Source organism: Megalops cyprinoides, chromosome 15, assembly GCF_013368585.1.
Source record: "Megalops cyprinoides isolate fMegCyp1 chromosome 15, fMegCyp1.pri, whole genome shotgun sequence".
Classification (NCBI taxonomy): domain Eukaryota; kingdom Metazoa; phylum Chordata; class Actinopteri; order Elopiformes; family Megalopidae; genus Megalops; species Megalops cyprinoides.
Genome location: NC_050597.1, coordinates 26,471,545 through 26,597,998, shown reverse-complemented (window position 1 = coordinate 26,597,998; position 126,454 = coordinate 26,471,545). Strand labels below are relative to the sequence as shown.

The window sequence follows — 126,454 nt, the reverse complement described above, 5'->3', positions numbered from 1 at the left end:
GCACTTTACACATTCTGTTGCGGGATGATGGTGACGATAAAGATGGACTGATTTATATAAAATGGTAACTAATTACATGAGCTGTCATTTGCACAAGTTAATACAGACAGAATTAAATAAAGACCGCATTTGCTTACCTATAATGACATTGAAAAACATAACCTATATCTTTTTAAAAAAGTGAGCATTGGAGACATGATATTCAACATTTTAACTTAGTTACTTTAAAACGGAAGAAGAGCCTAACTGAATGAATCGTAAGGCATGTATTATTTTACCATCGCGAAAAACAGGTTTTATGAGATACACTACTTACAAGATTGGACACAAATATATAACAAGGGCAGATATCAAACAGTTTGCCAAAGGATGTTTTTGTTGTTTTGTTTTATTAAGCTTAGAACTATAAGACACGGATTCAGCTGGACACGGCTGTACCTGATGCTATAAAACTAGCTCAAGATCCGACGCAGTCGTAATGTTTTCCAGCTCCTCACAAGCAAATAGTTAAAGTGCACCACCGCCCCCAAACAAAAGAGCAGCTCCGTGTCACAAAAACTCAGTAGTATGATAAATAGCTGTCTACTTTTCATAAGTGTCCGGAAGGTTCAGTTTGGTTAACACGACGTCAACATTTCAAAATGGCTCTGAACATTATATGAGGATTGAATGTGTATTTTTGTTATTATGTTCACCATATTTTTCCCTTTAAATGGCAACTCCTACTAGGCGTGTACAAGGTATATATGCATATTAAACATAACACTTTATTCGATTATTCGAAATTATTTCCTCTCCTATATTAATAATTTTAAATAAATTTTGTAATACATCTTATTTGGCTAAAATTAAATAATGCCACTTGACCTAATACAAATGATTGAACTGAAATAAGAAAACAAATTTGTTAGAAGTCATTTTTAAAATCCGTTATTAAAAACGAAATGAAGACCAGTCCATTTGGTCTTTGACTGAATTGACCCTATAGACTACAATGGTTTTAGACTATTACGCCAAATTTGCACGTATGAGTCATTAATTTTTCGTCAGGTAAAATCCTTTATTAACTGACTTTACACGGTCTTGAACTTAGACTACACCTTCGGATTTGCCACATATTTCACACGTGCGCAAATGTGTAGCTATTAATGGATAAACATAAACATTAGATTATGAATATGAATATGAATATGAATATGAATATGAATATGAATGAACACTGGACTTTTTCCTATCAGTTAACCGTCCTGTACTGATATCGATGCACAATTTATATGTGTGATCCTAATGTCACCTCTGCCCGTTATTCGACCCAGAGCCGGCAGAGTGAACTGTGGCTGCCTGCCAGAACGTGTATATTAAAACCCGTGATAAAGATAAACCCCCTGGGTACAAAAATAAACCCCTGGGTACAAAAATAAACGCGCATCTTTTCACAAATTACACAATATATTTGCACCAATAAAACCATAGAGAGTATTTATCAACCCACGCTCGTGCGCCGCAGACACACGACATATATATGTCAGTTTATTTTGCACATACGAAAAACGCAATGCGCTTCATATTCCAGGACCCCCTAAGAAATCAACGAATGAAACAGTCCCATTTCCACTTGCAAGGTTATAATAGTGTTTGTGACATCAACACAGGACTGCAATATAGTTCTGTGCTAGAGAGGCTAGTCCATTATCCCAAACACGGTTTAAAACAAAGGTCAAAAGTTCATGGTATACCCCAAGTGATTAAGGTCACAAACTCGGGATTATTATTTTTTTTAAAACAGAGCCAAAACATAGAATGCTTTCATCCTTTAAGCCACGTGGGCATGAAAATACACATTTCATATATACATTACAGCCTGCCAAGCTTAACATCAATTATTCAGTGCCCGATGATCCCCAAACAGGACTGATGGGATGTGATTTTACTAATCACTTTCAGTATTAACTTAAATAACTGTTAAACCATCGGAAAGAGAACAGACGGCTATTCTTACATATCCATTGCTCCAATTAACTCGTATTTAAGAGAATAGATACATATCCATCCGTCTGATCAAATTCTCTCTCTATCTATGTATATATATATATATATATGCGCGTGTGCGTAACATTGAATTCTTATGATGATGTAACGAATGTATATGCCATACAATGCAATACACACCAGCCAGTTTAGCTATTTAAACATTCAAACTTCAATTCCATAAGCAGAAGCAGATATCGTCGATGCTTAATTTTCTTCACTGTCCGGGACAGCAGAAGAGGGTGATTTATTTTTATCCATAGTAATATCATTATTCAGTTTCGAAAGAAATTGAATTTAATCTGCTGTGAGATTAAAGAAAAAAAACGGCCGATAGTTGAACAACCCAGTCAGGAGCGAGGCAAAAATATGAAATTGGTCTCTGCAGGTCAAAATTGAGCCTCTTTTTCTTTTGAACAAAACGTTGATCGCTTAATGTATGTTGTCAATCAGCTATGATACAATAAAAAGTATGCTATGCCCTAGAATTGGCATTACATAAAAACATTAACTTGAAACACGGGATTCGGCTATGTGTGTTTTGAGATTAAGTCGGCTGTTCACACACATATGTGTGCGTGTGTGTGTGTGTGTGTGTTTGTGTAGCCTACGAACTGGAAGATATTACAGAAGAACACTTAATAAATTAAATTTTTTATATGTTATGACAATGTCTGAACTGACTGAAAGTCCCTTGTGGTCCATGCTGAAGAAATGCACTGCCCTAGTGCCATACAGCAGAATGAATCCGTGTGGCGTTGTGTTGTTACGGCGATCAGTCGTCGACCAGCGGAACTTGGAGGATGAGTACGGGGGGTGGAGTAAACCACATGCAGGTAGGTGCCCAATGGTGCCGGCCAAGGGAACATTTCAAATCGGATTGGGAATTTAGTTAGTAAACAATACAAGATATACAAGTGTAATATCTTACCGGCTGCGTTTTCTGCACAATCTGTAAAGGATCCCCAGAGAAACACCATATGTAAAAGATCTTAGCGGATCTCAACGTTCGACAGTGCATGCTATCACTAAGGCCAACACCTTAGACTACCAATAGCTATCAAAGATATGTACATCACAAATAATATGCAACTAATGGCAAGTTATTATTTTCAGTATATGGGCCCACTGATGACGTATTACTGTGGTTGTTGTTATCTGAAATGTAACCCTTTAAATAAGACTAAAAAAAATGATGAAGCCATTGTGGCCGTATATGGACCGATTGCGGCTTTTAAAAACGTTTTTAAATAGTGATTGGTAGAACATAGCAAATTACTGGTTTACATCTCTATTTGTGGCTAGTTTTAACAACAGGTACACGACTCGTTCAGGTGCAATTTTATTTTATTTCATTTCCCATAACTATCGTCCTGAATTCCATATTCTTCATACCGAATTTCGTAAAATATAAGGTAGTAGGCTACAATTAGAACTTTCACACATCTAAATAAAGAGTTACTATATCAACCTTAGAAATACAACTGATAAGCGTCTGTTACTAAAATATAAAATATATATATATAATCAAGCAGCTGTATTGGAAAATACAATTTAAATACTTCCCTGAAGACAATTCAGTATGGGCGGGTCTGAACACAAAGATAGTATCATAGGCTATTAATTATTACATAATGTAACCTGGGATTTTTTTTCAGTCTTCCTCCAGTAACAGAGATGTAGCAATTTCTCTAAAAACGTTTACATTGTCGGCCAAATATCTCTGATGCGAAACTAACTCGTTGCCATCAGCCCAAACACGCAGCATCCACTGACGTGTTATACCTGTTGCGCGTATATGGAGCTTGACTGTAGCTGTGCTGAACGCTTTTCACTATCAAGCAACTCTCAGCAGAAACGTGTTGGGATCACATGCAGAAGGCTATGCTTGTGATATGGAGTGTGAAACCAGTTCAACCTACTGCAACTGTAACTGTAACTGCAAATCTAACGCATAGACTAACGAAGTCAACCAGTTTACCGAAGTAGTACTGTGTGGCATGACAAGGCAATTTTCTAAAAATAAATAAATAAAAGATCTAGGTAAGAGGAAAAATATGCTACATTTTACATGGAATGCTTTTAAGTATTCATTTTATGTATATCGCTGCAGTTTACCAACTTGCCGACTTACTCCAAACTGGCATGGGTTTCAAACGTGTTAGACCTCATTATCAAATTGGTAGACCTCATTATCAAGTCCAGTCAAACAACTTCCTGCCTCGAAATTAGTAAAGCAACATTTTGTAAACAGTGTTTACCAACAAATATGATATGAGAAAACACGGCGGTCTAAAAACACTTTCCTGTATTCTCGTCCAGATATAGTAAGGCCCGTGTATGACTTGCAGAGGTCTGTACAATTTTGATTAAAAATTGATGCATGTAGCCTATCACGTTTCTTAGACTCTTAAAATACCGTTTAGCCTATATTATTTCAGTCTCCAAATTCCACATACATGGTGTTATTGTGCAAGAAACGAATTTCGTTATCCAAATCTAATTACAAAGCGAACTGAGGTCAGGCTGAATTTAGGCTACCCACGGATTCAAAAATAAACTATAGAAAAGTACGGATGCTATATTAAAAGGATATTGTTATCTAAGGAAACTGGTGGCATTTTGTGTTATGATTTCTTTTACTTTTTATTCATTAAAGTTAGTATTTGCTGGAAAAAAACTGCGTTGGCCAACGTTGGATTAATTGCAGGAATGAGTCTCTTGAGTACTCTCTCGGGTTATTAAAAAAGAAAGAAAGAAACGGGACATCTCGTAGGTCTTAACCTTAATATATTTCTGAAACATAAAATCAACGCTCACTCAAAATTTTGTTGCGTTTATATCTCTAGAGTTTGACGATGTCTATGTTAAATTTCAAAGGGATTGGCTATTAAGATTGGGCTACATATCCCTTTGTTATATTTAAACTATAAATTTGCCAACGTTTCGTACTTCGGTTATAGTGAGCGTGTTTATTTGCATAAATAGTAATTGTTGTCAATGAAATTGTACAATGAAAAAAAAATCACTGTGCATTTTAAGAATTAGCAGATTATATATATATATATATATATATATATATATATATATATATATATATATATATATATATATATATATCGACTATATATAGTCACACACGCTATAAGTGAATTATGACTGTCTTGTGAACGTTACCAGTTTGAATGGAATGTATTCATATAAAATGTTTTGTAGGTACTCTCTTTGGTCGGTTTCGAATTTGAGAAGCAAAAGCTGAAAAATGATAAGTCAATTAAATTTCGACAATACTCACATTAACTCAAAAATCACCATAAAACTATGCACCCCTTAAGCACCACAGTATAGGAATCACTGCTTTAGGACGAATTCATGTTTATATTTATATCAATTAATGAATAACATTTTAAAATCTATCTAAATCTAAACATGACAATAAATAACATCTCAACAATGGTTCACCTTGTAGCCTGTCTTTTCACGACTGCAAAGCTTTATGTACCACGACGGTGTGTAAACTTGGAAATGTGTATGTTACCGAGCTGTGAATTTACAAAGGGAAGGGAGTGAAGGGCAACAGTACTTCACACAATCTCATTGGTATCACATGGGTTCCATGGTCTTGTGCCTCAAGGTGCTAGATTAGTGTCAGTGAGTGTTAAAATCCCCTCTAGGATCATAAACCTTTTAGGATTGCAGCAATCCATCCATAAACTTGCACACTTGATTCTGGAATTACGGAACGTTTGGTCTGTTCTATGTATTTGACTGGCCATTCACGTTTATGTGGACCTTCAACAATTCTAATAGCACATTACAGGAGATGAGCATAAACGGTGTGCAGACAACTGGCCTCTTACGTCCCTTCTCAGACTCTGTGACGGAAAGCAGTACAGACAAACTTAACCACTGTTCACAAAAACAGAAATATGAGTGACTGCCCTGAGTTTTCTTTACACTCAGGCCTTCTATAAAATGAATTGCAAAACACCCACTGCATAGCAAAGCATTGACTATGAAACACTGGCTGTCCTCCACAAAATGTGCATTCTGATGTAGAACAGAGACGTGATGCCTGGATAAGAGCATCTCGACAAGAGTCTCTGCTAAGAAACAATAAATGACAATAATGTAGGCTAATGCCTCCACAAAAATGATTACAGTGTGAATTTAAATGCTGATGCCACAACACCCATTTGAATATTTTGAGTCATTATTCAATATCATGCCTGTAACTCAGTCAAGTACACAACTGCTCTGAAGAATTACGACCTTGACATTTTTCAATAGTCTATGGCCCGGGTCATTTATCAGATCGGCACAACAAACATCCCAGTTACAACCTATCACCAATAAAATTAATTTATAAAGCCGTCTAGTCTACACTCAGTTGCACCGAAAATGGAAGTCACTGCACTCAGTTGCAACGAGTTAGCCTTTTAATTAACTGTCGTATTCTCAGTTAAATTCAAATAGGCAACGACACCTGAGGGAAAACGTTTGCAATTGATCTATTCAATCAAACCCCAGTTTACAGCATGCAATATACGTTTTGAAAATAAAAATAACTGTTCAGCCATCTACATGTATGCTCTATGTACCTCAATTGTTGTCTCAATTGTTTATGAAACAACATTATCAATCCGAAAGTGTTATCCGCTAAGAAAAATCCTTTTACAACGGAACTCCCGTTAAATACTCGGTTACCTCTTGTGCTTCACAATATTCTCGCGATGTTTCGTTTTTGGAGACGTTGCCGAGCAACCATAGCAAGCAGGAACAAACAGGGTCCAAAAGCACCTGTGAGAGGTACTTCTGAGACTGTCCGTGCATTTTTTTCATAGCGTTATTGCAGTCTTTTTTCGTAAACGAAGAATGTCTTACAGGGGCTTTTTCAATAGTAACAGTCGAGTTTCTAAGCAGGACCAAGAATTCTACGACTTAAAAAACAGGGCTGTTGAATACTACAGAGCCAATGGAGTCCCACAAAAGATGGAATGTGTTCTGAATGAAATGTTTTTCGAGAAGCCGGACGATGTTTACGGTTATTTGGTATGGGAAACAGATTCTTCTGATTTATGGGTTTGCAAATCAGAACAGTTTGCAGCTTATTTATTTAGATAACTTGTGTTATAGTAGACAACTAACGTTAGCCAAGTTGGCAGCGTAGCTAACGTTAGCTACCCAGCTAGCTAAGTCAACTTTGATTGCCTGCATGCTTAAGTAAACCATGCATGTTATAATTAAGTTTGTTTCGCTTTTCTTTTTCAGGCAAACTACTTTTCAAGATTGTCAGCACCACCAGTAATAAGCAGAATATTGGGGAAAGAAGTATATGATGGGAAAGGTCAACTAACAATTCAGGCAGAAATATTTTGCACAATTAAAAACGAAGAAAAGGTAATAGCCCAGCGTTTCAGCGTTTATCCAGGACACTAGGCCAGTTATGTTTGCAGTGTTCTTTTTCAGTGTACTTTTTCAGACATTTGTTCATTGGATATTAAGAATTTTTATCACTTACCTTGAAATTATACTTAATGTGTTTCAGACAATGGAAACACATAAGACATCATGTGTTGCCTCACAGATGATAGAAGCATCCAGGATTTCTTGATGCATTGAAGTGGTTCTAACCAGATCTATGAAATAGCAGAGTAAATTTAAAGATCACACCAAAGAGGGTAAAATATTAGGGGTTTTCGAGTTCCAGTACTTTCTAGTACTGTCTTGACTAACCTAACCAGGAAAAGATCCATTTGTGGTTAATGAATATGGTGAAATTTGTTAAAAGATTCTCTGACATGAATACTGTCATGTAGGGATGCACCGATTGTTAAATTCTATGCCGATGCCGATACCGATGCGTAAAATAATTTGGCCAATAGCCGATGCCGATATCGATTTTTTTAATTCCCCCCTTTGTGCCAGGGAAACTAGCTAGTTAGCTAACTAATGTTAAGTTGCTAGCAAGCTAGCAAACGGTACTTAAGATCAGAAGTCAATACACTGGCTTGCAGTATGAATGTTTAACTATTTGTTCATATGAGACATGATGAAGCTGTATTGGTCTGATAGCTAGCAAAGTGAGTGAAAGCCAAATTAGCTAACTAGCTACTTGCACATTCAGCTGAAAAGTACAAATACCACCTTGCAAAGACAAATCTATCTAGCTAGCTAGCTACAATACAAACAAAACAATAAACATGACTAGTTAGTTACTGTCACATTCCGCTGACAAATACAAATATCACCTTGCAAACAAACACATAGCTAGCTAGCTACAATAAAAACAATGTAGAAAGCTAGATAGCTTGCTAGCTAATTTCACTTTCATGCACTTTGCTCAGCTGGCATATTACTAAGAGCTATCTAGCAATCAAACTAATAAAGCCCACAGTCGACTTTGCCATAGATGCTGACTGAAGAGTTACCCTGCTCCCACCCTGAGTGTGACATAAGAGCAAAATGGCTGCCATGTGAATAAGGCTAATTATAGTACCACCTATTGGATCTTCTCCGAATCTGCAGCTGGATAGGCTACTGTTGTCCCAGTCAGACCTCAAATAACCAACACAACATTTAGCCAGCACAAAATTTATGCGACACAACTGATAAACATCGGCCACTGCTTAAGATCTCATTCACAAAGTTATTACTCTCTACTTGGTAGTTTGTTAAATGAGTACATTTAGTAGTAAAAAATCTTCACATTACAACTGCTGTGCTATGCAAAGTCATTAAAAGTCAACTTTCTTGTAAGTGTCCAAGGTAACTAAAAATCATGACCATCTGAATCAGCTTTCCTAATAAAGTCACTAACTAGGACAGAACAGTAGATCAGTCCAGTTAGCCAGCTACATCTTGATTTCTGTTGTGCCACTCCATGTCATTTATGGTTTGAATGCACCAGGAGAACACATTTCTGACACATATATGTTAAAAAAGCTTTTTTAAGGCTTTGCTCTGTTAAATCATGAATACATAACAAATGGTCATAGCTTGTTCAAAAGGGTACACAATTGTATAGAATTTGTGGATCTCCACAAAATCAAAGGTGGTATTTCACATACCATAAGAAATACATTTTAAATCAACTTTTTCTTCAACTGTGTCTTCTGTTTTCATGTGTAGAAAAGTAAAACCAAACTAGCTAGCCAATTTTGGTGAGAATTGTAGTAATCTGGTGAGTCAAGAGTATTGCAATTTTGGCATGTTGTTTTAATATTATATTTTACCTTAAAAGATACCTTCACTGCTCAGTGTTTTTTTTCCACAGTATCCCTGTGTGGATCACTTTAAACAATGAGCAATATACTGTGATCTGACATGTTTGAGATGAACTACTATTAATAAGAGGGAGGTGATGTGTGTGTGTTTTTTTGCTGCGCTTGAATGTGGTAGATTTAGCAATGAATGAGTTTCCCATGATGGTATAGTGTTAGGTACAGTAGCTAACAAGATCTCTGTGTGATTACATATTCTCGGTTGGTAGCTATCTTTGTTGTAACAACTGGCCTACTCATGAATTGCTTTGTTGGTGTCATTTAAATTGATACCTCACTTTTAAGATCAGTGTTTAGCCAGCATTGATGATTCTAAGGTTTAAAGAGATATGAAAGACAGGACTTTCTTCCTTTTTTAAATGAATGTCTCCTCATGGGTTAATAGCATAATAGCAAATGTACATCTTTGTTTGGACAATATCTTAGCAATCGTGAATGAATGATTTTTTAGATATCTTCAAGGAACAATTTCTTGTTTTTAAATGTTTGAAATGTTTTGCTTTTAAAAACTTGTATTGCATTGTCTAATAAGTACATTGGCTAAGTACCTAAATATACAAACAGTATTAAAGCTCACACCATTTCTAAAAGTAGAATAATATGCCATGTCTGAAAAGCTGATTTAAAAGTTTTATGACTAGTTGTTTCTATTTTGTAAAGAAAGGAATAAGAAGAAACAATAATATTGAAAAATAAAGATCCAGATGAAAAACAATAGTTTGCATATATTCACATACAAACCAATAGGATAACGGGGACAGTGAACAGAGGGCAGCCACTGACCCTCAGCCTTTGCCATTTCAGTTTGTATTACAGCCAGGGAAAATGAGATGTGACATTATGAACGGAGGACGTAGCAGAACTAAAGAGGGACACATGACTAACATCATAATACCCATTACTAAATATGTCTCAATAACACCAAATACAAATCTCCATTATATCAACCATTCTGGGGTCAGCGCTGAAGATCCAACACAGAACCTCGAAAGAGCAAGCGAGAGGCGCAGAGCGCCGGCTTTGGCTGCGTGTAGAGTGATGCTCTGGGATTATTACTGTGCCCATTTGGCAGATACAGTGAGATGGCTGATGGTAATCTGCTGTGACAGAGAACAGCGAGGCCAGTGGTGAACCTAAAAGAAGGGAGAAGAGAGTGGATATTAACTCAGCTACTCTACCTTCTAACCACGCTGCCGGCTTCAGGTCAGTGAGAGGTGACTGTGTCATCACTGCCTGCCTCTGTAATCATCATTGCCAGGGCAAGAGCGCAGAGCACCCAGGCTCACTTAAGATGTCGGTGAAACAAGGAACGACATCATGCAAACAAGCCTTTATCTCACTGTCCCGCCCCAGTGCAATTAATTGGATTGTTTCACACGTTTGGACATGTTAAGTCTGAGACAGGAAGGCACATTGTCATTTACTTCTTTTGCCAGCTGTACCGTAACCTATGGTTACATGCCCTTTTTTCCCCTTCCCAAACCAAAATAACCGTTGCAGTTCCTCAGGGAACTAAACATGCACGCAGGTTTAGCTAAGCAGTCCTGGATGCATAGTTGAGTTTTATATCTTTAGACTTGAACAAAAAAATGGTTGTATTGTAAATCACCTTGGATAAAGGTATCAGATAAATTATTTTTAAAAATTGCAATGACAATAAGATGAACATAATAGAAAAACAATAAATGACATGTTAATCTATTCACACAATATTCTGTGCATTACAGATTTTTTCTGAGACAGATATTTTTTGAGTCAAGAGGTAAGTGATTCAAGAGATGTGTGATTTCCTGACAGTCCTGTGCAAAGCTTTGATCTTTGATCTGTCCATCTCTATTTAGAGTGTATGTTCTGCAGTCATATCCAGCCACTGTGAAGCCCGAGATGGCAGTGTGCAGGATCCTGGCACTATTAATGAAAGTGACAAAAGGAAAGACTCTGTGACAACAGCACTCCGTTGGATCAATGAGCCACTGAGCACACTGCTAAAGGGCTTTGAACCACGTGACCAAACAGGAGTGGATAAAGTACTGAGGTATTCTCACCTAAGAAAATGTATGCCCTTTGAGTTCATGGGTAAAAAAAAAACATTCAAACACCTGTAAGAAAAAACACTAGAGGGAAGAGGAGATTGATGTGTTTCAGACCGTTAAAACCAGCAAAGTTGAAGAAGAATGACTTAATCCTCCGTTTGATGATGGTCTGAGAAGAGGGTGTCAAATCTGATATGGAATCTATCTATTAACTAATTACCCTTTGAGATGCATTGCTACCATCCGCATCTTGGTGAAGTCAATTGAAGTTGTTGGATCCATCAAAAAGGAAAGGTTAATTTATTACTGGCATTTCAAAACACCAAGTACCACTATTTTGGAGTCAATAATTTTTTGGTCGTATATCTTGAACTGGTTTGTGGTCATATGTGGTACTTGTGTGTGCTAGAATCACACATGAGTCAACATATATATGATACATAAGCCAAAGACTTGGGGCAGTATGAGCTCTGACTATCACGTGATGTCCCTGAAGATGAGTAATACGATGGGATTGGCATTATCAGGGAGTCAGCAGGGGGTGGGGTGGCTTACCTGGGCTATTCCCCACACGTAAACACAACATGCACAGGCACACACACAGACATACAAATACAACACAAACAGAACTCCAAGTGAGCGAAGGATTGCACTCTGCTGAATCGTCTGCATCTTCTCCCATTGGCTCAGCTGCATGATCTGATTAGTCTCAATGGGTGTGAGGAGATCTTATTAGGGGATGAAAGAAACCATAAAACTTTAATCTTGCCCGTCCTCCTCACAGTGTCTCATGTTGTTGTAATGTAAAACTGGCACCTCTGCAACCACTGTTAACTACATTCAAATAAATAACCTCAAATATGTATGCACATCATTTTACCGTTAGGCTCGAGGAAAATTCAGAAAGTTACTTGCATTTAAATGCACCTGGATGCAAGCATTTGATGTACTTTTGGTTTTTTTGTATTACATTGGTTTTAATATTCAGACCCTGTCTCACATGTTGGTCAACATTATTGGCCCTTATCTTTCCTCAGTCAGTAGACACGTATCCAGTGATATCTGCAGCCTATATATTGTCATTTCCACATTTCTTTATATTAGTTACATAGATGTACGCTCACTTAAACTGAAGGATCATGTAAAGGCATGCACTCAAACATGACCAGACTGACTCTGCTGTTTCCTGAATGGGGTGGTGGAAGGCACAAAGCTCCGTGCTGCTGCCAAATTGTCAGAGCCTATCATATCAGTTTGAGGCAGAAGCCTGATGCCACAGGTTCCTTTTTTAAAATTTCACAAGAAGTCAGGGAGCAAACGATGATATTCATTACTACCTTTGTGACTCTTAAGGAGAAAACACAAAAAATGCTGTCTGTTCTCATAACAGAGAACGTAGCGGTGATAGTTTTGTTAAAGGGCATATTGTGCCCATTTTGGGAGGGTGGCTCTCCATCCGTTATTTATGCGCACATAAAGGTTTCCCAGTGCAGCCTTTATAAACATTGTTCCATTTTTATAGCCCTAGAGGAATGCCTTTTCACAATTTATAAAGGTACATTTCAAATTTCTGAGTCTGTGCAGTGTGTGCCTACCATCATTACCCCTGCTAGCTACAGTTTCTGTTCAATCCAAGAGAAAATTATTGGAATGCACTGTGGAATATATTTAATGGAATTATTGTAATGTAGTCTTCTGTCATTTATATAATTTAGATAGAAATATAGTACACTGCTGAAGCATTAATATAGCCTGGGTCAGAATTTCTTATGTTTCCCTTATTCAGTCACATGCCTAATCAAACAGAGGGTGGACCAAAGAGTCAAAACATGAAAATTCTGACATTATTGTGAGGAGAAAACATGAAAGATCTTATGTTGCGTTTCGCCATTTATCTGTCAAATTGTTGAAATCTGAAACCGTCTAAGTTTGAGTTTTGGTCCATAATTTGTTCTGGGTGCCAGGCTTTCCAGATATAACCACAAAAAGAGCACCTCATGGGAAAGGCAGCTTATAGAATAATGTTTAACAGAGAGCAAGAGAGAGTGAAACTTTAAATAAGATATTCAGCGAACTAACCCAAAAGAAAGATGGCAGGGGTGACAAGGTATGTTTACTTATTCATTTAAGCATTTGAGTTCATGTTTTGAAAATGTATTTGTCATGTTCACTGTACCCATTACCCCAATACTGAGGATGTACTATGAGATTTGTGTATTGCTCCTGCTTTTGTGTGCCCCAGTTCCAGAAGAGGAAGGTCATGGCTATTTATGAACACAATTTGTGTGGAACAAGTAAGGTTAAACTGGCCACAGTAGCTCCCACACAGTTAACTTTCTGCCATTTCTTTTAGACGATAAGTACTCGGCGCATTCTACTTTATTTAACCCTTGCCCTCCATCTGACGTGCAGTATCTGAGTCAATCAGAGATGAGTCTGTGTTGTATAAATAAAAGCCCCTTAGGGCCTTTATGTAGGGCTATTATGTAGGCCTGGCCCTCAAGGCCTACAGTATGAACATTCAGAAGAACTAGGTCTTCCCACTCAAGCACTCTTTCAGACTGACCCAGTGCTGTGCCATATTTCAGAGCTAATTTTTATGCTTTTATTTTGGGATTACGGGTTCAAAACAATATGTGGGTGATCCAGTATTAAAAAAAAGAGCTGAGCACAGCTTTTGAGTGTCTGTTCCTCTGTGAGACAGTGTTGAGGGAGGGTTGAAATAAACCCTTGCATTACCTTGATCTGATGAATCTCGTTCCTGCATGCTTATGCCAACTCCATGTATTTTGGTGGTCAGGGACAGCTATTTGTGTGTTACAGGGATTTTTTCATGGCACGCTTCCTTGAGGATCAGGAAAGACAAAGCCAAGAAAAGGCAAACCAGCAGGCCAGTGACCCAGTACCTGCACCAACCCCTCCCAACGTAGCCTCAAAAGACAAAAAGGGTGGGGAAAAGGGTAAACCTGTATTTTCCTGTAGCTAACCCACTCCCTGTATTTTCCTGTATACATTCCCCAAGAACATTGTGTAATTGCTCATAGTTTCTTAATTTGAAATGTAGCCTTGCTCATTCTAAATAAATGCAATTTGGAACACTTGCACTTTTGGTGAGTGTCCCTGAAGACTTAGCTTTAACAATCAAACTTATTCAGTTCAGTTTCTTGACACAATGGCAAATTTGTACCAAGCAATCACACTGGTACATGACCGACTAGTTTAAGTCTGAAGGGGCCAAAACTGAAATTATCCCAGGATTTGATCTTCTTAATCGTGTATTGCTTCTCTACAGTGGGGATTGTGAAAATGTTTACCTTTGTTCTCCAGTCTCAGTAAGTTTTCTGATGGACAATGGTTTGTATCATTGTTTATTTCTTTTAAGGTCTAACAAAGATCAATGACTACATCCTGTAGTGGCATGATTTTATGCAGAATGCATTAATTTGTAACATTCATACATAGTTAATAGAGTGGGTGCTGTCATGTTAGCATGTGACTTTCACTGTTTGGAACAATAATTCTCAATCAGAACTGCCAGTATATTTTTAAGTAATTTGCATGTAAAGGCCTGCTGTTTAAAATGTGTTTTAGCTGCAGAAATCTGACCCCATGCTTTATGTGAAACCAGACCATGTCCATTCTCCAAATGTCTGCCAGTTCCTCCCTGGTGTGGACAGTGTTAAAGCCTAACGTCCACTGTGTCATGTCCAGAGAGGCCTTCCCAGCAGCGGTGAAGAAGCTTAGCCCTCTGACACATGTGGCGTATACTGTAGAGAAATGCTAAAGCAACATGACAACATGAAGGCAGTTTGAGGAACTAAAAGCCTGCACTGCTTGTCTTCGCAGGGAAAAAGAGCAACAATGCTGAGAAGCCCGTCCCGCCACCAGAGCCTCCGGTGCCGGTGCTGCCCGGTTGCATGGCGTTTGGGTCAGTGTCCATGGCTGTGGCCAAGGCAGCGGCTCAGTTAGAGGGCATCCCCCTCTACCAGCATGTCACAGCTCTCACGCAAAAACAGGTCTGGTTCTCCCCCTCACAACATGCAACATACATCCCCTCAGAACTCATGTCTTACTGGTAACAGACCAGTACAATATTTGAGCTACTACAAGATGTGTGGCGCTGTAGAGCTTCGCTAAGGAATGTTTGCTTGTTTGGGTCCAAGTCCTTCATATTGGTTTTATTGGTTCTATACGATGCACTAACAATGGTTATGTAAGCTGAAATTTGGCTTATTAACTAGTTTAGCTATAGTAACTAAATGACATCATACCATTTATCAAAGCTGAAACATGATGGTTGTTTTCTTTTCCAAGTTTACAAAAGAGATTCACATTCCGTTGCCTATGGTAACACTCCTGAGCTGTGGAAAAATGTCTCCTGGAAAGCTAAATCTCATGGAGGAGGTTATTGTCATACCTAAAGCAGGACAATCTGTCAGACAGGTATGCTGTATTAACTACTAAATTTATTATATTGCGGATGTAAAAATACATTTCTCAACACAGGCACAGCGTTTCATTCATATCTGTGCTTTGTATAGTATTTAAAAGTCATCCTTGAAGTTAAGAATACTTATTGTTCGTTGTTCATTGATTTCCAGTTGTTGAAGCCCACAGCACCTTAGCAGCATCAGTTCTTGATGCATTGCAATGTAATACAAAACTGTTCATTTATCTTTGTACATATGTATGTTACATATGTACATTAATCCTTCATGTACAATCTGTCCAACAGTTTGTTACAAAGGTCCTTGAGCTTCAAAGGGAGATAACACGAATGGTGAATGCAGCTGCCAAAACAGGGGTAAGGAAAATCGCTGACTAATTTCCCAATGTGCTGCTCCCATTCTTATCTGCCATTCTTAGCAATGCCATTGTGCTGCTCTGTAAAAACACTGTATAGTTGCACAGATAAGTCGATGAACGTAACAGTCATGTACCAATTCTGTAAATTACTTTTCATAATTCTTCATTTAAGACAGCATTATTTCTGTCATAACATGCCCTTTTTGCAAAATCAAATAAAGCATCGTTGTAACAAGAGTTATGACAAATTTATCATGGTAGTTTTGAATGTATATGTTGTTAATATTTGGTTGAACATGACTGTCAGACTTCATGCCTCCTTTGTCCTTTTTTCAACGGCCATCCCCACCTTTAATATGACAATGGCTATTTCACATAATCTGGTCCTATACTGAAGTATATTCCTTTCACTGTGGTGTCACTGCATTTTCAGGGTATGGGCCTAATTCAGTTCAGTGGTGTGCCGATCCATAGTTAACCATTGTAAAAGACCTGCAAATAAATGGCAGGGTGCCAATGGTAAATTGCTCCCCTTTACAGAACACAAAAGAATTATGATTTTTCCTTTCTGTATTATGACAGGATGAGTCAGTGACAGCTTACTTCTGTCAGTGGTGAATGTCAATATTATAAAAAGAGTCAATGACATCATCATTAGTGAACACTTGATGTGTAATACAAGTTAATACTATAATAGAGGGGTGGCGGGGACTGAAATGGGAACTGCCTGTTCCACATGATACAGGGAATGTGATATTGAACAGAAAAAATAATGCACTTTTAATAAAACATGTTTCATGTCATTGTATATTGAACGATAACCTTGATGGCAAGTGTGTCTCTAAATACACAGCCATTTTCCATTTGGTCAGAAGCAGAGGTGGACACCCCAGCTTCAGAAAGTAAAAGTCCTGCCACGTATTTGTTCCACCCATGCACAACACCAGCTGAATTTAATTATCACAACTCTTCAGCCAGATAGGGGAGCTAATTAGTGAAATCACCTTTTTTAGTGAATGGCTAGAACAAATACATGGTAGGACTTTTACTTTCTGAAGCTGGGGTTTTCCACCTCTGGTCAGAAGACAGCCATAGCCTTCATGTTAACTCAATTTTTGTACAGTGTTTCATATGTAAGCATAGATAAATAAGCTTTTCTTATCTGGAACAAGAAGAAATTGCACATCATTGTTGAAGTATGAATATGCATTTGTGACCTCAGCTTCATTTAAATGTCATGACTACCATTACATTGCTGGCACAGTTTCAGTAAGCAGGGATGACTGACTTTCAGTTTTGTTATTTACAATAAAAGAAATGGGAGGAAGGAAAGGAGGGAAATGAATACCCATACTGTGTATGTGTTCACTGTATGACATCTCTGTTTTTACTCCGCTCCAGCCTGCGGTGAATGCAGTTTCAGATTGTGGAGCTTTAGTGATTGGATATGACCGACCCGAGCAGCCTTTGGACCTGGTCACTGAGGCTTCCAATAACCTTGGCTTTGTACTTGGGGATGAAATGTATTTGGCAATAAACTGTGCCGCACATGACCTAATGGACTACGTAAGTGGAAAATCCATCCGAGTAATCATAATTCAGTTTCTACACTGACACAAACAAACACAACAGCACAGACTTACTTTAAACAGGTTGTTATTTGTTGTGAATTTCAGTGAGGGGAGGGACAAGTTAATGCTAGTAGATTGTGATGCATAATTTACTTTAATACAGATACTTTCAGACCATGTGCATTTAATAAACAATTGGAGACTGATACTGATACTTGTAATTTAATGAATGTGTTAATGTACTCAGAAGATATGAATGAATGTGTTAACGTACTCAGATACGATCCTATAATTTAGCTGGTACTCATCAAAACACTTCTAATCTAATTGTTCAAATGCAAACCTAACTTTGAGTCCAAAAAAGCAAACAGAGATTAATCAGAACATATTTAGCTGGTGTTTGAAGTCATAAGCCCTCTAGAAAATGCTATTGATTGTTTTGACTGAGGGTTAGTATTTGATTGGACATACCAGGCATGTCTTATAGTCACTCTGGCAAAGCTTAGAGTATGATATGTGCTTGGTACGTCCAGGCAAAGTCTAATCCCGGGCTGGACATTTAAAAACACTGCAGCAGTGTTTTAATAGTTATTCAAGAAAAGTCACACTCCAAATCCATATCTAAATTCAAAATTGAATGAATTTATAGTTTTTCAGATAAACCACTTGGTACCATTACGTAATACTGAAAGTCCTGTCTTCACCCACAGCAAAAGGGTAAATACGATGTTATCACTGGAGCCTCCAAATCTCCTGATGAACTGGTGGACATGTATGAGGTTTTGACAAGCAAATACCCAGCACTTATTGCCCTGATTGATCCTTTGCGAAAAGAGGTAAGCCAGGGACATTCTAACCATTACAGAACCATAAACTGGCTAACATGGATTTGAACTGATTTATATTTTCCTGCTCACTGCTTTGCCATTTTCCATAATTTTAATAATTCAATATTGCATAATTTTATTTTGTTATTAAATGGCTGTTGTAGGCAATTGTAGGACACTGCGAAAGGGTCATTTTCATCAAACTAATCAACATGATTAATTCTGTGCGCATGATATGACTAAGCATTGAGTCCTCTGTTTTCACGAACCCATCCCTAGGACCAGGAGCAGTGGCAGAAGCTGAGCAGCATGCTTGGACAATCTTACCTGCTCTCTGAAGATTCGTCCAAACCCGTGAGTCCCCATTCGAATGAGGGTATGCTGCCACCACCAGGGATCAAAGGGTTCATTTTAAAACAAACCAACCAGACCACAGTCACAGACCTGATTGAGATCACTCAACAACTGGAAGGTAAGGCGGACGTGGTAATGGCTCCAATGTACCCGGTCAGTAGGTGTTGACTGTCTGTCACTGGGTCTGTATCCCATCATAATATACCTATACAGGTGTCTACAGAAGTTACAATAATAATAATAGTAATTCTAATTAGCATAAAGACCTGTGGCATCACCGTTTTTTGAGTCTCCAATGCAAACAGAACATGATGTTTGTCCACATTTGATTATATGGGCTGAGTGGGTTGGGGGGATAAATAATAACAAAAATGACTTTACATTATACAGTTCCAGAAAACCTTCTCCATCAACACCCATGTATGCCATCCACCTGGATATTTAATGACTACAGCTATTCCAGAGGTCACATTTAACATTCTTTGTCTCTGTGATAGCACCTCCTTTGGCACAGTGTCATCAACACAGACCAAGGGCTGATTTATTTTCCCAAGGCTGACTTTTAAGTGCTTGGAACATCAGACAAAATACATGGTCTCACAGAACCATCCAGGCGTCCATTAAGCATTTTGCTTACCTTGATTGCGGCCAGTACTTGTTTTGCGTTTTTTGGGCCGTAGCCTTCTCAATCAAAAACTCAACAGTAGCCTTACCCATCTCTCATTAAGTCAGTTTTAGTGGATCCAGCTGGACATTGTCTCAGTGAAAGATTATGCAGCAATGGAGACATGGGAACAAAAAAAGGATAAATATGATGTTTATTTTAACTTATTAATTTTAACAAGGCGTAAGTGGACTGAATTATGCAACTTTCATTACAGATTGCATTAGATAATAGAAAAAAGGTTGTCCTATTGGAATTTTGCTGCTTTTCCAGGGTTATCAAAATAAGCTGTTGGTACAATAATGGAACTTAAGACTTGATATTTGCATTTTAAATAAAATTACTCTAAATCAAGACATGTTTGGTGCTTAGTGTAAGGGATATTGGAGATTTGTTTCTGATGTACAGTATTATCACTTTAGTACGCTATTGGACATTGGAAAATCATATTTGAATGTGTGTACTTAAATGAACAGATTTACAGAATTCCTTGTGTATGTCCACTCTAGATGCAGTGACCATAATTGGGACGACTAGCGGGGAAACATGTGATGACTCTCTTGCAGATCTGGTGAGATGTGGCCATATCACTAAATCAAACCTCTCTTCAGCTTGACTTTGTGATGTTGGTTTCTTGTCTCAATTTGGCATTTAAATGCAGAAATGAAATACTAGTGGATTCTGGATTTGTATCTTCACTTAGACCATTTCCAACAAAGTTGGCCAGATGCAACCTCAGCTGTCTTCCCACACAAATACTAACCACCTCCGATATCTAAACCTACATTAGCACTAAAATCTGAAGTAAAGCTAAATGACCTCCAAAAGGTGTCACATGTTGAAATCTCATCACCCATTTTGTCAGAATGTGCAAACTCTGAGGTTTCTTAGAAGCCACCCTCTAATGAAACACCAATCCTGGATTTGCATTTTAGTATTTTGTTTGTTTGATTTTGGTCCACTGGAGTCTGGGAGTTGTATCAAGGTATCTAGTACCCTGAATACTACAATGAAATTATCTGCAATTCCACTGCCTGGCCTAACCAGGATGTGCTGGCCCTTGATCGTACCCTTCTCTATAACACAGCATTGTTTTGGCCACATTGGGGCTTCAGCCTGTCCCCAAGCACCGCTTGTCACCTTGATCCCTCTGGAGGCCAACTGTGGTAAAGGTAGTAGCTTTTGCTGGGGTTGCCCAACTGTGTGGTTCCAGAAACTTGATGAAACAGCTGATGAAATATATGTGGTCTATGCAGAGACAGGCAAGATAATAAAACAAGATATGTTTGAGTATATCCAGCTAGCTATAACTTAAGCTTGCTAGATAACCATCCAAAGCTACTCACAGCTTACACAGATTTAAGTCTGATTTTTTTTCCAACACAAGATATTTCTGAGACAGCATATAACAAGCTAACTGCATATATCTGGATGACGATGTATGTTTGCTAAGATTGTTCACATTTTAAAGGGCTTCAGCTAGCTAGCTAGCAAAGTTTGAGGCTATCTGGCTAGCTTCACTCTAACTGTGTGTCTTCCTCTTGGGCAAGACAATACATCTGGTCAGGATCTGGTGTGATTCTGGGAACCAAAGAGCTTTCGTTGTGGAAAATGAAAGCGAAGGGAGCTTTTCCCCCTAGTCGTTGGCATAGGGCTGTTGGCCTAGAATAATTCACATCTAGGTGTGACAACGTCTGGTTTCACAGGGGAAATGCGGTTAACAAGTTATTGAACAAGGCACTAGTAATTAGAGAGTTACTAGGAATAAGTTTATCAATAAGAATGGCTAACAAAGGCACTGTTTCTGGGGTTGTCCTACCCTAACAACCACCCCTTAATTGCACAGCCTATACTGTACCTATTCTGTAATCTCAAAAGCCCCATGTTTTTGTCGTTTACTTGAACCATATGCCAGATATTGCATATTCACATATAAACAAACCGGTGCCTTTCTTTCCTTTGTTGGAATGGCACGGCCTGATGAACTGTAGTCACATGTTGGTTTTCTGTGGCAGTAAAACCTCGCATTGTGTGCCGCTCCCTCTAGGCTGTTGGACTGGGTGTTAAATTTGTCAAACTGGGAGGTCTGTGTCGTGGAGAGCGGCTGACTAAATACAACCGTCTGATTTCTATAGAGGAAGAATTGGCCCAGCAGGGAATACTGGGTATGGCTTTTTCTCTCTCTGTCTTTTCAACTCGTAGAAAAGAGGTAGACAAAGCCCAGGGAGGAGGGACAGAAATTGCTCGGCTGGTGAGAATGCATCTCTTTCGGTCAGTGAAAGAAACCGTGTGTCAGGAATCACAAGGAAGGGATCTGGCAAAAACGTACCTTGGCTCTGTTAATTGGCCACCTAATTACACATAAAAGGACAAGGACGTTGCACAATTACCAACGAGCAAGTTCATCTTTATATAAAATAAAGGATTAACTTGTGCACCAATTGCATGTATAATGCCTCTCATGAACTGTATTGTACCTTATCGTGCCTCTCTCGCTGTGGAAGATGTGTGTTTCTTGGCTCTCACAGCAAACACAGAATCCCAGGAGAAAAAAGTTAAACCGAAAGGGGATTTAGACACATTCCTTTCTGAAATGCACAGACATGCACATCAGAGTAGCAATAGGTAATCATGCGAATGCACTTATGTCTTTTATACTTTTTGCTCAATGAAATCTCATTCTAAAATTTACTTTCTTGCCTACAGGTTCAAAAAATCATGGCTTTCCTCTTACTATTGGAGAATCAGAAGAGCAGTCACCTACCTAGCAATTATGAAAGAATCGCAGCCACCACAAAGACCATGTTTAATTGTCAGATTACATTTACTAGCTATTACTGTACAGTGGTTTATCTCTATTAATTATGAAGCATTACAAAATTTTGCTCAATATTTTATGTCATCCACTCTTAAATTAGCATGCTTTTAGTATACAATGGTTCTTTTAGTCTTGAGTGCAAACATAAGGCACATGCTGTGAAACATGAATACAGTATTTATTTTGAAACAAGTTGGACCAAATACAAATGAAATCAGTGTGAAAACATACTGAACTAAACAGATTAATCTCCTACAAACTAATACTGAAAGTTTTTAAATGTGTATTTCTATTTTAAATAAAAATACAAATGTCAGATATGAAATGAGAAAGATTAATTAAATAAAAAAGATGTCAAACTGTAACTGACTGCAGAATTAACCTCTTTAAAACATATTCATCATATTTGTGAATCAAGTATAAAGAGAATGCTATTCTCCAATATATTTCATTTCTTAGCTTTTTAAAACGGTGAATAGTATATCTGAAATGTAATGATTCAGAAATTTTCCCTTAACACTGTTGGTATAGTATCATGGTACCACAGAAAAAAACATGAAGCAACAAGTGTGTTATTTCTGATTTCAATTCACATAAAAGGAATTCACCTGACAATAATCAGTGTACTGACAGAAAATGTTAACTTGTCGAAATTAGATCAAATGGTGTTTGTTATTCTGTAATTTCTTCTGTAATGTACTTTACATTACACTTCATTTGTGTGGGTGTTGCACCTCTATGAAAACAGTCCAGAAGTATCTTTGATTTAGAGTTTGAAGAAACACGTTTCAAACAAGTGCAAATAATTCTCTTTCAGCTGTTGTAGCTGAAAGGCCATTTAAATCACTGTCTGTTGTTACTAAGAAATGCTCCGACTCTAAGCCTATTTGTACTTAGATTTTTGTTTTCCATGCAATTTTGTATGTTCCTGCCTAATTAACGCAACTAGAACAATCGGTTTTCCAACCTTCAGGTTCCTCCATTTGTCTCATCTTCTTTTCCTGTAGAGTCAGCTTCTGTAGAGGCTCCGTTAAGCTGGTCTCTAAAAGACATTAAAAATACCCATTTTAGACAAGACAGTGTCTAAGATCAAGGGTTTCTACACTCACCAAAAAGAGGCTGAGCAAGACACAAGAGCTGTGCATGTGTAATGAAATTAATGTATATAGGCTGTAACATTACAGTAAATGAAGCTGGACGCTATAAACTTGCATTCAAGCTTGCAGGTTAATATACACAATGAGAGCTTACAGTGATAAATTAGCTGAATGGTTCCATTATTTTGTGTTAAAGTAAACCTTTACGAAATGACACAATTCAAAGATGATTAATAAATGCTTGTCTGGAATGATAAACAAATTTCATGGGATGGGGTTTACAGTATTTTCCCATCTTTTGTAATGTGTACATAGATATGTCACCTATTAAACAGTAAAAACAATGTCAACGTAACTTTATTTGAATGATGTTTTAATATAGGCTGGTGAAACAATATATTATGCTCCAACAAATAACTTAAACAGCTACAGGAAGCCATGCTTTCTGTCTGATGCACTGCTGTCATGGTGAATGTATGAATGCTAATATTGGCTAAAGCATGAAACGCACCACACAACTCTTTTTAGATTAAATGATTTTAAATAAAGAGAAATTGGAGCATTACAGTTTTTTGTGAAAAATGGTCATATGAATGTGTTAATATTTTCAGCCATTTTATAATCTCAAATTTATTTTTTTCCTCGCAGAATCATTACATGACTCACCTTGCATGGTCAGAAAAATTAGCTACTCAAATAGATTTTTTACATGACACTGCAAATGGCTAATTATACACACATTTTGCCAGCTTCAGATGGTATTTTTAGGGAGGCATTTATATATTTTTTTTCGTTGCTAAATACATATATTTCTGAAATTATTGAGGCTCACATTGACAAGAGAAATTATGCTCATTATTTGTGTCGAGTATTACCCCCCGACACGTCACTACGATTCACAATTTTTTTGTTAGATAATTTGAGTTATGGCATTGGATAAAGAGTAGATTGTATGTAATGCAATATACATGCATAATATCCACCTGACAGTCAAATCAGACTGACACATCTACCAGTGAGCTTTTACATAACCTCACTGTAAAATGAATGGACACCAAAGAAAAGGATAAATAAATGAATGAATAAATGAAAGTCTGTGTTCTTCCCTTGTTCAAATTTGTAAAATATTCCCTTTTTTGTAATAAAAATTGGGTGAATTTTTAAATGAAAAGGGGGGAAGTGCCACAGCAACAGTGAACACTTTTGTGGGTTGGGAATGGGTATGATCAAGCATTCTCAATATAATGTGTCAGATAGAGGGGGCGGGGGCTGTGCATTTGTATTCAGTAAAATCCATGTAAATATATCATGTTGTAAGCCATACAAACTAATGTGAGGAGAGTTTGTCATGGAACAAATCAAACATTCAGTGGCTTTCCTGAAATGTGAATCCATGAAAATCTATTCATTTGAGGAAAAAAAGTTGTTCTGCCCATTTTACTGTTTGTTAGCACTTTGCTAACATTCCAGTTAACCATCGTGGCCATAATAAAAAATGCTACTGTCTGAAGGTGATGAAAATACAGACGTGGGCACATGGGGCAGTCAGGATTTGAAAGTAAAAACAGTCTGAAAAAAATCGAAGTAAGCAATTCTCAATTACCTTTTTAAAACACAGTATTTCAATAGTTAACTGCTGTGGGAGTATTTCTTTTGCAGCCTCATTGTTTGTATTTCAGCTGCCCCTTTGTGCAACGTGAATTCAAAGGGGTACTTGTTACCGACACAGCAATTCTTAAAAAGGAAAGGGGGAAAAAAAGGTTATTGGCGTTTTGCTTTTTTTTCTGTGTTAGTTAATATCATTTCATATAACACCAACCATCAGAAATTAGTTTTGTATTTTTTTTTTTTTTTTGGGAAGCTTCACTTTTTAAGCCAACATGAGATAAGAAAACGGGTCACATCTGAAGGGCCGTGGAGAAGGAATGCCAAAGCAGCACCTTTTCAGTGATGTCAACCGAACAAGTGATCTCATTGTAAAGAGTGCTCAATAATGTGTCACATCCTCGCCCGCCCCTCTCCCGACCATACAGAGTTCTTGAAGGAAGTAATTATTTAAGCTTTGTAAGAGGGGGGAAAAAAGATTGCAGCGGTCCACAGTTACAGTGTCCACCGCGCCTGTGTACCAGACTGGACTGTTGTTACCCTGTGTGGCACAGAACGCCGAGGCGCTTTGTGCTTTAGAAAGAAACTGTGAGAAGCACACACAGCTGGGCCGAGAGAATAAGAAAACGGAAAGAACTCTGGCCGCTCTTTGTCATCATTATTTTTTGCTTTATTTTAACTAAGCAGCCATGGCTGGCATTCTGTTTTTTTTTTTTGGTGTTTTCATTTCAAGTAAAAGAAAATCAAACGCAAAAAAAAAAAAAAATTCAACCAAAATAAAACCAAGAGAAAAAAAAAAAAACACCGCAAAAAAAGAACTGTATTTAATCATCGGTTGTGTGAATCATTCACGTTTTGTGAAAAGGTCTGTTGAGTTATGCACGCTTGGCAGACGTTTTTGCGTGCGCTCATTTTCTTTTTTCTTCCGATTCATCCTTGCTCTCATGCAAAAAAACATCTAGTCAGCCTTGTCTTTTGCACCAACCCAGTGCTTAGCGCAATTACCCTTTGGAAAAGTGTGTGGTGAGAAGTTCCCTTTGTGTGACTTGGTCTCTCCGCAGGTATGGGAGAATAGGAGTCTTCCTGGATTACTGTCTCAGGAAAGGGAGGTTTAAGGAGCACCGGATTAGCCAGCTCTTTCGGTGCACCGCTTTGTGAAACCTGGCCACAGACGCCAAAGCACACCTTCCAGACAAGGCTTCTCCGTTTGAACCATGGGAAATGCTTTACGTTCAGGGTTTTTTCTGTCATAGAGGGGGAGGGAGGGCGTGTCTGCAGGAGTCGTGCCGTTCACACCCTAGGATACTACCCTGTTTAAATTTCATTCTACGTTGTAGAATGAACCTTGTATCCATGTAGGTAAGGATGCATAACTCTTCTTTTTCCACAGTACATAACTGATTGTTAAAAGGTTACCTGGTGGAAAAGCTTGACCCAGAATCAGTTGTACTGGTACATGCACACTGCTTATGGGATGTGTAATACTAAGTCAGCACCTTTTCATCATTCTTAGACAAAAGGTGGCGGTTTCAGGAAAATGTGTGATGAATTATTGCCATTTCATATAAATAATACAGTGATCCCTCTGTTTACTGTTTTTCCTTTCACAATCACATTCTATACATAACTAACATTTGGAATTTTGCTTTTAAAATTAAGGAAAAAAAATCTACATATAAATGACAAACACAGTTTTTGTATGTTTCAAAAACTAAAGACTATTTCAGTACTCATCTCACATGGCAAAGACATGTTGAGACTGACGCTGCCTCTACAATTCATATATAATTTTTAGATCAAAAATTGCTGCAGCTGAGTCACAGCAACTTTGTGCAGGTTTCTTAAATTTGTTATTTAAATCATAAATGAGTCTGAGAATAAATGGATAACCGTTGTTGCATCAACCTAACAGTGACCTCCAGATGAAATCCAAGTTACCCGTTACTATTAAATGATTATATAGTGTTCAGTTGTGTGACTGCATTATGGAACAATATTATATTACTGTATTATACTGACAATGAAGATTTTAAGATCTGTATTTGTATTCTTAGGTGAGTCAAGCTGCCTGGGACAGGGGCAGCTAAGTAACAGCTCATTATTGTTATTGTTGTTCTTATTGCGATTACTGATAGCGCTAGTAACAATAACAGCAATAAACAATACCACGCTACTGTAACAATAATGTCACTGGGCCTTTATCAGGGCCCTGTACAGTACAGCGCTTTCACTCCGTTGGCTTCACAGTATCCGTAAGACAATTACATGTTGATCATACCAGTTTCCCAAGATTGTTATCTGGAATATTAGTTTGAACACTGGTGCGATGCCTTCTCAGCGCCTGTTGCAAGGACATTTAGCCCTAAGTCTGCACTGTGTCTTCAGCTGCTGGTATGAAGCAGAGGGAAGAATTCAGGATCGTGAAAGTCCCCTAATCAACGCGTGCTGGAGATCTAGAAGGCTGCAGATAAGTAGCCCACTCCAGCGCCCAGCAGCAATGGCTCCCCACTAAGCAATTACTCTGTTTGGAAAATAAACGAAATGACTAACAAAATATGCTAAATTAAGTGTTTCCTGCGGGGGAAAAAAAGGTGCCTCCTAATTGCTGATCCTTCAGAAAAAAAACTTTGCATTGTATTGGCTAATGGTAATGCAGCTGCTCTGGAGCTGCTGGGGAGGGGGGCACATAACAAAAAAAAAAAAAGAAGAAGAAAAGAATTGAGCACAGCTCTTGATAATTGTGTGGTCCTTTCCTGCTTGCCTGGATTGACAGAATGTTTACTACTTGTCAATCAAGGTGAGCTATTGCTCTGGCTCCCTGCACAGTCTGCATCAGGGAGGGAGTCAGGCATATAATTTACTCCGTTTCACTCGGGCCTTTCAAGAGCTCAGCCTCTAAACCAGCAGCACACGGAGATCAGAGCACAGTGGACACTGGTCACGCAGAGGTGCTGGGGTGGCGTTGTTACATCAACAGGACTGAAATCTTAAACAACTTAAGAAATGGAGCAAAATGTGAAATACATGTAGTGTTTGCAATCACTTAACACTTAAGTGACACGGGAAACAGAGGCCTAGACCCATGAGGTCTACAAGTATGCATTGTCATTGACTGAGCATTAGTGACACCCGCACAACATGAAATGAGCAAGCCTTAAAAGAAGAAAAAATTAAGTTTCACATTAAATATAAAATGTTAAAATAACATAAATAACTTGGCCGACAGCAATGCAGGATAAATTGAAAATACACAATTATACAAGTCATCATTTAGGGCTAAAAGAAAAAATATACAGATTTTTTATTTGCCCTAATAATTCATAAAGAATTTCCACACACCCTTTGTGCGATTTTGCGGCCTGCAGACCAGCTGTCTCGGTGTGATGATGACTGAAACACTTTAACTTTTTGGCTGTATCCCAGGAGGAGCAGACAGACAGCATACAGACACATCCCCTGAGAACGTGAGAGTTCCTCAAAGAGCCGAGAGGGTAGGCTGGGGGTTTGCCCTTGTGTCCATTAGCACAAACGTCAAAGCTTCTTTTCTCCTGCAAACAGCTTTTTCAGTGACTACCGTCTATCACTGACATTCTATCATCCTTGCCTTCATCACGTTAACTTATCATTAACTTATTCTGTCTTCCTACCCCACGTGAAAACAAACGATTAAAAACAGGAAGAACAACAAAAAAAAGTCTTGGCCAGTACACGGCAAGTCATTTCCGAGCTCTTAGTCCATGTAAATCCCCTCCTCTTTGGCTGGCTTCTGTCTGTAAGGCCATTGTTGAGGACAAATTAGCTGTGAAACAAACTTAGTGAAGGAAGAAAAGCTTGGCATCGTTGGGCCTTCCTTTTTTTTTGGCATCGTTTGGCCGCCTCCATATTTACGGCAAGCTGAAGAAGGCCGCATCAACGCTGATTATTTGGAAACCGCCTTGTGCCCCCAACTCCAAACCCGGTGACCGGCTCTTTGCCGCTGTCTGTGACCCCTCCAGTTTATTCACAACACCTTATTCCCACATGACGCCTGCGCTGGGGCTACATTCACACATTTACAGCAGGCCGGTGCAGCCGGAAAAGAACCGAATTGAATTTCCTCTCTAATCTTCCGGGATTTAACCCCTTGCCTCGAGTGAGCTCCGACTGGAAATTGTGCCTTAACAACAAATGTGGTCCAAAGCTTCAATTAGCGCCCCCGACAAAGCCACGCTGACCCCGTTCCTGCTCCCAGATTCCCCTTTTGACATTGCCTGAAAACATGGAATTACCTGCTAATTTGAGCACGGGAAACTAAAAACCGAACCGCTAGCGCAGCGGTGAAAGACAGCGTGGCTTTCCGTCGTTGCAGCCTGATCCTGAACCCAATTCCTCTGCAACAAATGCCCAACAGAACAGCTTAACCCCTGGCTGACACGCCGAGCACTTTAAACCATTCCAAACCACCGGTGACACCGTCTCCACGCCCAGCCCTCTCGATACTGCGATGTAAAGGAGAGATATCCCCAGACATCCCATGGGAGGGTCACCGGGTGACTCCCCGTGCATAAACGCGCACCCTAATCCTTAATCGGGTTGATAGAAGTACGCTTACTGTGCATGACAGACTGACAAAACGCCTCAACCCTCGCGTCCCTGATGTTCCCTGAGAGGAAGACCATTAGAACGTGCCCTAATTCGATTCAGCCGCACATCTGAGCACACGCGTGCCAACAGTTTGCGAACCGCACCAGTAGGTAAAGAGCGCCGCGATTTAGCGCTCCTATTTGGCCATGGAAGTGTATCTGGCAGTGTTGGTTACACAAAGCGCTGAGCTGTGGGGGTAAAGTGGCTTGGCAATGCCAGCAGGATCCTCTGAAAAGCCATTGTAATACTTTCATTATTTTTCCTTGCATACACACAGGCCAGCATGACTGTACGATTGCATCATCTGTAACCTGATTACACAACTGTGAATACAGTAAGGGTACCTCAAAATGTAAGGTGCCCCAGCTGGCTATAGAATCTGCAACACTCAGCCTCTATGTCCCCTTCCGAATCATTGTTCCTCTAAGCTGTAAAGGCTGAGCCCCAGTTATTCACTGTTTGTTTCAGACAGTGTGAATGGACACAGATCTGTACTGGGACCTTAGTGCCCGGCATCAGAGCAAGGTAGATGAGGCAGCCTGTTATCTCTGCACCACAATGGGGACAGAAGCTTCTGAATGTCTGGGAGGTCAAAAATGGATCGGATCAGAAGCAGACACTCTACATTTTATACCACAGTCCAGTTCTTGCCACATGAAATGATGTGGCTCCATGTGTGCTGGAGAATGCATACAATCTCTTCCCAGCTCATACAAAAATGTTTCCATAAAAACATTTTTTGTTTTACACAGTCTTATACATACTTCTATATGGAGAAAATGAAAGAAATCTAACAATATTACTGTTCCTACTGTTACTTTTTAAAATAAGAAGGAAAATGGGACATTTTAGGCTTTTTCCATATTATATTGCTTTATATTTCAGCATCAGTGTGTGGGATAATAAATTCTAAATTCTATAATCTTATTTCCTATTTGGAATTACTTTCTGGAATAGAATGCCGAAAGAACAATGGTGGTTTACACAAACCAATTTAAAGACAAATTATTGGTGAAGGTTCAAGGCAGTACAATAATAAGAATTATGGGAAAATCTCATTCTGCTCCTAATAAATATCGAACTGTATTCCCCTCAAACATCCCTCACACCCACCCAGCTTTAAACTATGCTTCAAACCTCCAGTATCCATGTAATTCATCATCAGCTAAGACTTCTCCAGCATTCTTGTACAAGCATCCTTCGTCCAGTTAACCATCCTTTCCTTGGTATCCATCATAAAGTAAAGAAATAACTATGGGAGCTTTCTTCTTGTGTGGCTAATTTGCATTTCCTGCATGACGGCAAGGCATGATGGGTTCCTACTGATTACAAAACCGTGGAGGGGCCCATACCGTTTGAAGTAAGGTGATTCCTCCCTCAGCCTACAAACGTTTGATTCTGAGCTTTTGGGCCACATTCAGTCTGACCACAATGCAATTTTGCCTTTAGCATAAGAGGAAAGAATATAAGCAAGCACTAGTTTTTCAATCTCGGTCATGGTTGTTTTGAAAGGATGCTCCTGTGGCAGTTCAGTTTCTCACAGATATGTTACGTGGCTATAGGACTGTGTGTTCAACTGTTTCCATCTATACACTAGGCCACACCCAGCTGTAGCATGTGGTGGGTCTACTGCAGTACAGTGTGGAAATGTGCACACACACATATACGCACGTACACACACAATCTGTATGGCTGCCTAGCTGCCTTGTGTCAGTGAACCCTACTGGAGAATATGTGTTTGAAGTTCCTGCTTGAAACGCACAGTGAAATTACCATGTGATGCATGACCTAAGATTGCACACTTTCCACAGTAAGAAAAAAAAACATGGAAGAGAGATTTTCCTTTACACTTTACACAATCTCTCATAAACGCGGGGCGGATTTCTCCCGCACTGCCCCTGTATTATATATACTATCTGTATGACATATAACATGACAGACAACCCTTCATGTGCCAAATTGGGATGAGTTCTGCCAAAAAAAACACATCAACACAGTCAGGACCACAAAAAATATGTTAATCTATTTCTTTACTGTGGCAGAGCTGACAAGTGAGTGATTAAACCTGAAACGGCCAACACTACATGGCATCTCAGGTATTTAAAAGCCTCCTGTCCACGCAAATAACCTGCAGGGGGACTCGTACTCACGGAGTGGGTTCTGATGGGCCCGCTTCAGCTCCGCCGGGCTCCTTTGAGGGCGGCTGGGTCCCCTTCATGCGAGTCAGGTCCAGAACACTGCTGGGGAAGTGGTCTGCTGATGGTTGGGAGCCTAAATAAAAACAGCACAATGCCAGAGCCGTTGAAATTCACAGTCACAAAACGCTCACTATATCTCCATGAAGGCTGCTCCCAATTCGGTAAGCTGAGAGTGACTAGGGGGATTAAGGGGAAAAATGTGTTCTTGTATTTTACGTTTCGACGGAAGTGGACTTCACTCTTAAGCCTATAGGATAAAAATGGAGATATGCAAGTCAAAAAAATGTCAGTAACTGCATTCAAGAATCACACAATTTTTTTGTGATGATGGACAAAAGATTCAAACATTTTGGTATAGTTCCTTCATCAGTGAAATCATGTTACTCCATTGACCAACTTTTTATACCTAACTCTAAAACATCACCACACGTTTAAAATTCAATTAGAAAACAACTGCCAATCAGTGTCTCCATTGCCAGTAAAGCCATTAACAAGTTATTAGCGCTTGGCAAATAACCCTAAAATATATACTTATATATACTTATATTTTGATCACATCTAATGCATTATTCTTGTTATTCTCTTGGGTACAATTTTTTTATAAGAATTTGAAGATGTTATTTTCAACATCAGTTCATCGGGAATTCATACATGGGAGCCAGAGCTATATGGAACTACGGCCCGCCTCTATGAAATTCCATTTTTGAAATTTGATGAGTGTAAGTTTAATAATGACGACTTACAGATGCATATTTACTGTAGTACGCTAGAGATGCATTTCTCCTCAGTTAAGAAGCAGCCGAACAGTTTTAAAATGGCTTTATCAGTGGGGGCTTTTACATTAACGCGCAAATAGCTAAAAATGGACACAAGACATATTACACACATATATCGGTATGACACTGAAAGACTTCACTAAAGACTGTGGGATGTGGGATGAGTAAGCAGCATACATAGGCAGTAAATAGAGCTGATCAAAAAATATGTTCTGAGTGTGCCACAACCAAGACACTGGTGCCAAAACCTGAGTTATGGCCAGAATGTAACAGACAAAGGGGGTGGGGTGGGAGTTGTACCAGATACCTTATGTGAACATATTTTTCTGCCATGTGCCAACTTCCTGATATGTACAATCTTAGTGAGTGGGTAAGGATCCATCAGTCTTGGCAGAAAAACACACTCGAAGGCATAACGTGTGAAAAGCATACTCAGGTTTGGCCACCGCAATGATAATCTCTGAAAGACCCAAAAGAAGCAGCTAGCACTTACGATAAAATATGCTATCATCAAAGAGAGAGGAGGATCAAGAGTGACAAAATAAAATGACAAAAATGAGCTGAATATTATGGTGAGATTTTAATGGTTAATGCATTTAATTATGAATACATTTTATATATATATATAGATATTTATATATCATATTATATATTATTTAATTTGTATTAACTACAATCGCTGATGGACTGTTTAATTTGAAGAACTTTAACATCACATACGATATAATAGACTGACATTTCTATATACACTCAGCAATCTGTCCCCTAATGCGTTTCCCCCGATGGTCTTTCTGCCTGCTGATGACCATGGGTCACACATGTTAATTTGAAACGCTTAATTTGAAATGTATACAGTGCTGTAGCTTGGCTCCAAGCTTGACTAATCAAAATCCCGCTATTTCCAAGGTTGTGCTCTTTGATTGAGTCACGCTCTTTTGCCTCAACAGGGTTGTAATAAGCAAACACCCTGAAAAGAAATTCTCCTTTGTGTCTTCGGTGATGGCCGTCCCATGTTTTCTGCACTGCCCACACAGAACCACCGATTTGTCCAGCATATACCACATTCCAGCTACAAGGGTGCCTGCAGCGTCCTTGGAGTTCACGTCTCCTGCTGCATCTCTGGTGTGGCCCCTTCCCTTTTTCTGCAAGGCCACTTAAAAATGACATTTTCTTATATGTGACCGACTGGCTGCCCCTTTACAGTAATGCTCACCTGTCAAAGTTCTGCTGCAGTCACTTTGGTGCCTCCGCACTACCCCGATTTGGAGTAAAAGCTCCAAACTTTTAAAAGTACCAGAAAGTTATCAATCAATGGTTCCATGGTTGTATCCCAATTTACTCCAGAGCCATTGTTAGGAATTTCAACAGGAAGCTGCTTAGCTCCAACAGCCATTAAGTCATGACCGAGTTATGTAATACCCAATGGATGCTTGAGAGCCATCTGTCTTCCTATAAGATTGGCCTGTTCTGCCGTAACAAACTACTTCAAAGCATACACACAGGGATGAAAATCAGCTGTCCTGCAGCAATCCCCTCTCAAGGATTCCTCAGACTCACTGTCCATAAAGAATGCATGCTTTATACATAATCTCAGCAGCTGTTTGAAAATAGTGTAGTCAGATACAATTTCTGCATGTGAAGAGGAGAGATAATTCGTGCATTATAATATACTGCGAGTAAAAGGAGAAAGGCACACAGATGGACTCAACGGGATACATTGAACAGTGGAATAGGGAGTGCTGCTTGATTTCTGCAGAGCCCCCTTATATGTGTGTGGAGTAGTTCACCTGTTATTTCATACTAGGGAAACAGCACGCCTGTATTCAAATCTCTTTCGGTGACTCAATACTTAAAGCACAGTGAGACATCCCTCCGATTAGACATGATTACAAATATTATTTCCTTAGAGGTGGATGGAGAAATAAAAACAATATCATTTACAGTGACTAAGATTGTATTTTTATTGTATCCTCGATGGATGACTGGCACTTCTGGGTGAGGAAATGTGATACCATTGAGATGGAGGAATCTTTTGAGAGATAGGTAGAGATGTGCTGCTCTGTCATGTGGCCCAGTATCATGTTCCGGTTCCTGCTGTGTGCACTACATAGATGGAATATTCAGTCTCCATTTTGAAAACTGCTTCATTAAGGCTGATTATTTATGATCTCACATATACAATGTGACTTCTTTCTCTGGGAGTCAGCTCTGAATAATCTATAGTACTTTGTGAAACTAAAGTACTGTACACTCAAATCACAATTCAGCATAAAAGCAATAAACAGCAAAAATAAAGTGTTCAATGAACATAAAACTAAGCTTTTACATGGCTATTTAGAACCATATCAGCACAGAGGGAAAAATACCTGCACTACACATACAAGATGATCATCGGCTGTTTCTGTCCCTGCCATAGATAATGAATTTATATCATACTAATTCAAATCCACGAGACAATGCATATATCATTACCTTTAAGAAAAAAGGTGTTAAATCATAATTGTTCTATTTAATTGTCATATTTGTAGAGAGGGGGAAAAACCAACGCAGACACGAGCATATGCTGTTAATTGGCTCCTCTCTGGAATAAGCCATTTTGCATCAGCTGTCTGCAGTTTGCTAAGCTGTCTGCCTGACTGCTGAGGTGTAAAGGCATGTTGAGGCTTTTTTATGAAAACCGTTCACTCGGAAAAAATGTAACAGAGGAAATAAGCTTTGGGTTTAGTTTTGCCAGAGGAAATGTGTTATACTCCGGCTCTAAAAACCAAGTAAAATTACCACGAAACATCGGCGCAGCACAGACTGTGTCCAGAGAGCCGCGCACCTCGTCTTGGGTGCGGCTCTCCCTCCAGGTGTATTCACTGGCTGTGTGAAAGTGTGCGCGGGAGGCTGCGGGAGAGGAGAAACTCACGCTCGTCCTGGGTCGTCTCGAACGCACACCGCCGTCTCTGCAGCACCCTCTCCAGCTCTGTCTCTCTGCTCCCCGCCAGGGTCCCTGCTTTGTGCTGGGCAGGGGTGGGCCTTTTGAACGTGTCCTGCACAATTTCAATAAAAAAAGGGGACACTGATTCAACAAAGACTTCAATGCAAATTGTAGCCCCCCCCCCCCCACCACCTCCCAAAAAAAAAACCTTACTTACTTGGCAATGTGGCCCTGGCTGTAGTTGTCATTTTGTGAAAACATATTGTCAACACTGTATTATATGCTTTTATGGTGTATTAAAAAGGCACAATGCGTATTCAATTCAAGGTTCATTTCTACATTTTAGGATTACACATGTCCAATTGTCACCCTTTATTGTCTGGTGTAACAAGGTTTTTTCATGTAATGACTTAGTTTTTCATTGAACTTAAACTCTACATATCTAGCATTCCTGAAGTGTCATGACTACAATTTGACAATTGATAACTCTTTAAAGTCTGAACTGTCAACAGTGTCTTGCTCTTGTTGGGGTCTAACTTTGGTGGAAAGAGAAGAAAAAGCCTTGATTAAAACTAAATCAGTCCAGTTTTTTTTTTTTTTTTTTACCAGAATTCCTTTCAGCTCCTGCACAGCAGCAGAATTAGGTGGCACCTTTTCTTTCTGTTAAAAAAATAAATTAACTGTTAGATACATCAAGCAATGCAGACTTTTCACCCCTCTGCCCCAGCAAAGCTTTTTTTTATCAGGAGACCTGGAACCTGTCAAAGACACATGCTGGAAGTATATTAAATCCCATTTACTGATATGCCCAACACAACAGCAGAATGTACAAAAAACGTCTCCAGGAGATTAAAAACTGGATGCAAAGAAAATAATAAAAGAACTGCCAGCACATACAAAATGAAGTCAGACAAAGTTTTAATTTGAATTTTTCTTTGTAGCAGTAGTCTGAAAGCTAAGGACAAGTTTAGGCCACAATGCCATCGGAAGCTTGTACTGTTAAATTCATTAAAAAACTCACTCATGAAAAAAACTCATAATGAAACAAACTGCCATTACTTACTAAAAAAGACTATGATGCTGGGAATAAATAACACTTTGCTAGCATAAAATAACTTGCATGAGATGACATTCAGTGAAATGCAGGTCTTTGTAAATTTTGAGCTCAGCAGAGTATATGCGAGACATTACAGCTCCAAAGGCTGTTGCAAACAGTGTCTGTAGCTACCAACGTTGGTCTTCTTTGCAGCTAACAGCTCAAACATAACAGGCTACAGAGTGCTAATCCAGGCACATTATCATTGTACATCTCATCAGAAACACATCAGAGTGACCTGTCTCAGGGAAGCAAATAGAAATATACATGTTATATAAAATTAAATACATAGCAATACGAATGATTTATTCTGATGCTCAGACAAGAGACCTGCTCTAGGTGAGCTCTGCATGTAATTTCAGCAGGGGGGCTATACCTGCAGCTGTTTGGTCCTGCTGGATGCGTGGCTGACAGGTCGTAGCTGAACCCCTTTTTTAATTCGATCCATCATCTCGTCCACCGCCTGCTGCCTGACGTTTGACATCTTCGTCTCTGTCCAGGCAAGACAGAATGGACAACAACAACAAAAAACAGGTATCATTAAGGGGGCATTTTTGCCCGTGCATGCACAGGTGCACCTTAAGGTAAAAATAGTTAAAAGGCTGTTTCCCATGATAGCATATACAGTATATGTGGCCCAGGTATGGTTGGCTACCTAGTACTTGATGTGGCCAGGATGTAGTTACACTACATCTGGCAGAAGCACAATTATTTTTTAAAGGGTAATTTCTTAACAACAAAAAAACTTCACAGGCAGTGCCAGAATACTAATGGACCTGTAGTAATATTATTCAAGGTTTGTCCTTCAAAACAGCAAAAGGGGGAGTCTAACTGTAAGAACCAGGTTATAGTAAAGTATCATTTTTAGCATCAGTCCCCAACAAATACAAAAGAAACAACAAAAATGTGTGTCCTTCATCACTTCCATTTTTGACCCTTACGCTTTTACATGGAGATGGCTGCTGTTTTAATGTGTTCTTAGAAAGAAAGAAAAAATCACTTTGCGCAAAGTCCTTGATTTAGTTATGAATCAATTTTTTTTAAATAGTTTACTAAATTCCAGTTCATTGAATTATACCACAATTAATTCATTTACTCACATTTATAACAGCATGATTTCAGAATGAGGGATTTCTGACACAAACATACCCAAAGTTTATGGGTTATTCGGGGTTGGCAAAACAAATCCAATTCATATGACGCCTGTTATCTTGAATCTGTAAAAGTTGTATGTCAACAACTTCCCTCTGAGTGGTGATGTGCCCCACTGCTAGTCTAGGCTTAGATGCCATTGTGAAGGCAGCAAACAGAAAAATCTTGGCATTTTGGTAACACTTTAGCTTCTATTCATTCTCACGACAACACGCCTAGTCCTTAACTTTGCAAGTCATAAGTTTCCATTTTGCAGTATTGCTTAAATTTGTAAACAAATTATGTTAAACTACAGTCTGATAATGAAGGATGGACAAAAAGTGAAAATGCTGTTTGGTACTAAAAGTTAAGATAAAGACTGCAGTGAGGACAAAAGATAAACAAAAAAGAACTACTTTTATGGGTCAGGTGACCAGTATATAAAAGGTTTTCACTTGTGTAAGGTAAGGGGCCTTACCTGCATCCTTTTCTGGGGACTCTTGGACTACTAGTGGAATGTCATTGTTTGCCTGCCTCTTTTTGCGCATCATAGACAGAAGGGAGCTGCGAAGATTAAACAAGGTCAGCTAAAAAAGCCGGACAACACTAAAAAGTAATAACGTGGAGGGTGTGAGGAATCTGTGAAAGCTCCACCGGAGAGCCCACCTGAGAGGGTTTGAAGCAGAGGGCGCTGGTGGTGGAGGTGGAGGAGGGGCTGGAGGAGGTGGAGGGGGTGGAGCAGATGGGGTATTGACAGCTAGTTGTAGCTTCTTTTGAAGCTCCTCCACTGTGAATTAAAAACAAAAACCAAGAAATAAAGGGTTGTGTTATTAAGTCAACCTAATCTTCCGTCTCAAAAATAATAATATCCAATGTTAACGAGAATGACAACACTTCACTCATTTGCAGGTAAATACATTACTGAATTGAAATGTCCAACTAGAGTGAATTAGAGATGTAGGACATGAGCAATCACCCATAGCTTGCAGGCAGTCATGTGACTAAGGCTTTTTCTATTTTAGTGCCTTTTACAGTTGATATAAGACTTGTCACATTAAGACGTAATTTGTTAAGCCTGCATTCACACCACACTCCGAACACATATGCACATATGTAGATGGTGTGGGGGGATGGATGGGGGGAGATATTTCTAGTTACTTATTTGATGTTAACACCTCCATCTGTGCACAGCATGCTAAGCGGCCGCTCACCTGTAAACCGCAGGTCCTTGGCTGCAACCTCCGCCTTGGCACACCTGTCCTCGCACTCCTTCTTCTCCTCCTCCAGCAGCTCCACCTGACGCCGCAGGGCCTCCACCTCCTTCCGCAGCTCGGAGCTCTGAAGCTGCTCCTGAATCTCCTTCATCTGACAGCAGCAGACACAACACGCACCAAAAGGCATAACGAAACCGTAAGTAACCTTCACTAGACTACGCCAGATAATAACAGACACGCAACACAAACACATCAAACAAAAATGCTCATCTGGCAACAATGACACAGCACATGAATGTACCGCAAGCAAACATGTTCTTGAACTATCATCTGTCAAATCCGGACATTGTATACACTGTATGATATGTAGGTACAATACATTAACGGGTTCTTGAGTGACTTCCATCTAACTATAAGAGGCATTAAAAATCTGCTCTTTTAAATTTTAAATGAGCAGGTATACAATTGAATGGGAGAAAACAGGAGTGCAGCAGTTTTTTCAATGACTACTCTATCATTCAAAGAGAAAAAAGTATGTGGACTGTAGTGAAATTTTCTTGCATTTTTTTTGTATTTCCATTGATATTACACAGTGTTAAGGAAACAAAAAACCCTCCAATAAATGACACAGATTAGCAGGTCAAATCTTGACCTAGTAACATAGAAGAGCTTCACTGCACTTCCTACAGATTCTCATTGCTCTAGTACTGAACTGATTTTTTTGATCTAACAAGTTTTTCTTCATCTATGTAACTCTGTATTATTGAAAGCATAATCTTGTTAGTTTTATATTAATGCCTTTCCCCACATGTAAATCAGTAAGTGCACATTCATTTGTATCATGCCAATGCAATCTGGACTACTTCTGCTCACCTTAATTCCAAAATCAAAAGTGAACATTAGCTGAAGTTAGACTTAATTCTAAAGAGGTGCACAAGTTTGACTGATTTCAGATGAGTGGACTTACAACAAATTTGCTGAACAGTATTCATTTAGCTTATGATCAATGGTGTGTTACTTCACAACTCCCCCTCAACTGTGATTACCAGTGCACAATGTTTCTAATGAGAACGGTATTACTGGTAAAATAACTTATTTTAATACTTAACAGTTAAAGTGCAAAAAACTATAAAATCTAAAGGGGATGAGACATAGGTTTCCTGGTTGATCAGTGCAAGGGATATTATTATCATTACTATTAATATTAACAATCAATGGTTGTCCTGGAAACATATGTGTACATTATTAAACATAAAATCCAAATATAGCTGATGTATGTTGTATTGTATGAAGGAAGAAGATTTTTTTTATTAATTAGCCATTCCCCAATAAAGCATATTACCATCCCTCTAAAATAAGTACCTCAAACTAACATTACAGTTCACAAAATGTGTACACAGACAGTACAAGTCACTAAGAGACTGTGATCTCAAATTTCCTTGACTGTTTTCATATAAACTGACAGGAAAAAAAGATGTTAAAACAAGTTATGATAATGACTATTATTGCTTTTTTTTTAAAGGGTCAAACACGATGTAGCTTGACAGAAGTACTAACACAAATAGCTCATGTGGTGATAATTGATGGTAAGTAGCATTGGAATGGTGCCAGTCTTTATTTCACTCCTCAAATAATGTGTTAATTGTTCTTTAAATGGAGGCCATGGTTCACTACTTTCCCCATCCTAGAAAAGATCAGTGATCCCACTTTTTGTAATTGTTTAAATCAATTTAAAAAATGGTGCCGGAGCAAGAGTAAACGAACACAGTTTGCTTCTCAAAGGATTCGGTGAACATTAGGAATGTGAGCTGTATCTCACCGATTTTAATTACACAGGATTTACAGGAATGAAATGATCAGTTTTCTTTATAACCAGAGGGTTCTTCTGAGAGTTTAACATTACATTACATTTACATTATATTTAGCTGCTTAGCAAATGGTCTTATCCAGATGTACATACATTATAATTCTTATGTTACCAATTTCTACAGCTGGATGTTTACTGAGGCAATTTTGGCGTTAAGTACCTTGCCCAAGGGTACAACAGCAGTGCCCCGGTGGGGAATCAAATCGGCAGCCTGTGGTTTTTTGGGTTATGTGCACTGCTCCTTACCACTACACCTCATTGTTGCCCAAGTGTAAATCATATATAGTATTGAGTATAAAGCTTCCTGCTCTAAAAACGTAAGTAAAACATTAAAGGCTTAAGTTAAAAAAGGAATAGCCTTAGCGGAGTGACAAATTACAAATCATATGACTTGGTTGAGGAATGAACTCCATCCTCTTGTGGGCGCATATAATCATTTGAATAAAAGGAGCAAACATTCCACAATCAAGGCGCACTTCACTTCTATTTCCATACTTCCAACTATTTGTGAAAACAAGCAAACTGGGAATAGTATAGGAGTACAGGCACCAGAAGATGAAAAGGAAAGTAGAGGACACAGAGATGTGATATCTGACATGCCTTCCCAGAAACAGGGCTGAGGGTTTAAAAATAAACAGATTCCATTATAATAAATGGTGTTTTCTATATTTCCCCCTGCTGCTGCCACACTTGTTCATCTGCATGAGGAATCAAAATGCAACAATGGAGGCTGCCAAAAAATGAACTGTAGCTGAACTTTAGCTTGGGAGACATCTGAAAAAATTTAAATGTAAATTTCAGTAATTACCACAGAAACAAATATAGCCTTGCTCTATAAAACAAGAAACAGCCACATTGCATCAAAGATAGTATTATCATTACTGTTATTATGAAGCCAACCAGTTATAATGAGACACCCTTTTGTCATTGTTCAGATTTCCTTTTTTTCCATGTGGCTATATGGTTTATCACAAACTTACAAAACCTTTTCAGGGCTACAGGACATATGTTCACAGAAAATTATATATCCATAGGTCACATGGTAAAGGTAATTTTTTCTGAAAAAGTATGATGCAGAATAATGAAATTCATTCCACAATGAAGACAAAGAAAACCACAGGACTGAATTAAGTAAGCATTAACAAGACAAAGTCGTCAGAACAAGCCTGTAAGTGACGACACTTCATGGTGTGACCTGTGTGGTTCTGAACACGTGCGGCTCCTGCGGAATGTCACCTGCTTTTGGTGCTCCAGCTTCTGTGTCTCTAAGGCCTGGGTCAGCCTGGCTACGTCACTGAGGGCCTCCTGCAGCGCTTCACTGGGCGACGTGTTCTGCAGGAGAATCTGACTCTGCCTGTTCAGCTTCTTCTGTTCCACTAGCATCTGGGAGAGCAGTGAGAGAGCCTGGTTAAAACCGATCCTAACACTGGACAGCTGTAACAGGAGACAGCCAACATGGTGGGTAATCACGCATGCTTGCAGAGACCAGTTTCAGAGAATGGGGACATAATAAAAAATAACAAAAAATAAACAATTAAAAAATTGCCTCATGCACTGAAAACATGTAATTCCTTTTTTCAGTTCTAATATAAAGAAAAACCACAGCAACACCCATGTTGCACATTGTTTTTATATTTATTGACTAATGTGTCCTGTATATACAAATGGTACAAACAATGTATGGATTATTTTGCTGTGAATTTGCTAATTTACTCTCCAGTGAAGAGAAGTCATTCATTATGTGGTAATTATATTAAAACTGAGTGCAGAGGGAATGTATAGAGAGAGACTGTAAAACATTAAATGATTACAGACGGAAATACATAATGGATTGAGTGTCTGGGGTGGCTGATTAGATCAAAGAGGTTGTAGCTAGATATTCTGGCAAGTCTTCGGGTGAGGTGATAACGCCTGCTAGTGTTACCAGGCTTACAGTGCTTAACAATACCACAACAAACACAAAATGCCCTCTTTATCTGAAAGCAGATGGCACAAATGGATGTCACAAGAAATGTGGGGACAGATACTTTGTGGATATATGGTGAGTTGCGCGAGAAATGGCGAGAGCTTGCCTCGCGTGCGAAGTTCTCCGCCTCAGCCCGCAGATCCTTCTCAAGCTCCAGATTCTCCTGCAGTACCTCATACTCTTCCAAAGCCAGCAAAGACACTGTTTGCAAACAAGAAGTCATTACAGAACAGAGATAAGTTCAAGTGTCATTGAGAATGCTCCAGCTCCTTTACCAAATGGTCTCCACTGCAGAACAGGGGGTGACATCTTTTTTTTTACTGTGCTGTTACACTAATCAGAGGAGCTCTCTTGCATATGTACTCCTGGAATGTATACAAATTCAACACGTGTCAAGTGCACGAAGAAAGCTGAATCTCAGCATACACCATCGTCGCAGCACAATTTGAGGTGCTCGAATTTTCATAAAACTTATGACAGCAATGAAAACATCTGTGTGCCTTTGATTTCAGAGGGCTTAAAGTGATGGGGGCCATATAAATAGACAACATAGCTGTACCCCTTTAAATTATTTCCTTATTTAGACATGTTTTCATTCACAGCAGATAATTACCATGCACGTTCACGCCACTGAGTGGCACTTTGAATAATCGGCACAACGGTCTCTCGAAGAGCATTACTCATTCAACATGCCGCAGGATTGTTCTCCTAGATGTATACTTGTTTGTCTGTCACCTTGTATCCTGAGAACATTCAATAACTTATCAGTAATAACAGGCCATGAGTGTGTTGTGTTCCGGGTACAGACTGTCTGGCACAGGGCCTACAAACACTGTTTCGCTTGTCACAATGAAATGCATTTTCGAAAGGCATGCTAAAACACCCTCAAACAATGCTGAATATTAATCTGCATTATCTCTTTGATATGCATCTGGTTAAGGCAGCCTTCAAGCTTGAGGCACAAAAAGGGTACTTCACTTGACTTGTCTTCTTGAAAATAAAAAAAGCACTCAAGGCTGGGAAACATAAACACCTACAGAGCAGGAAGCCTTGTCTGTTTGGCGGGCTGATGTACAGGAGCATTCTTGTGTCAAATTTGTCTTTGGGACAGTGGTGGGTGGAAGCAAAATTGCGGTAAATAAGGAACGGTGCAACCTCTGTTGTACTTTGCCAAGAGCTTCTTTTGTTGAATCGCCTCAGCAATCAGAGTGGTATTATTGTGTTTCTCCTTCAACAGCTGTAAGGAAAACAAAAAGAAAGAGGACATGTGACGGTGTGTTGCTTTGCTTCGTTACAAAGCCTTGCTTACACAATGCCTTAAATCCACAGCAGACAGATATCTGCGAGTTATTTTACCTGGTTGATTTTAATAACTCAATAAACCCAGAATTATGTGTGATCCAGATATCCAAACACAAGACCTGTCAGTGGGCTGCAGTCCAAACAAGACTGTCAAAGGACTCAAAAGAGTGGATTTCATTTAATGGCGCACTGGACCAAATCATTTTCCCCTTTCTGTGACTTTATGCTTCTGTTATTATATTCTTACATTTTTTTTTATAAATGATAAAATTCACTTGGTGTTGTAAGTGAGCCTTGAAATTAAAACTCAAACAGTCTATTGTACATGTTTATTGACTAATATATCTTAATATATATTAAGATATCTTAATCTAATATAACTTTGTAGCACCAAATTGTATTGTTAGTGCTAGTTTTCCCTGACAGCAGTTCAAGTTTTTTATTTTGATGAAATGCCTGTTAAATGGCTCCATAGGGAAACAGCAGACTCAAGTCCACAGTCCACAAATACAGCAGAGCAGCAAAGAGGGATATCAAGTGTTTAATACTTTGGGGCCATTCCATGCCAACTTCACGCAATTTATGAATTTTTGAAGTTTGGCCCTTGGAGCTAAATGTCATCATTTTTGCGATTCTTTGTATGTGTACTATAAGCCTCACCAACTGCTTATTTTTCAATGGATTGGGTTGAAATTTGTACTGAACATCCAAGAAACCCTAAGGATAATTTGAAAGATGTATTCGTGTAAATACTTGTTGCTGAATGTTTTACAGTAATCAAATTAAAAATTAAATATAAATGTAAAAAAAAAAATTCAAAAATTTCAATTTCCTTGAAACATTTTTTATGTGAAAGTATTAATATTCACTGCAGATACATAAAAAATTTAAAGATGTTATATTACTTCATCATTTAATAATCTTTTGAAAACAGCTAATTTTTCATACTTTTCACTGGCTGTAATATTACATTCAGCGGTTTCATTTCATAGGTAGATATTTGTACTATGTTGACTTAAAGGTTTTCTATCTTTGTGTGATACCTGTTGAGCCTGTTTTTCATTGGGTTCAGGAAATTTGCAAGTTACAGCAAATTATCATTAGGATTTCTTGGATGTTCAGTACAAATTTCAACCCAATCCAGTGAAAAATAAGCAAATGGTGAGGCTTATAATACACATACAAAGAATCGCAAAAATGATGACATTTAGCTCCAAGGGCCAAACTTCAAAAATTCATAACTAAAAAAGTATTTGGAGTAGAGCTATAGAAGTTTGCAAGGTCCCATGAATTTGATAGAAGTTTTCACATGAATTTTTTCAAGAAAATCCATGACATGGACTGGGAGTTCCTAGGTGAGTTGGCATGGAATGGCCCTTTGTTATTTTGATCCATCATGCATTTCAATAATAACTTCCAGATAACGTACAAAATGTGGCTAGAGCCTGAGGGTCAAATATAAAAGCTCTTTGTACCAAGCTTGTTGGATGAAGACATTTTTCACAGTAAAAGTGATCAACTGTACTTGCTTAACTACTGATGTACTAGCCTAGCAGATCCTAAAGATAAAAATTTATCTACTCACTTCTTCTCTGATGGTCCTCAGTCTCTCCTTTGCCTCATCTAACTCTATGGCAGTTTGCCTCTTTTCATCAAGCACCAATGCCAGTTTATCCTGAAGCTCTGTCAACATTTAGCAAAAAAAAGTAAAGAGTGAGAGATGAACTCCATTTTAAAAGAAGCATAAATTCACGGGTTGTAATGGAATAACATTCCAAAGGACCAAAATTTAACTTTACTTCTCTACTTTATAATATACTTAGTTCTCCACAAATCTATTTGCTATGCGGTTACTCTTAATCAAAGCCTACACTGCTGACATTTTACACATAATTTCTTCATACAGGTGGGCATTTGTTAAATAAATTCCAAGTATCTTAAAAATAGCAGTATCCCAGTTAGGATTTAAACCTCCAATCTCCTAAACCACTACAGCCCATTGCTAGCCACACCATGTATAGTTTTCCAAGTAGTTTCAATGCATTTTTAAAACCAAACAGAAAAATACAGACAGGAGGCTCATAGGTCAAAACATCAACAAGTTTGGACTGCATTGAAAAAGCTTTTTTTTAAAAAATTTACTTCTTATTTTCTAGCACCTATTTATTAATAACTAAACTGAATCGTTGTTCATGTAATAGTGTACCACAAAACCTAAGTTGTGTTATGTCTGTGTTATGTTCACATTTTTCCTAGTATTGGGTAAATCCTTGTGTGATCCCAGCTGCAAGCTGAAGTGCATTATGGGCAAAGATCACCTGTGATTATCTTCTGGCAGTGAGTGGAGGAACACGTTTCAGTGCCCTGTTCACTCTCCGCTGGCGTCTCCTCATCCTCATCCTCGATGTTGATCTCGGAGATGACCTCCGGGCCGAGGCGGGACAAGTACAGCATGCTCTTCCTCTTCAGGGACCTGTTCTGACGGTTCAGCTGGAGGTGCGCAGAGAGGGCCAGGCAGCTGACATTTACGTGTATGGTGCCAGCTTACAAGGTGCCACTCTTCCAAAGGTGTCACTATACAGCATCTATGGTTTTCACCATTTATGGGTTTTTAATTACCTAGTTTTGCACTACTTACAGTAATCTGTAATTTACTAGATAAGATGCATACAAAATTAGGAAATGTATATAAATATACATTCGAACATACAAATAAACTGTATTCATGATTATGATTATAATCTGTGAAAAAATCACAACAAAACAAATCAAAAACTTAGAGAGTCTCTACATTATAGCCATTCAAAAAATACGTACAAGTGAAAAACATTCTGCGAAGTCCTGTATTTTGAAATGAATATAAAAAATAGCATTAATAACATGGTGCTTCATTGTAAAAATTCAGTATCAAGTGCTTTTAAATGGATACACCTTATACTCTTACACCACTGACTTTTTAAAGTTTGGAACAAAATTCTACTTTTGTATTAGCAGGGATGCAGAGATGGTCACATTATGTGATTTTTCATTTTCTGCAATTACTTTAAAAACAGGAGGTTAGTCTAAGGTGGTCTTACTGTTCCAAGAATCCTACACTTCCATGCAGTAAATATTAGCTGTGTCTATACAAAGTCATTCACATTTTCACTCTTCACAGGTGTAATCGGTTGAAAAGGATCATAAATCAACTGTCACAAATGAAAGATGCATAGAAGCAACTCAATTGTAACTCTGTAAGGAATTTGTAAAAACTAGATGGTAATTACCAATTATAAATGGCATATACAACATACACACAAAATTAAGTGATGCTCAGGTTTAATCTAATGTACTCAACCTTAATTAAGTCATAGCTGGACAAAGGGCCAGAGGAAAAAAAATCACAGAAGAAGGGAAATATTCTGTCAACAAACAGGACACCCAATTATGTCACACTGAGAGGAAAAGAACACATACCTCTGCTTTTAAGCATAATTACAGTACTTTAAGAAAATGTGCCTATTTACAGTACCGTCTGTAATGACATTTTGCATTTGTATATGGATGCATGCAATTTGATCTTTTTTCAATAATCCAAATTTGAAATTCACTGCAATAAATCTATGACAAAATGAAAACTAAATGAAAAATCTATGAGAATGAATCCATTTTTAAGCCAATTTATGATGGCCATATATATTAATTATGTCACCACTAAGTAAACGCTAATAATAAAGTCTATTGCTAGAAGATGTAAATTAAGCACATTTCTTGATGTCATTCTGGCTTTATGGCAAGAAGATGTGTTATGAAAAAGCAGCTGATAAAAGAAGCATTTATTAATGACATCCAGTCTGGTAAATTGCAGCGACCCATTTTTCTGATGAGGCCTTCCATAATGCATTTCGTACGCAATCAACAATACATAACACAGAGATAAAAAACACTCTTTGATAATAATCTACTATTGATGAGACAAAATATCTACGAAATTACATACTCAGAGAAATCACCAGCATGCAGGCGAGCAACTGTGCGCGCCAGAGGTCACCATTATAAAGTCAGGGCCTTCATCTTCTTTTATCAAACGTCAACAGAAAATGTCATGTTTTGGATTGCGCTTTGATTTGACTTGTGGCAAGGGGCCCTTCTATTGCCTCGGTTTTAATTCAAAATGTTGGGGAGTTTAAAAAATTGATTGCGGATTCCTGTCGGCCTTGGCGCTGGCAGCAAAATTACTAGCGTCGGATTCGCTTGACTAAATTAATAAGACATGAAGGTCATCTGCCTGTCTTATTTCTCTTGTTGTTTTTTTTTTTTTTGAACCATCAAAATGTTTTTTGACAGATTTACATGTAAATGAGCAATAAACCAATACTATAATTTAGGAAGCACACCCCTTAAAGATTTGCAAAGGAGGGAAAAAAAAGTAGTTTCATAAATATTACTTCTGATTCAAAGGTGCCCAAAGGAAAAGACCACACCTTACTGTGTATCTGCTCTTGACCAAATTCAGGTTTTTATAATGACTCTTTAGCAACTGGCTATGCCACACGTGGTCACAAGGCCTGGGTTAGTAAGTAGAAGTTGACCAGCCCTGACCCACTTGGTATATTAAACAGAGAAAGCTGGACACATTCTGAACCACAACTGCCCATGAACATATGCCATCTCTCTCAACAACATTTTGTTCCTACGACTCAACCATAAAGGAAGCACAGAGGCTATACCAGAAAATCAAAAGATTCAAGGCTTAAAAGCAGTGTGGCGTAGCGGTAAGGGGCAGGACTGCCTAAAGCTGCGGTTCAATTCCAAGGTGGGACACTGCTTTTGTACCCCTGGGCAAGGTACTTAACCCGAATAGCTTCAGTAAACACCCAGCTGGATGAATGGATGACAAACGGAAATTGTAAGCCATGTATGTCGCTCCTGATAAGAGCATCTGACAGGCAAATACTATGTAATGTGATCTTCAATAGGGCAGTCTTGGTGGTAGTATTATTAATAGGCAGCCAGTGGAAGGGGAGGACAGTGGAAGCATGGGAGATGGTTGGGAGCGACAAAACCATTCAGGCAGAAGAGCCTGCTGGGTTGGTCATGTTAGCAGGGAGAATGGGGAGGAGGGTGCTACAATACAGAGTACCACTGCCTGAACCAGTGACAGAGACCATACAGATTCCTAAGACACTGCACAGAAAGAATCATACAGATACAGGTCAGTGATACAACAACAGGAAGTGAGATGTTACATATGATATACTTGCAAGTGGTAACTAGTTCAGCAAACTGCTTCCAAGCTATATAAGGAAGTCCTGGATCAATGAAGAAATGCAACAGATAAGACTTAGAGAAGCTGAGTTTGACCTGATGGTCCATCTTCCAATCTCAGCAAGGCATTTTGAGGAAGACTGGCAGGGAACCCTGACAGCGTGGGGTCCAGCAGACTGCAATGCAGCACAGAAGACACACATATCTTGATGGAGGGGGGATTAAGGTGGTAGTTCTTGATCGATGCTACATTAAAGGTGTTTTGTTTTGGCAGAAGAATAACGCACAACTCAGTCTGAAGGATGAGGCCAAGCAACTTAATGTGGACACAACTCCCCTAGTCAGAGACAGATTCACACAGGTAACAAACTGAGATTCAGCAATGTCTCAAAAAGAAGCCAACTCCAACACAACTTCTGTGCAGTATAGGCTGCATAACTGCTGAGTTATGATGCAAAGTTTACAAACTTAATGTACTGTTTGATGAAGTTCTTCTGCTGACCAATGGGACATCATTACGTTATATTTGGTTGTGTTGTCATTGCTTAAAACTTGACAACTCAGGCTGGAACAAAGAAAAATTGCTCCTTCACAAAACAAATGACAAAACACTTAGCTTTGCCACACAGCTCCACCCCTTAGGCTTGCAGATTTTTGGAAGATTGAGGTGATCATCTGACAGGTATAATGGGCACTGCTGCCAAGAAAAGATACACCTCACTTGTAGGTTCATCCACCATGGGATCATTTTACATTTGTGGTATGGTGCGACGGGAATTACAGCTATAGGCTATGGCCCATATTTGTGGGCAGGGCAGGTATGTAGAGAGAATGTATGAAAATGACACGTTTCTACATTTCTAGGAAGTTATTTCAATACCGTGAAGTGTGTATAATCAAGGCACACATCTTGAACAATTTCATCAAGGACAAATTCAATGGCCTATCTCATAAGAAGTATTTGTTGAACAACAGCTTCAGAATAGCTGCTGTTTATAGAATAGAAGAATACACGCTTTCTTATTTGTCCCTGTAACAACTGACTTCACAAAAAAAGCCTTTTGTAGATGCTGGAGGAAGAAAGAGAGGAGAATGAAGGCCAAATTCACAAGGCTGCTCCTGACATTTTACATGCTCCGTTTGGCCTATCATCCTGTTTTAACACTGTCCTTTCCTATGCTGTTCAGTATACCTTTGTTTGCTGCTCCCTGCCCCCCAGCCCATTTCACTGATGAGCTACTTTGAGTTTTGATGTCATTTATGTACAGTCTCCTCTGGGGCCTGTTTCTTAATATTTCCCAAAAGTATGATTACCACGACACCTTTATCCTCAGCTGAAACCCAATTTACTCATCAACAGCACAAACGTGCATCTATGGCTGCAAAGGCCTTGGCTAACTACCTCAGTGATTTAAGGTAAGATATGCTAGTTAGTTAGCAACAATTGCATTAAAAACATGAATCATAGCATGTATGTATGCATTTGCATTTATGCATGAGGAGAAATAATTACAGATGAAACCATTAATTGCTGCTTACTGCTTTATGCAATTGTAAGGAATGTGTTATGGCTGAGAGTATTATGTAAAATAGTGTCTGTAAATGCTGACAGACACCTTTGTCAGCACATTTATTATATCCTATAGTGTCACCTCATGAATCCATGTATCATTCTTAATTCTGAAGGTTCGAAATAATATGATGACTGATTAAATGGCAGTCACTTGAAGAACATACTGTGAACACCAGGTAACACAGACCTGAGCAGCTCAATGCATGATTCACTGTCACATGTCAACAAATGTTGGCATTATTAAGTAATGGCAACATTAATTAATCGATTAAACTGACAACATTATCCAAAAAGTTATGTGTAAAACTTTGGCAAAGGTATATTGATAATAATTATATATTGGTAATAAAACTTGGATCAAATGCAGGATGCAGTAAAACCAATTCAATTGAAAAAAAAAATTCACATTCTAAATTCACATGATACATATGTGACAATATAGTGAAGCACTGTGATATTTGGGGAAAAAAAAAAACAGATTTGATCGACTGACACCAGACTTTCCTAATGTGCTGTGGGAGCCACTGGCACAAATAAAAAATCTGCCATTCCAACAAAAATGCATGGACACCAACAATTCCATTCATGGTAAATAGGCGCAGCTGTGTCTGTGACCGAGACGGGCAGGCAGTGTGGATGAGAGGTGATGGAAACTTTTGGGGGGGGGGGTGTACGACTGTCTCGGGGTGCTATGCAAGAGCCTGACCAGCAGATTCAGCAGGTGGGGAAAGAGGGTTTTTGTCCAAGAGCTGCTGATAATCGCTGATGATTGTGATGATTAGAACCACCATGGGCAAAGGGAAATCATTCTGCTGCTTGGCCTGGTCTGAATCAGAGCAGAAATGTGGCAATTACACGAGCTTGTGAAAAAAGAAAAATTAATTTCTAGTTTTGGGGGTAGAGGCATACATACAAAAACAGATCAAATGCATCACTGGGAAGCAATGTTGTATTCATTCATGCTTAAGTCTAACAAGTCCCTCTGTATTTGAGTGTAACACAATGATTGAATAAAGAGCCAGAAAAAATTACACTACCATTACTATTGCTATAATTTATTGGCTGAGAATAAATTGACTGAGGCGTCCATTCAATCATAGTGGTAAAACAATACTGCATGTTCAAATCAAAATATAATTTAAGCAACATTACTTTTTGATATAATGTGTCAACTTTTGTCACTATATTCCTTCAGACTGAAAAATAGTAATATTGCCATACACAAATGAATTTAACTTCAGTTTAATCAATTCATCTGGACATCACAGACTGGAAGACCAGGACTGGTCCAGCCAGGTGTACATCAATATGGGCAGGGCTTTCCTTTCAGGGTTGAGGGATCAGGACCTTCAGAGGGAGAAAGAGGATGCTCTTCACAAGAAATGAACTCACCTTAGTGGCCAGAGCTTCGGCACTCTGTCTGCAGGATTTCTCGATCTCCAGGCTCTCCTGGATGAGGCTGACTTCCTCGATCACCATCTCAGACACTGTGGGAGAAAACAGTTAATTTCAGAAAGGCCTGCGCACATATAAAACTACAGGTAAAGCAATGGCTATTTCTCACATCCTTAGAGACTTAGAGTCCTTAGAGACTTAGAGTCCTTAGAGTCCCAGACTAAAAGGTCTACAGAGGCTTTCAGAGATACAGAGAAAGAAATGGAAAGAAATGTGAACTACAACAAATGTTGAAAAATAACTGCATTTAACAAAATCAGACATCTAAACTGCTCAAGTTTTAAAGCGGTAAAAGGAACAATAAACACTGTAATAGTGATACATGTTCTCAGATGAACAGAGTCAAGTAAATTTAAGGTAATAAATTAGGCATTAACAGAGGGAAAATTATAGTGGGAGAGATGCAGAAGCACTGATTAATGAGGAGTGTCTAAGAAATGAGGGCAGACAGAATTACAGTTGACAGCCATTCTACTACTTGATAGCTAGAGAACACAAGAGATGTAGACTGAAATGTGAGGACAGAAAGAGGAAAGACTGTGGCAAAAGGATATGACCTGTGTGCAGGAAGCAACAGCTGGCTGAAGAGGAGCAGATCAGTTGCCACAGCTGTAAGTGAGGGCAAGGCACTGGAAATGATTATAAAATCCAAAAGCGAGCCAGTGACAGAGTTCTCTCTTTGCTCCCCTTGTACTCAAATGACTCCAAGGTCTTCTTGAGAGTCCCGCTTGGCACCTCATTGTGCATACTGAAAAGGCGTAAGGCTGAATGCTCTCAGCACAGCCAGTAAGGCCTACTGGGCTCCAGAAGTGCTGATCACCTTGAACCAGAGCTTATTTCCAAAATGTGTTGCTGGACATGTGTTGAATATATGACTGTGTTGTGTATATATCAGAAGCCACATACACACTTTAAATTCTTTTATCAGCTAACTTACAGTGTGCTCAATTATGAAATTCTTCAATCTCCCTGCAGTTCATCAAACCCTACAGAAAAAGCAAATACCCTTTTATAACAAGAAATGAACCAGCTAAATATCACTTTGCGTAAACCCATACTTTCATCCGTCACTTTGTTTTTAAGCCACTTGCCATTCACAGTTGGGTTCATTCTGAAATTGACTCATTTAATATCACAGGAAAACCTGTTTATTGTCACAAATTCAAGCCAATTACGTATATAGCCCTTTAGTTTTAAATACATATGATTTAATCAATAATATCATACCAGCCAGCCAATCACAGTGAGACAGTGCTATGAAGGGATATCACCAGCTAAAGTCAGAGTGGTTAGCAAGCTTGTCATAAAAATGTCCTCATTTCTATACTGGTACTTGTCTTCAAATCATTTTAACCAGATCCATAATGGCAAAGTAGCAGGCTAGCTACTTGTTAGCTTTGCTCTTTGTGCCTTCTTGTCATCAATTTGAAACTCTGATCAACACAAAATGTCAAGAGACATGGCGGTTACTTTAATCATATGTTGCTTTAAAAAAGATGGCATATTGGATCCATAGGGATCCGCATTTTGGACACAATCTCTTCCAGTTATGCTGTCTCTAACACATGCATGGTTGTACTTAGTTTCCAGAGTATGTCTTATGGCTCCAAAAACTGTCAATAATATGTTAATATGCAAAAAGGTAATATACACATCTTTGCTGTCTGATGAAGACTGTATTATCAAAACATGTTGTAGACTGAGTAATTTGTAACTGTGGATTATACATTTAAGGCAGCCAAACAATACTGCAGAATCTGTGGACATGCTTTAAATTATGTCACAATTAAATAATAAAGGACACTGCCCTTTATTCTTAATAAGTGTTCTTAATAAATGATTCTTTGAAATCGAATAAGAAATTCCTTACCTGTAAAAGAAAACATTTCAAACTCGGGAATATCAATCAAAAAGAGTAGTTATTGTATTATTGTATCCATTAATTTATTTCCATTTCCACTACTTTTTATTTTGACATTTCTTTCAAATATAATTCATTTTTCAACACTCCAAGGCAATGCCTCCTATTGTCAAATGTACTGTCCTTGAACACAACAAGACAATAAGGTACAGTCACTTTCTCATTAATTAAAGTACTAACTTGGATGTGACATGCTGACATATTTGGTGTAGAAATTTTCACTTTTGGACTTGGTCTCCTCACTAAGCCTGACCTTACATTCTTTGTTGTATTAGGGATGACTGCATTTTCAATGCACTCCATGACTGCCTTCTTCCTTTCACTAATGTTTTCTGTAACACATGAAATTGTGAGCTCTTTTGGACACACTGCATCCGCCACTGTACAAACACAGTATTAGGAACTGAACTGAATGGTTGTAGTGGGTGCTCCCTTAACCGTTTATTGTAGTTTGAGATGAGTGCTAGTACTTGACACTGTACCTGTACCTGGTGTATAGCCTTTCAGAAGTGGCGCCAGCCCTCTACAGCTTTTTTATTACCTTGCCATGCACATATTGCCCTCAGCAACTTAACAGTAAACATATGTGTCTCTTATTGCAACATCTTAGCTTTAGTTTTGACCTGATTTTCAAGGCAGGGATGGCTTCATCCAGTTCGACCGCTCGTCCAAACTTCCACTGAGTTGCATTGATCAGAAATCAACAGAGAACAAGTATACAAATCTGACAAGAGCCTTAATTCATGATGCCTGGTTACAAGCGAATAAAAAAAATTGTGGCCGTCACTACAAAAGTAAAACATGTTCTGAGGCTCCAACTCAATTAACAGCATAATGTAGATTCTCGTTTTACAAATTTGATGGGGGGAGGAGGAGGAAAAAAACCTTAAATTTGGAAAGACACATTAAATGCTCTAAACCTTGACATTATTTGCAGCCTTAATCACAACCCAGAACCATGGAAGACCAGCTTATTGCCACTTAACTAATTAGCCATTGTGGTGGAGGTGGGGGAAAAACAGGAATTAACGCCGCTGCTGCAAGCCTTTCCTTCCAATGACACCTAATTAAAAGTTGATGAACGTTGATGCTCACGATATCAAAGTTCCTGCTGCACCCTTTTCCTGTCAGTCATTAAATAGCACTTAACTGCCAGTCGCACGCACACGCACACACACACACACACACACACACACACACACACACACACCCTTTCACAAGCGCAATAATGCCCCACGCACTCAAACGGCAAAGGGTGCCTTGAACTAAATGACATGTTAATTGTAATTACTGGTAGGCATGGTAAATAAACAGAGCTGGAAGTGAAAAGTGTATGAGTGCGGTCGACTGGGGCTGACACGTCAGAATTGGCAGTCTTAATTGTAAGTTTCTGCCTCCCTGTCGCTCCATCCAGAGATGTTTTTTTCCCTCTCTCTCTGCCTCTCCCTCTCTCTCTCTCTCTCTGGGAAGACAGTGATTACCCCTGTAGCCGACGTGCCGCATAATGGTATCAGCGCCGCCGACGGAGCGGTGAATTAAATTGTATCTGCTGCAGCGCTCAAGCCTTGATGAGGGGGGCAGATGCCTTTGTGGTGTTATCATTATAACACAATGGTCATGTTGTCATCAACCTTGCCATCGCCAATTGAAAAGACATGATTGTGTGTTGAAGCTTTTTTTTTCTCCCCCCGTCGTTTGCTGTGAATAGAAGCAATTTTCCAAGAGCTATGAAATCACGTAATAGGTCCTAATATGCAGCTGCCTGGCATCGAATGGCGGTTCCTATTAAAGTGGAAGTTGCACACAATATGTGTTTATGGCTCAAGAACAAATGGGTGCTGAGCAAAGGCCAAGTTTATTCAGACACAAATCCTGCTTTCCACTTCATCAAATAATTGCCTTTTTAAAACTGTATTTCGACTCAAGCTGGATGTTGTTGTACTTTTGAAATATGAAGTTTAAATTCAAATGCAATTCTTGTCTTACTCCTCTCAGCTGGGCTGTGAGGTGGAGTTGTGTGTTCAAACTTTTGAGGAAAAGGACTGGTGAGTACTATTTTCTCACAGAAATGGATAAGCAGTAAACAGAGGTTTTCGGTTGTATGTCCAGGTCTGAACAGATCCTGCGGCTCTTTCTTCCTTGAGCTCAGTAATGGCAACAGATAGTGCAGCTGCACTGCCATGTACGGGCGCTGTAATGTAATGTTAATTCACCGCATCTAGATGAACTGTGAGTGCGCACGCAGTTGCCACCACCACGGCAGCTACCGCGCACGCTACCACTTCAAAGACACTTTAACACACAGCCATGACCGCTACAAACAAGAACAATGAAATGCCTATGGGTTGCATTGAGATGCAAGTACCTGTTCTTTACAGGTTAAAGGCTGTCGTTGAGAACTATCACCTATTACCATCACATTATTTTTAAACTGATAAAAAACAATGCTGAAAAAAACCCAACCTGAGGACAGTCTACTACAGAAATGGAATGATCTAACCTGATATTTTGACTAAAAGGTCATTACAACAGTGATACCATTGGCTTACATTTTAAGGGATCAATAAGGTCAAAACCAAACATTATTCGCAATATTTTTTAATCTTGATTTTAAAAAAAGTCATGATTAAATATGACCTCCAGGCTGATCAGAAACAGGTAAATATTCAAGCCAAACTGTAGAAAGAAAATGTTATAAATAGGTAAAATGAGAAAGAAAACTGTATATTACTTTAAAAGTAATAAAATCCAACAATGCACTGTGTAGACACATTTCGATAACCTGCAACTGCAGCTGTGAACAAACTACATAGTATGGAGACATGATGAGTGCTTCTGTACATGAATTACTGCATACACAATGTTGCTTTAAACTAAACAGAAATGTAAATTTGTATGGAATATCAAAAAATACAGTCATAAAAACCCACAATTATCATAAAATTCTTTCATGTCATTCAAAGTCATAAAAATGTATGCATATGTGGCTATGTAAGCATTTAAAAGCATAGTGTTGCTTGTTTGGCCAATAACACTGCATATTGACAACGGCTTATGGTGGAAAACCCTCAGAGAACAGAAATCCATCCTATGCAATGGTAAAACCAATGTGCTTTTGACTCACGTGTGTAAGAAATGTAATGAGAAGCAACACAAAACAATTAAACGAGACTGCAGAGACTAGACTGGGAGAAGGTTTATACTGAAAGTCTTGTCTGCATCTTAAAGAACCATTTTTAAATGCATATATGAGTGTGTTTAAGTTAAGTATCACTAAAGTGCCTAGTAAAGTTATCTTTCCTATAGCAGTGCACAGGCTAAAATTAGCTTTGGTAGGTACTGTATGGCAAGTGTAGGTCAAACTAGGGTAGGCAAGCTTTTCAAAACTTACAGTTCTAAAATGGTACAGTTAAATTTAACAGAACGGTAGTTTCTGTGAAAAACTGCAAAGTCTTCAAGAAAGCCTGGGATGGAAAAATGGCACAAGAGTACTTTGACTAAACGCATCTCAAAAACTTGTGATACACATGTGCGATATTACAATAACCTCAACAGACCAAGAGGGTCACAGCAAAATGGCTCTCATTTCACGTGTGCTGACGCTTTGCCTCACGAGTAACCTTTATTTGATCTAGACACATTACATTTGTGCACTTCATTTCACTGTCACTTGTGCCAGCGGTTAAATTAACCCCAAAAAAGTGACACTCCAGGTGCCCCTGTGAATTCAGCAGTGCCCTGGGTATTTCTAAAAGGTTAAGGAACTCAGCTGTTTGGCACTACCATTTATACTCAGGTACATAATAGTAGGACTGGGCGATATGGCCTATAAATAATATTGCAATATTTTTAGGCTATATCGTGATACACGATATATATCTCGATATTTTGAAATCTCCTCTAAAGCACTTCATAAATACTCGATTTAACCCTTTGATGCATACAATCACACCAGTATGATGATTCTAGTAGTCCCTGCAACATATGTCTGCATTAAAACATTTTTGTTCATATTCATTAGTGGTTTCTATTGGAACAATTTTAAACTTGCATGCAAAAAGGGGGAAATCACAACCAAGTTAAATTTAACAAAACAGTATTTATTCAAACCAGGCAATTGCACACATAGGCTTTTAACAGCTGTTAAATGAAAATAAATATTTTCCAGATAACGATTGTTTGTTCAACATCTTCCTTGCGATACCCAAACCACTGCCAGACGATGGATCCAGTGCTGTTTCTTTTCGCAACCAATTCATCTGCCTTCATCTTCTATTACCGTTTCCGAACTCAACACAATAAACTCGCTTTAGCACTTCACTTCTTTCACTCTCTCCAGGCTCTTTCCCTGTTCCCTCCAGATACAAAAACACACGTCTCACCTATACATCACACACACACTCGCCCAGGAGAGTGGTCTGGATGGGCGGGCGAGTGTGCGTGATGTATGTATGTGAGTTTTTTTCTTTTTGTGTCTGTGTGAGAGAGAGCGCCATAGGAGAGAGCAAGAGAAGCGAAACACCAATTCAAGTCTCATGCGGGCGGCTTAAAAAAATTATGTTACAATTTGTACTCGATGTTGGCGATATAGTCATTTACTACATCCCATGTAGAACAAGCCGCAATACATCGGGTATATTCGATATATCGCCCACCCCTAACTATGGGGTGTCCTTGGATGTTTTAATTGTTGTGGAGGAAGACATTTCATCTTCTAAATGCCTGTAGTGAGAGTTGCTCTCTCCTCTCAGACAAGCCATCTTTGCTTACTCAGCCAGTCTGACAATTGACAACATTCTGAGCGCCCCACAACTGAGTACAATTCTTTCACACCACTCTCAGTGATAAAAGACATATCTTTTATACATTCTTTTTCCTTATATCTCTTCATTCTCTATATTTTCTTCTTGTCTCAGATAAAAACTTGATATTGACTGATGCTTCACTTATGAATTTGATTGTACAATGTACTTTAGTGTGATATTCATCCTTGCCTTTTCTTACTTCTAAAATACGTGTCTGTTAATGCTACTCCAGCATAGAGCAGCACTGAAGAGGAATTTAATTCGCTCAGTCAGTGGATTATCACAAAATCAGACAAAGGTGCACAAAAAGAGCGTGATCCCTGGCCTTGGGAATGGGTGGCTATCTTCAGAGCATAAGCAACACGAGGGAGGTGAGCACAGGAATCAAAAACCCTGCAGCCCCAGTGGGCTCCTGCATACTCCCAACGCCACGGCAGCCAGCAAAGCCGAACCTGAGGTCCTCTTTGATGGTAGAACAGGCATCAACATGATGAGTCACAGTTCAGGGGTAGATTGCTTGAGGTCACTGTTCAACTGAGTGAGACACCGTACCATAATGCAGGTCATACAGATGCTATTTGAAATGTGAAAAATGGTACTTTAACCTTAATACTGCATGTACACATATATATCTGAGACATTATTCCTATACACGTAAGGGTTTGGCTGGGTTACACTATTCACCTTTCATATGCTCAGGAGGAATAGCCTTATTCTGTTTGTAATGGGTGTGGCCCATTCAACCTGAAAGGCATTACCTGACCACAGCATACACACAACTTGAAGCTCAAAGTTCACAGAGGATAAAGAGTCTCTCTTTTATTTTTCTCCCAATAAATTACGGCGTGAAAACTATACTAACAAGAACACTGCAGGGGCAGAAAGTGCTCAAAATTACTCTGGGTCGCTTGATTTTTCATTATTGTTATTTTCTTCCCATTACGGCAAAATGCAGCATAATAGACTTAACATTTTCAGTAATGGGTAGCCAAAGCCCTTCAAAAATGTACGACGCTGTAAAGTCTGTGTTTAATGGGTACGCGGGGTGCAACAAAGTCAGGACAGAAAACAGGACAGAAGGCACTGAATAAGCGTAAATGACACTGATAAGACACTTACCACTCTGAAATTCCTTCAATTTCTTCATGGCAGAATCTCGTTCCTTTTGTGCTCTCTCGCACTGAAATGGCACAACAAGAATGACAAAAAAAAAACAACTTAAATGATCTACTTTCCGATTTCTCAACACTTCAGACCGGCCCTGGCTGGAGCAGTTGGAAAAATACGGTTCAGGTATCCTTGAAACTGATTTAACAATGTTCCACCAGTGGGAGAAAGTGGTAGGAGTGACTGCGTGCGCCATCTGAGTAGGTACAGAATGACTTTACCGAAGAGTTTGGCTTCACGAATTCTTTTTAGCACTTAAGTTGTAACTTCAATTTTCATTCCAATATTAAAAAAACAGGAAGTTTCTTGTAGTTGGTCAGGGTTAATTTTCTGTTGCAGCTTTTGCGCTGGCAATCTCTCAATGCAAACTATTTCATAAAGTATTTATTTTCCAATGTAGCTTTTTATTAGCTAGATTATTAGGCACAAGCACAAAACCATACAGTTTAATAGCAGCAAGCTTGCATTGTGAATGCATATAAATTAATAAAACAAAATAATGGATATCATCATGTATTACCAAAACAAGTAAATCAGAATGAAACAATAACAGCTACTTAAAATTTCCCAGTAGATGTATCATTCAGAATGCATCATAGGACTGCATCAGGCTAGAATAAATATAGCTGCATGTTAAATATATGTTATATAGTTGTGGTACTACAGCAATGAGCTATTTCTTCCACTGTGTTAACAGAAATAGCTTGCATAATCTTGACCATGGAAACATTGCTTGAGATGTAGCAAGCTAATTTTCAAAGCAGTGGGTATTGTCACATTCTTTTTTTATTCATTAAAATATTTAGCTCGATACATTTCTGAGTGATTTTTCAAAATACATTGACAAGTTCACCACTTGTTGAAGAGAAAAAGAAAGTATTAATGAGAACTGTTCTGAACCATCTGATGTTATATTGTTATGGCCGGATGTATTTGACTTAACAGATCTTGACACCAAGGATGATTTTGCACTAACCCACTGTGCCAATAAATCTGACATCCTATGTCAAGCACTGACCTTACTGTTGATGCTAATACTTGGATGCAAATCACAACTTTTTAGTTTGCTAGTTTGCTGCATTTTGGACCAGGTACCCGCGCTATATCATTATTATTATTAGCAATAGCATTACCCACACACTTTTAATTTTATTGGAACAACATGCTGTCTGCAAAGAGTACCCACAGTAGAATACAATTTAATTGTTAAATCACTTCATTCAGTACATTAACACAGAAATATTGCATGCTGTATTGGCAGTGATGGGTGGTGTGATCATGATGACATTTATGAGAAAAGGCTGGCCTTCTCCATTTTATTCGGCGGCTGGGTTAGTGCTTTGGAGTCTGCACATAAAATTCAGTTTTTGGCAACTACCACTGAATAATAAACAGAATGTACCTCAATTTGCTGGTTTCAACATGGAAGGCTATGGCCACCATTCATCATTGCATTTTATGAAAAACGACTGATTTTCTTCCTGGATAGTGGAAACTATAATCCAAAGTGCTACATGGCGCATCTTGCTATAGTCTCCACCAAAGACTAGAGTGAGGATGACTCAGAAATCAAACTTGATTAATGCTGGACAGCTGTGAAGTTGGTGTCACATGAGTTTAAGACTCAGTACCTCCAGCTAAGTTTGAGAAGTGAAAAGCTGTGGACACTGAGTGAATCAAATCAGTCAAAAAAGTCTTACTCGCATGAAAAATAGTAGAAGTAGTCATATTACTATGATAATTGCTTAACCATGGGAAATCTGTTTATACCATAAATCATATTACAAACACACAGCAGCATTAGTTGGATGCATTATAAATTCCCCATGAATTTTCATGTCAGTTTCACACCTCCTTGGTATGCTGTTGAACAACAATGTCCAGTTCCCCCCATTCCACCGATGAACAAGCTTCTGGTCCTGTGAAATGGCTGCAGTTTGGTACAAAAGTTTCCTTGTGGCATTTCAGTGAGGAGAGTTTGTCTGTGATAACACACAGACTCCCAAGCCTACTCAAAGTGTGCATTCTCACATGAGGCAGTGACTCGTGGTGCCATGCTATTATCTAATATCATGAAAAGCTTTAAATCGCATGGTGCAGTTCAGATTAAAAAGCAGTCCTTGCTATTTCTGTGCAACTTTATATTGTGTGTGGCAAATAACTTTTCTCACTGCCAATGTATCCAATGTATTCCTTTTCAAAGAGAACCAAAGAACATTATTTTTAGGCTGAAGGCCCAAGATGGAGCCTTTGATCCTTTCTAAAAGCGGATAACTGAAAAAGCGGGATATGATGAAAGGAAGAAAGTCAATGTCGAGGACAAATCTGGCCAATTGGAGAGAAGAGGCAGCACTTTGTGATGAATTCACAATTTTTGGACAGTTAGAGACAACAACACATGGATTCTAGGTTCCTGTATTTGAAGGCCACTTTCTAATGACAACAGCATGTTCAGACCTATACAGCTGGTTCCTGTTACTCTCTATTGTTACTGGTAACAGTCCTTATTTGTATGAGTGCTGAAAAAAAGTCTCAAGGGGACCCACAGCCCAATACATTCTCATTTTTTCCTTTGTCATTACCCAGAGTGACTTACTAAGAAAGAGAACACAGTGTAGTTAAAAGAGTTCCACAACACAAAGCGTCTGGAAACATGACTGGCTTTGAGAGACGCGTGGCTCAGTCGCTCAGTTGTTTCAAATACAGGCTGAGCCCTATGGCCTGGGTTTGAGTCCATCTCATTTGCTGACAGCATGAGAGTGAAGCAATGATGTGCTATGGCAAGCAGTGCAGAGCACTGTGGTGAAAAAGAGGCATGCAAGTGTACCGGAACGCTGCTTTCACTATCCCCAGTGCTCTGGCACAAATACAGAGGTTGTAATAGAGAATGAAACCTAACATATAACTGTTCATTAGAGAATTTTGGTGAAAAGGGGCAAAAAATGCAACCCTGTTAGCTATAAGCTACAAGAATAGCAGCAATGAAGGGGCCAAGCACCACAGGGCCACCAGGTAGACAAGTAATAAGAACAACCCTTGAACAAGACACCAGTCCATCACAAGGTGAACAGACACATTGACACCCACTCTTACACTCACATCTATGGGCAATATAGCATGTCCAATTGACATTACCTGAATGTGTTGACTGTGGTAGAAAACCAGAATACCCAGAAGAAAGACACAAGAACACAGGGACAAGGTACAAACTGAAGGTACAAACTGACGCACCCCGAACTTGGAACCTCCATATTTTTAGGCAGTACTGCTACCCATTTGCACCACCGTACTGCCCCCCACTACATATATGTCTTCTTGGGACATTGCAATAAGAAGTGCCAACGCTGTTGGAGGAGTGCAATTTTTGGGTATTTGAAAAAATCCAAAATCATGGGAAAAATGGCAGAGAACATACCATATTAGCTGATATTAGCCATATATATTAGCCAAGACTTTTTGAAGATCAAATCTTAATTTTTAAAGAAAATAATTTCATTTGACATGAATTTAATAAAAAACACTGAATAAAAAAGGTATGCTGGTATACTTTCTACATGTTTTAAATGAAATTGTCACATTTAAATAAAAATGTAATCACATTTTCAAAAGAATAAGTTATTAAAATTAAATAAAAATAAAAATAAACTACTCTACTGGTATTTCTAATATCATTGAACCATCTCCTTGTGAAAAGCAATCATTTTACAGATAAATGGTGCCATGTGCTGTTGTTAATGTATAATGACATTTAAAAGTCTAGTCTTCCCATGTAAGCCAATCCCACCCAGATGCAATCTCTGGAAAAAAAAAAAGAATGCTGTCTTATATTCAGGCCAATAGGGTAAGTCCAAGTGTTTCTTCAACACTATTTAGTGTATGGGTTGTGCCAGTAGATCAAAAGGTGCAGGAGATATCCCTATTTTAAGAGCTACAAACTGATTGTATCTTAGCAGCCATGCCATTTGAACTATGTGTTCGTTTCCCAGTTAGGACCTGACATGTAAGGATGTAATGATCTACAGAAAATTGGTCGCAATATCTGCTTTTCTTTGTGTGGTCTGTGCCTTGTGATGTCCATTGGAACAAAATATCATTAAAAGTACATGGACACATTGGTATTTACACCTGTTTTTCAGTATAGCACCCCAAAGTGGCCAAATTTCACTAAACTTGGTGTGTGCCATCCATGCCTCATGGTAAGCATGTGTACTGAGATTTATGTCAATGAACAAAAGCATTGCAGAGATATGGCCACTCCTCCTTTATGGCAACTTCATGGGTGAATTTGAGGCTACACTGCGGCCATATTGTTCAACCTGGCAACTATCCTTTAACAACTCTTAAAGACAATGGTCCAAAGAGGTAATACACGAAATTGTGCCTAGGAGGTAATGGTTAAATGTGTTACCTAAATGTGTTAAATGTGTTACACAACATTTTCTCCCATTCTACTAAAACCCACTGTCCTTTACATAAGCTTGAACAGGCTGTAACTAGACACAGCCAGGCTCCTAGCACAACCATTTTCATATCTAACTGCATCCAAGCCCTACAACCCAAAGCTCTGCGAGATCAAGTGTGAGCTGTGACATTAGCTGGCTATGATCACAAGTCCACAATGATAGGACACACATACTTGGCTCTGCAGCCATGTGTTAGAGTGGAGATACATTCAATAATCAATACATCCGTGACCAACAGCATGAGTGGCATCATGGGATAGTAGTAAAGCTTAGGGCTTGTAACCCAAACAGTGCTGGTTCATTTCCAAGGCGGACCAACTCTACTGTATCCATGGGCCCATTTTCTCTGTAAAAACCCAGTTGTATGAATAAATAACATGTAAAAGGTATCTGCTAAGTAAATGTAATGTAAACTAAAGCCTGCAAGCTGCTCACTTGACATCTATCCTCCAATCAGCACCCCTGTAGTGCACTGTGAGACTTCTAGTGCAAAAAATATTTGTTAGCTGTAAGAAAGACTATGGGAGGATTGCGTGAGGGTAGAATATATATCAAGGTAAGGTGATGCTTCATACAGAATTGGACAAGGGGAAAAAATAAATAGACACAAGAACTTCCCATCCTGAAAATCAAACCGGTCCAAACATCATATTCCTATTTGTGATATCTGGGTTAACACATTCATTCTGAAGAAGTAACCCATGTGTCAAGGCATCCAAAGTCATGACCACTCAAACAATCAGCCCCATGAGACAGAAATCATGTGACCCTTCTCTAATAGTCCAGCCCACACCATGTGATACTGACCTATGCAAGTGGAAGCAGGTGAGAATGCAGAAGCCTTTGCAAAAATTATCTGAATACAACTAATTGCCCTGTCCTTTTAATTTTTCAAATACTATTTTTCCAGACAAGTCTCAGAATGCCAAAATGTTTATCCTGAAACCGTACCACAATTGAGCACGTGTTGGTTACACTACTACATCCGTCATGGTTTAGGTGTAAAAATGGTTGAAAGCAATAAATGGTTCTGATGCTTCAGTGGAGTTAATTCACAGGCTTTGATATCTCAGTGAAGTTACACTGCACTACACTACACTACAACTAACAGACACAGAGTGACCTTAACTACAAAGGCTTTGGACTGCTTCATCACTAGAATGTACAGTCTATAAAAATTTTGCTGGTGGAGCTTGAAATACAAAAAACATAACTGACAATGATCATGATCAACTAAATGTATGACATTCATCAAAAATAAAGGCAGAACAGCACTGACCTCCATCTTAGTTTTCTCATGCTCTTCCTGAAGCCCTTGGTATTCATGGACAGCTGTGGAAACACAGAGACCCATTGGTCATGTTTAGTGTAAAACCTCACTGATCAAGAGGGGAACACCCAACAGTCTTCTTTAAGAAAAAAATGTTGGCTACCTTGCTGGATTTTCAAAATGCAGAACTTCACTGTGGAACATATTGTCCAATCAAATGTACTGTGTAGCTCATCATTGGAGAGGAAGATGGTCATGACAATGTCTCATCCACAAATTAAAAATAGGTTCAGCCTGTTGCTTACTGAAAGAAGTAGTACAACTCATCTCCGGACCTTATTTCCAGTTGTGGTTGTTTCATATGATAAGTAATATTCATTATTATTCAGTTATTGGGCTCTAACATCTAGGTTTACTTCACCTAAACTCAAATTTGGTGGCATTGGTAAGGATATCTGGTGAGGACTGGTGACTGATTATAATATCCACATTTTTACTCATGAAAGTCACTGTGCTCAAAAGGACTTCTATCCACAATATTTGTTTGAATCCAGTCCTGTCTTGAACCACATGCTCACAAGCTGCTCACAAGATGTTTCCCATGGCTGAACAAGTATCACAGTTTTTGTACCATGATTATAATTTGAGGCTGTCTGATGTGTGCTCAGCCTTTTCAACCAGGATAGACTTATACAAATTATTGCTTCAAGTTAAGTATTAAACGTGCATTAAAAAAATACTGTTTGGGGACCTGGTGTGATGATTAGTTTTCTCACTAACAGTGTTTCAGCAGGTAATGCCACTTCAGAAATGTTTCTCTCACTTCTCTCTCTCAAAAAAAAAAAAAAAATCAGATACATTCTAGAAGTAACACAAACAGTGTACAAATTGCACCTCTGGATTCCTGGTTTACAGTTAAATGCCACTTACTACCAGCAGACTAAGCTCGGCCTTGTTACAAGACACCCTACCTTGGTGCTGGCAGCTGTCATTATCACCCCTGTTATGACTAGTTAGTGGTTCAAACAGTAGAAGAAGCAACAGTCAACAGCTGCATAGCAATAGTAGTTCTAGTACATTGCATCAACATCAACCGTAAGTTCTTCTTGAAATCAACTCAATTAATTACAGCTGTTTGGTACAGACATTTTTTTCTCAGCCATCTTTAGCATTTATTACAAGAACAATGAAAATGCAGGTCAAGGACCTTCCCAAAGGGCAAAAGTGTCAAATACCTTTATTTAAAACCATTACCCACACCCCTCTCCCACAAGTGAGGGCACATTTCACATTAACAAGCACTAGCAAGACATGAACATGTTTTAAACTGGATCTAGCCAACATGCACGCCCGCGCACACACACAAGCATAATAAAGACCATAAATGGATTACGGATTGTTCCATTACTTGTGGTTTCCTGCTGTGAGTGTTATATGCACTATTTTTCCCCAAGCTGAACACAGATATAGAATTGACTGATCGTCTGTCACTTGACACATTTTTGTTTTTCCATAAAAGCATGGCCCCTAGTACAGTTTCTGTAAGTTTAGTCTCTAAAGGAATTTATGATTTCATGATCCTGAAAGTTTTAAAAGTGTGACCAAGATGAACTATGTATTCTGCATAATACATTAATTCTGTACAGGTTATTTTCACTTCAGGGTGTTGTGTTACTCGATAAAAGTTGAGGTACTCTTATGCATTTAAAACGTTTATCCAACAGTGATGTGCTACCAAAGCTTTACTATGTTTCAAAGAATCATTGGTAGTACATATGTCTGATCTTGTATATTAAAAAAGGGGAATGAACTGTGACATACAACAGCACTTTTATTGCAATATAATGGTAACGTTATTCTCACGTTCATCAAAAAAATGGTCTAACATTAAACTAAACTAACAACTAAATCCAACTCCTTATCCTTGTTGTGTGTTTACTGCAATGACTAACTCGCGTTCCATGAAGCTTAGTGGGACTGGTCGTGTCATGCAATGGCGTTACAATTTTTGTGTTGAAACGTGAAAGGTGCTTACCTTGTTTGGATAGCTCGGTTATGATCTCCATTTGTTTTGCTTCCTCCACACTGGCCATTAGAGGAAAATCAGCATATACCGTCTTGGGAGAAGCGCCACACGCATGTAACAGGAAGTGAAACTTTGACACACCTGTGCACACAAGTTGGCGCCAGACACGGTAGTACCCAGGAATCACAACACTCCCAGCTAAATCGGTTCCAACAACTGACGTCTGGAAAATGGTATGATTCATTTAGCTAAACCACGTGGAGAAATGCGTAATCACCGTTTACGGTGGGTATCGATTCATATTTACTGTCAAGGAAAATATTTACGCTTTGCGATAGTCTTCAAATTAATCCTGGTTTTTCCTATTTGTCTTGAATCCGCTACTACCAAATGCAAACTAATAAAAAATGCAAATGTATGGCATATCCTACTTCAGTTGTATATGTCATTATTTTGGTCGCACAGGGCTATGCATTGCAATTCACATTCGCGAGCATAAGAAGCTGACCGAGACCATAAATCAGTCTAAAATGACTCCATCTGCTTTGGCCCATCGTCTATTGAAAACTGTAATGTAAAGTACTCCACAACAATTTTATGATAATACAATTTATTTCATTATAGGACAATTACCTGAATCAACACTCTGAAGACTGAATTTCTCTAGACAAATAATTAGCAGGACATAGACATGAATGCTTAGTATTTTGTTCACAACACATCACAAAAGTATTACACTTATATTGTAAACATATCTTAATTCTGTCCAGTCTAAATACACATATTGGTTTCCAGCAATGACAGCAGCCAAAAGACCAAACAAAGGTTGTCAACATAGATTAGGTTAAATAAAAATCAACAGCAAAGGACACAACTACAACAGCAATCCTGCCATGACAGAATGCTCACAAAATCAGAGCATTTCCTCCCCTGATCTGTGAAATATTGACAACAGTTTGCCAATTCTTTGTCTTGTGCACTAAACCTTATTGAACAAATTGTAATATAATATGTATTTCACCAATTCTTAATCTGGGACTGACCAAAAATTCTTACATTAATATTATTGTTCACAACCCCATCTGCCAGTTTCTCAAACTAGCAACTTCAGGATGAACACAGTGAATGGTAAGTACTTTCTTAATGCTGCATTTTCCAGAGTATGCCCCCCCTACCCACCAATTTTTGTGTTAAAGCAAAATATGGAATACAATTTTCATGGTGGACAGGATTGCTTTAGAGAATCTAGAGTCATTATTGTAGGTGCCATCCTATGAGAAAACAAACACGCAAAGACAAAATTTTGCAAAACAAACAGTTGGAAGAACTCTTTAAATCAACAGGACACGATCCATCAGCGCAAATGCAAATGAAAATATGACTTAATTCCCTTTGAAATTGCATGTTCATTTGGTAGGGACAGGAATAACAAAAAAGAAAAGAAAAAGAAAAAAACTCCGGCACTTAAATAATACCTCAACACGTCAGGATTGTCCAATGGTTTAAAGGTAATGTTTACAGCTCAGAAAATATATCACCACACATAGGTCTGCTATCAACACAAGATTTTTTTCCAAAATGGGACATAGTACAGTACATCTACAGAGGGAATGGACAGAGGTTATTGCTCTGTTCTGTGGTCTCGTGGTCTCTGGGAGGGGGAGTCTCGGTGGCTCTCCGCGTGTCTCAGTGGCGAGCGGCAGACTCTCTCGGGTAGAATTCGGCCAAAGTACTCTGGGGAATGCGCTTGAGCATCTCTTTGGGGAAGATTCGGAGCAGCTGCCAGCCAATGTCCAGGGTCTCGAACACGGTTCTGTTGTCATAGGGACCTGCAGGGGTTGGGAGGAGTATTGATAAGCATATGTTATTCATCCATAAAGTAAATTAATAAGCAATTTCACCTTTTCTTACACATTCAATCAGATTGCAGCAGCAGCAACATAGTTGCACCAACAAGGGTCTGAAATGAGCAAGATCGCGAGCAAGCAAACTTCTCACTAGGGTAAGAAGTAGAGAGCTGGAAAATTCACTGAACAGGTCCTACTTCTATTACAATAATAATCAGACCATGTACTATAGATAGCTAACCTAGCTAAAACGAACTAAAGGTGCAGTTATGCCATTCTAAAGTAACAGGCTGACATGCTGCCAATAAAACACTGGAAAAATATGACAAGCTCAATATGACAGTTTTACTTAAGATAAAGTTTGTATTTGATAAGGACAATTTAATTTGTTGCAGTATTCCTACAGTGTTACTACAGTTAAAAAAAACCACATGTTCAAATGACTGACATATCGATGAAAGCAACACAGTACTAGCCCTGCTTTAGTGTTGACTTTGAAATATAGTTTGTGCATTCAATATACATACTGTATTTATTACTAATTGTATTTCACACTTTGTTTTTGAGAGGAAAATTAGCTTTGAAGCGTCTGTTGTAATAACATGTATCAATGCTTTAACGATTTTTTATTTTACATGGTATCTTGCTTTTTATTGTTTGCCTTTCGTGTCTGGAAATTTGGATGTGTCCCCTGCAAGAAAGTGAGCTTTCAGATTTAAAAATAAGTCCTTTGGTGCTACGTCTCCATAGCTATGCTATACCCAATCTGGTAGTGCGCTTTCTGCTCAGACAGTTACTTTTTGTCATAAGATAACATGACAATGCTGCACACATTCTGTAATTACAGTGCTTCTTCCCTGGGAGTGCCTCTGTATTTGCCACACACTGCTCGTCCATGGTGCTGACATCTGGAGTTAGATATATGAGCTACATATGTCCACTGTCATGAGGCATTAGGTTAACAGCCACATCAGCATCCCACTCATGGAAATACAAGACATTGCCACTTTACCTGCAGAGCATACAGCACTAAAAATCCCCTGATTTCTCCCTATCTGAAGGACTAGTGCATGCCTGAGTGCAGTTACAACAGGCCCATGATATTACTGAAGGCCAGTCTCGCTTGCTGCCGATTCTAATGAATTGTGGAAAGGTGCCAGTTTCTCTGGCAAGAGAAGCTAAATGTCTCATAGAATCTTAGCTGAATGGTGACATGTCATGTTTTTCTCCCCCCACTCACTTGTTTAAGCATATCAATCGCAAATGTTATTAGGTTAAATTATCACAACAGCCCCTGAGCTATTTGAAAATAAGGCCATGCCTCTGCGAGCTTGCTGCGTAAATAGGCTAGCGCCCGTTTGAAATCCCTCTTCTGTGAACTCGTCATTTCAAGGACAAGTGTAAGCTTGGGTTTACAAGTGCTCCAACAACATAGACATAATATCAATGAAGGCCAGCCTCTTAACTGCATTCTCTAATGAAAAGTTCAAAGGACCCCGCATGTTTGTAATGAAAAGTTCATAAAACAGAATCTTAAACAAATGGTGAAGTGAACCTTAATTTACAGCCAGTTTTGTCGCACACAGCCTAAAATTTTTTTTTCTTCTATGAACTAAATGATGATCATTACTGACAAGGACTTAAAGCACAAGTAGCTACATGGGCAACATAATGGAAACCTTTTTTCTTGATTTACCTTCAGCGATGAATGCAAAGTCATTTTATATAGAAACCCAGCAAATGTCATCAATATCATGAAAGGATGAGATACGAAAAAGCTAAACAAGATTTATTTACATACACTAAACAATGCTGCCTTTCATATATTTGAGTAACTTTTAACATTGGATTTAAAAAAGTCCAAAACAAGTAAAAAAAAAAAAAAAAAAAAAAAGTATTTGAAAATAATGGTTTCAGCGCAATACTAGCTTCTTTAGTTTTTGCAGTCAGACATCAAAGGGTAGAATAAATAGAAACATGGCAATGGCAATATTTAAGACTCTTATGTATGATCATTGCAGTGTCAACTAATAATATACCAGAGAACGGCTTTGGAATGCTCCTTCAGGGAGGATCTCTCTGGGTCTTGTCTGTTTTTGCCCCTAATTTGGGGTGAGGAAACTATTCGTACAGCACTGATTTTGTCAAAATCATATTCCAATCTATATATCTTCCCAAGTCCCTTTCACTGTGATAACCTCATCCGCTGCACTGCGAGATCCAGTTAGGGGAAACTATAAACCAAAGGGGGTGTCATGCATCTCTTGTGGTACCTTGAGCAATGAAGTTCTTCTCAAACTTCTGCAGGAACTCCAGGTAAAGCAGATCGTCTGAGGTGAGGGCCTCTTCACCCACCACTGCCTTCATGGCCTGAACATCCTTCCCGATGGCATAGCAGGCATACTGCAGGCACACAAGAAATTCCATTGCAATGTTTTTTTAGGGAGAAACAATGGCAGACAGAAAAAGAGCAAGGGTGTTTCTTTAGACACTCTTTCTGTGAATAATTGGCTGGCCATTGACCCATTGGCTTTGGGATTTTTCCTTTGTTGCTTCTGGAAAACATACTCTCCCAAGCATTTTGTGATGTATGAAATTTTCATGATTGCATTAACAAATGGATTAGACTTGAACGTACAGAGAGAGAAAGAGAAAGCGAAGGAGAGGGGACAGAGGATAGGGAGAAAAACTGAGCAGTGATTGCAGAAGTAGATAAAGCTTAGAAATGGCTGGCAGGTCATGTTAAATTAAGGGTAGCACTCACCAGTATTCAAATAAACAGACATATCTTAGTCATATATAAACTGAGCAGTGGATGCAGACGAGATAGTTGTTTACATGTCAGTGTTAATTAAATTTCAGAATTCCCCAGTTAGAACCATGATGGGACATACTAGTGGCCCCTTTTCCACCAAGGCAGGTCGAAGGCCGGTTTAGAGCCGGTGCCTAATCTCGAGCCAGTGCTTCGCATTTCGACAGCCAAAGAATCGGCTCTCGGCCAGGAAAACTGGTTCGAGAGCGGCACCAACACTTTGCTGGTCTAGAACCCAGAACGGCTTACGTCAGGGGCTGGTGGCGGGATTATCATGACCAACAAGACCAACTAAAACTTTATGACCACCATTTTTTAAAAAAAAAACAGAGGTAGTGTAGCGTCTAGTCTGCCTAAAAAGAAGAAGAAGAAAAACCAGAGTTTTATTTTTCAAATGTTTCGCCTTGTTGCCAGCTAGCTATGTATTTCTTAGCTGTTTAGTGAGCTACTAATTTCTCACATCAATATTATGTTTGATGTTCGTAACAATGATGCGAGAAATTAGTAGCTGTGCTTGCTTGGGTAATGTTAGCTGACCAACAGCTAGCTAGCCCGCTACTGTAACCTTGGTAACAGTAGCTAACGTTAGCATGCTACCTTCTAACATTGCCATTGACTCACCTACCAATGTCACTTAACATTTGGTTTCACAAAAGGCTAACATTATATAAAGTGTAGAGGACAAGTTTGTTTTTTAAAGCACTGTTCTCTTTTTGTTTTTGTTGTTGTTTGTTCCTGCTAGCTTGGCGCTAACGGGAAATTAGAGACATATACAGAGTCTGTATACAGACTGTTTACAGACGTATACAGTGACGTAATGACACGGCTCTATGGTGGCTCTCTAGCCCGTGGAAAAGCAAACCAGTCCTTAGAAGGTTCGCAAGTTGAACCAACTCCGAACCGGCACTAGCACCAGCCCAGAACTAGCACGTAGTTCACGTTGGTGGAAAGGGGGTTAACTATGGTGACACAGAGACTGAACAGTTACCAGCTGGTTGGAGACATCAGCGTGGTCTTTGCGAGTCATTCCTTCACCGATGGCAGACTTCATCAGTCGGGAAAGAGAGGGCAGCACATTGATAGGTGGGTAGATCTAGAGGAGAAGATTCACAGACTTCCTTGGCATTGCTGTATGAACCATGGATTCACTCAGACAGAATTCTGATCATCCAGTTTATACAACTGACATTTGAAAATGAACTTTATTGCATGTGCCTTGAGTTAGAAAGAACACCAAGAAACGTCAGAGTTTTGTGACTAACAGAGGACGATTGTACCTGTCTGTTGTGCAGCTGCCGGTCAACGTACACTTGGCCCTCAGTGATGTATCCAGTCAGGTCAGGGATGGGATGGGTGATGTCTGTACAGCATTCAAAGAAAGGTCAACCGTGAGAAGGAAGCAGATAACAATATCTGGAAGGGCAGTATCTTTCTGGTCAGAAAAAATGAGATGAATTCTCAAAGGGTTTTCTATGCAAGCCTGTTAAGACCCAGTAATGAACAGGTATAATGGTGTGAAAAGCTCTTTCTGTCAACTGGTTCAAATGCTTTGATGTCAAAGTTGTTTTGCCTGAATCTTGGTGACGCTTGGACCCTTATGAAAACCACTACAGTCTTGGGCATAGCAATACAGTGCAATTAAACAAGAGGTTTATCCCATCAAACAACATATCCCATTCAAACACATTTACACAAACTGAATCCAGCTAAATCCAGCACAGACAGGAGCAGTGAGATCTTTTACAAAGTGAATGCACAAATTATAATTGTCTGCACAGGTAGTACTCTACAGGACGTTATGCTGGAAATCTGATCATTTTTAGTAGTTAAGTAAGTGTGTTCTTAAAATGCAGCAGTAAAAATTAATGGCATGTTTTTGCATGTGAGGGACCACACATGTATGTTTGACAAACTAACAATAACTCATATTTGCAACCAAGAACAGTGATTGCTGATAGTAGGTAGGTGATCCATCTATCCATCTATCTCTCTAACTAGCTACCTTGCTGACTGCTGAAGGTATTTTTGGAGTTAAACCTCAATGGTTATCTGCCCAGCTAATGGGCTAGATAAATTAGCCTAGCTAACTAGATAGTATTATTGCAAAGATTTTAAATATTTCAACAGCTGTGCTGGTGTACCATATTGTTTTAGATTTCCATGTACAGCTAAGCTGCCCTTTCAGCCAATCCTTAAAGGTGGTGTTGACAAAATTTGTTGGATGTGGAGGTGTAAGCCCTCCTGCCACTGTCACCACCCACTCCAGAGTGTTTTTATGAATGATTTCTGAGAGAAGCAGAGGGACGACCAGTCTCACCGTCGTTGGGCATGGTGAGGATGGGGATCTGCGTGATGGAGCCGTTCCTGCCCTCCACTCGCCCGGCACGCTCGTAGATTGTGGCCAGATCGGTGTACATGTAGCCGGGGAAGCCACGGCGTCCCGGGACCTCCTCTCTGGCGGCTGACACCTGCGAGTGCGGGACACGTGAGGGGTCTGAGAAGCCTGACAGCGCGCAGATTCACACTTTGTGGTACTCAATCCTACCCAACTCAACCCCACTTCCTGCCCTCTATCTACGCTCATCTACCCTCCTTAGCCTTCTTGTAATTCCCTCCTTATACAGCAGTTTTCACAATACTAGACCTTTGAGATATGAGAAATGAACATCACCATTCCAAAATGTACTGTTTAGTCAAAAGTTACTTAGTCAAAAGTACAGACAAAAGAGAAAGGTCTGATGTATACACCATTAGCACTGTCACTATTTAGGTGTGTTAACGGCCATAAACATCTTCCTCCTGTGGATCTGCAAGGTGTCTGAAGGCTCAACGATTATTTTACCCAATGAAACAGCTGCATGCTACAAGTGACAAATTGGCCAAAGAGAGGTCAATGGTTCGCTGCACCCGCATTTGAAATTTGTCAGCGCACATAGCAAAACTGCCAAACAGGGACAGCTTGTAAACAGTGGATTCAATTCAGGAGGCAACCTTCGAGCATGTGAATGAGAAAAGAAGTTAAATGTTAACGCCCTGGCTGCTTTTTTGTAAGTGGTTAAATACAAAACAAGCCATCGCCTTAGAGGGGCTTTATTATTGCGGTGTACGTGTGCCAAGGTTACAGGAGGACAATAAGCGCAGGAGCCAAGCTTTCACACATACAAAACTATTTAAAACACGTATTGTGTGGCTGGCACATTGAAACGCCAAAACATGTTTATGGCACAAAAGGATTATTATGAGTATAAAGGCGACAAGGTCTGACTTGACGATGCAAACCCTGAAAAGGCATTTCATAAAAGCCTTTTCTTTTGCTCTGAACTTCGGAAAATAATGAAGTTAAGGTATTTCCAAAGCATTGAAGAACACACTTTATCTTCCCTTTCACAGAAAATACGAGTGATATTAGTAAGTTTACCATTCAAGCCAATGCCTTTTGAGATATTTATTTTTTTTTGGGGGGGGGTTGTTTTGAGAATGTCACCTTCATGGATTAATGTTTCATGAGTGCATGGCTTTGTGACTGCTATCGAGTGGACATAGTGTGGATTGTCACAACTGCTTCACACAGCTTGTTCATGTCACATTATTCATTATATCGGTCAAGCAAACACCATAGTCTCACGCTTTCAACATATGAAGCATGTACATGAAGGCTAGAAAAAAATGGCGGTTTCTTGGGCTTTTCACCATTATGTAGCTGAGCTTTCCTGGGCACCACAAAGCAAAAGATATGAATGACTTTCATGTGTTTTCAAATTACATTAAACGAATCATTTTGTTAAGGCAGGTAACCCTAATGACTACATACCCTTCTTCACCAGATGCTGTTGTAGACAGGGTTTCAGATATTTCTATGAAAGCACACTTTCTGACAACAGAATTAGTAAACATTTGTTACAAAAGATTTCTAGCTGCATGTGTTCAGTCGCAGAGCAGACACTTTGCCCAGGATAGCAGATAAGCTTTTTTCCAATCTAGTCAGCTGATACTAATTTACTTGAGCTGAAATTCAGCAGGGTAGCAGCTGTTATCATTGCCATTGCATTGAAATTAGAAAGCAACACATTATCCTTGCTGGAAATTGACATCAGGCTTGTTTGAAACCTCACCAAAAAAAAAAAAAAACCTTGCACTGCAGCTCATTTGTTGGAATGTCCCGTGTTCATTTGGCAATATCCACAATGAGCTCAGAATGAGCTGTAATCGAGAACAGTAAACTCCCTATAACTGCATATTAGGTAACTGCACATTCCGTTTTACTGCACAGCGTGCAGCTGGTCCATTGACGATTCACTCCTGTTATATGCGCAAGCTGGTTAAGCGCATAATGTCAGATCAGTCCTGAGCGTGTGCAGTTATGAGTAATCGACCATCATCACAAGCAGCTATTACACTTCTTCACCACATTTCTACTTGACACTCTTCTTCAGCATCAATTAACATTTAGCAGTTTGGAAGTCCAAGACAATTCAAGGAAGGAAGATTGCTCTCTGGTGCCCATCCAAATTCGGTCATGCCCGGCAACTTCGCAGCGTTACGTCCTGGGACGTAGACGTAGACTACCGTTCGTGTGTCTGCTCTTGCTCTCGCGCTGTTCCACCCTCCGTTTTCTTTTTTTTTCTGCAGATTGGCGCCCCGCTGCGATTGGGTGAGGAACGAGCGGGAAGATTTAAAAGGAGGAAACCTCGGGATGGAGAGATGGCTTCCCCTCGGATAGATGATGCGCGTTTGTGTGCGTGCGCTCCATTTTTGTGTATATTTGTAATATAATGTAAATACTTTGTGTTACCGTTTTGTGGTTTAGCCAGCGGGTAGTAGGGGGTGGCTGCCGTTTTCTGTTGATTTTTTTTCCTTTTCTCCTGTTTTCGGATAGTTAGAGAGTCAGGGAAGAGATTCTATTTTGTTTTCATTTTCTTTGGTTAGGTCATTTATTCCCTTTCTCCTCAGCAAGTTGTGTTATGTTTGTTATTTTGGCCTTGCCCACCCCCGAAGTTTTGCGTTAATAAAAGAACCCTGGCTTTATTTGCGGTGCCTGTGTTCTGGACCGGAGACCAGAAAGCGGGTGTCCACACGTTTTATTTTATGTTGCACCTCACCCTAGACGGGGTCGTAACAGCTGACTGACACCGTTATGGTATACAACCTTATTTAATCTAAGCACTGTATGGCAAATGGGTATAGTTACCCAATGATGTTATGTTGGATTTTCTATACAGTCTGGAAATGGGACTGCCCCTCTGGAGAACATATTTGCATGTACTACCTCTCTCCAGTGCGTGTGAAAATAAACCCGGAACAGGGGAGGCTTGGTATCCAGCCTGTTGATTGCCTGCCAACCAGATGTGGGTAAATTTCTACACTACCTATTAAAGGGGTCAGTGCGTCACATTAAGGCAGCACACAGAAATGATCGTTTTCAAATGAACGTGAAAGAGGTACAATGCATACACATATAACGCAATAATCTCTCTGCTTGTGAGTAGTACTTTCGCCTGGAAGATGTATTCTGTTCTCCAGTGAGTGTTCAACCGCATTTTACATTCCTTTGATCAGCTTAGGCTTGCTATCACCAGGCCTATCAACTCTACAATCCAACATTCAAGCCATTTTCTGATTTCCCCAAAGACATTAAGATGTTGCTAGTTCTCCTTCGTATCTGTCATTTGAGCTTCCCCTCAACTTCCAGGCATAACTTCCTTATTGTTTTTCTTGATTTCCAAACATTATGAAGAGAAACAGTTCACAGTTTTTAACAATCATGACAAAAATCATATTGCATTTAGTTTAAGAATTAATTGAGAGATGAACAGGGCAGAAACGTTAAGGCAAAACAGAAACGAAAGCAAACCTACAAGCAAATGCTAAATGACAATAATGTAATATATTAATTTAAGCAAATCCAGTTGTACTGCAGTAAATGAATTGTGCAATAAGAGGAATGTAGCAAAAGAGTTGTGTGAACTGCTTTTTCAAATTATGAAATACTGCTTTATTTTTAACCCGGTTTCAATCAGATTTGAACTTATTAGTCCTGCATAATTCACTTGCCTTGTAATTCCTTGGGGGATACAGACATGCTATAATTAAAATATTAATAAATATGACAAAGTCCCAGGGGCGCTGAAATGAGACACATGGCTCCCCTGAAATTACAGGCAGTTTTTATTGTTCACACTTGAATCATGTTATTTTCTGCTTTGACACCAGCAAGAGACTCATTCAGAGCAAGTGCCTTTTGAATTGTCTGCAAATAATAGCTTTTGAGTCCTCTTCATTTAGAAAGCCCTGCAACTATAAATCGCATAAATAGGTAGACAAATACCAGATACACAAATCAGTAAAGACACCGACAAGAACAAAATCAAAGAGAGATGTGTCGAAGTAGTAAGAATTCATCCAAACGATAAAAAAAAATTGAATTTTCATTGCCAATCCATTAACTGGTATCTTTCTATGCATCATGTGGAATGCTACACAGTGTACAATCACGTATCCATGATTGCAAAACACTGCAGAAAGAACCTGCCAAGGACCAATGGGAAATGAGCATTTCCATTCAAAACACATGACTGACCTTCCCAGTTTAACTCGGTTAACGGTTTCTTAACAGTTTTTCTGTCATGTGATAGAATATATTGATCATACACACCCTTTTCTACTATTGAGGATGAAACTGATAAATTGATAATGCTGAAGCCTGAGAGTGCAAGCTCACAACAGAAGATGGCCATTGACCCTTTGTAAGCCCATCCATCATTCCTGCTTTCTGTGCCAGAGTCAATACATTTCCACCCTTATTCACAATTCATGCATAGTTTTTTTAGCCACTTTCTCAGCTTCCACTTTGAAGTCACGCTGATCACATTATTAAGGACAATAAAGGGCAGGTAGAAGCAAGTGACTCACTCAGTGCAGATAACATCTGCTCACATGCTGAGGACAGATGAATTTAAGACATATGACTAAGCATGCTGGTGACCTTTTTGCAACTTAAAATACTGAATCGATACCGTGAAGAAAAATATACGGTGTACAATTAAAGGACATTATAACCTGATACTGTGCAAAACAATGTTTAAATGAAGTCTCGGTGAAAATCAAGGCCATACACATATTTGGTATGTCAACTTTTGGAAACCACAGCAAGGACATCATAATGTTATGTACAAAGAAATCATAATGTTACAGAACAGTAGCTGAAGTTTGTTCTGTCCTGTTTCGGGTTAGGTGAAACCAAGGAGTGTAAAATGTGATTTTGTTATTTGTCAGCTGAATTTAAATCGGGTCCATTTGGGAGTAGAAGATGAACATGTAGCTGGGTTACTTACCTCTCTCAAGGCTTCAGCATAAGAGCTCATGTCAGTGAGGATAACTAGCACGTGCTTCTCGCACTGGTAGGCCAGATACTCGGCGGTGGTAAGGGCCAGACGTGGGGTGATGATGCGTTCAATGCTGAAGAAAGAAAGGGGGAGGAAGAAAAAAAAAAAACAATACCAAAAAATAAACTCAGGTCCAGATGAACACACTAGGTTGGATAAGGAAAAAGGCTGCATTGTGCATCAGGTTGTTCAAGGTGAACTCTGTATACAACCTTTTACAGATTCAAACAAAAAAGCCACACGTGGCCTCGTCCAGCACACATCTTGGGTGATGGGTGGTGGTGTGCGTGGGTGTGTGTGTGTGTGTGTGTGTGTGTGTGTGTGTGTGTGTGTGTGTGTGTGTGTGTGTGTGTGTGTGTGTGTGTGTTGGGGGGAGGCCTTCGGTAGACAAGTGACATGAAGAGGGAGAACAGTTTGGGCATAAGGTGAGTTGAGAGATTTTGCAGACATTTCCCTCTGAGGAGAGGGCCCATTATCTTGCTCAAAAGATTGCTTTCTAAAGCGATGCGGATCTCAAGGAACAACGTGGCCTGCCCTTCGACAACGTTTAGCTGAATTGCGAGCGAGTACACTGCAGGGTCATACTCATTAACAGCAGCTACAAAGTGGAACAGAATGCACGCAAGAAAACAAGGTTGCTGGCTGGATTCACGGTACACAATAACATAAGATATAAGAAACTCGGGTGTTTTTAAAAAAAAAAAAAAAAAGCTCTGCTTGTAGTGGAACACTAGACAAGTTGAAAAGTATTATGACACCTGCAGATGCAATTTAAAGAGACTGAAAACATCATAAGTGAGACACGTGTCTGGCTTTATCAGTACAATAGCTGGATTTCCTCAACACACACACACACACACCCACGTGTGCACACGCACATGCACATGCACACACACACCAACACACATGCACGCACACACCACACTGTTGTGTGCAACTAATGAAAATGCTGGTTCGGTGAGACTGGGTGCTCTTTAACAGTGCTTTGACTGAGGGTGTTCTGCTTGGAATCTAACCGCTTTACATTCTTAATTCTACTTGCCCTCAACAATACAGAGGCATGTTTGCTGATACTCACGTCGGGTCATTAGCCAGGTTTAAGAACAGGCAAACGTTGTCCATGGATCCATTCTCTTCAAAGTCGGACTTGAAGAAGCGAGCAGTTTCCATGTTCACCTACAGCGTGGTGGCATTGACACGATCAAATTCACATTGAGAGGCAGGATTGAGGGAAAATGGAAATGGAGAAAGAAATAAAAATGAAATCAGAAGACCCATTCAAAATTTTAAAGATAAGCACAGTTACAATAATTTTTAATAGAGCAAATCTATTATAGTATAGCATCTATATATTACACTATTATATAAGTGTCATATCGAAAATGTTTCCTATGAAATATTCACTAGCAGAGCACAGACACATGCTGCAGAATTATTAATTGGTCATTGAATTAATAACTAGAGACCTTACTGAGCACAATCTTGGACCAAAAGAATTTCACGCACAGCACTGACATATTGCTCTTTAACAAAGAAACAAACTCATACAATGAAAACATAAATTAAACAATAAGTCAAAAATGTATTTTGTCTCCTTGAAAGAAAATACGACTAGACAAAAATGAGGCGACTACCATTGACAGCAGTGTAGTGTTTTCCAAGGAAAAAAAAAAAAAAAAAAGCTAACAAGCCAACATTTGTTAACTGGACAACTCTTACAAGAGGCTGTTAAAGCAACTACACAAAACAACCACAGCAAAAAGTGTAATCAATAAAATACATTTAAAAAGCTGAAATGTATAGGACAAAAATCACAAAAACCATGGAGAAATAAAAAAAATAAAAACCCGATATCTGATATGCAAGATGCACTTTAAATGTCCATGCATGGAAGTGGCCAAAAAGGTGGCAGCACAAAGACAGACTGGAGTTTTGAATATCCTGCTCAAGTGCTAGCGATCGTGTTACCAAGCCCTCAATTGATTCTGAAATAGCCATCAGCTGTGAAGGGAAAGGGGGGGGGGGGTCACTAAAATCCCGGTGCAGGTAATAGTAGCTCTTCACCACTGTTTTATAATGAAGTGTGGAGAAGCAGACATCGGGAGCATTCAGTCACAGATGGCGGGCCGCGGTAAGCTGCTGAATTATAAGTGTGTCACAGCAAACAGGCGCTGCTCACGTCAGCAGAAATAACGTGGGATTAAAAACTTAGTCACCTGGTGAATGGGAGAGAAAGACGAGACGGCAGCAGCGTTTTAAGAGGTCCATTTGGCCTGACACACACACCCAGAGAGAGGGGGGGAAAAAAAAAAAAAAAAAAAAAAGGTTTTGCACTCACCCCCATGGCGGCGAAGACGATGGCAAAGTTATCTGCACTGTAGTCCAACACATCTTTGGGTTTCTGCACAAGACCAGCTTGGCGGCAGATCTGTGCCGCAATCTGGGAAAAAAAAACAGGAAAAAAATAAACATGTATAGCACAATACTCTTACTCTCACTTCAAAATGAAGTCAAGGTTCAATTTGAGGAAAATCAGCGTCTCTGCCGTGTTAGCGGACAGGCGGTTCCTCATCTCATCAATGATGTTTGAGATTGCACTAAAGAGTCTCTCGCTGTCCACAGTTGTGCAGGGGGCACAGAGAAACTTGGTTGCAGTAGCAGCCAGTGAGGGAAATAGTGTAGCATGTGCCCTCCAATACATGCTGTATGAGACCCGCGAAACTGATGCGCATGCAATACCACATGCTTTAAATCAAAAGTGGAGTCAATCCAGTGTGCAGTGAGGCTAAGCAATGACATCGGGCAAACATCAGAATTCCAAAATGTCTGTGGTAAAGCCAATAGCAATCACATCTGATAAAAAATCCTCGCAGGTGTCACGAACCTTGTTGTAAAGCTCCGGTAGGGCAGTGTCTGAAATGTGGTGTCGAGTGGGTAGGGCGTACCGTGGCTCAAAGAGCTCCAAAAGACGGTGAAAACCTGTATTCTCTACCACAGCGATGGGCTGGCCAACCAAAGCGATGAATTCAATTACCCTGTAATCTTTTTGGCCTTGTTGCTGTCTCAAGGAAATTTCTCTCTCCTTTTAAAAGTATCCTCCAGTGTGTGTTGCTTCGGTACAGCCTTTGCCTGAGTTATGTGAGTGAACTCACTGTATTCTGTTGAGTGCTTATTTTTTAGGTGCCATATCAAATTGGTAGTATTGAACACAGCTCTGTTACTACCGCCTCGTGAAATGCTCGCATGGCAGACATTACTAGTGGCTGTTGGACTGCTTTCGTTTTCCTATTTAAAATATTTCCACACTGCAGACATTTTAGCTGCTTCCTGCCACAAACTGTGCTCTCCGTTTACGACACCTGTGTGACAGCTGACGTAAAACAAAGGATCAGGCTTAGGTTTGTGCTCAATAAAGTCGATACCGATCAGTTAAAAAATGCCTTGACCGGCCCCGATACCGATCTTTGAGTTCAGATCGGGACATTATTAATCATAGTAGCGGCCGTTGCTCCTGATTGATACTGCTACGCACCCAGACCTAAGACACCTCCTCAAGAACTTAAAGGACTTCTTGTTGATTCCAAAATGCTAGCTCATAATCAAAGCCATTCTGATGCCATTCCAGTGACAGTTTTGTACCTCAGTGGTACCACCACTGAGCTTGTTTCAACACTGGTACTGGAGAAGTACCGTATGCGTGGTTCAAGCTCCCCAAATTTGGTCACATACCCTCGCTGGTGCAACGCGCTTCTGCCACAAAATTAGGGTCCAATATGGCCCCTTTGTGAGCGCCAGAAAAATGGGTATTGGGTACAATCGGGGCCCCATTGTCTTGTATGTTGGCTATAATGAGGCTGTTTGCAAACGCTGAAGCCCTGATGAGAGGACAGCCACCTCATGCGTTAACAACTCCACGGCTGGCTACCGATCCTATATTAATCAGTGCCATTCATACACATCGCCTAATCCCCACAACCCCCCCCCTCAACCCCCTGCACCACTGTCTTATTAGTTTAATTTATTTATCAGTTCAACCGCGGGTCTCCCCTGACATTGCGCTCTCCCTAACTGACAAGGAGCTCCTTCGTTCGTGGGAAACCCCAGCTATTCCAGCCAGAGAACCTCACAAATGAAATATTGAATAAAAATGCAAAATCTCCATCTTGGCCCAGTGGAAGGAAGTCTGAGCCCAGTTTTCACATTGGCATGTTTGTTACAACATGCTACATGAACAAGACTGCACCCTCAGGGAGCTGCATCCATTGTGAAAAAATGAATACATATGAAAGTTCATATGAGCAGATCCAAGCTGTGCGTTTCCACCTGAATGGAGGCATACTGGGTTTTGAACAGGCTTGCTGTTGGTAGGCTTCGTGAGGTTTCTGCTTCTTGTGTCCACATTGTGGCTCGAGCCGAATCAATTCTTGCCGACCGAAAGGACGTTTTGTAAGGATGGCACAAGTACAATGGGGTCACTGCTGTATGACCGTGCTATAGCGTACAGAAACTCTGCCCCAGCTCTGCTCATTCATCCAGTGGACACTGAGAGTCTGTTAATGCAGGTTTACCGCCAAACTTGTTCAACAAAATAAGCAGAAATGTGTATAACAACTAGATACGAAGGCAAGCTAGCTAACTAAACAGCAAGCTCGCCATCTAAGCTGGATAAGAGTATCTGATAGATGAATAAATTGAAACTAACTATATACTCACATCTGACAATTAAAATACTTTTTTTTGGGGTATTTTATATCAACTATAGTAACTAGTGCACAAAAATGTAACCCTGTAAACACAGTAAATTGATTCTCATGTTTTAAAAGGGAGCCCAAATAATTATAACTTTGCCGCATTATGGGTATGTGAAGAGACTAGAGTAACATTATTTTCATGAAAGCATTTGACAGATAACTTAATGAATAAAAATGTAATAGTCTTAACAGTTTTACCAATTATGTGGTCTAGGGGTAATGTTAGCTATCTTTAGCTAAATTAGCTAACCGATTCAGGTAAAATAATGAAATGATACAAATAAATTGTATATAGTTGTATATAGTATATAGTTTTCATAAAAAATTACATGTGTTAAGGTTTTGACCTCATCTTTCTTCATCATCACCATAAACACATGATCTGAGGGGAAAATGCTGAATGTTTCATGCATATTGCATCTCTCATGTAGACTGTGCTGATTCTTAAAAAAAAAAAAAAAAAAAAAAGTAGTCTTGCCATCAGGGGCACCAGTAGGAATTTTGGGCCCCCTGAAAGGTTAATGCACTGGGCCCCTATATATATGTAACAAAAATATATGGTAGTATCTTTGAGGGCCCCTGGAATCATCCCAACCTCCCCCCCTTGAATGAGCAAAGCTGGGGCGGAGATAGTGTGCTCTCTAGCATGTTTATCCAGAAACAACTGCACAATGGCGGCACACTGAGATCAGATAATACTGAAGGGAAGTCAAAAGAGAACCCAGACAGTGGAAGGGTTTTTAATTTCACGGCACAAGTTCAAATGCAGCAAAGCAAGCACAGGTGTGGTTCAAATGGTGAGATACCTGAACAGCCCTGAAGTGTTATTTGTTTTGGGAAGGTGTTTGCAGATTAATTTGGATATAATAGCAGTAAAAACTGCATATAATCGCAGTTTTTAAAAAATGAAAAACACCATTTCCAACTAATCTTTACAGACATCACACATCAAACACACTTCAGATCATATTCCAGAGCCTTGTCAAGGTCTTTATAGAGGCTCTCAAAAGGCAGACTGTTCAGAAACATTTAACGTTGGAAAAAAAAAAAAATCAAACATTTCTTCAAAATTGTCAAAGTGAAGATCGCAACAGGATTTCTCAATTGACAACCTGACAGAAACATACAGAAAATGATAGCCAATCTACTATAAAATTCTAGAAAACAGCAAGGCTTTTTAACATGATTCAGTCTGGTTAAACTGATTCAGGCTTTACAGAATTCCAACACCAAGCAGGACCTGGACAATTGGTTTAAAAAAAAAAAAAAAAAGAAAAATTATATTTAGGAAGGAAATCCCAGACAGTTACTGGCATGTGAATTACTAATACAGTGACACATATGTGACTAAGGTTTTGGGTAAGGTTAGAAATAAGTATGTACAAAAACGAGACTGCCTGTGGGACTATAAATATCAAATAAAATGGAATATATACAGCTTGCAAATTTTTGAAACAAATGATATGTAACCACACTGAAAAACGCAAACCAAGTCAATATGGTATAAAATGGAGGACTTCGGGCCCCAATAAAATGCACCTGACACACTGTCTTCAGTTCATTATTCATCCCAACACCAAAGCCAATGGAGTAAAATCAAATAAGTAAGGCTACTGCAGACTTGTGTGAAAGATAAAACAGATAAGTCATGTTTTTCTCACCACATGACAGTTGTGTGTGTGTGTGTGTGTGTGTGTGTGTGTGTGTGTGTGTGTGTGTGTGTGTGAGAAGACTGCACTGACCACCAGAAGGATTGTGCAAGGGATACCCAGTGTTGATGGCTCTCAGATTTCAGGGACCACTGCCATTTTGTTACCTTATGATGTGCTGTAATGCAAGCTGCCTAACTCATGCAACATGAACATAAATGCACATGTGGAACTAAGAGTCAATGCCCTCAGTAAAGTACTGCCATCACCACCGCCGCCTTCTGCCTGTAATGGGACACTTTTCATCTTTTGATTTGAGAGGGTCGCCACTGCCCTGCCTATGGGGAAAGACGTTTTACCAGGACTGTTCCAGAAAAACCTAGCAGTGAAGGCACATTCTGCTGTGATCTGCAAAAAACTGTACACTACGCACTGCTGTGATTTTCCGGAAGGCAGGGGTTAAAGGCCATGCTAAGCACCAAGATGAACGAACGCCATCCACGGGCAGTAAAATGTCACATTGTGTTTCTGAAACATCGTCCTGACCCACTTCCCAGTTTCCACATGGTCCTACACCACAGGGATGAAACAATTAAATCTCTTCTGCCTATTAACTGTAATTGCTTGGTTCTGTTGGGCACACACAGAAAATGAGATCACTCTACGAGGGGAGCAGTTAAAAGTAAAGAGAAAATACAAGCGAATATCACAAATGGATTGTGATGGTGTATATTTTTTTTAAAAATCAAACAATCTTATGATTTCATAGGGATCCTGTAAAGAAAGCTACCCCCCTCCATGACACAGGACCAAGAAATAAAAATATCAACTTTTTGTTTTGGAATACCTAAGATCATCATGTGTTTGAAAAAAGGCATCCATGGTGAGACTAAAATAAAAGTCTATTTGTAATGCGTCTTTTCTTTTTTTTTGTACTCTAGACTTAGTGATACTATTTGAATCGATCAATTTGGACTCACTTACATGCATCACTGTCCTCAGCGGAGAGCGATGCTATATAATTAATCGAGGGAAATAAATATTTCATCAGATCGATATAGTACAACTTAGGGTGGCAGTATTTTCCTTTTGACCACTGAAAGAAATGCAGCTGAGAAATTGGGCATTCCACAGCCTACACTGTCGGTCTACGATTCTATGAAAAACTAACATTATCAAAACGAAAACAACCTGGCAAGGTGACTCTTGGAAGTGCCAGTTATCATGGAAATGCTCAAGAAATAATTTGTTAATTATTTTTTTTACATTTCAATTTAGTTAACGATACTGACTGCGCTAAAGCACTGTAGCTTGCACAGCACCGGTAATATGAATGATGACATTCAAAAAAATCACTGTCACGCTATTTTTATTTCACTTTTTTTAAAAAAGGATTGCATAAATTTGCTGACTACTTCAAGCATGCTCTGTTCCAGATTTGAAGAACTTAGTCATTTGTCATTTGCAAACTTAATATGGAACAAATTATCCTGGATGGATGTGCCTCTCACAAGCAGAGTGCACTGTATTGGTGTTTTTTCCAAGTTACAATTTCAAGCTTGCATTCAAAAGTAGCAGACAGGCCAAATTCACTTCATTCCGTCACAGGTGTCACTTTCAGCACCTGACAGAATGAAGGCAAACCTTCTCTGGTAGTAGCTCTGGTAGTGGCAAAACAGCCCTACTAGTGGCAAAACAGCCCAACCAAAAAGGTAATTATTCAGTGGAATCTACTGCAATACGTTACGAAGTTCAGGCCTTTTCACTGGACATGAAAGGAGAGAAATTCAGTACGCTGCGGGACCGGGACAGAGCGCCCCCCTTAGAGAGGCCGTTTTGGCCTTGACCTCGGAGGCCTCACCTCATTGTGGGGGAGTCCCGCGGCGGAGAAGATGGGAATCTTCTGTCCCCGGGCGATGCTGTTCATCCCGTCTATGGCTGAAATGCCCGTCTGGATCATCTCCTCTGGGTAGATGCGGCACTGCGGGTTGATTGGCTGACCTGACGGACGGAAGGGAGATGCTATGAGTGATCCGCAGATGGATGCCACAAAGGGCGTCGCTTTGGCCTTGACGCCAAGAGCGTTTTTGTGTGTGTGTGTGTGTGTGTGTGTGTGTGTGTGTGTGTGTGCGTGCGCGCTCTTTGGAGCAGTTCGATGACGCGGAATCCCTGAGGGTCCCTGACATCTATGGCACTGTCGTGACCCGCTGCCATACCCCTATTCATCCAGGCTTACGCCTCTCCGAGCGGCTGCCCCGCAGTCTGAAATTACAAACTCCCCCACATAAAGGCTCGCCCTCGGGGGTTTGAGAACTGAACAGGGGCACAGACAGATTTCCCGAGAGGTACAGCTGTTCAGATACATGATTATTGTCTGAGCACAGGTAGCACTTCAGAATGGTGATGAGAATTCAAACACCTCTGGAGTTGTTGAATGGTCTCAGAGGGTAGGGCAGTATTTTCAGGTCATGAACACAACTTGTTCTTCTATTCCACACTGGGTATCATGGGCTTTGTCTTGCTGGAGTCCAGTTTCAGTAGAACCAAAATGTACTCTTAACAGAAATGTACGTATCTTTGTATGAAGACCAACTGAAAAAGGTTTCATGTGTAATCAAAGCACAAATATGAAAGATCACTCAGCTAATGGATAAGGATGTCTTGCACTGAATTATCACACACTGGTTTTGTCTGAGACATGGTGACCTCATCTCATGGGTCATATTTTACAACTATTATTTACACAAGTCTGAAATTTACCGGGGTTATGTAATACCAACAATATACAACACATACTGCAAAATACACAAACAAACATAGGACACACGAGCAGAACGACAAATCAAAAATGCCCTTTTGTTGTCCATGTTAATATGGTTTTTGAAAAATAAAAAGACAATATACATACTGTGTGATTTCAAGAAAGTTTAAAGTTCACTGCCATGCCATCCCAGGGCTTGCCAAGAGTTAAACACAGGGGATGTATCGCCATCTGAAGACCTTCCTCTTCAGACTGCATCCTGACTCACTTGACTCGCCCAACAATAACTCTTTCGCTTCCCTTATTTATGTCATCTTTTTGTGGGCTATGTTGTGTGGCCATACTGCACTTATTGAATCACATGTATAATAACCCATACAAAACATATATTAGAACATATTTTAGAGAATATATTTTTTAGCTAAATCAATATATATTTAATATATTTCATATATGTAAATTATTACATATATGGTATATTACAATATATTTCTGCTTTGCAAGTATATATTTTATATGTATTTTTGATATATCCTTGGGCTGAACAACATATTTCTCAGTACATTACAATATATTTCATGGAGTACAGGAGTTGTCACTTGTGGTCATAGCACTGTGTAAAGGACATACATATTATCAGACATGATCCATTGTATCCTGCATGTACCATTTTTCAGGAAACTTTAGTAGCTCTTATTTAGAGCAATTTGTGGCAAATTGTAGAGCAATTTGCAATTTGTTCTCTTATTTAGTTATTTTTGGAAGCTGCTGTGTATAAGAGGATCTCCTATAGTACAAAATGTATGTACATATGTCACTTAATCATCTTAGAGCAAATTTTTGTTTACTATTAAACCTGGGTGGGCAACAAAATGACAAATTTGAACTTAATCACGTAACATATATATTAAATTATTATATTTATTAAATTATTTAAATGTAATTAATGTATGTATTTGTATTTAAATGTAATATGCTATTATTTCAGAGAAATGTTTCTCTAACAGGAAGTACACAATGACAGTGTTTTTCCCAGGACTTCAGGAAGGCCAGGGGGTAAAACGGGAAAGTCTTTGGTCAGTAACCTGTCAGTGTACGACTGTTACATCCATCCTCCTTACAAACATGAATTCATACAAGGTAATGTTTGTGGAGATGATCCAAGACAGCACTTCGGCTGAGAGAGCCAGTGTTTTTCAGTTGTCATACATGTTCCCATCCCAATCGCTTGATTGGCTTCCGTGTTAATAAACGGTGGCCGTGTTTTAAAAAGCTGCCTGTAAGGGGGAGCTGGCTGTCATTCCAAATTGGGCTCAGCCTACTCATCTTTAGCACATACAGCCTGGCTTCCCTACTGCCTCCTCTGGTCAGCCATATACACTGTGTTAAATCAAAAGATAAAAAATCCTGCATATAGTAAATTTTTAACTTTAAAAAAAATCAAAAGGTCAGAGTCAAGTTGATAAAATCTACTTGATTTTGTATGAAACATTCATAAAAGCTCCTGAGAATTAGACACCTCATAATATTAACGTCAAGAAAATCAGGGTGAATTTATATGTACAACACAAGTACTAGCATAACCTTGCTGTAACAACACAGAGTGAAATGACACAAATGATATGAGATCAGAACGAAAGAAAAGGCAGCCACTGTAGGTCTGAAGGACTGACCTTAGTCCTTTGTGCTAGAAAAGCCTAATCAAGGAACAACATATTTTTCAATGTTTGCAAGAAAATTGACCACTTCTTTTAGTTAGGACTCAGCAAGGCAGACATGACATTCTTTGCCTCTCAGATCAAAAGCAAACACCTCATGAGAGCCCTATGTGGCGTTATTATTAAATATGGCAGAGATTAAAAGGCATGCACCGATGCATGCACTAGCATGCATGCATGCCTGGATATGCATTTAGACATGATACACGCTTGTGCCATTCTTACAACGTGTACCTGTGCTCACTGCTCAATGCTCGATCTTAGCTGGTGCATGCCTGCTTAAAATGACCAATGTGTGGCCATCACTACTGCCAATTCCCCTTTCAACCTTTACATCAAATATGCTCCCACAGCATGGTTATAACACTGTTGTGTGAATATGTTACAAATTACAAATCTAATATATGACGTGATAACATGATGCCCTGCCTTACCCATAATGTCCAGATAGTCCTCAGCCAATACAACGGGACCTCGGTCGATGGGCTTGCCAGAGCCATTGAAAACACGCCCTAAGAGACAAGATGATGCAAAAATTGAACTTGAATTACCAACACCATTAAAGATGTTTACTGCAGTACAGGTGATAATGTATTGAGGTATTGCACCTATGTAAACATGTGAACATTAAGGCATATATCTGCCTACTTGCCACTTGCATTTTATTTAAATGCCCATGTTGAAAATGAGGCCAGTAAAGACCTAATGTTAAAACAACATGTTTCATTAAAGTATATTAGTATGAATACAGTATCTTTGCACCTCATTATTCATCCAAATTAATATAAATGATTATTGACACAAACTCCTACAAATGTCATTCTGGCCCACTTTTACATTTTAAAAATTTCCTTTCTAAGTCTAGCCTTTAACACTTTGGATTTAATAATGTATGTGTAACATTACAGATGCTAAATTGAGCAAGTGTAACGGGTGGGATCTTGCGTTGTGTTTAATTCGATGTTATGTGGGTCAGCGAGCGAGTTTCGAACCAAGGTTCTCATTGCTTGCTGCCAACCTTTTACAGCCAGCGTCGTTGCCAGTTGAGCTAAAGGCAAACTTCCCTTAGCCTGTCGGCAATAACGCTACTTAACCAGGTCTCGGGGAGTGACGTAGCCGCTGCAACCGCTCTGCTACCTGCTACCCGCTACCAAGGCTTTTACGCAGGACTCACACAAGCTATTAACTTCAGCTCTGCCACACCAGCTCACACCAGGCTTCTAGCTAATATATTATGTTTGTCTACCTAGATTTAAAATCTGAGACCATTTATTTTATTCAACTCTTGTAGCTTTAGTGTTTTTTTCTTTTACAATTTTCGATTTTCTCCCCAATTTGGAATGGCCAATTCCCCGAATTCTGGAATGTCCCATTTGTCATCATCGATGTTCGGTCCCATTGCACAACCCGCACTGTCAATCCGGGAGAGCGTAGACAGGCACGTGCCCTCCTCCGAGACACGTGATGTCAGCCGCTGCTTCTTTTCACACTGAAGTCCACAAGATAAGCTAGCACAGACATGAGTCGGAGGAAGACATTTCGTATGCAGCTTTGGCACATGGACCACAGGCGCCCGATCGACCAGTAACAAAAAACATTACCAAAAAAGTATGAATTAGCTAACCAAGATATCTGCTCCAAAAATCATGTTTTTCTTAAAGTCAAACAACCCTATATTAAGAAAAATACACAAATTAGTATCACTGTGCCTAAACATTGCTAGGGAAAGAAAAGGAGAAGTCTTCGCTATAATACAAATGCATAGTCATATTAAGTTGACCCGCAAATGCATTTAGTATTTTATGATTCTTTTTCAATTCAGATACCCATCTTAGCAAACATGAGCTGATTCAATTTTCTTTGAGAAAATATCAAAATGTATTCAGGTGAAACGATGGGCATTACAAAGGTAACATTATACTGAGCAACCATTCTGCTAACCTGCTTTGTATTTTTTTTTTTTTTTTTTTGGGGGGGGGATTCTGCCTGACACCAGCAGGGGGGGATTACCCTGGGCCAGGTACAGCCAGTGCAGAACAATCACATTTCACACACAAACAAAAAAGTTTACAGATTCTATTCCCTATCTGAAAGAGAAGGAAAAACCACCAAACACTGACGCCAGCCTGCTCTGAAAAGAGGCCTGTTTTTTTTCCTATCGTTAATTAGTTGAGGATTTCATGGTAGTTTCCGCACCGCACACCATGAACATTCTGCCCTTCATGAGGGGGGTCACCTTACCCAGCATGTCCTCCGACACAGGTGTGCGCAGGATGTCACCTGTGAACTCACAGGCTGTCTTCTTGGCATCGATCCCTGAGGTCCCCTCAAACACCTGAGGACGAGAACGTCGCAAACACCACTTCTTAAATCTCCGTGTAGTCCAATCAAATGATGACCATGTTGACCACACGTTTTTACAGTGAGATAATTCATTTTTTATAGGTGTTGACACAGGATCCAGAAAACATTCCAGTTAAAAGGTCTTCATACCTTTTCAAAATGCCCTATATATAGGAAATTTACAAAGTACAGCGCAGTACATTTAACTGTGATTCACGAGAGATCAACACTGGATTTTAATGAATGAGTTCTCTCAACATTTTCTTTTAACATGAAACAGCACTTAGTGTTTTGTATTTTAGTCAAGTTGCCTTGGTAACTGGAAGGTGCTGCAAGTCACCAAAATGAACAGAATCTCAAATTCCTAGCATTTTTTTCAGATTAAAGTCCATCCGGTTTTCGATGAGATTATTAAATAAAAATAGATTCCTGAAGCAAGGACACCTTAACGCATTGTAAATGCAACAGAAAAATGCTCCATTTCATTGTGTTGTGAGGACAAGATCAAATCCAGAGGATTAAGCAATTATATTGAGTTAAATACATACATGGGTTTGGTTCACTCAATCTGAAGAACTCCTGTTGGAGTCATTTTAAATATCACCAAAGAACAGTATTACATTTACACAGTTTATGAGTAGCTACAATATGCATGAAACATCAGTATGGTTGAATACCATTTTTACAAGTCACTTAATGATTTTCTGTTGCATACACTATAAACATAGACACTTATACCTACAAGCCCATACCTACATTCTGCATACATGAATACTGCTAAAAGAAAATCTATGAATAAACTTTAAATATGTCACAAAATATTAATGGCAGTATATATATATATATATATATATATATATATATATATATATATATATATAAAGATCAAAGTTCACTCAGTTTCATACTTATTTTATCCCAGCTCATGTTCAAAAGGGGTATAGTTACACTGTTTCTATCTCAGCCCAGACTTAAAATACTTCAACAACAGACACATCAATCAGGAAACAGCCTGTATAGTTGCCAATTAATTCAATTAGTGACATTTCACAGGTCCCAGATTCATGCCGTTACTTCCCATATAACATGAAAAATTCATTGACAGTGTTGAAACAGGTTAACCTGATGCACACACGTACATGCTTATTAGGATAGGTTGTAGTAGACTTAATAGTCACCCCCATTAACATTTAAGAACAAATGGAGGGAAAAATGTCAATTTCCATTTTGAGTTCGATTACAAAGCTGGACGAGACACAGTTGTGTTATACGTGTCTCATTAATGATGGAAATTCCATAAAAGGGTAGTTTACAGATAGATACTCTGCCTCCCACTTCACGCTTCATGTGAAAATGTAATTGGACATACGTACATGAAAAGTCATCCTTCAACCCATCAGCAGCATGCACTTTACAAATGGATGGATGGAAATGGGCTTTATAATTTACCTGATTTTATGCACTGCAAAGTAGGAAAGGTGCACTTCTTTGCTCTTCAAAAAAAAAAAAACTTTAATAAGCACGGAAACATTTTGATCTCCACGGATCTTTGGCACTTTCCTGATTTTACATTACAAAAAGGCAGCTAGCAACACAACGTACTAGTAATCAGAGCTGCTACATCTTTTCGTAGCTACAGCTCCAGGAGGAAAAAATGGGCTGGGGATGTTTTCTGTAAGCTACTGACAGCCAAACATGAGATTTGGTGTAAAGTCAGCTGTATGCCTGTCTGTTAGAGAAGGGAGTAGTCAAAAGTCTCAAATGAATGACCTTGGAAGTTCTTATGCCACCAAGGTTGGAGCTACAAGAAAAAAAAAACAAAACAAAAAAAAAACAGATGGCTGTAAAGTAGTGTTTGAGTGCTAATCCTCCTCAGTTTAGTATTACCAATGCTGCTGCTGATGTGCTTTGTCGAGAAATGAAAATGAAACAAAATGGACCTGTGATACAGAGTGCAATAACTGGTATACAAAACTGAAATGACTATAACCTAAAGCACATTATCAAGCCTAATACAAACAGGAATTTCTGTACTGAGAATTAATTTAAAGCTAAGCCAAACAAAGAAAATTCTTATAACATTTCAGAATCACTGGAATTATACATAATATCACATTATAATAATACAAAATACTATTAAATGCAGTTTAACCGAGCATTATGCGAGCCTTGGGGTAGTTTTGTAGATTGTCAGAAACGCCGGTCAAACAAGGCACAGCATGCAAACAATCAAATTAGGGGAAATGTAATAAAGGCCTCAATTTGTGCATTTTCTCAGTGAAATAGCTTGACAGCATGCAAATCACATATATCATTAGTTATTACTTAAGATAATTTGCCTAAAATGCTACCTGTGCCCTAAGTATTTATCAAACAACCCATCTCCTAGCTGACCGTGGGGAAACACTCATCATTCTAAGCACTGGTGCGTTGGCAGCACATGCAAATTGTTCATTTTACAATAACAATGAATTGCCAATGACTATACAATACACACACAAACAATCATGGACAAAATGAAACTACAAACATATTCAGACTGTTTTCTGATGTAGCTCATGCTATAAAAAGGTAAGAGATTATAAGTACAATACTGCAACACCACAAGAGGAAAGAATAATTCACTGAGAAAATATTCTGTAAGTGTGAGCTAAATTCAGCACAATACAGCTTTGGAGTTGGATCATTGGGTTCATCAGCTATTGCAGTGGTCACGCTTAAGTGGTTTATACAAGCACCCATGCAACGGCATCGGACCTAATAAACAAACACATACATGTTGCAACACATACACGCTGAACCCCATAGGGTACTGAGTGCAAAAAAGACAGAATGCCTTGCTGTCAACAGAAGCCTTCCATCTCAATGTCCATCCTCCATCAGGTAGTTCTGTTGACAAGTTTTGCACTGAAATGCCTCAAAGTCCAATGCAGATCCACACAGGCTTTAATGGAGGTCAGCTATTTGGCCCAGATTTCTGTCAACCTCTGGACAGATTAGGTCCCTTACAAATGCTTGCTGTGGGACTAGGGCTGCAAACCTCTGCCATGAAAAGCCAAGGCTCACCTGGACAACTGCTTTGCTGCCGATAACCTCCAGTACTTGGCCGCTTCTCTTGGTGCCGTCAGGTAGGGTCAGGTGCACAATCTCAGCATACCTGGGAAACTGAAACAGAGCTGGGAGCTTAGGGGCTTTTATTTCAAACTGTAAGCAAGGAGCAGGAAACACCTAAGGCATGTATGTCTACATTACCATGGAGGAGCAAAAGGACATCATTTTCAGAACACTAAAACTTTTTTTAACCTTAGTCAAGCCAACACCAGACCTACCCACTTAATTGTCAGAGCAAAGAGAACCTTCCACTGCTCGCCTTTTTTTTCAAACATTTCAAGGTTACTTGTTACTTGTTACTTGTTAAATTTGAAAAAAATTCCATGCATATCTAGGATGGGATCACTTTTTACAAAACCATAAAGTACTAAAACGTGGAGGCTTCAAGACATTCCTGTTAGACTTGGAATTTGAGAAAATAATATTTGCGGTGCAGAGGAGGTCATTTCAAAAGCAAGTGCCTGCATCAAAGAACAGCTTTCGCGTAATCTGCAAAAATGCACAAAAGGCTAGTTTCAAAACACAAATTGTGCATTCAACGTATGGAGATCATCTCCAGTTCTACGCCTCATTGACACCTATTGATCATGCAGAAATGGGCCCCATGCAGGCATTCACATGAACACTTGTTCATTCACACCGCCTTTTTAAAGCCCTGATGAAATTAATGCGAGCAGCCCAGAACTGACACAGATATAATACATCAGTGTCAAAACACAATTCAGAAAATTGACGCTGTGTCAGACGAAGGTTGGATTATCCTTTTCCAAGAAAAGAAAAACAGAACTGCTCTATATGTAATGCTCTGTGGTGATGCTTTGTTGTGACTATGGGCAGGTGGCATTCCTGGTTCATGCTTCACTCATTCATACTTCATATGACACGTTTTTCCCGTGCCCACTGCTGAGCAGGGCATGATGCCAAGAAGGCTTCACTGGACAAAAAAAAAAAAAAAAGACGACGTCAGAGAGAGTTGCATTCGTTTCTGGTTCACTGTGGGAGTGTTAGTGAAGGAATGGGGTTGCAAAAATAAGTTTTCCCAACACTAAACCAAAAAGATCCCCCTCAAGTAGAGGCAAGAGAGGCAATGTGGGATGATGGGATGAAGGGATAAAAAGGCCATTGACCAGTCCACAAAAAAATCCACATGCCTAGTTAGATGTCCTTTTGCAGCTTTCCAGAACATCCCTCTTTCTTCTGGATAATTTTTCTAGTCACCCCCCTACTCTGTGAAGGGAAAATCAACAATCGCTTGTAACCTTGTGACCCGAAAATCAGTCAGGTTCCGGAGAACAATGAGGGAAACGTTTGGGTCTTGTTTGATCTAAATCCACCGACAACTGGATGAGCCGAATACCAGAAATCATAAACAGCAACTGTGACCTTCACTTGGTGACCTTGCGACCTAAAATCAATATTGAAGAGAGAAGAACTGGCAATGCAGAGGAGAACGTTTGCCCGCTGGAATGAAAGTTTTTTCCAAAACAAAAAAATTGCTAAATATAAGCAATTGTGAACTTTGCCTTTCAGAAAACGGATGACCTGATAGAGTTCTGACAAACAGTGCGGACTGTACTGGACACTAGCTTTAAAATTTAGGCAGAACTGCAAACCATTTCTGCATTTCAAGGAATATGTTAACACTCTATACCTAATGGAGGTTTAAAAGAGGACTATAAATGAAACAACCATCATAAACCCAGTTTGGACATACCTTTACATTATCCAGGATCACCAAAGGTCCATTCACACCCGATACAGTGGAGTAGGCTGGAAGACAGAATTCAGAAAAATTAAAACAAAAAAAAAAAAAAAACCTACAAAACTGCATCTCCAAGTTGGGTATGAGTTCCTTTAACTGGGGAGAGAAGAGGTCATCTCAGTTATTTTCCACTTACTACTCCATTGTCCTTATTTTTTCATAACATTAGTTTCATTTGAGCTCTTGAACAAAATATGCGAGGCTTTTCTTTTCTTATTAAATTCATGACCCCTGGGGAGAAAACATTGCAATGGTGTTGGTTGGAACAGTGTAAATGAAAACACTTGGTAAGTTTCTTTTTTGCAGTGACTTAGCAATGGTTTGTTTGGAGTAAAAGCTCACAAAGCACTCTGGGAATTGCTCATGAATACAGTACATATAATAACTCAACCTTGCCATCATAACATTTTTGTATTATTCATTTAAAAATGGGAATTGCTCATGAATACAGTACATACAGTATAATAACTCAACCTTGCCATCATAACATTTTTGCGTTATTCATTTTTAAATGTATGTGCAAAAGAAGCATGAAGTAACTGAAGAAAGAAAAAAGTGGATCCCAACAGCTTTTTGTTAAACTTGTATAGCTGTTCGTGTGTGGATTTTTTTTAATAATTGTTGTTTTGTAATTGTTGTCATGCAACACATTGCCTTCTGTTACTGTCATGGTACGTAGTACACAAGCAAACAAATCTATTTTCAATATACAGAAATACCCATCGACTGTACTGGACTCAGCCATTCAGAAAGCCTCCTGCATGTCGGTATGCTTCAAATATTTAAAAAAAAATCTGTGGTTACTGGATACAGAAATCCATACCACAGTGAAGCACTGGGGCGACAAAAGCTGGGACCTTCAGAAAAATGGACCCACTACATTTTCTCCATTTCTCAGGATTGATATGACATGAGGTTAACAACTCAAGGTGTCCAGCAAGCTCCTTCCACATATGGCCGCACGTGAGAATGGGACACATTATATTCATAAAATAGCTCCTTCTCTCCTCCTGAATTGTAACTGGGGCTCCTGCCAGTGGCTGATTCAACTGGGCACTTCATCTGTTAGGATTCGCCTTCACTGTCCTTCACTGCACTGTGTTGTGCTGTTCCCTCAAGCTAACAAACCGCAAAGTACTGCCTACCAATTCCTGCAGCCTTAATTTAGAAAAGACATTCACTAAACTGACAGGGCAGTTATAGTTCAGTCAAAACCATTAATTATGTATGAAATATTAGAATAATTTTAGAATGTAACACACAAATAAAAACATAGGCCTAATTTAAAAAAAAAAAATGCAATTTATCTGCATTTTTTCATTTAGAAATGTACAAATATTATACTATTAATTACATTACTGGCCTTTTTGCTCTCTAGTGGTAAAACTTGACAGGTGAGAGACATGGTCTCTACGGCGGCTAATCGTAGCTAAATACAGTAATAAAGGCTAAATAAGACTATTCTGTTTTTAAGTAATCAAAACAAAACACTGAACAAAACACTTGTTCCTAACAGTGGGGCTGCAGTCAGATGGTCAGATTCAGTCATTTTCATTTTCATTCTTACCCTTACCCTAAAAATTCAAGTTGAAATTAGGTTTTGTGATTATGAATGCTATTTATTGAACCAATACTTACAATCATAAAAATATGGGGAAAAACAATGAACCTATGAAATATGAGTTTGATCTGGAATGAAAACTCAGTACACGACTAACCAGAATCCAACTTGTCCACTTGCCTCAAACAAGTATGTTTAGACATTGGGCAGTATCAAGTGTGGGCTACTAGCCTGTCGGGTGAACAAGATTTTTGTCCAACTGAGCAATAAAAAGAGGGGAAAAAGCATTTGGTATGAACGAAGCAATCTTTAAGGAAAAGTCACCACCCTATGTTGCACTCACCATGTACACACATAAGGTGTTTGTGTTTGTTAAATGTCTTTGTAATCCACTCAGTAGCACAAATGAATACCACGTCATTTCAACCTGATTAGGAGGCCGCTTCAGCAAGCATGAGCTGTACACAGTCAAAAATAAGTGCTCACACAATATCTAGTTCCTGGAAACATTGTAGCTCATGTATGTCCTGCTATATATATATATAGTTCCAATGGAAGACCGCCAGCAGCGATGCTATTCACCAACGCCAAAGGTTCACATTCCAACGTAGCGTTTTTCAATGCATTTTATATAGCTGGTTATTTCTTTTTTTTTAATTATATAATAATGCTTTTCTCTGTGATGTAACATGGAGCTGCTGAACCTAAGCAAACAAAATTTTCATTCATTTCAAATGTTTTGCTTTTGGCATGGCAAAGAGAAAGGACTCAGGGCTAGTAGAAACATCAATCTGCCTGTGCCAAACATCACAATGTTCCCTTGGAACATAAACATGTAAATTTCAATTGATGCAAAAACAAACATGGAAAAAATCTGCTTGAGAGTTAAAAAAGAGTTAATTCATCAAAGTCAGATGATTCTGCACACAAGAAAAACTAGATTGAAAACTTACACGAAGTCATCCCTTTATTTCGAAGGAGCAACAAAATGTTCCAAGGGTTTAAAAGCACAACCCGTAAGCAAATTTTGAACACTTCTGAAGCAGGCCATCACTTTACATATCATTTGAGTCCTATTGTTTAAGGTCTGTACCAGACTGAGTAGACCTAGTCCCTGGCATAGTCTAAAAACGATTGTAAGAACTTCCTGAGAACTGAAAAGACAGCTCGCTGTCCGTTATATTTTCCTGTAAAACTATTCTACTAACAAAGTGTTGGACAAAACATAACACCCAGCATTCAGTAAAGAAATCTGGGCCATCTGTGAAAAGTGTGAGGGAGGGGGGCAAAAAAGGCATGAGGAGGGTTAGACAGCGGAGTATGGGTGTGGTCCTAAACTTTGGCCTTTTACTTTCTTTGGGAAAACATTAGCGCCTCTGACATTGGAGCCAATTTGGCTGTGTCTGCCAAATGGGCCCCGGCCCGCTTTCCCTCGCACATCTGTGGCATCGAGAGGCGAGAGGAGGCCATTGTTTCGACCGGGGCCTCCATCACGCCCTTGTTTTTTTTTTTGTGTGAACCGTCAATCTCTTGGCCGATATCAAAGCCGCAAGGAAATTAGAACAGACTGGCTCTAATGCAGAGCACTAAAGCTTAGCAGGGTGCATCCACTATGCCACTAATTAGGCAGTGGCCGACAAAATAACCTGTCAATGTGCAATTGCCATTTCCCACACACACCTGCATTTCATACTCTATTAGGCGGACAGGCAGGGACAGAAAAGGGTGCGCTCAAGTGTAATAAATGGACCAAACACAACAGAGAGGCTATTCCCCCTCCACGCAACTCCTCATTCTCACTAGTTTATCAACCCCGGGTCTCGGCAGAAACAAAGTGGGGAAAGGAAAGGGGGGGAAGGCCATTAGACACAGAAATCAACAGACGACTCTAGAGTCCTGTACATTTGGTGAAAACACTACAACCCTGACAATCCCAGGAGCAAGAACCAATGAAACAAAGGGTAAACCTGTGGTACAAACCAGGCTATGTTCACATGACCAGTGCTATTTAGTTTTTGACAGACAAGCTAAATCATATTCCTATGACATCCTTTTGTTCCCAGGGGAAAAAAAAAACACTTAGCTCTGGTAAAATTAAAGATGCGTCAAAGGAAGCTTCAAGTTGATTTTTTTTTATTACGGTCGTGACGATTTGACCATGCATCAGAGGGAAGGTGTATCACAGGGCAGACACACGTTACATTGCTTTAACGAAACCGTTTAATTTTTCCACTTTTTTTATTTGCGCTGTAGCAGAGGTGGTGAATGTAGGTTAATGAGTCTAGCATTAATTAATACTGTACTCAGCTGACGTACAAGCTCGCAGCCTCCTTCTCATTATCGTTTCAATCCAGGAATTCATTAGTTAGTTTTCCCCAGCGGATCCTGTTTTGTTTGCAAGCCCGATAGTTGACAGGGAGTACCCAGTGATTGTGGAGCAGATTGGCACCACGTGAGTATCACACTCACAGAAGACCCCCCCCCCCACCACACACACACACACACACACACACACACACACACACACACACACTCTCTGCCATAAAGAGGACCACAGTGAATCCTTCCCATTTCAGCTTCAGGTGGACTACAATCAAAAACAAGCACCCAAACTGCAAGAGAGGCCAAACTTTTAGAAATTCTTAAAAGGCAACCCCAATCAATCACAAGGGGTTCATTAACGTAAGAGCACTATTAATCAATAAGACCATCATTGAGCCTGGACATGGTGCACAAATCTCTCAATTGCAATCTGGTTGATGCTCACCGGGAGGCACGCAAAGTGTACCATCAAAGGCATGCTAGCTGACTTTTCAACAGCGTAACATTTTGAAAAACATTACCTTTTCCCTCTTTTTTTTTTATTTTTGTTGACAATTTCTATGATTCAATGTTAGGATTGGCTGGTTCCTTTCAACGAAAGATCCTTCTTATAACCCATGGGTTCAAAAACACCCAAGCAAATGGAGAGATTTCCCTACCCACATGAAATACCTGAGCCAAATGTGACCTTGCAGCAAACACATTTCCTCCTAATCACCCAAGACCATCCCAGTCTTGCTCTGTTACCTTCCTGTCTGTCGAACTCAGTGAGGTTGTCTCCAATTGTCTGTTTTTTTTTAAACTGGTCTTTAGAATATAAACACTCATTAGGATACTGCCTTCCAATGCCACAGTTCCCAAAAAAAACACTGTTACTTTTTCCTGTGGTAATAACACTCATGCACCAATCCTTACAAAACGTATTATAAAAAACACTGAAATTTTAAAGAAATAACGGCTCTTTTTTCATCTCGTTTCTCCCCCCCCCCCCCCCACTGCATCTGCTGGGATGTGCTGGGTTGGCTTTGTTTATAAATGGGCTTAATAGCTACACTTACCCCACAAATGGCCCATATGTTTCAAAAGAGATACATATGGCAATTTACTGAGGGGTGATAATAATAATGATGTAAGTAAATTGCGACTATACAATTGTACAGCAACCTTTTTTTTTTAAATTACTGACAACGCACTAAGCTTTAATGGAAAATATTTGAACACTGAAATCTTAATGGAATCCTCCTTCGACGTATTCAAATAGGAGGGCGCATTTTTCACCATTTCGACTAAAATGTTTTCGCATTTGTCCCGTACGTCTGTCAGCGAGTCTGATAACGTGGTTCATGATGTTTGAGACAAAAAAAAAAAAAGACTCCTCTTCATTAATTTTTTTGTAAAAGAAGAAAACAGAACGAATAGGATGTGTTACATACTATATACACAGGTACATACTATACACATCTACACACAAACATATCGATATACACTGAGCATTCATGGAATCTGGAAAAGCACCAGTTAGAAGAGAGGTACCAAGCATACAGCCATGCTGCAAAAAGACCATAAAACAAAACAGTAACAGGGGACCCTCCTTTCAGGCATCTTCAAAGGTATACTTCCAAAAGGCTTTTCTCAAAATAAAATAAAAACGGCCCTATACTTTCACATGGCGTGAAGTAGCAACATTTTCCATCTGGGTTGAAAAACTTTCCCCACCCCTCCTTTGCTACTTGAGCTCAAGTACAGAGTCCCCTGGCTTGGCATGCAATGGCGACGCAGGTCACAGTCCGGCCTGTTCAGCTGCCAGAGGCCTTTGTGTACAAAGATGTTAATTGGTCCTAATCCGCCACTAGAAGCTGTTTTGGTAGCCTGACCTCGCACCCTGAAGGACACCTTGGTGTGAAATACTAAAGAGCCCATTCAAGTACCGGTGAAAAGAAGCACTGAGCATTCCAACACATTTTAATTTCCCAGCTGAAAAGGGGGGAGCATCATCATTCTAACACTGAATAAATAGTACAAAGCAGTGGTAACAGTGAAGTATGGCACGCATTCACACGTTTACTCCGTATAGCACAGAGGGAGCTTCTCACGAGGAGCCAAAGCTGGGAATGCTAATTGCCCAATCCCAAATCTGGACCTGGTGTACCTTTCTTTAGCTATTATCAAAAGGCGGCGGACCAGCCAGGAGCCCATTCATCCATTTTACTGCATGGATTTTCTGCCTGAAAATAATATTGCTTTCTTTGAAACCACAACAAATTCAGATATTATTCAAACAATTAAAACTAAGATTTTTTTAATAAGCGTTGGCTAATTATATAAAAAAAAATTCTAGAAACACGCAGTAAGAAGGCTGCTCCTCTCCTGGGAGAGGATTTGTAGTTCACTGGCATGCAATGCACAGGCGTCCCCAATTACAGCTGGCAGGACGCTGCAGCAAGGATGAGAAGAGTCCTGGAAGAATCGTCTGCTCGGGGGAAAAACACTGTCTAAACAAAAGCTATCTAAAGTTAGAAACCAATTTAAAACCTGGATAGCTGCAGGTGAAAGTTATTTTTGAAATGACCAAGAAAAAAAAAAAAGAATGGTAAAAATAGCTTGCTGTACTGTTTAAAAAGATAGTATGTGGACACAGGGGACTGCAGAAAGCTCAGAATCACAATGTCTCAAGGGAAACTGAGGATGATTCAACATTAACCAGCTATCTGATCATGCACTTTTAAACTCAGAGTAGTATAGTAAAACATAATCTATACACTAGATTAGTTTCTTAGTTTATTTGGCACAGTTCATGCACAACACATTAGCTGCACCAGATTTAGCTATATGGCTAATTTGCATCTGCAGTCCCTGGGCAAGAAGGAAGAAAGTTCATTGAGTAAAATTCTGTAATCATTTAACAGGAAAATAAGGTGACCCCCTACATTAAAACTCTGGAAAAAAAAAATAATACACAAATTATTTTTACATAAACATATGCCCATGGCCTGTGCCAAATATTGAGCATTCACTGCATGTTTTCAATAGCTTGAGGAAAAATAAAGTCCTCCAGTTTTCATATTTTGTAGTTTTGCCATCAGGGGTTAACAACATGCAAGGGCAAATCTGCAAAATGGAGGCTGCCTTTTGTTGACATATTCTTCTTTTCAAAATATCCAAGGATTAGAAATTATTTCAAATATTCTACACAGATTGTTTGTTTATATTTCTGGAATGCAGTCATTGACATAAATGTCATTATTGAAATTTAGCATTCAAAAAAAGACTACCATGTGTTAAGGTCAATTACCTCACTCTACTGCAACCCACTTTCAAGGACACTCCTCTTAACATTAAGACATGATTCTTTCTAAACCCGCACTCAGCAGTTATTTAAAAAAATACTTTTTTAGATACTTATCTTTCCTTTATAATTTCATCACTTTTAAAAACTAATAAAAAAAACGAATGTCTCTGATAAAGATGTTTCAATGGCAATAATATTGAATATGGACAAAAAAGGTTATGACAAAAAAAAAATAGCTGAAAGCAGCTGAAAGCCTTCATAATAGAAAGGACAGACCACCAACAGTCAAACTATAGAATTATAGCATATCAAAGCAGAGTACATTCTTTTTTACAGTTTTGGAGACTTCAATAGAGACAGCTGGTCGAGTAAACTGAAGTTTAAGGGTTTGGCTTTTCTCAAAGCACCCACTCCATTTTCACTGGTTCAGACAGTAATCTTGGTGCCATTCACCATCTTGTTTCCCGACTCCCTCCATTGAAGCGAAAAGACTGATCTCATGGAGATACTCATAACTTCACAAACTTTTACACCTAAATCAAAGATGGAGGTCTATGGAGGAGAGAAAATGCAATGGGGTAAAAGCCAAAACAGTTTGTTAGAGAAGCAAATAATAAACAGGCCTAACAGTATCTGCAGGGAGAAGCCTGACAGTGCTTGAAAAAGTGACCAATTGTTGAAATTTCAATGTTAGCTCAGTTTCAGCAACCAGACTGGATACACCATGGCGACCAACCTGAATCCAGTGAAAATGTTCCACTGGAACTTGTATCTACCATTTCTTAACTTTGAGTTAGGAGCAGTATTTTGGTGGTTGTTCTTGTTTGAATAAGACAGTCAAATCTTTAGCGACATGTCTACATCATAAAAATGTATAATCACATCACTAGCCCACATTTAAGGTGAGAAGATAAACCCGTTCTGGAATCAGCACTGGGTTACCATTTTTGGATGAAAACATTTGTGGAAAGGCAATGCACTGTAGTGCTCTTTTTCTCCTAGCAACCAAAAAGGTGTACGTAGCGATTTGTTTCCATCTTGTCATTACGGATTCCGCCCTAGACAATCATTATCCAGGCTGAAAAACTAAGCGATACCATGTAAAATGTAATTAAGATTTTTCTCCAGTTGTCTGCTGAGGGCACCACCGGAGCTTCCCTATTCAAACAGTTTAATTAAAAAATTGACTTTTTTTATTCCTGTTTGACTGAATCAGCAAGATGCAAAATTGCAAAATTTGCTGGTCCCAATCTGTATTGGCTTCCCTCAAATTCACTGAGAATGAAAAGGGGTAGGGGTAGCTTTGCAAGGCTTTTTACCATGACAAAAAAAATATGGTTGCCAAAAATGATAATAAAAAGGATAACATTTTCATTTCTGTACTCATTTCAACTGCAAAATGTGATGTAATCAGGTCATCGTATCATAAGAGTATTATGGTTAGGCCTGTCAACAGAATTGTCAATTTTGTTTGCTAAATTATTTCATACAGTATGAACTGTTGTGTCAGTTGTACAGCTACCTTGCAACCAAAGTATATTTATCATTTCACCTCATCTTTCACCTCTGGATTAAACACATAGCTGGCCACACATTAGAGCCCAATACCATTTATATATCACTCTTACTACAACATAACCAAATCTGCCTATTGTCACTAGTTCGATGGCTAACTGCTCTCTCTCTTCCATTTTAAACCATGTTCCTCAAAACTAAACAAACATGGCAGAGCTGGGTCACAAGTCTGCACACAGACACATGCAGAATTTTAATGGAATGGTGGTAACTTTTGTACTTGCATGCCAGGTTTCTCAAGAATGGAGAGTTTTGGTAGCACTTGCTAAGAGCTGCAGGAGTGCAGTTCGCTGTAGCTCTCTGCCGTTGCTTTCACATGAAGATCATGCGTCACGCCTTACACTGACTGCGAGTTCAGCTCAAACAGCGGCTGAATAAACGCGCTCTTCGGAACAGAACAAGGCGAGAATTCACACCTGGGTTTCAACTGAAGAATGCTGAGACAACCGCAAATTTTTGATACACGACCGTGACCTTACTGAAAATCGTAAGTGTTGGCTGATCAAAACAAATGTCACAGATGCAATGGGGCTTTTTATATTTTGATAAATGTTATCAGACTAGTTTTCATATGTGTGAAGACAGCCTGTTATTACAGCACAGAACACCCATTTTAACCCAACAATGTAGCCATGAGAAAACAGGCACAAAAAGTAAAGACACATTTTAAACCGTTCTACCAGTAAAGCCAAACACTCTGAAAGCCGTATATGGAATCCACTCTGTAACTATGAATATTCTCATATGGTGTCTTGAAGGCCAGCTAAAGACTATCATGGAAATTTCTGTGGCGACCACAATGGATTGTATGTTATGTAGTTCCAGTGACCAAGAATGAAGACATAAACGGTCACTCACTGTGCAGTTGTCGAAAATAGTTTTGTATTTTTAGGTTAATGCGTTTGTGAGAAAAATCAAAAACAAGGGTTTCGGTACCCTTGTTTGTAGCACAACAGAAACAGATTATACCATTTCTTGACATTTCACATTGGTAACGAACGCATGTGCAAAGAAAAGCACCGTTTTAGCAAAACTGGTCACTATGGTCTATCAGTGGACTGTTACCTGCTCATACATATTCAAAGCTGGCCACATAATCTGCAGACAAAGACCAATGATTCCAAGTCGGCGGAACAAACTTCGTTCCACCAGGGATAGGGGAGCATAGGTCAGCCAGGTTCCCCTCGTCGCTCTGCTTTCGGCACCGTGGAGCTTGTTTGGGTGTTTAAAATTTACTCAGATAGCATGAGGAGGATGCATCTATCATCTACCTACCAGTGGCGTTTGTCTCCCAGTAGGGTGGAAATTTGAAGTCCGCGAACAACAGGATAAAAATGCAAAAAAAAAAAAAATGCAAACACCTTGCCTACTGAGGTATGTGGGAGTCAGTATAGCAAATTTGAAGTACAATATTGACAATGGAATACTGATTATATCACTAATTTGTGCAACAAATTAAGAGTTTTATGCTCCGTGTTATTCTTTATTGTGCTGAAATATTCACGTTAGTATCCAATAAATCCAGGTTCCAAGTCCTTGAACAAGACGTCCTGAGACTAAACCATAATATGCAACTGTACTTGGAGACACAATTTATAGGGATTTGTGGATGTGATGTCGGATTTCTTCCAGAAAACAAATGTTATTTTAAAATCTGATAGAAAGTAGACTACACATGCAAAGTGAAGTCTAATATTGCCCCATTTTGCAACGGCGTTGTTTGTGTCTGCAAATTATGTGGCCAGCTTTGAACCCAGGCTGTAGGGCTCAGTCTGTACTAGAAACAAACTCATTGACTGTCTGAGCCTCACAGGAGTCACACTCGACTATGATTTTTTCCCCATTGTATGTCTACATCAGAATCGTACAGCTGGCACATCCACTTGGAGTTGGTTTTCGGGTACTGATGGATTTCTTCTTTAGTTCTATCACTTGACTATAATGGTGCACAACCTTTTTTTTTTTTTAAAGCTGTCTAAAAACATCTGATAGTGGAAAAGCTTTTCTATAACAGTTTGCGGAGACCTCACTTGAGCACAAACCACAGCACCCTAAAATGACTGCGCTTGAAAACTGATACGCTGATTTGCTTTCGTCACCTACAGTTAATGAGATACCACAACAGACCTAGAAAAGAAATGGCCATTGTTATGTAGTAGCTTTGCCATGACCATAAAGGAGATGGAATCATTAGTGGATTCAACAGAAATGCGAAAATGCTGTGTAAAAAGCCTAAAATAATTACCACGTTGAAAAAGAAGAAAAGGGCTCTCGGACAGACTACAGAAAGACCTTGCAGACCTCAATCAAACTAACCTTCAACAGCCGCCTGTGTTGGATTTTAAAAAAATGGACAAAAACTGAAATACCACAGAGGAAACCAATTATGGAAAACACTGGATTCTATGGCACAAGGACAATCTAGTAATATTATTTTAAATTTATATTTATATGTATATATATATATATATATATATATATATATATATATACATATATATATATATATTTCTTTACACATATGGAATCATTTACACCATGATCTCACCACCTCAACTTTCGAAATATATTTTTAGGAAAACATAATATACAAAATTTAAGTAAAAATGTATGTCTTTTTCCCCCTGACACGCTGATGTAAGGTCACCCAGGTAGGGCGTTTCGTTACGTTTAGTGTCCTGTTGGGGAGGGGGGTGGCAATAGCCCACATTCATAAGATGCAGACGAGCCCTTCAACAAGTATAACATAGGCATAGGAAACAACACAGCGCTACAAAACAAACCCGCGACCACAGATTTAAAAACACGTGCCTCTGTGGGCTTGACTGATGTGGGGGGGGGGGGGGTGACAGGCGGGTGTGGAGACAAAATAAATGGTCCCTAAAACGCCTGAGTGCCCACGAACGAGATGAGGGAAGTCCCCAAAATCATGGCATCTTTTATCGCCCCCCCACCCCCCAACTCTTTTAATAGTGATGACGCCCCCATCGAGAGGAGCCTTTAGACTGAATGAGATGCTTTTAACCCCGCAGGTAGACGGCCGCAATATGTAAAGAGGACTCCCCACCTGAATGCATTGATTGTCGCGGATGCAATCAGGCTCGGCCAGCGGGCAAATTGGCCAGCAGGGCGCAGATGCTAATCCATTGGGCGGCGGCGAGGGGGCCGGCGGGATGAGGCACAGCGGGGGAGAAGCTGGTTAACCCCACCACCTCTCCGAAAACGGTGACCGGGCTGATAAGACACGTCTCTGTGCTTTAGTGGGTATTGTTCAAACAAGCCTTGTGCTCTACAGCAATGATTTCCAGCACAGGGTAATTAGATCAAGGAAAATCACAGTGGTGTTGGCATTGTACTTGAAGTAAAATGTAAACCACAGCAACTGCTCAATCCGGCATTTGGTATTTATTAACAAAAATACAAATACCGAATTACTGAAAGCCTAACAGAGCCTAACAGTCCAACAGAGACAAGATCCTTAATATCAATGAAGACGGGCTCACATGCCTCAGCCTTTATTTTCCCACTGGCAGTTAGGTAAACATACTATACTGATACAATGGAGCAAATCAAGATAGACGGAACTATAAGCAGGTGATGAGGTCAACTGCCATGTAGCATTGTACCTTTCAGCAAAGTACTGAACCTTAATTACTCAAGCAGATTTAAACTGTAAAGGCAGAAAATAATCAGTGGCCCCTAACTCAGAATTCTCAAAGGTATGTTGAGAGCATTGAGCACATTTTTTTTTTTTTTTTTGCAGCCAGGCTCTCTCACTACACACAAGTGTATCTCAGTATGTTATACAGTGTTTAAATGCATTCAAATTTAAGATCAACGTGACCCTGCAAAATGTTTTTCTCCCAAATCATAACAGCGCCAAGAAAAGAGCCCAAAAAAAGCTAAATAATGCTAACATTTAAAAAAAAAAAAAAAAGACGCTCAATTTGCTAGCCTTCAGAATACGCAAACAAGGCTAACAAACATTTTGTTGTTCCTAGTTGTGCCAGTCAAAACTCACAGACCTGACACAAGCAACTATATTCTTCTTCCTTCAATGGTCTGGGCCAAACGTGTTAAAAAGAGAAACAGCTGACAAAATCTTGTGTCTCACATTTTCTTTTCAGTCAAAAGGCCACTTAAATCACATACCAGGATCCCACAGTGAAGGAGGAAGCCTCTGTTTCCATGAAGTCCATTTCCACAGAGTAGACTCCCATAAAGACACACCGAAATGTTTATTTTACTGCCACTGTCAAACTAATTTTGATTCAATAATTAGTGTCAGGGCTGTTAACATGAAACGTTTAAGAAATGAGATTTGTCATAAACATAACACATTGACATCTACAGATTGTTTATTATAACAGCATCATTATTACTTTTTGTTTCTTCACAAAATGTGTTGCTTTGACTTCCATCAATTTTCAGTGTCTGGTTGCAAATAAAACAATGCGTTGCCATCAACTGGGTTAATTGCTATTGTTGCAAATGACATGAAAAAGACAATGCACTAACATCTGAGTGAAAGACTGGGACTTCATTGTATTAACCCTGCAATTCTTTATTCATGTACATTTCTTTTCAATGAAACAGAAAACTTTCCACTTTAACTTCACCAGAGAATATTATTGCTTTACAGAGTGAAAAGCAACATGATGCTAAAATGTTCTGTTTATTCTATAGTCCCCAAGGTTTCTTTGTGTTCTGTGGTTGGAAATTTAGGTGAAGCCCCCCCCCCCACAATTGTTTGTTTTCTGATATAAGAAACTTGAACTGACTGCATCTTACAGCTCTAATGACCACAGGGCAAGGGGCACAGTACTCTGACCTTTTAACTACTTGATTTCATCAAGATTGATGAAACGGTTTCATCAAGATTCCATCAAGAGCCCTTTAAGACGGCATGATGTCGTCACCTGCGCTAGGTGTGAAAGAGCAGGTAAACTCAGGTTTTGCATGCGGTTTCAGCCAACACGACTACAAATGTAGTGTGATGTACTGTGTAAACTATTGTGTAAAAGAGGACATCAAGAATTCTGTTTTGTGTTAAGACAGGAAAAAAAGACTTTCATCAATGCTGAAATCTGCCGAAGACCACTCTTGCAGGATGACTGATCACTCCTCAAACACAAGTTAATTTCCTATATCTTAGGTTTTACCTTTTAAGCAGATGTAAGTCCAGAAAAAAAAACCCTGAATCAGATATGAAATTAGACATTATACAGCCTATGGTGTCACAGCTTCCTTCCTCCCTTTTTTATTTTAAATGTGGAATGGGCTTATTTGTTTTATTCAGGATTATGCTCTGTGTCCCGTCTCTGTCCGGCCAGGGATGACGGTTCCGCGGAATCTGATTAAAATGGCACACTCGCACGTGACTAAATTAGACGAGGCATTTGAAAGCAGTGCAGGGGGTGGTATAGGATGAGGCTGTACACTTGCTGCATCGCCCCTTTCTTTGCAGCATCCAACTCCTCCATTTAGTCATTTTTTTCCCCAGTTTGCTAAGAGGCTTTTAGCCCATACTTTTTCAGCACTTTCAAGAAAAGAAAAAAAAAAAAAAGCCCAACACTAGCTGTCCATCTCCTACAGGCCTATTTGAGGTGTAAATTAATGAGATGGACAGTAAGTAACATCAATCGGACATGGACAGGAGAAATGACAGTGTATGGCCATATTATAGACTATTCAATAAAGCTTCAGAGAGAGAAAAAAAAAAACAGAAATAAAATACTGAACATCAAGTAAACTTGATGAGCAACCTTGGACAGCAGAGCATGGAAATGATTAGTTTTTATGGAACCATTTCATACACGACACTTGACTAACACCACGAACAAAAGAGGGTAGAGTTATGATAAAATTTGCATTTCAAGAACAGAATCCGATAAACCCACACAACTTCCAGCAGTGGATTTCAACACTAGAGATTTCAAATACTGGACGCATAAAAAGTAATCCAAGGTTACTTGGTAGATGACAGAGACATACAATGTGATAATGTTAATCTGAAAGCTATTGTAATAGTTTCATATGGATTTTTCCTTCCTAAGGGAATGAAATGAAAAGCACTCAGACCTGTCCTGTCAGACTAATCTAAGCAATCTATGTATGTAAATCAAGAACGGTATAGCTAGAGAGCCTGTGTCCTTTAGCACCCAGGTTATCGCACATTTTCATGTCTTGGGACTAGTTAACCACCACCTGTATAGAACATACATCACTTGGCCAATTTGACTCATCTCAAACTAACTCAAGTCAAAACTACTAGGAGAGAGGTACAATCCATCTGAAATTGGACACTAGACTCAGGCTTTAGTCTACCCTCATTCAAGTAGACAGACATATGAAAAAGCTTGAGAAACAATTAGAATGTCAGATGGCCCTGAATGATTATAACGGATAAATGCAAACTTAGTCAAATTGATGTTACCGGTTTACGTTTGCAGGTGAGGCAAGAATGAGCCATGTTCACAGCATCAGGTCACGGTTTCAAATGAGAAACTGGTATCCGCTTCTGCATATGGCAAAGACATTTAAAACATATTCAATAACCAATAGCCAAGTGATCTGATATCCAATAATCTATTATCCCTAATTTTAGACATTAATGTGTCTAAAACTAAAGAGATGACAACAGATTTTAGGAAATATCCTACAGTCACCCCTCCGGTAGTGATCAATGACCAGTTAGTTAGTGCAGCATTATAAATATCTTGGCACTGAAATTGATCACAAACTGACCTTTGAGCGTCAGATGGGTGCTGTGTCTAGAAAAGCCCATCAGAGTAGTATGTATTTTTATCTCAAGCTTCGAAGCTTTAATGTTGACAATATTTTTATGAAAACATTTTATTCTTGTTTTATTGAATCTGTCTTCACATTCTCCTTTGTCAGCTGGTACGGGTCACTTAATCTCAAAAATAGAAACAGATTGCAGGGTATCTTCAAAGTGTGCAGAAAAATTGCAGGTACAACCCTAAAAGAGTTACCTAATCTGTACAAAGTCAAGACTTTGAAGAAGGCCCAGTCAATCCTGGCTAACCCTATCCACCCCTTGTTCAAGGAGTTCAAGTTACTTCCGTCTGGCCGCAGATACAAATTGCTAACATGCAGGACAAACAGATTTAGAAGCCGCCATTGGCCTTCTAAATATCTCAATGTGATTTTTATGTTGTAGTCATCATCCTTTACAGTGGGGGTTTTTTTTGTTATTTTTTATTCTTGTGTTTATTGTTTTTTTATTATTGTTCATCTGATGTTGTGTGGATACTGCTGGCTGTACAACGAATTGCCTCTCGGGTAAAATAAAGATATCCTTGATCCTTGATCCCTTAGATTTGCATGGTATAGAAGCCTTAGTGGACTACGTAGAGGAGTGAAGGACTGGATGACTCGCCAAATAGGTGGTATAATTTATCAACAATTACAAATCTTAAGATTACTGAATTGTGTGTCGTCTTTAAATTTTAAGTTACTTATCACTTCAGGAACAACCATGTTCAGAAAAGTCTAGTGAACAGGTCTCATTAAATCAATTACTGATCAACAAAGGTGTTCCTCCATAAAAAATAAATTCCTCTCTTCATACATGTGATTCTCACCTTTGATTATGACAGCTTTGTGAATTGATGGGTGGGTGTGGCTTCATGAACTGCTTACTGGGTTCAGCCATCATGTGTATAAGCTGGCCCACAGATTTGTACCAGCAAGTGCTTTGCCTTGGATGCCACAACATTTTGATTGGCTCAGATCACTCAGTGACTGACAGCTCCTCCTTAATCTGATTTATTTGTTCAAATTAGCACTTAAGTCACTAGGCCTTCGTTTCCTACAACGGTAGCTCAGGAATATTCTGTCCTGTTATCAGTGATGAAGTCCACAGCCACTATACATAATTTAAATTCTCCATTTAAATTCCACAGTTCCATATGCGTTTCTGCCGGTATTAAATCCCCTCGAAGCGGCATGCTCATGCTAGATTTTTTTTTTTTTTTTTTTTTTTTTTTTTTTTACAGGGGTTTGGGAACTACTGCTGAAGAAAGACATTATGGAAATTTCATTATGTTGAAACACTCACAGCAGTCACTTCTTTTAAAAGTCAAACTTGCCAATCACCTGATGTGTGGCTGAACCAGAAAGTATCACATCCCTGTTCCTTACTGGCAGTAACAAAGACCACACACACACACACACACACACACACACACAAAACTGTGTCCTCTATACCCTGCTAGACTGAAGTGTGCACCTTTCCCTAAAATTACAGTTTGTTGTCCTGTCTGCCTCTTCAATATAATGTCACTGGGCCACTTCAGGGTCCTTGAGGGTTTGAGGAGAGTTTGAAGGGAACACTTCTAATATGGTTCTTTTAAATGTGTACAATCAAGGGGTCTCTCAGGGAAAAATGAAGTATGATGACAAATTTCATGCAGAAAAAGGTTTTTACAGGCTTGAACAGTACATAGAGTCCATATAAAATCAAACAGGACAATGCACCATATATGCAAATGATGATATTTGGCTAAAGAAACAAACACATTCTTACTTAACTGCACTAAACTGGATCACAAGCAGTGAACAATTAAACGCCTTACCTGTTAACCCAAAGCTATTACCCAAATATGGCATAGTAAACATGAAGCTCCTTCCATGTTGGGCCCAGGACAACTGCATGTCTATCAGAAAGATGTCAGCAAATTTCTAGGTGCATCACTCCAGAGGAAAACCTCTCCCTTTGCCAGTTTGACTGGCACATCATCAATACAGGAATCATAGCTCATTCAAGGGTATTGCAATAATCAGTGCATTTTTTCATGCGAGGGTTCCCAGTAAGTCAAGGCACTTGACACAAAAAGAAATATCTCAAGTTTTTGTTTTAATCATAAAGTGTGGTGGGCATTCTCTCACCTCGAATCTTTCAGGACAAAAGCAATAGCTAAATCAACATATAGGTACAATGACAGAGTATCCAAGGTGTGTTCTTTTTTTTAAGAGAAAGAGAAGAGCCAGTTCTTAAAAAAACATATAAAGATCAAGTCTTTTGATATCCAAGAAATTACTTGAGTTATTCATTGGCTACGTATAGCAAAATGACAGCCGAAGCACATGTCCTCTCCTGAGGGGCGTTCGTGAAGAGAGGAGCCGTGCCCTTGTGACAGGGCCCTCAAAGGCCTCACATCTACCAGAGGGCTTCTCTCTCCTGAAGTGGAAAACTCTTAATAGACACAAAGGCCTGTACGCAAGAAATAATGAAATGAGGAAGAATGCTATGCTTGTAAGCATTACACAGAACAGATGATGGGAAATATTTTTCAGCCCGTGCTGAGACAGAGGGATGATTAAGGATGTCACGACCCGCTGAGTCCTCACGTTTGCATCCTGCTGCTTTTCTTGGGGTCGGTCAGATTTGTAACTGAAGAGAGAAAATGCTTCACTTGGACGTACGCATACTTTTGAAGTTGCCGAGACGGTAAATACGCTGTGCTCAATGTTTAAAAATTTTAGGGAAATTTACTCACGATGACCCTGCCCGACCCCCGGGCCGACTGCATTACCAGCAGTGGCTAACACCTGTATGATGCTGCTCATTCAGAGCCAGCACTTCTGCTGACATGGCTATGAAGGCAGCGCTTATTGTGCCACAGCTATTTATTTATTTATCAATTTATTTCATACTGCACAGCCCTATATCCCAGGGTGTGGTTTAGAAAAGCCCATCAGGGGTACAGTTAATAAGGCGACGGGATGACAAATGAAGCTGGGTGGTGGCCAGGCCGATTTTCACACCCTCGTGAGGAATCCTGTGCCTGAAAGGCGGCTTCCTTTGCACTGCGCCACTTTTAAAATACCTCTGAAATGGAAGCAAATCACTACTCCATTAAGCGTTCCTTCAAATAATTACAAGGGATGTTCTATCCATGAGACTTTTTTTTTTTTTTTAATGCCACTATTCTTTTGGAAGGTGTTCAGGAGTGCATTAAATGTGATACGGAAAACCTCTCTAGCACATCCAGACTCAAAAGAGCAATTACGATGTATGGTGTTTAGCTAATTTCAGCTGCATTTTCGCGTGTGCATGTTGCGATCCCTAGGCGCATGTCAAAATTCCCGTCTTTTAGTGAGTGACTTCCTCTTTTTTTTTTTTTGGTAAACGGCTACTTATGAACTTGAATTGCATAATGAAGGAAAATTTCCACACACCAGTTGAGTCAGAAAAAACACTGTGCGCGTGGAACTCTGGACAGATGTTTTCCTACTATTTAGTATTACAATGAAACAGTCAAGCTGGATATTCCTTTCGACTTAAACAACTGAATATGCTCAGGAACCATATGGGTAACAGGTACCAAATTTGCATGTAAAGGGAGCTTCATGAGACAAACTTTCAGCATCGAAAAATGGATATAAAGACTAAACAAAAGCTACAGTCATCAAATATGGTCTTGATTGGTGTTGATAGGTCACATGGTACATGGTGCTGCCACCTTAGGATCTGTTCAGGTTTCAGGCAAATATGAAAATTCTTAAACTCATAAAATGCCAAGCAGTGCCTCTTTTAAGAGTGGCAAAGGTTGCCCTAATATACAAAAAATACAGGATCAGGCATCTGAAGACCATTTGGCATATCAGCCACGCTAATGTTTGTGGCTGAAATGGCCTCTTGGCCTAAACTTGTTCTTTTTTTTACTTCAGACTTTCAATATCCTTATGGGTTTTTTTTTCACCAAAATGTACAAAAAGCTTGCATATTCAAACAAATATACAACTTGATGACAACCTACATTTGATGTCCATATACACTGGACTGCTCTCTGTGAGATCCACAAAGCACACACCACCAATAGCCAGACAAATTGAATTTTTAAGCATTTCAGCCTTGCCACAGAAAACAGCATTCAGGCCATCAAATCAAGAATGTTTAAGAATACTTCAAATACTACACCATAACAGAGTCATTAGTCAGGGAGTTAAAAGCCAGAGCTTTTACGCACTCCTGAATTCTTTTAACACTTGCATATGAAATGGCATTAGATGCATTCAACATGTTGTATAGTCTAAGCTCTTTCTATCAACTCCATAAGAGCCCGAATTCCCATTTAAAACGTTATCAATAAAACTGCCCTTCACTGGAATGTATGCCTTGCGTGTTAGCTCAGTGGTTTTCAATAACAGGTTAATTATTTTCAGAGGCAACAAAACAAAATAATATAATGATCTAAAGAAATACTGGAAAATCTCGTTCATGTCGTTCCGCCAGACGTTACCACATAACGCTACCCGTGCTTTGTGGCTCTCAATTTACCAACACCGATTGGTTCCAAAGCGCCAAGAACGTATTGATTATTAATAGTACTGATACCTTACACACATCCATGCATAATTTAGTGAGACATATGAATTTTAATGAATGCAAGCTCCCCATCGACAGCGTCCGAGCCTGAGTGAATTAGTCGGGTTAAACCCCATCAGTGTCGGTGCAGATCCACTGGCTATCACGTGATATCGTCACATGAGAGCAGGATCATCATCCCATCTGTCGCTCTTTCCACTCCAATATTCTCTATTCTTAGCAGCGTCTGCAAATGAAAACGAGCTTCCTAACTCTATTATCCGAACTATTCTGTAAGGCATCAAAAATGCCTTAATCGTTTTTTGTTTTTTGTCCAGAACCTAGTTACTGTGAACACGGTAGCAACTGTTCCATCTAATTATCCAGCCGACTTGTACATTTAAGTCGCTACCTGGCTGTATATTATAAAACCATAGACGAGATTAAAGACTGTTGCGAGGCCCAGCAGAAACAGCATAGAATTGACTAAATAAATGACTAGAACATCGCTAGATGTCAAGCGACCTATCCACACAGATAGCTAGAAAGCTCACTGAAAGTAAAGTTAACTACCTGGCCAGCTAACTATACCAAAGAGTCAGTGGTAGGTTAACGTTAGCTAGCTACCTAGCTAGCAAGCTAACGTTACTTTTCAGTACCAGCATCATATTCCAGTTGCTTGCTAGTTTACTAGGTGAACGAACGAAGCAATATCAGCCAGATCTAGTCCGCTACATAGCTGACTATACGGTTAGATAACAAGGCTAGCAAACACAGGCAGTTAGGTAACATTTTCATGGTAGAGCACATCTTACATCGAAGTGTCAAGTTAGCTCATTGAAGACAGCCAGAGCTGGCTAGTATTTTCACTTTTCATATGCTTAGCTAGGTTAGCTAGCTAACTAACTAGCTAACATTAGCTGTATCCCAGGAAGCGATGTATTTATATTAGTTTGACAGCCATCTAGATAAGTATTTTGCAAGAAAATTAGCACGCTGCAGATGAATAATTCAATTAGGTAACTTGTAAACCGTCCAGCTTAGTATTTTGGATCTGTGCAAACGAAATGTGAGAGCTAGCAGCAGCTACATACTGAGCCTTGGTTGCGAGATGTAGTTTCTGGTCACAGCCTGTGCGTGCTGTCTTGCTGCAGCTTCAGGTCCGTTGAGATCCACAGGTCGATTTTCTACTAATGTCGCCATCGTCAAAATTAAATTAAATGAACGAGCTAGCTAGAGTACCCAAACGAACTGAGGCGGCTTGGCTAGCCAAGTTACAAAGTCATATGACAAACTAAACCGGAACTTGATGTGCACAGGAAATAAGAAAGGCGAGCGCGTTCACGTTTTCGAGAGCAGCTGCGCCGCTCGTGCTGGTGATAGATAGTGCAAAGGTGTATCTCCGAGGAAAAAGGGGGGGGGGGGGGGGTGGTATGGTTAAAAATTATATATATATATATATATATATATATATATATATAAATTATATTATTTTTAACCATACCACCCCCAGACCACCCCCATACCACCATACCACCCCCATACCATACCAAATTATATATATATATATATATATATATATATATATATATAAATTATATTATTTTTTGGTCATTCATTCGTCTACTGTGATGTTTGGAAAGGACTTTGTGTAAACTGCGCTTAGCTGTCTGTGCAGTACTGAAGATCCTTAGCCCATCTGTGGCAAATTGAACCAATTTATTGGAACATCTATTTCAATGTCACAAGGCAATTGCATTTTTTTTTTTATTATTCGAAATGAAACGGAATTTATACTGGCCCTATTTTTGTTAGAGTAATTATTTTTATATTTGTAGTAGAATTTTTGTAACTCTGGAAAGTATTCAGCAGCAGCCTTACTCTTTGATAATGAGACAGGACATGACAAAATTGAATGTAGAGTTTATTATACAATATATAAGATTGTTATAATACTGCGTGTTGTAGTGTGACATGTTTGAGCAAAATGTAGGTGTAAGGTTAATTCATTTTCATTTCTTAAATGCAACTCAATTAAACCTCTCCCCTGCTCCACACTGTCATGCTATGAATTCGTAGGATTGTGAGAAACGACAGAAGTGCAAAAACAGTTCTGCTCTAAGACATAGTTGTGCTGTTGCTGAGATTTCTGCTCTGTGTGTTCCAGCCTAGTGGGACCTGCTGCTACTGTCTCTCTGATGGAGCCTGTACTATGCCCATAAACACTCAGTTACTCTAAACAAATATAGGTTGTGTTTCACAGAGATCCAAACAGTCGCTCTCAGCTACCGCAATATACACAAGTTCAGAAGGCCAACGGGAAAGTGTTCATTCCCTACACATATAAGCCTGTCATGGAACCTGTTGACCCAGTTGTTCACCATTAACCACACTGTTATGACTCAACAGTTTCTCGCACTCCAGTGAGTTGCACTGCGATTATGGATGTCCTTCCCAGCTGGCTGTTTTAAAATAGCCCCCACCCACCACATAACTATTTATTTAAATAAAAATTCATCCCAGGGCTTCAAAAATTCAGAAACTTGAAATTCATAGGATGTAGCTGTAAATTAATGCAAGTTCACATGAAATTTGGCATTGCTATTTTCACATACTTGCTTAAAATAACATGCAGGGGTTTTTTCTCCCCCCCCTCTGCCCCCTACAATACAGCTCTCTGAAGTGGACAACCATGCGCACCTCTTTGGTGGTTGCATTAGTTTCAATTACAGGACATTCTGAGACAGAGAATACGCCAGCCAACACGTCCACCCTCATGGGGAGTTTGCTAATGGAGGGGCTGTAGTTTTAAAGCTACTTGAACGTGCTTCAGCTAGAATACCTGAGCAGGGCTACAAAAGACCTCATTGAAGTGACTTTTCACACTGCCAGCAGCTCGACAGGCCAGAACTGTTCACTTATGCAGAGAGCACATTCATAGCATGAGATGTTGCCTTTTTATTCACATTCAAATGTATGTTGTACGTGCACATAAGCATATGTTCAAAGGCAATTATCCAAGGTGATGAGACAGGCCAACTGCAATATTGTCACTGCTGGTTTGTACAGAACAAAGCCTTGCAGCAACTTGAGGCACTCTGAATCTGCTTGGCATGCTTACATCTAACTTTGAATTAAGGTTTGGAGAGAATGAAAAATTGGTGTTGGATTTGTGGCCAGCTTTTGGTTCAGTTTAGGTAACAGGTAACTACTTAGCTGAACGGCAGTTGTAAAGTAGTAAAGGAAGCAACACATAATCTAGTTGTCTCTGCATTTACAAGAGCATGTTTTCCCAATGTTCTCTGTAATGGTGACATTGGGTGACATGGTGACACCATGTAACAACAGTACACATAATTGTGACAGTCGGCATTCAGGCTACATTAATCTATGTACCAATGTTCCTGTTTTCAGGTTCATGTCCTTGCTGTACGTGTAGTATAATTTTGTGGTCATTTAATTTCATTTTCATATATTTGCATTGTCGCATTTTGTCAGATCCATCTCCTTTCACAGAAACTTGTGAGCTTATTATTACTAAAGAGTATTGATAAAACAGGTATGTAAATGAAGTCATCTTGTATGATACCGCTCTCAGTCAACTTAGTTATTTCACTCTGACTGTCTGACAATCACTCGTAACCTTGCTCGACCTGCAAAGAGACCCGCGTAATAACGCGCTCTGGGACGTCGATTCCGCATAGAGACTGCATACGGCACTCATGTCCAAGTGAGTGCATTATCACGTCCATTGAGTGACAGGTAAAAACGGGCTGATTGCACATATTTAAAAAAAAACACTCTATCGCTGTTTTCTCCATTCTGTTGCTCCGATCCTGTCTCACTTGACGCAGCGTGTTCAGCACAATAGGTACAGAGCAACGGGCTGGAGATGGTTTTGAACCCCTACGTATCAGCTCTCCAATTTTAAATGTGGCGGCTGGGAAAGCACTACAGGTTGGAGTGGCCCCACTGCCGTGGCGAGGCCGTAGACTCAGCCCGTTCTCCCTCTCTCTGGAGAGTCCATCCAAACGTTTCAGACTCCATGAAAAAATAGCAAATTAATGCCATTGAAGAGTTCCTGCCAACAAAAGAGATGCCCTTGTAAAAAAAAAAAAAAGTGAGCCTCCCCCAAGTCTTTTACGTTGAGTTAAAATGATATCAAGCCATTTCCCCTATCATCGCCCGCCTCCACTATCGCAAACATACATATTTGTGAACTGGAGGAGGTCCTATTACGTACATTCTTTGGTTGACAAAATGGACATTCATTTTCATGTGTTTTTCTCCGCAGCCACAGTGGATGCTAAAGCAGACAGATAACATCGTGTTTCTGACCATCCTCTGCAGCATCATTGATTTCATGTAGGATTTTACTCTGTGTGTATCATGTGTAAGAATGTGTAAGAATTATATATGTATATATAATTCTTACATACACATACAAACACACATTTATTTATACAGTATACACACAGTGGAATTTGTACAACTAAAGTCTTATAACTCAAAGGTTGCTGGTTGTACCCTTGTGTTAGGTATTTAACACAACTTACCTCCGCAAATAATTATCTGTATAAATGGATCATATGTATGCTGTGTGAAGTAAGTCACTCTGGATAAGTGTGTCTGCTGTATGTAAGGTACCTCATGTTTCTCTAAACCACTCTATCTGCTGTGCTTTATTCACATTAATTTTTGAGTCAGTACTGAGAGCTGAAGACTCAACAGAAATATGATGCAGGACATAGAACAAAACTTTATTGGAATCACTCTTAATGCATATGCTGTTAATTTGAACGCTTGTAGAGTTGTTTTTTGGCACTTTCACCAGTTATCACCAGTCTGCGCTCACAATGAACTAGCAAAGTATGATCTAAACAACCATGGCAAGCCTTCTCTGCATATGGATGCCATGTTGCTGTCAGGCCCATTTTGTTCTGCAGTTAAATGGATATCCCTGAGATGATCTTTCTGGCTATTTGACCTTGGGGATATCCATCTCTATTTGCTAATATCACTGATATTTCAGTGCTGATCCATTTATGTGATGTATATCAAATATTTTTGACACCTAAAGGATTCATATGAAAAAATATTAGCAGTCGCTAATGAACATCACCTGTGTCATCCTTTGGGGTGTTTGTATATATATAATTGTTGTCAGAATCATGGGGAAATAAACGCCGTGGAGGTTCCCTGCAATCAGTAGACAACACCACTTTGGGTTACCTCTATTTTCATCGCCAATTTCAGTATATGCCTTCTGCCTTCATCTGGAGTGAGTTACCATAGCATGTGAACCTGCATCAGAGCCGACACGTTTTTCCTCCCAGGCGCAGCAGCAACCTGTTGTTGTGTGGGTTGCTTCATACTGCGCAGCCAGATGATCTGTATGACGAGTCTTCTGGTCCTCTGGTCCTTTTCAGCCCCCTGCACACAACACTCCTCTGGCTTACCAGTGCGTGAAGGGATGCCATCTTGCTGTGCAGCCTTTCTGGTGACAGCTTTATGTGTCTATAGCTGGAAATGATCAAAATAAGAGTTTTCCAAACCAGGTGGCACTTGGTCGGAGGGAGGGATATTTTTTTTGACAGCTAAAACTCTAGAAATAGTCTCTGACAAATTCTCTGAGCGTGTGGTCGTAATTGCAACTGCATCTATAAGCGGATGCTGTTCAATGCCACACCAGCATGTAAGCCTGCATGGTTACTTTTCCCCATACAGCAGGACTAAGTAATTCCAGTACTGGAAGGCAGGACATGACCCGAGATGTTGTTCCAGACAATCTTATCATTGCATAATTGGATCAATTATTAGGTTAAACATACACAGGTAACCAAGTGATTAGGGTAGCCAGTAAAATATGACTTTAGAGAGGCTTACAAAATCTGTACAGATTAAGACAGTCTAAGACCAGGCCTGACTTCCCAAGAGTAGAGGGGCAAAAACCTTGATAAGGTACATTTGCTTTTGAATTGTCATCTATATACACAAAGAAACAGAGAGGAATGAGACAAAAAGAACAATAGAAGCAGGTTGCAGCCTTTCTTCCTCCCTGAGGCCTGGGTTTAAAGACAGGTCATGTGACGAAGGAAATGCACTGGTGGTCTCCAGCAAGAATTCACCCCACCCCTCCCACCATGTGCACACACACACACTCTGTCTAATTGGACTGTTAAGAAGGGAGAGGGACAGGAGAAGGAAAATGTGGCTGCTTTCTCTCTCCAGATTTGCGAAACAGCAGGGAGGATGACATTTTTTCAACACCCGTGGAAATGCAAGGGGCCCCGGCTTTCCATTCAGACAGGCCAGGCACACTGCCACCAAAAGTACACCTCACGCTAAAGCGCAGGGGAAGAGTGGAGACAACTCCGCGCACAACTGGTTTGATGCCACTGAAACATAAAATGCACTGTTTGTGTCCGCTCATCAGAAGAGAAGTTTTTTGATTGGCTCTAGTCCACACCATATTTGGAGCTAGAGGAAAACTGTTATGCATTGATTGGCTGATAGACTTGTCATTCAAACTGAACAGTAGAGAATATACCCATGTAAACACTGGATGTGTCCTTTCCAATATGAATCACTTAGAGGTAGTTCGATGCCATCTTCTCAACAATGCCAAGGTACTATGAGGGAAAATAAATAGTAGCTTGAGCGTAATGCTCTTTCCTAAGTTCCTAAATATGCAAAGGTATTGTCCAGTAAATGTATTGCAAATCTCCTTTAGGACTGAGCTTTTTTCATTAGACTTTGAAAGAAAAGCAGTTTGTAGCACACAAAGTTGGTAGTGATTGTCATGGCATGCTAAAATGGAACAGCTAAGAACTGCCATCTTTAAGATTTCATTTTCCTAACAATATAAAAGATGTCTGCCCTAAGATCATGGTGCCGTTAAGAGCATAAAGCATTGCTTCCTGGCACAGTGTCATCAATTTTTTAATGAACCTTGAAATTTTCAAGAACATTACATGAATGAGAATTGTGTTTTATTGCTGTATGTACAGCAATTTCCCTAGCTTTGTGATCACTTGCGACTGTTTTTTAGAAACAGTTCCTTTCTCACGTAAGTGTTTTTTGCATTTTGAATGGCTGAACTCATTTCCTTTCATGGGCCTGAGTGGGATTTTCTTGGCCCATAGAAAACATAACAATTGAAAAGGCTTTAAGTGTTCTTGAAGACAGAGACAGCAAAGCTTCTGCTGGATGCGTAGGCCGTCCTCCACAGCACTGTAAGTTTTCGGCATCCATTTTGACAGTTTAATAATACTCTTGTGGGTTATAACCTTTCAACTAAGCCTGTCTAGCTCATGGAGTTTATAAACCATGAGTCAGACCGATTTCAACTTTTGTCTCTCTCTGCTCTAAATCAATACAACTAAATGACTTTGGCTGAAAAACCAGAATAGGTTTTTTTTTTTGTTTTGGCAACTAAAACAATACATTCTAAATGCTCATTGTCTCTCTCTCTCGTTCCTTCTCTGAACAATCCTATACCTTAAATTCATATTTCCTAAAAAGTATTTAAGTAGACTGCTGCTCTGACATGCCCTTGCAAATCCTATTTTGTTTCCTGTTGAACATCTAGGATGCAGGTTCCTTTATTTTTTTATGCACCAGAAGAAGACATTACAAGTATGGATACATAATGTGGCTTGTTCTATCTAGCATTTTTGATTTCATCACACATACAGAATTTATGTACTCCAGAAGTTCACACCTGATAAAATATATGATTACAGAAAACACTCCTCTTTCAAAGGAGAGACAATTTTTTAATTCCCAAAAACACTTTTTTTTGGAAATGATATGGAAAAAAATGCATTTCTTGGATAGCTTTTGTTTTTTGTTTATGTATTATTTTACAAATATATTTAAACAATTATATAAATAATGTAAATGTACAGTTTGTATTCATGATCATTATTTTTCACGTTAAACATCTAAACATTTGCAAAATAGATATTCCACATAAGCAATGATTATCAACAACAACAGGACAATGAAACAAAAAGAGTTTTCTTGCATGAATAGATGAGGCCTATTTCATGATGTTATTCAAAGAGGAAATTATACACACTAAGTGCCCCCTGCAAAGGTATTATTTTAAGAAAATTAAAAAAT

General features: G+C 39.3%; 3 protein-coding genes across 3 annotated transcripts; 1 reads left to right on the top strand and 2 right to left on the bottom strand.

Moving 5' to 3' along the window:
• Positions 1 to 6,903: 6,903 nt before the first annotated feature.
• On the top strand, positions 6,904 to 23,430 carry eno4 (enolase 4). The gene is made up of 13 exons (XM_036546755.1): positions 6,904 to 7,080; positions 7,300 to 7,428; positions 11,153 to 11,346; positions 14,168 to 14,304; positions 15,191 to 15,360; positions 15,659 to 15,787; positions 16,080 to 16,148; positions 17,552 to 17,716; positions 18,432 to 18,557; positions 18,828 to 19,020; positions 20,076 to 20,137; positions 21,614 to 21,731; positions 23,420 to 23,430. The coding sequence occupies exons 1-13, from the start codon at positions 6,904 to 6,906 to the stop codon at positions 23,428 to 23,430; spliced, it is 1,680 nt and encodes a 559-aa protein (XP_036402648.1).
• shtn1 (shootin 1) lies at positions 23,058 to 68,216 on the bottom strand. The gene is made up of 17 exons (XM_036546754.1): positions 68,119 to 68,216; positions 66,093 to 66,145; positions 60,303 to 60,363; positions 52,395 to 52,489; positions 46,501 to 46,672; positions 45,768 to 45,865; positions 44,036 to 44,117; positions 42,987 to 43,081; positions 42,151 to 42,297; positions 39,045 to 39,198; positions 38,500 to 38,620; positions 38,312 to 38,397; positions 37,079 to 37,194; positions 36,213 to 36,266; positions 35,595 to 35,718; positions 31,860 to 31,980; positions 23,058 to 23,426 (listed from the first exon to the last, which is right to left on the bottom strand). Exons 1-17 carry the CDS (start codon positions 68,174 to 68,176, stop codon positions 23,354 to 23,356), a joined length of 1,710 nt encoding a protein of 569 aa, XP_036402647.1. The 5' UTR covers positions 68,177 to 68,216; the 3' UTR covers positions 23,058 to 23,353.
• A 558-nt stretch (positions 68,217 to 68,774) lies between these two features.
• On the bottom strand, positions 68,775 to 119,633 carry atp6v1ba (ATPase, H+ transporting, lysosomal, V1 subunit B, member a). Its single transcript, XM_036546816.1, has 14 exons — positions 119,422 to 119,633; positions 98,198 to 98,253; positions 96,439 to 96,537; positions 93,271 to 93,364; positions 91,464 to 91,541; positions 88,412 to 88,551; positions 82,489 to 82,590; positions 81,229 to 81,326; positions 80,100 to 80,223; positions 75,086 to 75,236; positions 74,046 to 74,128; positions 73,757 to 73,861; positions 72,230 to 72,359; positions 68,775 to 69,938 (listed from the first exon to the last, which is right to left on the bottom strand). The coding sequence occupies exons 1-14, from the start codon at positions 119,528 to 119,530 to the stop codon at positions 69,796 to 69,798; spliced, it is 1,512 nt and encodes a 503-aa protein (XP_036402709.1). The 5' UTR covers positions 119,531 to 119,633; the 3' UTR covers positions 68,775 to 69,795.
• Positions 119,634 to 126,454: the final 6,821 nt, after the last annotated feature.

What these genes read in the sequence shown, in the direction of transcription:
- eno4 (XM_036546755.1), top strand. Translation starts at nt 6,904, where the DNA reads ATGTCTTACAGGGGCTTTTTCAATAGTAACAGTCGAGTTTCTAAGCAG. An exon ending in CAGCTCTCACGCAAAAACAG is followed by an intron (nt 15,361 to 15,658) that starts GTCTGGTTCTCC and finishes TTCTTTTCCAAG; the next exon opens with TTTACAAAAGAGATTCACAT. An exon ending in TTGATCCTTTGCGAAAAGAG is followed by an intron (nt 18,558 to 18,827) that starts GTAAGCCAGGGA and finishes ACCCATCCCTAG; the next exon opens with GACCAGGAGCAGTGGCAGAA.
- shtn1 (XM_036546754.1), bottom strand. Translation starts at nt 68,176, where the DNA reads ATGGCCAGTGTGGAGGAAGCAAAACAAATGGAGATCATAACCGAGCTA. An exon ending in CTGCCAGAAGATAATCACAG is followed by an intron (nt 45,866 to 46,500) that starts GTGATCTTTGCC and finishes AAATGTTGACAG; the next exon opens with AGCTTCAGGATAAACTGGCA. An exon ending in CGGAGAACTTCGCACGCGAG is followed by an intron (nt 42,298 to 42,986) that starts GCAAGCTCTCGC and finishes CTGCTCTCCCAG; the next exon opens with ATGCTAGTGGAACAGAAGAA.
- atp6v1ba (XM_036546816.1), bottom strand. Translation starts at nt 119,530, where the DNA reads ATGGCGACATTAGTAGAAAATCGACCTGTGGATCTCAACGGACCTGAA. An exon ending in GGCAGCTGCACAACAGACAG is followed by an intron (nt 73,862 to 74,045) that starts GTACAATCGTCC and finishes CTTCTCCTCTAG; the next exon opens with ATCTACCCACCTATCAATGT. An exon ending in GAAGAACTTCATTGCTCAAG is followed by an intron (nt 69,939 to 72,229) that starts GTACCACAAGAG and finishes CAACCCCTGCAG; the next exon opens with GTCCCTATGACAACAGAACC.